The sequence below is a fragment of the Melospiza georgiana genome, chromosome 4 (genome assembly GCF_028018845.1).
Source record: "Melospiza georgiana isolate bMelGeo1 chromosome 4, bMelGeo1.pri, whole genome shotgun sequence".
NCBI lineage: Eukaryota > Metazoa > Chordata > Aves > Passeriformes > Passerellidae > Melospiza > Melospiza georgiana.
This window is the reverse complement of record NC_080433.1, coordinates 42,340,001-42,484,179: the sequence shown is the minus strand read 5'-3', so window position 1 is coordinate 42,484,179 and position 144,179 is coordinate 42,340,001. Positions and strand designations below refer to the sequence as shown.

Sequence of the window (144,179 nt, the reverse complement as noted above, 5' to 3'; positions counted from 1 at the left end):
TCATCACCTGGAAAAGTGAATTTTTTGTGTGGCCAAAGATACATTTTTATGGTAACATTTGCTTCTAATGGAGTTTCTGTGTGTACTAAGTCTGAAGTGCATGTGATCAGTGTGGGAGCTGCCTGAGCCTCAGCCTGAGTTCCTGTGTGCTTGCTAGCAAAAACAGCGATTTTCTAAACACATAGTTTGGGAGACAGTATAATTCTGAAAGTAAAACTAAACTCAGTCACTTAAGCTTCTCTAGCATTAGCTACATCAAATTTCAAGAGCAATAGGAATGACAAAAGCTTATTATTACACTCAAAATTCCATCTTTACACAGTAAGTACCATTCTGTCTTTACAGAGATTATCCAAGCAATGGTGTTGAGTTTGAAGAAAGTAAGTTCAGGCCACAGACTGCAGTGTTATTTAAGAGGAATGGAAGTCTGAAAACATTTAAATTACATCAATTTAAAATTGGCAGTGAAAACATATTCATAAGTCAGGATAATCTTTGTAGGACACTAGAGCACCAATATATTTTACAATGCTTGTCCTGCAGTTAAAGAAAATTTTTTAGTTTTAACTGGAATCAGAAAGAAAGAATAAAAAGCTTGTTTGCAAGAGACCTTCTGCTTACAAATGCAAATGTGGCAGCCATTATATACTTAGCATTAATCACACTCTGTTTTGATGCTAGTTCTGCTGAAAACTGGGATGTTGGCCAGGGCATTGGGGTTATTCCCCTTTCTTTCCAAAATATTCTCCATCCAGAAGCCCCAGGTCAATATCTTGTTCGAGAGATGAAGCCACTAACTGTTTAGACTTCTTTCCTCAGCATCAGGAAATGAGATTTGAACATGACCTCTCAGCCTAGGAGTGAGAGGGCCACAGCCTGAGCCACACTGACACACGTCCCCACTACCCTTGCTGCCCAACAGTCCCAGTGAGAGGGAGGGAGGGAGGGAAGGACAGCTGGATGGATGGATGGATGGATGGATGGATGGATGGATGGATGGATGGATGGATGGATGGATGGATGGATAGCAGGCTAGATATACGTACACGTGCACACACATCAAAGAACCCCACAAGAAAAACTGGAAAAGAATGAAGGATGAAGATGATGTTGGATGTGTCAGTAGACCTTAGCACACACTTAATATACACTTACAGAGATTTAAAAGAGAAGTTGGAATCCAGAGACAGAACATGAGTGATAGAAAATCCTTATAAATTCTTAGGCTTGCATGCTGGGGCAAATGTTTTCCCTGGGGCAATATCTGAACAAACAGATGTGCAGGTGTCAGGGTGGGGCTATAATAATAACCCCCAAGGGCTATTGCATGTTTCAAAAATTCTATGTTTTTAGGATTAAATCTGGTTTAAAAAACTTGCATCACGAGAAATTTGCTCCAAGATAAAATGCCCCCGTGATAAAGGACTTCTGTGAGAATGATCCATATTCACTGTTTGTTTTTTTCTTTAACATGATTTCAAAGGTAGTTTCAGCTAAAAAACATTTCCTGACAATCTCGACTCAGGAATTCACATTGCTGCAGGCTCCCTCTGCAAAGCAGAGTGACCTTTAGAGCAGCAGTCCCAGCCTGAGCTGTTTCCCACCCCCTCCTGCTACACAAAACCTTGGCTAAGACATTGACAGTGCAAGTCTGGTTTAGCTCTGCTTGGCACCTGGAGTTGGGATCCGTGGAAAATGCTGATCTGGACTCGAGCTATTATCCAGAGTTAGACCCCAAGTTACCTTGTTTTTCTTGCTGTTTTAACCTCTTAGTTAAGTGAGCTTAGCTGTTACCAATTCCCCTGTAGATGTGTTGTAAACAGACAGTAGCAAGTTCCTCAATGACTGCACAATGCTGTTACAGTCATGCAATGGCTTTCAAAGGAAATTAATTTTAGGAAAGCACTTAATGTATTTACATGCATCTTTTAATACAGGTTTGACATGAAAACAAGGTGGGGCCAATGTCTTATAACCAGCTCTTTGCTGGCACAAAAAATCACTAAAAGATTGAGAACCCCTGCTCTGTATGCCTCTGAATAGACTCCTACCGACTTTCCCATTTGGAAGTACAGACTTCTGTTGAAAATGCATAGCAGTATTTTGCTTTTTCACACAGCTGGCTCAAAGGTTTCCTTCTGCTGGAGGTTTTGTCCTGCCTGTACACCCTCTCTCCTGAAGCACATCTGGGTGAACTTTCTACTGCAAAGTTTACCTGAATTACAGATAAAGTGGGGAGATAATTCCACTGAAAAAAACCATGGGGTTGTCCAATAAAATAATGTGAGTGGTAGTTAAAATATTAAGAAGAAACTTGTAAGTAGCAGCTCTTAAGGAGCCAGACTTGCATTTTCCTGTAGCATTACTGAGGTCAAGGGATTTACTTGAGATTTATGCTTATATGAAAGCAGATTCCTTTCACTTAAAAATTACTGCCATATCCCTGATAAATATATAAAAACAAAGAACTTTGATAATCAAGATCTCATGTAGGTAGCCCTACCTTTATAGGAGAACACAGATCATAACTGGAGGCGCAGAGGACTGCACAAAGTTATCTGTCTTTCTTGCAATGTCATAGGCCATCCTAAAGCAAGGTCAGACTCGCTGTTATGCATTAGTATGATTTGTTATGAAAAGTGGCATTTAAATATTTAAATGTTCCAGGTCCTATGTGTTTAATTTCATTGTTTAATCATTGCATAGTTTCCCAACTAAGTCGTAGTTGGCACAGAGTGGTAGGTTGCTCTTAATTTATGTGCTGCTGCAGCTTTTCAGAGCCGTTCACTGATGGTGAGGCATTTCAGCTATACATTATTCCTTTTTTGCTCTTGAAGCTGTACATCAAGGTAAACAAACTTGCCAAACTTTTCTTCCCTGGAACATGGTAAAAACGAGATATCCCAGTATATATTCAGTGGTGCCTATCCAGAAATTCTTGCTCTTTTAGAGTGCAGCTATAAATTCCTTGTTAATGTACCATGCCAGGAGTAGGGCACAGAGTAGATGTACATCCTACTGATTGTAACAGGAGTTACACATGCAAAAACATCTTGCACCATGCTAAAGAAGAACTTTGAGGCATTTAAATGACACTTATCAGGTTGTAGCTACTGTGTAAGATAATAGGCTCCAACAAAAACCATAGATGGCATCCTAGCTGTCTCATTGTTGTATACACTAACAAACCTTGCTAACATCACATGCTTCATACAAAATAGGCATCCTCACTGGAGGAATGGGATTGCCTGCTAAGGACTGCAACCCTGCTGGTGTCTAGTTTAAACAGACAGCAGATTAAACAATTGAGAGAAAAATGTAAAACCAGAAATGTTTATACTAGTATTGCTGAGCACCAAAACCTTTAAAAAGTGAAGTTATAGGTGCTCCCACATTAAAATTTACTATGGTGTTTGCAAAAAAAGGCTGAAGGGGTGTAAGGACCAAATAAATGGAGGCAGAGGGGAAAGACAGAACATGATATAAGACAGAGATGAGAAAAGAAAGTACAACATTGTAATGCAAACATGCAATGAGCATTTGGAAGTAAGCTGCTTCAAAATCAGTGCTAGGCTTTGAACATTTATGCAAATATTTATTTCTGCTCCCGCTTTCCCTACGTGCCCAGTGAAAGACCCCTTTGACAGGTCTTCTTCCGCTGGAGCCAATGTAATGGCTCTGAGCAACACGGGGTAAATATCTCTCTGTGCTTGTGTGTGTGGGTTTGGATATGTGTATGGCTTGCCCTGGAAAAAGCTTCCAAGTGAGCCCTCTTTTCCCCCCAAGAGGATCATTCCGTCTTTCCAGAGGAAAATCTGAAAAAAACCTCCCATAACAACAAAACAACCCTGAAATCACCCTTCCTTGTGCCTTATGCTTTGGATAACTTTTTTTTTTTAGCATAGTGGTGGCTGCTAAATTTACTCTTGCTGTACTGGCATTTGTTCATCTTTGGACTGTTGCAAGCATTTGGCTAATAGGGACATGAAAAAAAATAATTAATTAAGAATTTTAAATGTGCTCCTAAAACTTACATAAATTTATGTTATAATTCTACCACCATCTCCAACATAACCTGAGTTTGTGTCACCTTGAAAGCCCCCACAAGAATCACAGGCATCTTATGCAGAGTTCACATGAGGACAAGTCCTTTTCTTCCCTCCTAGCGAATCCTTGATTGCACTGTAACTAATGCAGCCTGCTGCATAGTTTTCTATAAACTCCATGCAGAGGAACAAGATTTGGGTACTGCCAGGGCTTGTTTTTCCACAAAAGTTGTGAGTTTATTGGTTGATACAAACCAGATTAAAGTAGAGGTTTGACTGTTCACAGATATGTCAATTAAAACAACATCTTACGTACAATTTGTTGTTAAACCAGTACATATTTTGACTGCACTGGCCTCCAGCTTTGGCTTTGAGAGAGTGTTTATGCAGAGGGAGAGCTCTTCGCAAAGCCATGCACACAGGCTTGTCCATCCATATACAAACTTAGAAGGAATGAAATTTATTTTTATCCAGGAGGATGGAGCTGCCCTGTGACTACACAACAACGTGGTTCCAGCTGCATTAGATGGTACTAATGGTGTACCACTGTCCCTCTTTTCAATTGGAAAGGTACCACTGAAACCTAAAAATGTACTGATATTTACCACCCGATTAATTACATTTATAGCATAAAATCTTTTTTTGTCACTAAAAAAACAGGCTGTTATTAAAAATCTGACTAACTGTGCCTGCAACTGCTGTATTCAGCTCTTGTGAAGACTACCATTTTTTGGCAGTAGCCTTTTCTCTGCCTAAAAATACAAAGAATTAAAAGTATATGGTCATAGAAAACGATGTCTGTAAAATTATGTTTCTTTATTATCCACATTCTCTTCTAAGACAAAACAAAAAGTACTAATAAAACCCAATCTGCCAGTGCCTGGTGACCTAGTAGCCTGTCCTGCAAAGATCATCCCCAGAAACATTCTTTCGAAGTCAGAGAGTTCTGCTTCAGATTAGACTGCCGAGTCCTGGAGCTCACACAACAGCCCTACTGAAAACAATTAAGTAATTTATACTAAGAAGCAACTGTGACCTTATCCAGACAAATACCTTCCCATTATTAGGACAAAAGAGACAGTATGTTGTTTTACTTTCTCTCATATTATCTGCTGTAGCGGTATTTTTTTAATTATGGGAAAAAAACTGAAGAATAACATGTTGTCTAGCAACAAAGAAAACAGACACAAACAAAAGAGAATCAGAGTGACAGTTCTGCTTTTTGTATTGTATACTTCTACTTTCAGGTAAACTGAATAAAACTAAAACAACAAGCAAATTTAAATGCACTAGCTAATTTAACTCCCAACAATTAATTGATACAGGGACTCTGGGTCTGTCCAGAAGCTGGTTTGTTTTCCTGGGTTTTTTGGTTTTTTTCTTTTTTTAATTTAAAAAGCATCTGAGTTTCATTAAATTATTCTAAGGATATAAAACTTCATAATTCAATCTTTTAAATTAAATCATTAACTTGCAGAACAAACATTTATTATTTTCCCCTTCAGCCAATTTTTGTTTTTGAATGAAAAGATTTAAACTTTTCAATTTCATTAAAGCTACATAATGAAAAATGATTAATTCAGAATATGGGATATTCTAGTGAATTACATAGTTTTCTTACTACTTGTATAGCAATTTATGTCATGGTAATGCACTACAGGGCACCATCAAGCTATTGGTAACAATGTTGATATAAACACGTTCTGCATTTAACTTTGAAAGACAAGAGTAGGAAAAAATTATAATGAAAGAGAAAAAAATGACAAGGGATTTTAATCACCTCAATTTGTGATTCTTGGCAGAAGCACCTTGAGATTTCTCTCATGGGCCTAGTCTTAGGAATACATTACACTTAAAGAATTTAATGATATAGAATAAAATCATGTTTTCACCATGATTTCATGAATTTCACCTGTATTTTGTAGAGCCATATACTCATCCACATGCAGACCTGGTAAAAATATATAAGAAAACAGCACAGATCCAGCCGGAGTTTCAGAGAATTAAACCCTATTTAACAATTTAAAATAAACTTCCATTGACCATGACTTCTTTGAAATTTCGTTTCTCTCAAGGTATTCTTAGAAGCTGCATAATTACCATGTTAAGAGAAACAAAACTACCAATTAAAGTTTTACACAGCCAGTAAAAAATGTTACTGATGGCTTATTTAAAACATTGGCAAGAGATATCTAAAAATCTTGCAGTTATCTAAACAACAGTCAATAGGAGGAATTTGAAGACCTAATATTGTCTTTGACTGAGAAATATATTTGAGCTAGGAAGGTGTTTGAGTTGCAAGAAGGCCATGTCAGCAGTAACCAATGAATGGAGTAATTTGTTGTATCACTGGTACTTGCAGTGTGGGATTTGGCATTCCATAGAGTCAGAACTAAATGTTCTGACCCTTCAATCAAATAAATTCATGATTGTTGCACTGTGTATGTCTTAGGATTCCTGACTTGCCTCTTCTGCAACACTTTCTGCTGAAAGTATTTTTTGAAGTGCTGCAACTAACTGTAAAATGGAGGTCAAAGGTTGAGTTAAAAGATGGTAGCAACATTAGTAACTTTCTCTTCTGAAGCAAATGTCACAGTCTGCTCTGATACATCATGATCAAAGACACTGTTCACATTTCTGCTGTAAAATTTAGGTGCTCCAGAGTAACTCATACACCATCATTTCAGATAAACAACCCAAACAAGTCACTAAATGCCGAGGCCTCAGATCTATCTTTACTTAATTTAGCAACTATTCAAGCAATAACTTAGCACTTTTTGTCTGGAAACTAAATAAGAATTATTGCAAAGAAAAGTCTACTGGCTTTTGTCATAGGAAAAAATGAGTATCTGTAGAAAGCAAATGCAAATAAGAGGTATCCCAGCCTGTCTCTATGCATCCTGAGAAGATAACAAAGCAAGGAATAAGGGGCAGCAGCCCTTGAGGAATTGTCAAGAATAATTTGTCTATCTAATTTCCTTTATAAGAACGTAATGGGCCCTGCAGACTGGAGATTGAGTCAATGAAGCAGAAAATCAAGTCATCAGAAAAATATAGGAGAAGAGGAATAATGAGTGTGGGTCAGACCGAAGAGTCCACTCAGCCCAGTATCCTGTCTCTGTCATGGCCATAGCAGTTATTTATGTAAGAATGCAAAACCAGGGCAAATGCACAGTGACAATGTCCTCAGTATGGCCTTGTATTGGGTTTGTGTGGCAAGATTTTGGTAGTGAGGGGCTACTGGATGGATTCTGTCAGAAGCTGCCAGAAGCTTCCCCCATGGCCCACGGAGCCAATTCCAGCCAGCTGCAATACACACCCACTGCTGGACAAGGCTGAACTCCAGCAGTGGTAGCACCTCCTGGATAACAGACTTCAGAATGGAAAAAAATAATCAAAACTTAACTCTCTCTTTCAGACATTATCACACTGCTTTTAGTAGCTGACTCTTTGCTGTTCAGGGTAGAGTAAACAAACAAGGATGGGAACTATCACTGCATACATCCAGGAACTCAGCATAGGCTGTTATCTATGTGGCGTCATTACAAACTTGCATGTATTCAAGACAGAACCCAGAAAATAAGACAAAAAATGATCTTGTTCCCAGAAAAATAGAATGGATTGTCTATGGGCAGTCCAGTGGAGTAGACTCACTCAGCAACATTACTCAAATAGATTTTGAAAACTAGCAAAATGGAAATGTACCAGACTGACTGTGCCTAAAGCTCCCAGAGTACATTTTAGCCTCACAAGTCATACTCTGTGTACTTCTGAGTTTTAGGACCATCTCAGAAGAAGATGCAATTTCTTGGTTTCAGTTAATCATTTTGGCAGTGGGAAATTATATGAGTAGAAGATGCCAAAATATTTTTTACAAGTTGCTCCAGGGAACATAAGAAACCAAACAATGTTTCTTGCTTTACTAGAGTATGTTCTTTCACAGGAAAGGTCCTTTTATTACAGTAGGTTGTTTATCATCTCTATATTGAATGAGAAACCTAGAAGTTTAATATTTTTTCTTCAGTCATTTAATCCTAGAACAACACAAGTCTTTAAGCCAGTTTCATTCTCTCCCTCCTGAAGAGTGGCCTCATGGCTCCTGCTGTGACCTGTTAGATTTCATAGCTGATTCTGAGCCCACCCCTGCTCCTGCCCACTGTGATGGAGAACTTGCTGTTGTAAATGGATACAGCAGTGCAAAAATCATGGGAAGCTTATCCCTTTGTTTTTCATTTCCCCCCTAAGGGCAATTTGTTCCAATTAGTGCCTCAGCTAGTAATTATTGCTGCACAGTACTCTGACTTATTTCTGTTTGAACTGGCTGAGTCAAAGTTAGACACTCTCTTGTGTGATGTAATACATACCCTGGTCTAATGCTCTTGCAACAAAGAGGATCCCTTGTCAAGGATGCTCTCTGGAAAAGGACTTTCCTTGCTGCCTGATTTGGTTCTCTCTTCCACGGTACACAGGAATAATTTTAAACAGTAGCTTTCCTTTGTTGTAAGGGCACATGTACCTAATGAATGCACAAAAGTGCACAAATGATTTTTGGTTGTTGTTATTGCTTTGTCCTGTCTGGGTGCTGCCCATTCCTCACAGACAGGTCTCCCACTGGATGCAGTGGCTGGCACTCCTGGAGGGAGCATTGCACTGCACAGCACACACGTGTGAGAGTCTCCCACACAGCATGCACCAGCTCCATTTCTTTTTTCCTGTTTTCCTGAGTACAAAGCAAACCCAGAGGGTTATGGAATAGCTGGTTTTATCCCATATCCAAAAGTCAAGATACATCAGTGCACACAGTGAACTAGGTCACCCCAAAAGCTTAATCAGAATAGAAAATTTTAATGGTGTAATGTAGAAAGAATCTTGTCAGAACTTTGACACATTTCAAGTTTCTGGCATTAAACAGCTTATTTAAAGGAAAAGGCCACATGATGATGGAGACCTAATCATGGCTGGAAGGAAATGCAAATGAGAATTAGTTCTCAGTCTCTTTGGTTTCCTAGCAGTAAGGTTATTCTGATTATCTTGCTGAAAGTGAGAGAAAGCTCTCACACACAAAAATTGCAAATAGTCCATAGATTCTGGGAGAAGCTTAGCATAGAAAGAGATAGGAGCAAACCTTATCTAAAAACTATTTGGTACCACTCTAAGCAAGTATTACACCTTAAACTAGCTCCTTATAATTCCCCATTAACTTTCTCAAAATTGAAACATTGGATAAACATTAAAAAATTAATCCAAATTATGCATATATAATTTTCTTCAAAGAGGGTGGGTCTGTTCAAAATTAAGAAACTGGGTAATACTATTCACAAAGACAAAACAAAACAAAGTGAAAAAACTCCCACATCCCTTTTGGAGCATGGGTCCCTGAGGACTGTCAGATAACATATATTCACACAACCCTCTGGGCTCATTTGTTTACTTATTTGTGTAGTTTGGCTTACAGCCATACAGCAAAAGCACTAAATAAAGAGCAACTTATGTAGTCAATTACAGACAACATTAAAATCAAAAAGATGTATACAAAATATAGAAATTAAAAATACATAGTCATTTTTGCCAAACACAACAAATAACTAGAGATGCAATCCAGGCTACAATTATCTCAGTTAAATTATATCTTATAGCAGCTTCAGATCTCCTTAAACTAATTACAAGTATAATGTGCCTCTGATGATACTGTCACTGAAGATGTCTCTTGCAGAACAATACAGTTCTTACTTTTTTGCCTCTTTCATTTTATTAATGTGAAATAGGTAGGAGTAAATAGTTTTGCTAAGTAATACAGAGGCTGTGGAAAAAAATGGGTCACTTTTCTGATGTCATCATAACATAGTAAGAAGTAAAGGTTATTATCTATGTTGCTTAATGCCTAGATGCTTCTGTCATGAGAATTGTGATTTGTTTAAATGAGTGGAATATTACCTATTTTATTTTTTGATAATGTGCAATAATCTAAAAGGGTTTAGTACGCCAATGTGATCACAAGACAAAAGTACTTGGCAAAAAAGTAAAAAGCATTCCTGTGAATGCAGGTAGATATCTAAATGGAATGCATTTTAGAGATCTACATCCTCTAGACTATGGACATTCTTCCTTAGTATTGTGATAGTGACTGCTTTGTGACTGCACAACAATGCCTGTGAAGGTGAACAGAATTTCCTTGATTTGTATGGCACCAGGGTAGTTTGCCTGGACTGTAAAATCTGCACAAGTCTACCTACATTTAAGATGCTTGCCTGATTAGAAATATAAACCCCTCATGAACACATGTTCAGAAGGCATAAACAATGCTAAATCTGGTTATGCTTGTACCAGTACATTACCATATTAATCTGAACCAAGTTTTGATTTGGTTGTACCATCACAGGAACAGCAGTAAAAGAGAAATTAAGAAAACTACTCTTTTTCTCCAAAGAGGTGATCTCTCACTGTGTATGTATTTTTTGTACAGAGAAAATCTAGTGATTTGCTTAAACAAATGCATTTCGCTTTGAATTGAAATGAACCAGGAATACATGTGTTTCAGCCCTTCTCATACTGACATGACCTAAATAATAAAACCCTATATACCACATTAAACAATCACAGTTTTTTTCAGTAATTCAGCAGTGTTTTGTCATTTGAGAACATCCTGAGATGCAAAGCTGCCACCCAGATAGGTCTGAACCAGCTCACATCTAAGTTTTGATTTCATCCTCTAAAGTCAGGGTGAGGTTGCAGAGTTCCCACTGGAGTATGAAGTTTTCGAAACATGAGGCTGCCATGAATGCTGGCAATATTCAGGCCCACAGTACCATTTAACTCAGTGTCATTAGAAAAGAAAATTCCATGAGGTGGTAGACTGAATATTCCTGCAGGATGATGACAGTTCAGAGGAAATCCAGATGCATTTGCATGGGGGAAACTTATGTAAACAAGTTCTGCACTCCAGCAAAGAAATAAATGTCAAGGTAAGCTTGGCAAGCGACAAAAAGGATGAATCATATTTCTCCAATTTAATTCCAAAGATGCTATCTTTCACCTTCCTCAGTACTGTAGTCACAAGACTGACAATGTTTCTGCTCCTTTATGGGAAACAGTATTCAAACACTGGGGATAAATGATTTAGCAGAGCTCTATTGTAATTTTTCATACTTACTTTGTTTTTATTACCAAAATCTGGAAGGAGTAAGTCTCCATATGCAGCAATCAATGTGCAATTGCCTATCTAAAATGTTTGTAAATCACTCCTCTGCCATGCTTTTAGTTGATATTTTCACATTAAAATATAGAGGATGAAGTCATTTCATTACAAGCTTTTAGTTGAGCAATTAGTGGAAAATGTTATGTCCATTTGGCAAAACAAGAAATGGAGGCAGCATCTCTGAGCACACATTTCCAAGCAATCATTTTCTTTGAGTTGTTTAACTTCTGATTAACCAAACTGACACACCTTGAAAGCTCATTTTTAGACTGCTATGCTCTCTGATTACAGTCAACAGGATCTGTATGCACCTAACAGGTCTGAAATTCAGGCCAACTATTCAGAAATCAAGGAATTAGAAATAAAAGGCCACTTTTGCAAAGATTTGCAGAAGATTACATGTGATGGGGACACTTACATGTCTGGGACACTTAGCCCAGGACTAAAACCAGTTTCTTAGCTCTCAAGCCAGAGCACCAGGAGAGTAATTGTCATTTCTGCTAATGTTACTGAGTAGTATTACTATTTTCCTAAAAGAAGCATAGAAAGTAATTTTGTCTAGCTTATCTCTGTTTTCTACTGTTTGTTAATCTGACTCATTAATATGTATTTCTCTGGAATGATTAATTATTTTTTACTTTAGGGAACAGAAGTCAGTCCATGATACAAATATATTAATTATTAATTAATTAATTATTGTGACATTAAATGAAGAAACCAGCCATTTAGAAAATATTTTCAGCTGAGTTCATCAGTAGTTTATGCTATTAGATCTCTAGGTGAAACTTTATGTATACTGGGTTCCTTCCTTTCATTGCATAAAGTGTTGCCATTTCTGTTTTCAATTAATTTTTTAAAAAACTGAAATGCATTTCTTTTCATAAAAGAAATTCAATTTTAATCTTTTAATGCCTAATATCCCAGGATAGTGATTTTTTATACTGTCCAAGTAAAGTTTTTTAGATAAAGAGATTCCAGATTGTTGCTTATTAAAAATTACATTTATTCTTGTCCCTGTTCTCCTGTGATTACTCTTGCAAACGCTGATCCTTGAAAACGTAGCAAAGTGTTGCAATGACATGGTGTTATTCTGTGCGATTAGCATTGCTGAATTCTGCCAGGTTCTTTTTTTATGTGGTAAATTTCTGTCTTATCCAGATGATTTAATCCAAGTTATATCTGGATTAGAAAAGCCATTGAGGTCTGTTGAATTCACCAGCAAGCTGGAGATTTCTAAGTTTGTCAATTTAAGACTATATAAGTATAAACAAAGCTCATAATTTCCAAAGCATATGGCAGCTATGATTTAACACATGCTTGCTTCTCGCTTATGGACATCAATATGCATGCTGCTGCACAAAGAAGATATTTAATCCCATGCCAACAAACAACACCAAGCCTATTTTGAAAAAAGCCAAGTCACCATGAATTTATATTCATTTCTGCCGATTGTCAAAGCTAAGTGTAAGAAAAATAAGTGTCCTGAAAAGCCATTTGGAAGCCTTATGGTAATCTCCAAACTAGTGATAAAAATATCTTGGTGTTACTGGTTCAGAAATCTCCCCAAACTACCTTTCTGTATTTAGGAGTGATTTCTGGTTTCTCTTGGTTAGGAAGAAATCAAAAAGATTTCTTGCAGCACAAGTCCTGGGACCTTCAGTAGTACCATTCCCAGGCTCCCTGAGTAAGCAGAGGTGTGCAAGTGAGAAATGCTAACAGCCAGAGGTGTAATTTTGGTTCAGAGAAACTCTGATCTTGTCTGCACAGATCCATTCAACCCTGCTTTCTCCATATTTAGCTATGTGATTCCTTCAGCTATGTCGTTGCAGGTCTGTTGAAGTGACTGGGGTGACAAGACCTGATGAAACTATCACCCCTGTATGATGACAACCAAGTAACATCTTCCCTGACATGTTCTGTACCCCATCACCTTTTTTCCCAGCCTACCTTTCATATATCTCGTCCTCTGCATTTCCATATGTGGGTTTCTATCACTTCCCTTCTTCCTGGCAGTCTCCCTCACAGTATCTTTATCCTGGTTTTTTAAATGTTGGAAGAAACTGAATTTAACCTGTCAAATTAATACATATTGCATAGCCATGCCCTGTAATCATGAGATGTGTTTACTGTGCCCTCCCTCTGTTCCTTTTGCCCACTTAGATCAGACTTTCTGTGTGGAACTCATCTCTCCTGGCTTCAGACAGAACCCCATGGTTCTTCCTTACAGAAGAAAGAAATAGTTGCTTGGAGACATGATTTATCTCAGGCTTTTTAAATGCCTACCTTTGGATGAAACTACTTGAACCTTGTAAGATCTTCTTTCTCTCCTCTGACTAGAAGGGAAACCCAGATAACCAGCTCAACAACTGAGAGTCCTGTTTGGGATACTCACATTTGGCCAGAAAGGTCTTTAGTAGTCCATGTAGACCGGTGGCAGAAAATGGGGGTTTGAAATAGGAAGGTTTGAAAAGGAACCACAATTCCAGCTCCAAACAGAAAAAAACCCAAGAAGTATTTAGAGCTGGAAGTACCAATAAACAATGTGCTGTTGCATGGATTTCAAGTATTTGACCCTTTTAAGTTGGCAATTTGTAAGTTATACACAACATGAAGTTTAAAAAAAATCCAAATCAGCAAAAACTGTAATACCCAGGAAAAAACTTTTACACTATGAGTTAGGCTTCATACTTTAGATGTTACAGCTGCCACTCTTCATCCAGTTTCTGAACTATTAAGATGGGATTTATGGCCTTACAAGCATGAAGGTGAAGAATCATAATAAAAATGAGCATACTGATTCACATGAAAAGTATGTGCCAAATAAAGCCTTAAATCATTTTATGCAGCCTGTCATTCAAACATATTTGACTGTCATCCAAATTGCTGGAATTGTCCTTCACACAGAAAAAAAACCCCCTCTGTTTATTTTTAGGATAATTGGAAGAGCAATATATTAGCTTCAAATTAATGAATAGGTCAGGTTGTTTTTATAAGCTTAATAATATTTTCCATTGTCCCTCCCTCCTTAACACCTATCTTCATTGCCTAATCATTCACATACTTTATTTTTTTGAGTTTGGATGAGTCATGAAGTGCACATTATGATGATAAATATATCATCTCTGCTTCCTTTTAACGTGAACTCAGTGATGTGATTCACACCATGAACCTATTTTACTCATTTTACCCTTTGTTCATAACCTTGACTGTGTTCACATCAACAGTACTGCTGGAATCACATGTTTCTACTTAAAAGCTAACATAAAGGTCTTATCTGCTTTACATTCTATAAATTCTGTCTGACACATTTTTTTCCTATGACTCCAGCTATTCATTTGAAATCACGAATGTTATTGTAATGCAAGCTGGAGAAACTCACCTTAAATATGAAGGTGATATTTTCCCTCTATGATACCATATAACTGATTTGTTTGAGTAAATGAAATATTGTAAAAGATATTTTTTAAAAAAACCTTTTCTTTCTTTTACAGCTTAGTTCACAATCTCAAGGGACTGTTTTCCAATTAGAAAATCAATACACACTGTTTGTGTTGCCCAAAGAGAATCCCACTTGGTACTTTCTTGCCCAGCCCCAAAAAGCTGTATTCACACCATTCCTGATACCCAGAGCATGTACTTTGCTTCTCCAGTTTCAAGTGAGTAAATAATGACTTTGCAGTAATTCTGGGAGTGCAGTGCTTGGTGATCCTGACTGAGAGCAATTACGTGTGTGTCATTAAAGCAACATGTAGCTGAGCCATAATAGTCTAAAGATAGTAATACATCATTGTATGTGCTTGTGTCAGAGCACCAAGCGACATAAGATCTTCCTTAAGAGGAAGTTATTGGAAAGTTAAAGTAAAAAGCAACACAGCATAAGATATTTTCTATGCAATCCTTTCAGGAGTCTCCATTGTGGCATTAAATCACTGATTGACTGTGTTTGTGTGCTCAGAGAAAGACAATGTTTAGAAGTTGCTGGAGAGAAAACAGTGAGATCATTTGGAAAAGCACATAGACATGTTGTAGGAGATTCTGAAAGCAGAAAGAATAGCTTATCAGCTTCCAGACCTAGAGAAGACAAGCAAGTGCAGAGACTGTTTCCTGTAGCTACAGGGGAAGTTTTGTTGGTATTTTCCCTGAAAACAAGAAATTTCAGAGAAAATATTTTGTCCAGTGGGAACCAATAACCAATGGCCTGCCTTTGCATTCAGGGCTGAATATATGTCAGATTTATTTGCAAGGGTCTTGGCAGGGAACAGATGTGGGAGTATGTGCTGTGAAGCTGTGAGAGGAGTGAGTAGGGGCAGGTAAGGAGAGGTGGTGTAGGAGATTTGGAAGTTTCCTAAAGTGGCCTACTCCAGTAAATCTTCATTTGTTGCTGCAACAGGACATTTGCTAAGGCAACCAGATTGAATAGCTCTAGCCCATAGATCTTGGTCCATCCCTAGACCAGGAAACTGCATGGCAAATTGAGGAATGTATTTTTCACTCAAGCACATGGCTATCTTACTATTAACTTCCATGGGTCATGGTGTGACATTAATTAAAGCGCCTACTGGGACTTGTTTAAAAACATCTTCTTTGACCCCAGATCTTTGAACATCTTTGGCTGACATTTTGTTTGTGATGTTCTAACAGCGGTAAAACTTAATTTTCCATTTTCAAGGCTGGAGTAAGTTTTGACATAACTCAAATTCCTATGGCTAATTTTAATATTAAGATTAAACAAGGAAGTGTTGTTCTACTTCAAAAGCTTATTTCCATGAAAATCTCATGTATAGCATAATGTTGAAGAAAGAGACCAGGGTTATCTGAACACTCACTGTCCTGTTTACTATGGTTATCAGCTGAGGACTAGTGTCTATTTATTACAGAATTGTTAGTTGCTCTGGTACAGCTCACCTATCTGGACCTTTTTTCTTCTTTTTTTCTTTCAGGATGATCACTGCATGCTTATCCTGGCTTGAGGTGCACAGCACACAAAGTCATCGATTTCTATACCTGTAAGAGATAACCCAGCCCTGCGATGCCTTGCCAGCCTGTCCCACACCCTTTACCTTCCATCCTTCCTTCTTTCCCTCTCCTGGTGGAGACACAGCATTCTCCCACCCCTGGCCCTGGCTCCTCTGGCACTCAGCCACCATTCTGCAGCAGGTCTGACTGGATCTGATGTCTGCCAGAGACTGTTCTTCATCAGCCGGGCCCTGGAGGTAAGAGCAGTGACTGAGAAAGGCTTCTCCCAAGTAAAATATGACTTATTCATAGAACAGAGCACTTGGGGAGAAAAATGTTAATGTGAGATGAGCTGATGTCTCACCAGAAAGATCTACAGGCCTAACTCTTCCTTGGACCCTGCTCTGTGGATGGAAATACCCCTGAAGACTTCGCTTTTCTTAGCTTCAGAGCAGAGATCTTCTCTATAACAAGGCAATGCCTCTGTTTTGTGTGTTTGGGAACTCCTTTTGCCAAGCTCGTCTGGTGAATAAACTAATGGACACTGGAAACATTCCTGTGACTGCCCTGCTTCATGTACTGCATGCTGCACATCAGCACAAGAGGAGTCCCTGCTGCTAAAATTGAACTCTCTTTCTCAACAGCCTCATTTACCAGGACACTGAGCTGGCAAATCAGATGCACACAACTTTCCTGGCTGTGCTGCGTCCAAGCTCTGCCTTCCTACAACACAGGCTCTCCCCTTGAAGTTCTCTGCAGGTAATTTCACCTCTAAGTGCTTGTAGGTGTCTGGCTCTCTCCTTGTTTTGTTGCTTATTGCACTTGGGAATCTGGGGAAACTCTTGAAATTATTTGTTTCTTTGCTGCTTTGAAAGACCGTACCATCAGAAAGACACATGTAACATTCAAAAATATAGTGGAATGTCTCCCAATATAGCGACAGTTGATTTTAAAACTATCCAGAAATATCTTGGTTTGTCTTTCCTTTAATTATTAGCGGGTAATTAATCAATCATTGTATGACTTGCACTCAAGGATTATTCTGCAAGTATTCACAAATTCAGGCAAATCTTTTTAAGTAGTGTGTGTGTGTATATATTTAGTAAACAAAGTGAAAACTCCTACTTATTTTTGTGTGTTTTAAAATTCTGCACCTTAAATATGAAGGGCACTATCTACTGGCATAATATAAGGAATTATTTTCTTAAAAACAATGCCTATGATCTTGGTTCAGGAAGTCAATGAAATATTTCAGAATACAGGCTATCTTTCTCAAGATAGAAAAAAATAGGGTGGGACAAATATTTGCTGCATCTTGTATTACTTGTAGGTAGTAGTTGTGTTCCTTGTGTCATTGGAAATGATACAAACATGCATTATTACTTGTTTGTTGGCATACAGGCTAGTAATAAACTAATTATCTATTTAATGTATGCCCTTTCTTCTGGATCTCAGGTTTCAGCCCAGTCAGTTAAAGTCACTATCAACTTTCAGGCTATGAGTTAAGTCTCTGCTCCTGAAATGTCAACAGGAGGATTGCCATTACATTAATTGGAATCAGGATTTTACTCCATAAGTATTTTTTAGGGAAGATCTGAAATGTTGTGTTGAAAATTCAAATGAGAGAAATCTCAGCTTATAAGTAAGTAAGGCATTAATTTCTTTCTTTATGTAAAATGGTTTGATCAATACCCAGAGGCAGTTAAATTAAGACTGGTTACAGCTTTACTTGCGGCTAAAAACTCAGCAATTCACATTTAGAATAGATTTTTTTTAGTAAGAGAGCAACAGACTCCAGATATTTAGCTTGTGACACAGATATGATTTATTTTAGACTATGCATCAGTCTAGAGTAGATGGCTTATGCTGCCAAAGTCAAAGGCTGGTTGTCTTAGAAGCCCTACTAAGTGTACTAGAAAGTTATACATCAAGTTATGTGTTGTTGTGAGTAAGGTTTGTGGATGGTAAAACATGCAGATGTTTTTCCTCACAAAACACATGAATACATTAACCAAGGATTTCTTAAAAAGCAGTGTGTTCCTCCAGTGACAGCTGAGCAGTAGTGCTTTTAAGCTGAAGAAATTCAGTTGTCTCTTACAGGAAAAAGATTAGTAACCTCTTAATTCACCCAGCAACCTGCAGCTTACATCGAAAATACTATAGGCTATGTGTAATAATTCACAGTACTTCACAGATAATATGTCCCTTACCACTAGGCTTACAACTGGGGCTAAAAGAAATTAATACAAACTCACAATGTGAAAATACATTCTTGCTATTTCTACATAAACTTTCCAGCACAAAAGCAAGCTCAGAGCAGCTGAGTGATGAAGGGAGTGCCCAGAGTGGCACCCAGGCTGGGCAAAATTTGCTTTAGTTTAACTTTATTTTCTCGTGGTTGTGGAACCCTGTTGGGGCTGGTCAATACAAAGAGTTTAAAGGCTAGTGTAGATGCCAGCAGTCTCAAAAGGCTATTTTAGTAGCCAGGATTATTCGGGCACAAAGGAACCACAAAGCCTTTGCTCACTGACTGCCTCATGCCAGTAACACAAAGCAAGGGAGTGACAGGAGATGCTCATAGCATAGGAGCTGTTCACTGTTCTTTGGGAATATCTGTGTGACAAATTCCCCTGGACTCATGCAGGTGTGCCCTGGTTTACTGTGCAGTGGTAAAGTTTTGGGGAGACAACCAAAGTGCTGAAGATTACTTTTTAAAGACATGATGCTGATAAATTAAGTTCAAATTCTAAGCAGGGCCCTCCCAAGTGGCAACATTCCAGGACTGGACAGTTATAGCATTAACTTCTATAAATCTTTCCAGGAGCTTCTTGGGCTTCGAATATTTCCAACATTTCATCATTCCCATTAAACAAGGAAAATTGTGGAATCCTTTTTAGGAGGCCAGAATAATTATATTCTCAGAAAATAATAATAACTAAAGAAAAGAGGAGTTGGAAAATACTATATGCAATGGAAAATAGACTATATGATAGAATTAATTATCACAGTAAATACTGGCAAAAATGTTAATACAATAGCGCTCTTAGATGTAGTCCTGGAAACTGATGTTGATACAAAAAGGTGCAAAGAGAACTTTTAAGAGATTTGTTTAGGACTCTTTTTCGTAGCCAGGGAATAGTGTAATTTCAGCTATAAAGCCTCTGCCAAGCTGTGTACATGTCTCACTGTAAAGTGTGCACTTCTTTATTTGCACGTCCCAAACAAAACCAACTGGAGCAAATGTTTTTGTTGCTTTACATCAAGGGCTTTTTCCTTCATCACATTTGCTTGCTACTTCTATTCCTGTTAATTAGCATTCTGGGATATTTGGGAGGAGAAAATGGGAAAACAAGTGTCAAAGCAGTCTCTGCAGCAACAAAACTGATCACATTATTGCAGCAAGAAACTCACAAGGCCACGTGAGCAGTGTGTGCTCATGCAGCTGGATACTTCCATGAATGACTCAAATAAAGTATCAGTTGTTTAAAAATGAAAACTCTTCAGTGAACTAACACTCTACAGTAAAGCCTCCAATAAGGTACGCTTTCTTTTTTTTTTTTTTTTTCATGCTGTTATTGAGATAAAATTTGGTGTCCAGACTCACATCTCTGTGTAAAACAAAACAAAACAGAACAAGTCAGACAGAAGCTGGGACAATGTTATATGGATTCAGAGAAAGAAGAGATTCAAACTGATGAAGATTCAAAGATAAAATGAAAGGAAATACCAGTCTGGAAAACTGAATAAATGAGATGCACTGTGTTTGGACCCTGTTGGACTCTGTTCCATACTCTCAGAATACCTTCACTTGGCAAGGCACTACACTGCCTATCACCATTTTTTGAGCTGATGCATGACATCGGTGTTCACACATTTCTTAAATAAATTAATTAATCTCACATAGAGTCCTCTTTGTTTGCTACATGGATAGAAGGAAACAGATTTAGTGTGATTTATACCACAGAAATTGAATACTCATATAAATCTGTTACTGGATTTATACTGAGTTTTCAGAAAGTCACAAAAAGAGGAGATCCAAAAGACTATTGGATGCAAGAGGCTTTTTCTAAAATATGAATTGCTGAAAGTTCATAATTTCAGTTTGCGGAACATCTTTTGAATCCTGTATTTCCTCAAAATAATTTAAGTGTTAAATTGTAGTAGTTAGCTCTTGAGCTGGAAACAACTTGGAACAGGGCTCAGTTGAAACATAAGAAAATAAATTTTTTTTTTAAATTTGCAAAAATTTTAAAGGTTTGGTGCACAGAAAAGCTAAAGTTGCTGGAAAACTGCAAATCTCACAAGAGCATAGAGGGAAATATACTTCTGGAAATGGATTAATGAGGAAAATTGAGACAAGGACCTATCACTGAGCATGCCACTGGATGGTTGACACAGAGTGAGACAGTGGGGTCTGGATGGATCATGGTACGGCTGATCACGAGGCCATATGTCATACTCTTGTGCACAGACAGTGAGTTACAACAGGCTCAGATCTGCAGGTAGAAGTGTGCAGGCTCCAGGGCTCACCCGCAGGAAGGCTGGGTGTGCACAGGTGCCACCACAGGCGCCGCTGACGAGGCTCCCGCTGCCCCCGGAGCAAGGAGCGCCCAGGCTCAGCGGGGCTCGTCCCGTTTGTCACACGGTTGTCACACGGTTGTTTTCTGTCTGGTTACCCGCTGTGTGTGCAGGGAGCTGTGTCAGGGGAGGAAGCTTATCCTGTGTCAAGGGAGCTGTGGCACTGCTCTGTCCTTCTGCAGGCTCAGACCCACAAGCAGGGCCAGGCTCACCCTTGGCACCAGGCAGTGCAGAAACCAGCCTGGAACAGGGGGGCAGCCCAGCCACACCTGTGCTGAGTGGTGTCAGTGGCAAACCTCGAGATTCACATCAGGCTCCTGGACCAGAACAGGACTTTGTAATGTATCCCAGTGGCTTTCAGAAAGTGGAGCCATCTCACACCAGCAAATATATAAAAGGTTATTTTCTAAACTAGATTTATATATTTATATAAAATATGTATATATCTATAAATCTAATAGAAGTCTATTTTTAAAAGGAGGTTTTTAACCTAGGTACTTGCATCCAGATTTAATTTAAAAACTCATTTAAGTTTTTTAAGATAACATACTTGAATATGTATGATTAATATCTCATTTTTAAATTATTATTTAAATTTGTAAATCCAGAAGTTATGGGATATGGCAATTGGCATCCCAAGGCCATAACTGAGTAATGACTTAGATATGATTTCAAAAGAAGTCTGTTCCTAAAAATACTGACCACATTTTCATGTACATCTAGGAAGCTTAACAGGAAAAAAAAAAAAAAAAGACATCAGTGACAGGACCCCAAAGTTGTGTCAGGGGAGAAAGGTTCTTCACCCAGAGCCTGATTGGGCACTGGAGCAGACTCCCCAGGGAAGTGGTCACAGCCTGACTGAGTTCAAAAAGAGTTTGGACAATACTGTCAGGCACATGCTGTGCTCTTGGGGATGGTCCTGTGCAGGGCCAGGAGTTGGACTCCAAGATCCTTATGGGTCTCTTCCCACACAGCTTAATCTTGATTATAAGGTATTTTTATAATGGTCAGCATTTGCAAAAATGCCACGCTTGAAGACTACATAAGGTTTTATATATGTTCTAGTACTTCCATAAGGCCCAGTGGCCACAGGAGCAGCTCAGACAAGCTAAGTGTTTTTCTAGCATCAGTACTTCACCATCTGTTTCCTCCTGCAAACATCATTCTCAGCAGGAGCCAAGCAGGGTATGTAGCAGGCAGTGAGAAATGGCAGAACTAAAAAGTAGGAATACTGAATAGGAAAACATCTACTTATAGAGTGGACTGTCACCAAGGGAAGCAATTTTTGGGTTTTAGTGTAATAAAACTAAGTAATTGTACCACACTGAACCTTTCCTGAAGTTTTAATACCAGATGCTAAAATATGAGGTACCTGATAATGTTTTTAAATTAGATACAGTTTTTGACATAAAATTAGATTGGACAAAATTGTGATTAAATATAATACAGCACTGCAGATTCAGGAATTCTTTTCAAGATCAGTTAACTAAAGAAGAAATAAGTCATTCTATTTTCACTCTTCTCCAGTTTCTATGGCTACTGAAAACCAAGCTTAGAAACGGAATGATGCATATGTCTAACTTGGCAGATGAATTAAAGTCTAAATATCACTGTAATAGTGTAATTCTGAACATTATTCTAGCTTCCTGTGTTTGAGTTTCCTTTACATGAACTTGAGATGAGATAGAACATAATTACTTGTTAATTGCTTTTCATAGAACAGACTGCAAGAAAAGATATGCAGCACCAGGAAAAGTTAACAGGCATGAGAATTTTGGTTTATATTCAAGCTGAACCTTCCACAGCACAATAATATATTTATGAACATCACTTCACATGAACTAAAAGTCCTGCATGTCTCTACCTGCCACTTGAAAACAAGTGTAGGTCTCCCACAGATTTTGTGTTATCAGCTCTGAAGGGTGGCTAGAAACTCCGGAGCTTCTTAAATAGCATCAGGCTCCCAAGTTAGACCACTAAAATGCTCTCTCTGTGACTGAAATAGCCTTTGGGCTACTAGAACAACAGCTAAACAAATTCTGGGTTTATGCTCAGGCAGCAGGTAGTGAACCAAAAGAATTATGCTGGGACATGCAGAATGCATTGAGGATTTAGTAGGCAATGAATATAAAAATTCATCTGGGAGGGAAACAAACGAAAAGTACTTTGGGAAATGATGCACACAAAAAAAGAGACATTGGTTTTGTGTTCTGATAAGATCAAGGAAAGTGATGTAACCTACTTGCCTCTTGATATATCAGATCATACTGGTACTACTTACATGCACTGGAATGATTACCTGGCACATGATACTGGAAATGATTCAGTATTTAAGTAATGTAGCAGGCAAAGCTCCTTTCTCCTCTTGGAAAACCTTGGCTCTCTGAGTAGTTTTTGTACATAGACTTTGTTTCTTTAAGGTGCTATGCAAGCCACAGTGAGACTTCATTAAACATGTGCAATTTTTACTTCATAGGAGCACATACAATTTATGGACTCAGGAAAAACACACCCCAATATAATTAATTGCTTAAAAATGAAGGCAATTTGATCTCACCTGGTTTGGTCCTGCTCTTTGCTGTTCTTATACCTCAAAGTCTGCCACCCACTTTTTGCTGCTCAGAGGTGTTCCCCCTGCTCAGCTCCATGCTTGGTTCCCACGTTTTGCCTGGAAGGACCTCATCTCTATTGGCCTTGTAGGGCAACTACAGCAGTACCACAGCTGCACATAGGGGTTTCTTCCAGTTCCATTCTGTTTTCTCATGGATAGCATTTTTCTCCTCTAGCAATTTCCAAGTTTCTCTTTTTTCTTTTAGTAAACAAAGATGTAAGGTAGCTACATTTTCTCATTTATTATCTCTCCTTTTCTTAAAGCTGTCTATTCATCATGCCAGAGACAGTTTCAAAGGCAAACAGATTGTCACATTAATTTTCATTTGTGATTCAAATTTACCTAAATGAGAAGGTCTGTCTGTATTAAATAACTTTTAAAAACACTTGAAGAAGTTAGTAAAATGCTAACTGTTTTGAGTTCTTTTGAGGGCAGGAGAATCTAGAAAAGGCACATTTTGAGCAGCAACAATCTGGATTGGGAAAGACTGCCAGTCAAAAATCATCTGAAAGGAGCGGGGTAAGAAAGCAAGAGAAGTCCTTTTAGAACAGCTAAAGAAATATAAATATCCTCATCCTTCCAGCTTGTGCTTCTTACTCAGCTGCAGACTCAGAGAACTTGGGAAGCAGCTGAACTGGTGCTAGTGGCTTCTTTCCTGCCTTGGGGCTAACAGAAAACTCAGATTGCAGAGGTTCTTCTACCTACAGCTGCCATTGCAGTCGCCTTTGCTAAGCAAGAACAGCGTTTGATGAGAGATTGGTACTTTTCCATTAAAAAAGTCAAAAAATTACAGTTCCCTCTTTACTGTAACAGCAATTGGCACCCCTGTAATCAAATTTTCCACCAATGAATAGTCTTGTTTGGGTATCTTTCATTGGCAATACAAAGCTAAAAGTGGAAAGAGAGTTTAACTAGGACACAGCCAGCTGATCTGGCAGTGGATGTTTTTCTAAGGATTTTTGTCCATGAGTTCGGAGCGCAAATGCCAAATGACATTCAGAAGAAAAAAGATTAAGCTGATAAAACTGTGAAGCAGGGCTTTTCCTACTATTTTGGCTGCCTGTGGTACATGAATTATATTATACTTCTTGCTTGATTAAAAGGAAAGGAAGTAAAAGTAAGTACCAACCTTCCTTTTTAATTAAACTGATTAAACAGATAATCTGTGTGTTTGTCCTTTCATTTCATATTTCGCTAGCCAAATGGGTTCTCAAACAGAGCTGTGCTGCAAGATAGAATATCTCTAATGAGGTAGCAACTTTTTTTGCAGGTATCTACTTATTTTATCAGGATCCCTCATTGTTAATAGTCTCCTCTGCCCAAGCAGCTGTGCCTGTGATATTAGAACAACATGTTCCCTCCAGGACAGTGTGTGGAGTTATTTCATGTCCAACCAGAGATAAAATGTAAGCTACTCAAAAGGAACTGAGAAATCACCCTGTAAAAGGAAACTGTAGAGAGACAAGTTGCTGGTAAGAAGAGAGATGAAAGGGTTATGTTAAGCACTTACTGACCATATTTCTCTTTCACCAAGCGACATTATGTAACCTGTCATGTGCAGAATACTTGCAGTTTCTAAGAGCTGAACAAGCATTGCAGATATGTGCAGAGCAAATATCTCTATTGAAATGACATGCTAGAAAAACGAAGTCATTTTGCATGGAAGTCAGGATGTAGAGGGAACAGGTGGCAGATACAGATATTTTGGAAAGGAGCATGCAAGAGAACAGATTTAATCTGCATTGTTACAGGGGTCACTGGATATTTCCCTTCCTTATTTACACATATTTACTGAGAAGAGAGTGAGACCACATGGTAATATATTTTTAATCTTAAGTATTCCTGCAGGGCAGGGCTGGACCTGGAGACCGGCTGCAGTGTCACAGGAGCAGGAACTGGTAATCCCAGGGGGTTGAAACAGCATCCTGGCTTGTGGGCAGCACAGGGGGAGCCCTGAGAAAGAGTCAGGGACCCCTAAAATAAAAAAAAATGGTTTGCAATAGGTGCCAAACTTTTAGCTGGCTACATTTAAATGAGGTAATCCTCCATAGCAGTTCTAGGCTTCTTGTGTCTAAAGAAATTTATCGGGAGACATTCTCACTAGCTGATTTGGAAATCTTACTTTCTTGAGTGCTTGTGCTTTCTTTACCCTAGTCCTCTGTCACTTGGGTGATTTGTGCCAGGCAAATGGTAACCAGGCAGATGTCCTCTGCAGAGAGTTCTCCAGCAAAAAGGCATTAAACACTTCAGCCTTTTCATCTGTTTAGATCTTTCCTCCCCTCATTGCAGCAGACCAAAGCTTTCTTGGCCTTCCTCTTACCCTTAGGGCAATTACAGAAGGATTTCCTGTCACTCCTTACAGGCACGGCCTTTCTGCTGCTCCCTCCCTAACCATGTTTGTCTCCCTTGCTGTTGCAGCCATGCTGGGGTTTTCAGTGCTCTCCTTCTGAACCCAGGTGGGTAACAAAGCCTTCCACAGCAGTGGCTTGCACTCCCATCCTCTCGTCTCACAACTTGTTTCCCTCTGACTTTACCTATCACCCTTTGAGGCTGCTGAAATCTGCTTATTTTTAGTACCTATAGCCTCACATTCTTTCTCCTTACAGAAATTAGGGAACTCCAAAACTTCAGAAGTAGCCCAGGCTGTTCCCATAATTATCTCTAAAGTTGTTGAATAGATAATTCTTGTGTATTATTTTCCCAAGTAGTTAAAGTACTGCATTACCACTCCTGTCCTCTGAATGCAGAAATGTAAAAGCATTCAGAAATAATAAAATCTTAATATATCTTTATTTTTTGGTGCTGAAACTGTTCCTCACTGATATGTTAGCATATGAAGAGGTTAGAAAAAATTAATTTATTTTTAAAAAATATAATTCACCTTTGATACAATATACTCAGATAAAGGTAAACACAACTCTCAGGTCTTGTAGTGTAATTGAGCAATCTGTTGGAAACATGAAAACTGCAGACAGCTTTTAAAGGAGTTGTTTGTAGCTACATTTTGATTCTGTCCAAAACTGCAGAATAATTTAATACTACAGGATCTCACCCATATTGCAATGAAACCAAGAGAGAATTTCTTGTACTCATTGGTGGATTTCAGCTACAACTGCAAGTATGGAACAAAATGAGATGTTCAATGTTCTAAGTCAAATCTCAATAACCAAAACGGGGGGGAATATTTTTAATTGTTTATAACCATAACAATATTTTGCTTAAGATTCCCATGTCCTATTTTATTTGCTTTATAAGAAGCAGAGTGTTCTTAAAAAGCCTCACGTGCATGGATTTTGCAAAATGCAGACTATCTAAAATATCCCTCTAAACCACAAATAGTAGTGTTTTAGCATTGGCTTTATTTAGCTTCACTGCCTTTTTGAGTAATCCATACTGCTTTAAAAGCTTAACAAACAAATAAAAAATTATGATAGTCAACAAAATACCAAACTATTGGTGTAAACAAACCTGTACAAGCATAGTTCAGATGTAGGGAAAGATGAAATACAATCCAGGAAGTAGTGGATAGTATGTCTAAACTATTTTTCTCTCTTCATGGGCAAGGTAGAAAACCACAAAAGACGTTTAAAAGGGAAGACAAAGTGGTAGTTTTATCTTCTGCTCTTCATTTTCTTAGCAGAAAAAGAATTACAATCAAAACATGGACTGATATCACCAGAGCAGCAAAATTTGGGTGAATATTTTTAAGTGCAAAAGCACACTTTTCATAATGACTAATTGGATGAAAAAGAAACAACATCAGTATTTTTATGAAAGGAAGACACTTGACATCACAACACCGCGTGGAAGTGAAAGTTGTTTCTAATTCTTCATAAACTGTTTGCATCTGTAGATGTGCAGTGGGAGGACATGCAGTAAATATTTTCAGATTTTTGCTTGTTTATTTTTGGGAGTACTTTGCAGATGAAACTTGCACCATTCTCATCAAAGATAAGGCAGATTATGGCCCTGGGATGCTGTACAAAACCATTTTTCCATTATTGGAAAGAGACACAGCATTTTTAAAAGACAAAGTGACAGGCTGATAAGGGTTTTGTTCACAAATCACAGAGCAATGCAGCATGTCAGAGAGGTGTGTTTATTTCACCAGGTCTCGATTTAAAGCAGAGGGGAGCTGGGGGCTGAGCAGCCTGGCACCTATTCCTGTGGGACACGACAGTGCCTGCTGGGTGTTGGCATTCCAGCAGCTCTTGCTCCCGGACAAAAGGAGCTTTCACTTAAACTGAGAGGTATTGAGTAACCAGCGCCTGCACAACACGACAAACCAAACACAACTGTCTCAGCAAGGCTCTATTAAATCGTGGGAAATTTGCCATGGCCCCATGATTTTTCATTTTAATTGGAATAAGAAAGATTTCATCAACAATTACAGAGCACAGCAGCAAGAAATCTATGTTTTTCTTTAGCAGCAGTTATTGTGCACAATAGACAAAGAGCTAAGGTAGGAACAAAACTCCTTTTCAGTTTAAACAGGTATCTAATCTGCAGAAGAAAATAAAATATAGAGTCAAGATCTTTCAGATACAAAATACACTGAAGAGGCAAAATCATGCCTTTTCCACAGCCCTAATACGGCTACAGCCAGTCTTCCTTACTTCTTACAAATTCCTCTGCTAGTGCTGCAGCAACTTCTCCCTGCTCCTTGGCTTCTGCCTCCTCCTTGAACAAGGGTTTTCAGAGGCATTCTTTGACCTTCCCAGGTGCTGCTCATTTAGAGTTTCATTTTATAGGCAGTAAGTCCAGTAGGGGTCAATGAGGACCACAAGCATTAAAAAACAGAATGTAGCTTAGGATGCCTTGTGATAGACCTAGAATTTTCACTATGTGAAACTAAGCATTTAAATATTATGCCTCAAAGGTGGTATAGGAGGCCATAATAATTAATTTTAAAGTTGTCATTTTAATTAATACATATCATAGCCTACCAGCTATGTTTTCCAATGTCTCACAGCCTTTGTGAAAATGACACACTGTTAAGCAGAAGAGCACAAGACTCAGAGCAGGTTAACTTGGTTCAAACGGGATTTTGTGGCCGGAAAGACTATTAATGATCCACTGTTTCCTAAACTAAAGGAATTCACTATTCCATCCTCTGAATTTCTTACTCATTTCAGAGCAGGCAGTGTAAGATTTGGGACCTGGGCATCAGTGTGCAATACAAACCTATGTCTGGAAGACAGGTGTCCACTTTAGGACACAAGGAGATGCATGTATCTCTAAAGGTAATCTAAAAATTACCTAGCAGATATTCATCTAGAAATGCCTGAAATTATTAAAAGCCAAATTAAATAAAAATTTACGACTGTGCCACTGCAATCCAAATGTGAATACTGTAAGCAGTGGTAGGAATGTCCTGGAAGTAAGCAAGAGATACTGGGCAGCTCCTGTGTGGTAACACCACATGGATCAAATTTTTTCACATTCAAAAGATGTTTATGGAAAAGGTATGCTGGGGACCTACAAAAATACCCTTGGTTGGGATCAAAAAGGTGAATAGAATTATTTCTTACAATAAGGGTGGTGAATTAAATTCAATTAGTAGAGAACAAACTGGAAACAAACAGAATAATTCCTTTTTTAAAATGCAGAATTAATTGAAGACTTTGGACTTTAAAATTCAAAAGAGCTAAGAAAAATAGGTGAGATAAAATCATGGAATGTAGGTCCAATGCTGCCTATTAAACAGGACAATCCAAGTGCAGTTTATATGGGAGGGAGAGTTAATTGCTATTTTTTTGTTGCTGTTTTCTATTGTTGGAAATAGCATTCTGAGATGTTTCATTAGCAGTACATGAGTTGAAAATAAGAAGTTAAATATACTGATTGAAACCACTATGGAAAGACCATGTTTTTATTTTCATTACAGTTAAGAGCACTGATACCACACAGCTGATGAGCTATTTTGAGTGATGAACCATGCCTATTTTGTCATCCCATACCCTTTCCTGTTGTAGCAAAAGAATAATTCTAATTCTGAAAGCTGAACTTATTGCCTAATCCACATTAATAGTGAAAAACATAATCAAGACTAATTTGATGAAAGAAATGGCTTTTGATTAAATAATGCTATGCAGAAACACCAAACAAATTAAACACACTATTTCCCAGAGTTGCATTCCTCTCTAGTCCTGGTAGAGATTGAATTTGAGTGTGCAATATATCATGTTTAAATTCACTTCTGTTAATAATTTCATAAAAAATACACAGAGACCGGTAAATTGTAGGCTAAAGGGTAGGACACTGACAGTGGCTGTCATGGGTTTGCTAAGCAGGAAAGCAGGAAATTGCCAGACCTCCCTTCTTTCACATTTCTCCCATGCACAAGGGACAGAAAAGAGGTATCTTTTTCCCATGGAAAAAAACCCCAGCAAAACAACTTAAATTCTAAACTACCTCCTACACTTTCCTGAGAGTTAAAACCCTAGCTGCATATTGACCAGCTCTTGGCTCCTCACAGTTACCCAGTGTCAACTCTGAAATCTGCAGCACATTAAGAAAGCACAAGCTGAGGACAGCCCAAAGTAAATTGAATTAAAATTAAGACAAATATTGCAGAGAATATAATTCCCTTTTTATTCAGTGCTTTGACAGAGTTTCCATTCTGAGATGCTAGAAGAACAGAGAAAAAAAGTGGAAGAATCAGGGAGAAGTCATGTTAAAATCAAATCAAGGAGAAATCAAAGGCTCAAAATAAGGAGTGCACCTTATTTTGAGCCTTTATGATCTTCTCTTCAAAAGGCAACTCTGCAAACAGCATGCAAGTATAAAGTGCAGTTTGACAAAAAAACCAAATGAATAAAATAAAGAATATATCGCATCAGTCAATCTCTATTTCAGGAAGTGATGCAAGCAAAGTCTGCAGCAAAGTGGGCCTCCCAGAAATACTCTGCCACCCACAGCATTGTGTAACCTTCCTTTGGTGTGAAACACGGCTGGGCTCAGCTCCTGCTAGCAGCACTTAGCTGCAGCCCTTGCAACCTTGCTGAAAGTTAGAGAAACAACAAACAACTGCTGTCATTTCCCCCTCTCTGCAAAAGTGTGTCTGATTAAACTCCTCTTACAAAGCCCTACAACACCAGAAGAGTCCTGCAGTTTCTGATGGGAAAGCTGCCTGCTCCACATCCCACCAGAGGGAATGGAAATGCTAGTTTGCTTGAGAGCTGTTCATGTTTTGGATCTTGCCTCCTTTTAGAGCTCTTGGCCTTCAACTTTATTGTCTGGGATTTTTTCCCATTTCTCCCATTTTCTCTCCCATCAGCTAATTTTCTTTATTTCTTTCTACTTACAGTTTTCCAAAACTGAACAAACAAGGAAAATACATGGTCAGGTAACAAAACTTAACACCTGACAATAACATTTAGGCAAAACTTATGCAACAATTACAGCTGAACAATTACTATACCACATCATTTTTAATTTGGCTGCCACCATAGTAAGTTTTGCATACAGAATATCCCACTGCACTACCTGATACTTTCTAAGCATATCTACATGGATTATTTCCTGGCAGAGTAATGGCTGCCTTAAAACTATTGACTAAGCAAAGTAGGACTAGAAGAGAGCACATTATTTGACATAATCTATCCTGCTCTCAGGATATTTGGTTGTTTTTTTTTTCTCCCCTATTCCTTTGAGGCCACAACTTCCCACCGCTGCCGCAGCAACGGTTCATCTGCTCTTGCTTTCTGAGCAGGGCTGGTGGCAGGAAGCCACAATTGCTCCTTGTGTTTATTTCTCCCCATCTCGCAGCCCTGACAGAGTGAGTCTATTTGGATAGCAAGAAGCTGTGGTAACTAAGCGGCCACAAAATTTAAAAGGGACATTTCCAGCTACTGGCACTCCTAAGAGTAAGTGCAAAGCAAGTCTTTTATAATAGAGTATTTTTTTAATGTGAATGGAATGAGAAAAACAAATAGCAGGTTTTGTGTGGGTGCTTTACTTACATAATCTTAAACTAAATCTTCCTGCTTAAGAATAAAAAGCTCTTCATCCTAGAGATGGCTTTTGCTGAAAAACATTAGCAATAACGTCACATTCCAGTTACAATCTCTATGTATTTCATATTCAGCCTTTCTGTGAGAAGTTCAGAGGCATGCACAGCCCATGCACAGTTCCTTCTTTCTCTAGAATGTAGCTCCCATTTCCTGAGGGAATCAAACAGCCAGACCCACTTAACTCTTTCCTGGAATATTTAACACCCTGTGTCTGGAAGAACTGTTTCAACCAAGCAGAGAATACATTTGAAGGGGTAGGTCTAAAATGCAAGCTTCAAGCCCAGACCTCAGCTTTGCCAAAGAGGTAGTGCTCAGATCTAGGACTTTGGTTCAAGGTCAGCCAGTGAGTCACGAGTAGACTCAGAGCACATACTGGGATCAGCAATACTCCTGGTCCTGCCTCCTGTGCCTTCTATACTCTTGTTTTAGTATAGAAAATAACAACTGCAACGCTCTCCAAGAAAGACTAACAGAATGGTGATGAGACTACTAGCAGTAGTTATTCTTCTAGATGGGTCACTAGAATTAAAGACAAAATTTTTTCATCAGTGGGGTTCCTGAAAAGTAAGATTTGATCCTATAAACATCACCACAGATTTCAGGTCTTCTGTATTCATGCACAAGGGTTTGATGAGATCAGGGTGCAATTTTTACATCTCAAGCACTATTATCTTTAGTGGACTTCCATTATAGACAAGGAAAAGCACATTTTAAAGAAGGGGCTATGCCTGCATTTTTGCAAAGGTGAACTCTGCCTAATCTCTGCACATGCCTGTCCTCTGGATACCCTGCTGCCAGCGCAGCCCTGCTGGACCTGAGGTGATGCTCAGTGCCTCTGCACGGGTTGAGGGCTCGTTTGAGGAGGTTTGTGCTTCCTTAGTTTTTCCAAAGGATGGGCAAGATTTCCCAGTGCACTCTGCCTGCCTTTTACTGCTTCAGGGATTCAGAGTGGTCATAAAGTTTAATTGCTCAATTAAGCAGGCTTTACAGTTGCTCTGTGTTGCTGGAGTGCCACAAAGCAGATTGAGCAAACTAGTGAAGCTGGATCATAACTGTGTTAAAACCAAGACAAGCATATTTGTGCGTATGTGTGTGTGCGTGCGTGCGTGTGTGTGTGTGAGAAAAACATTCAATATGTGGGCTAAAGAATCCTAAATACAGAAGTGGGTATAGATTGTTCAGGAAGGCACATATTTCAGTGATGTGGAGTGAGTTACAAGCAAGAACCCTAAATCCCCCATATCTCTTTGCAGGATGGCAGAGGGAGCCCCCAGTGTGCAAGTCAAGCTGGCACAGCCAGGGTTCTGTTTGGGCTGCAAGATGGAGGGGAAACACAACAGCTGAGGCTTCCTTCCACTCTCCTGGGGAAGCAGAAATAACCTGTTGTGAACGAAGCACAGGAAAAGGAAAAAAAACCTGCACACAAGCATCTATGACAATTTGCCAATGGAGGAATCTAAACTCTCGTGGGGAGTGGAATTCAGTGAAGGTGGCTGTAGGTGAGGGCTCAGACCAGCTCTGCTTCTCATCGTCTGCTTGACCTTTACCAGCTCCCTTTGGCAGCCCCCCAGCCTCTGTCCCCACCCACCATCGGCGGGTTCCTGTTTCTTTTCAAGTCTCTTGGTTGTGGGTGACGCCGGATGCACGTGCCTAAGTAGAGCACAGCAAACACTTCAGGGTGGTGGAGGCCTCTAGAGACAATTTCACTACAAATAAATTCTTTGGTTATCTTAATGCCAGCAGGAATCTCAGTAAAATGGTTTTGTGTTCAAGAAAGATGCCTGCTTACTTCCAGGTTAATAATTTTTCTTTTTTTTTTTTATTAACAAAGCAGTTTGCTGACAAAATAAACTATTGGCTAGAGCAGTGCTGCTCAAACTGCCAGCTATGGCTACTGAAGGAGCCATGCAACAGTTCAAAAGGGCTGTAGCTCACAAAGAGTTAATCAAACCACAATACTTTTATTCTAAACTGTCAACAGTTCAAGCCAGTAAGTGTTTCTTTTGGTAAGTGGGTGTTGTGGAGGGCTTGCAGGATTTTCAGAAACAGACAAATCAAAAAGCCATGCTTGGAAAACCAAAATAATATAAGAGTGCAATGGACAATAACCCTCAGCTCAGACCCGATAGGATGGTACCCATTTGGTGAGGCACTGCCTGTGTTGGGGTCATGCTCAGCTCCTGACTCTTCCCACCTCAAGGAGCTACTCGAGTCCTGCTCCCTGACAGAGTCACATTGAAAACCATTGTTTTTGGGATCCACGTCAAAGCTGGTAGCAATATTTTTTCAAGCATTATTTTTGAGTCCGTGACAGTAGTACAATCAGCTGATTTCTAGTTGTTCTTTAGTACAGATAAGTAGTGACAGATTTGAATTAGTACAAACACACTTCACTGTAGCTTTTCCACTAGTTTTGAGGTGCAGGTCTTGCTTGGTGGTGATGCAAAAGCCACAGAACATTAGCATTCACCCCCATGGCAGCTGGCATTAGTGCCAACCCAGTGTGCTCCCGCTCTCCATAGCACAAGGACGGTCACAGCTACGTTGGGCTGCACACTAGCCAGCTTTGCTCTCCCCATCTCCTGCCACCCACACACATTTACATCACTGAGTCTGTTCCAGGCTGCTTGTCACAACCCTCTGACAAAGCAAAGAGAGGCAAAAGGATAAAGGGTTCAGAGAGAATTAGCAAGGAGGGAAGAGATAGAAGGAATACCTATGTGGAGTGGAATATGCTTAAATAGATCATTGACTACAGTTTTCAGTTGTGTTGAGGAAGCCTTCAGTATCAAGAATTTGACAGGACTCTAAACAGATGACAGAAGTTGCAAAGGTCACTTTAAGTGAACTGATTTCAAATCTAGATCAGATTAGAACAACTGGAGGTCTGATCACTAGATGGTTATGCATGAGTCATATGTGAAATCATCAATTGCTCCTTACAGTGTAGCTCGAATGAAACCCTCTGCCCAGCCTTTCCTCTGGAGAGTTAATGCAGGAATAGTGAAAGAAAATGCATTTTTTGATATTCATTTTTCATACTCAGAACATCCCATAAAGTAGTTGTTTCTTTTCGACATTTGGGAAAGAACAACTGCATACATGCAGTGTTATGTTGTTTGGACCAGAGCTACCTATTGAACAGTTGTCACATCATAGCTCAGGGATACATGCCAACAAATTTGAAATCCAAACTCACAGACATTAACAGGAACATGAAGAATTTAGATAAAATGTGCATTTCAACCTCTAAGCAGGCAAGCCTGCACTGACATTGCTCTATATAAAGCAAGATTTCTGTTGCTACGGTTTCCAAATGGCCTCATTGTGAGCAATCAATAAAGGCACTGAATGAAATTGTTAAATTAAAACTGCAGCTCCTGATGCTGAAGGCAAGGACTCTGTGCATGTTCAGTCACAACTATAGGTTAGTTTGTTTAAGTCTTTGTATTCAGAGGATTTGATCACTGCACAGAGCAAACTCATGCATGCATAGCCTGAGATCACACAGAGATGGTCGCATTTTCTTTTTGCACAAATGATGGTTTGACTTTTGAGCTGTTGAAAGGCAAATATGTGTCAAGATCATGACATACAACTGCAGTGTATTTTGTTCAAAATTACAAATTGCTGTATCACATTTTAGTGTTTCTTTAAAGCACTATTAATATTATTTCTGTTACATATGAACTATATGAATAAAATTTCAAAAAATAATACAATACAGAAAATGTCAAGTTTTCTACAATTTTAGTGAAAAAGGTATAAACACTAAGTACAGTCAAATTGAACATCAACAAATCTGAAACTGAATGCTGTCTATGGATAAAAAAGTATTTCTATCAGCTCGATATGAAGAGGCAAAACCATATAATTATCATTAAAGATCACTTGGGATGACAGAAGATTGTGAAAAATGATGGTTTTGGTTTACTTATCTAAAATGCTGCTGACCATGGAATGGAATTACATGGTAGAGATTATATGGGACCTTCTTTTCAAAATACTTTAACTCTTAAAATAAACAACTAGCAACTGAGTCCAGAATGCATAACAAACAAAACTGAAGAGCTTTTAACCCCAATCTTAAAAAAAAAAAAAAAAAAAGGAAAAGTGCTTATTTAAGAACAACTAAGAATAACAGTTCAGAGCCTCTTTAAATCAAATGGAATACATTTTTTAAATCTTTAATATCCTGATGTATTTGTCCCAAGCACAACCCTGGTGTGTCTGTGAGATACTTGACCTGTTTCCTTTCAAACCCCTCAAAATAATGGAATTGGCAAAACAGAAAAGTTTACTCCCCTTGATACAGGCAGTATGCTAGATGGGAAATAAATGTTCCAAAGATTTCCAATGATAATCAACGGAAGTCATAATTACAAAAGGTAGAGGTACTTTAAAAAGCTTAATTTTCAATTAGACATAAACTATGAATCTATGTCATTCTGCAAACAGAACTCTGGTCCTAAGTTACCTAAAGGCAGAGGTTTTGTATTCCCTTGAGATTTAGGCATCTACATCTCATATATATTTTAAACATTTTTAAAATCTGGCATTCATTTCCAATCTAACCACTGATTTTTGTGTGGTATAAAATCACCAGAGTTTGTATTTCTATACTTACCTTACTCCAAACTCCTTCATTTGACAAGACTTTGCAAGCCAGCATCAACTGTGTCTTTCATGTGTAAAACTAGAGGTGCCAACCATAAAATCACAGAATCATCTGTGTCAGAGAGGACTTTTAAGATCATCAAGCCTAACTATAAACCCAATACTGCCAAACCCAACACTAAAACATTTCTCAAGTAGCACATCTACACCTCTTCTAAACACCTCCAGGGACAGCGACTCTGCCACTTCCCTGGGCAGCCTGTTCCAGTGTCCAACCACCCTCTGGGTGAAAAACCTTCTAATATCCAACCTAAACCTCCCCTGACACAACTTCAGGTCATTCCTTCAGGTACTGAAAGAACAATGGACTACTGGATGAGACTTTATTTGTATGAATGTTCCAGTCAATCATCATAGGATACAGATATAATTATTTTACTTTGTGTGTGAAACCTTCTGTAGAAGAACAAAGTACCTTACAACATGTGAACTTTGTCTTCATAAATAAAAGCATCTGGTTTGCTGTCTAACCATCTGGCTTGTCTAAAGTTTATAGTCTCCTGAGTGTTATTCACAGGCCCACATATGAGCAAGCCTCCACAGACATTTTTATTCAGTAAAAGCTTTCCCAAGCCCCTCATTTTTTCTATCTGTTTTTGATCTTGTAAAAAAATGTCACTTTAATACGTGTGTTGTAATACTGCATGTGTTTGTGTTTCTGTGAACTGTGCAGATCTCCTAGTGTGTAGATATTATGGGCTAGATTCTCTTGGGAACAGTGGAGGAATGAACTACAGAAGAATCATTTGGAGATATCAGATTCTACAACTTCTCTGCGGACTCTGAACAAAGGGCAAGGATGGATAGATTACTTTAAAACGTATCAACTATTAACATGTTACAAGGCATTGAGAATTGTTTCAGTTCAAGAGCTACAGCTGCTAATTGGTAACAACCACTTTGTCAATCCTACACCAGACAGGTATTCTGCTGTGTTTGACAATGCCATGATTCCTGACAGCACGCAGCATCCAGATAAGCTAGCTGTGTTTGTTTCTGTGTGAATAAAATGTGCTATTATTTTCCCTTAATTCTACAAGCTGAACAGTCCCTATGTTTCTGCCGGCTCTCTCTGTTTCATAAACACAAGATTTTCCATCCAGAACCCTTAGAAAGCCTTGCCAAAAGGGTTCATTCTCCTTTAGAGTTCAACTGCTCCAGTTTCTGAAGAAAATGTCTCAGTTCTCTGGTAGGTCAGTAAGTACACAACAGTTCGCGAGCTCTGATACTTCTGCCTAATCTGCTCTCTTACCACAGGCAATGGAAAATGTTTCACTTGAAACAACAAACATTCAAAATCAGAAATAGAAATTACCTCAGTAGATATTAATATAACTTCACAGAAGCCTATCTCTTTCTGCTCTAAACTATGACTGATGTTTCAGCAAAGTAAATGTGTGCATATTTAAGGCTTTTTCTGTAGTCAATAACAATGATTGCACCTCTTTATCTATTAGAAGTCAGGAACTTTCTGCATATATTACGTCAAATGTGTGATTTAAAGAGAAGAACAGACCTATGGATCATGGAGTGCAGTACTGTATTTGCAATCTGAATATAATTAAGCCAACTGGAGCAAAAATCTTGCATTTTAAGTGTGAAATAGGTATCTATTTCTACAGTCACTCTTCCTCATATTTCTTTAATATAAGAAAGTAGAAAGGATCCAAATACCCTGCAGAAGTTAAGACCCAGCACTTCTCTTTCTGCAGAAGAGTTGAGAAAGGGCAGCTGGATCCCACTGGACCCTGCTGTGCTTAGTTTCTAAAAATGGGAACTAAACTGAGAAGCAGCCTCCAGGGGCAGCAAAATACAGCAGGAAGCTTGGAGATGCCGTTCTGTTCTAAAAAAATAAATTGTTTCATGTACGTGATTCTATTTATTTCTTTGCTTGTTAGTGTAGCTTGGGGGTACTGGGCTGTTGCCAGGGCAGCTTCTTGCAGCTTCGATTCCTGTTGACATCCAAAAGTGTGAGTGTGTGAGCTCACGCACACATACTTAAAAGCAGCTTCTGTGAGTGCAGAGGAGAAGTTTTAATTCTAATTTGCTGTCATAGATTTCACTGAAGCCTTGTATGCTGCAAGAGAGATCCACCGTATATTCCAAGTCTAAATCCTAGATCATTCAATTTTAGTCTCTATCATATAGACACATTCTAAAATGAGTCATAACTTTCCATCTGGAAAGTTAGTGTGTTAGTTGATTATACAAACTTCCAGCCACTGTAAATAGGATTCTGTTGCAAATTTAAGTCACAACTTTTTTCAGATTTCAGCAACCACTCAGGTAACAGAACTAAAACAATGAGCCTTAATCTTTGTATGTTCAGATACAAGATGGGCTTTGTACTTCTATTGTTTATTGTACTGAAAGACCTAGCCTATTCATTCAAAATGAAAGTCAAGACAATCATGAATTGTGATTTTTCCCAAGCAGCAATGCTAAGCCTGGTCCTAAGTAAACTATTGTATAGCTAATTATTTACATACATTGAATTTCAGTGTGAATGAGCCTATCACCGTGTCAATTTCTGCTTTACAAATCATCTCATATTCTCAATCTCAATGCAATATTAACATTTTTAACCTGCAAATGGGAGACAATATTCACACCAATCAGGATAACTCACATCCTTATGTTCCAGAGCTTATGCTACAGAGCTTCATTTGAGGAGGATAATGAGACCGAATTTTTTGCTTTAGATTTTAAATATATTTTTAAGAAAAAAATATTTATTGCTATGAAAATCTTGTGTGATCTGTATCTGTTTTCAGAACATATTTCCAAGAGCTGGGAAGATTTGTTTTCTGGCATGCATCAAACATTTTTCCATTGGCCACAGCATTCTTGCACTAATTGAGTTTAGAAAACTCTTCAGCTGCTGCCTGGATGAATACAATCCGTGAAAAGCAAGCCTCAGAAATAATGGGATCCATTAGCTAATTACACTTTATCATCAAACATGCATCAGTTGCAAACTGTAATATAAGAACTATATTCTGCTATCCCAGACCTTTCAGATTATAAAATCTGCCATCAAAAAGGGATGTCAGTATCTCCTTTCCTGAAATACTTCATACTTCATAGTGATGGAATCCATTAATTCTCAAAAGATACAAAGCTGTACAAGACCAACACTGCCTTCTGAAGAGATGATTTTGCTGTCTGAAGTAAAAACTTCAGAGAATTTGCTTTGTTTATCATGGATGAAATCCGAACAAATCTGTTCCCTAGTTATAATTATCCACTCTGCTATAAAACCACACAAAATCCTACGAAGTACAATCAATTGCAAATTGGGACATTTTGGTAGAAGGCATGGATATTTTGAAATGTGATTATGGACTATGTAGAAGAGGGTTTCTTTGTATTTCCCCCAAATGTTTTTATTACTTTCACAATAATTTTATATCCTATGACAATATATATAGAAGCAACTGATTGTATTTTGCCATAGCTCTTACCTTTCTATTTATGTTTTAGATAATACATGAGGAAGAGAATCTCACTATTTCTCCCATTATTTTTCCACTGAGAGCATTTTCTCTCCTTTTTAAAGAGGAGGAAATTTAGAGGCACATTACAGCTGGCCTTGTTAACATATTGACCTTGACTCTTTGTTGCCTTGCACTCTTGGCAGCCACATAATTCCGTGCTAAGCGGAAGCTAAAACACCGCCGTCCTCTGAATGTTTACCTTCTGAACTTACATGTGAATTTCATTTCAAACAGCTCAAGATCTGAGCAGAGAACCAACATCACGATTTCACATGGAAGTCCAGTCACTTGCTGTTTTAAATTCCAAACTACATAAAATCCCAGAAAAAACAAACCCCACGCAAGCACATAAGTCACAAAAATCTTCAATATATTTGACTCCCGTGTTGCCAAATAAAGTGTGAGCATTCAAGCAACAAGTATGTTCAAATTTAAAATTCATGGGTTGCACTGCATGAGCCTGACAGTGTTGGTGGGCAGTGGACTGACACAGGTTTCGGACTGCAGTGTGGTACTATGCTCCACACTGGCAAATTTCCGAAGAAAGATTCATTGCTGCTCTTCTCAGCCCAGCTCACTGGCTCGGCTCAGCTCACCTCTGTCCACCTCCTGCCATTCCCTTCCAGCCCTCCTCCCGGTGGAGCCATGTTATATACACAAGGTTTGTGCTCCTGTCACAAAGTGAATAAACAAGTGGAGATGCTGTCAGGGATATTCCTTACAGCGCTACATCCTGCTGCCATACCCTCACTGTTCCCAGAAAACTGAGAGAGCATCACTGCATGTGGCTGGGCTGTGGGAGATGAGAAGGCCACAGCATAGCCTGCAATGAGGTCAAAGCAGCCCCAGGAGGAGGTCAGCTAGTGAGACTCTCAATCCCTTAAAGCCTCACTAAATGCCCACATAAAAGATTTAGTAGTTGTAAGAATCTTGTTGCTACAAAGATACACAACACATCATCTGTGTATAATTAGTAGAATGACTGTGAAATAAAGTACTTAGATTTCTGTAAAATCCAAATAGTTTTCCTTCTATTAGGAAACAATAAAATGCCCTATATATAGATGAGTACAACCCTGCCAGCTTTCTCTGAGATGCTCTTTCTGCTAAGAGCGGTTTACCAGCAAACATGCTTTAATTTCTCTGGGTCAGATTATTCCCTATAGGAGTCCTCACACTGGTGCAAAATTAGGTTAACAAAAGAAAAAAAAAAGGCCACCAAACAAATGCCTTACATTCCACAGGTGCAATTATTTCCCAAATAAAAAGGAAGTGAACACAACATTTTGTAGGTGGTGCTTGCAGATTCTTACCATGTATTCCTTTTAAAATCTGAGACACTTTAACATTTTAAAGTACTCTGCTCTCAGTAAAACTAAACAGGGATATTGTTGGTGCTGGGACATTTTGTAGAAATATAGCGTCTAACCTGAGGGGTTTATTTTCCATTCTGGTGTCTTTTTTCCCCCCTTGTTTTGTGCTATTCATGTTCCAGTTAACTCTTACAATGTTACACAGCCTACAACTTCTTAGCTCTTATTCCTTTTTTATGCTAGAAAGCAAAGGGAGTAAGCAGCACAAAGCCTTTAACCTTATTTTCCAGGCCAACTTATCACTATATGTTGGTTATTGTCTTCTTTTGCTAATAGAAGGCAGAAAGATAAATGTATGTAGGCATATCCCCGGCTTTCACACGGGCTCTTCTAGGATGATTGTTTTCAGTTCCAGGAAGAGCATGCAGCAGATGAACATTCAAATGAGGATGAATTTTAAAGGACCTAAGAAAGCATGCTCCCAAAATGTAAGTTTTATACATGTTAAAATTACCTATTTAATGGTATACTTCAGATTAAAACACAGGCTTTCAGTAGCAGACCTTAGATACTGCCCACACAGGAAACAGATTTAGAGTTGCTTTCTTTTTCTTTAGAAGTTCCCTGGACACCCAGCAAAACTGAATTACTAATGGCTCACCTTTGGGTTGATCATAAGTATTAGCTGAACCCTTTGGTCTAACTGGGTTAATTAGGTATTATGTTTTCTCTTTTTCACCTAAATAAAGGTTTTATAATGTCTTAATATTCCAGCTCCTGCAGCTGCTTTCATTGCGCAAGTTTTAAAGATCTCTGGTGCCCAGCCACCTGTTTTCAGCAAACATGTAAAACCTGTCTTGACTCTGAAATGTCCACTCATCCTCAAGAGCTAACTGAAACTGGCCATTCCCCTTCCTCCAATGATGGGGAAAGGCTGGATGATAGACACGTGTGACTGCATAAACACTGTTCCTTAGGAAACAGCCTTGAAGAAATAAATCACTGTTTGGATCACATGTTAAGGCTTTGTACAATTGAGGGTTTGAGATGTGCTAAATCTTACACGTTCTGCACAGTCCTATTCACTTGAACAGAACTAATCACTCCAATTGCATAAAGCTAAGTGCTTGTTTAAATCCTCACATGACTGATGACTAATGTTCAGTATTTAAAATCCTGTCCAAAGACAAAGAAACTGATTGTTTTATTTGAGCAGTCAACTTTCTAATCATCACAGTAATTTAAATCTCTATCATTTACAATGTCTAAGAAGCATGACCTCGCTTCATCAACAGATTCTCCTTTTGTCCTTCTAGACAATTTTGCATACTATATACCACTGCATTAGAAGTAAAATATTTTCAGTCTGAAAGTGACTTAAACTCCATGCTTTATGACAGATATTAAAGAGAAATAGATGGAGACAGAAGATAAATTTGATGGGGTTCCCTGAGTGCACTAAATCTGAAGAAAACTCGAAGTTGATTTTAAATGTAACCATCACTGAGTATTTAAATGGGCATGAGGCAGTTTCTGAATATGTGTCAGTGTGCAGTGCTAGACGCGAATACAGGGCTTTCTACCTCATCTTCTCCAGCTTACCAGAGTTCAAAATTATAAAGGCCATGGAGTTTGTATTGTTGCATCTCTAGGAAGTTCAAAGAGCGACTGTGAGCCTTTCGGGCACGGCAGCATTTTGCTCCCCTTACATTAGAAGCCCACCTGGGTTCTGCTTTGTGACCGGGGCCCAGCACAGTGCCCCGCGGCGTCAGCAGCGGAGCGGGCCCCTGGCGGCTGCCCGGGCTCTCCGTGCCAGGCTTTCTGTACCCAGGATCTCTCTCCGTGCCCGGTTCCCGCCGCGCCTCCCGCGGCCGCGCCGAGCTCGGGCGGGGCCTGCCCGCCGCGGGGCCGCAAAGCGCACCAGCCGGGGCGGAGCCGGCCGCGCTCTCTGTCGCGCTGCCGGAAGCGATGGCGTTGCGCTTTGCGGCACGGCGCCCCTGAAGCGAGGCCCGGAAGCCCCGTGCGGCCTTTCCGCGGAGCCGCCGCCGAGGACGGGTGAGTGCCAGGGCGCTCCGGCCTCGCCCGCCCGCGCCCCCGCCCGCCCCCGCCCGCCCGCGCTCACGCCGCTCCCTCTCTCTTGCAGGAACAGCCATGCCGGCCAAGGGTCCCCTGCAGAGCGTCCAGGTCTTCGGACGGAAGGTGAGGCGCGGGGCGGCGGCCCGCACCATCTGCTCCTCGCTGCCGGGCTGGCCCGCGCCTTTGGGCCGTTCGCGCTCGGGGGTCGGGGCCGCAGCTCCTCGCCGGGGCCGTGCGGCGGGGCTCGGCCGCGGGAGGGCCGGCGGGCGGGGGGTGGGAGTCCCGCCGCGCAGCCCGCGTGTCCGGCTCCGGGGCCGCCGCAGCGCGCCGTGTCCCTGTGGCGAGGGCTCTGCTCACCTCGCGGTGCGGCTGGGCGGCCTCTCGCCGGAGTGTAACGGGGCGGCCGCCCCTGTCGCCCCGATCCACAGCGGCCTGGCTCACCATTGCCGGGATCCGAGGGACACGTTGTGACGGGGTGGCGGGAAGGTAAAGTTCGCCCTGTTGGATAGAATGCAGCGTCTCGAATAATTCACGGTACCAATCTCTTGAGAGAACACGAGCCACAAAACTGCGGTGTTGTCGAACGGAAGGGTTTTACCTTCGTGTACCACTAAGTCTTGTAACTATAAATCAAACACTGAAACTTTCATGAAGATAATGTTTTAACACTGTGACAATTCTTGGAGGTGTAGGGAGAGATACTGTTTTGTTTAGTGCATAATGTTAGTCTGGGGCGTAAGACTAGGACTGCTCGATTGTTAAAATGAAATTAAAATTCCTGCTGCTTGTGCAAAAATAAACCGCTGTGCTAATACACCTTTGGATTTTTTAGAAAACTGCAACGGCTGTTGCCCACTGCAAGAGAGGGAATGGCCTCATTAAAGTTAATGGAAGACCTCTGGAAATGATCGAGCCCAGAACTCTGCAGTATAAAGTAAGCATCCACCCAGCCTCTGCTCTGCATCCCTTTTTATACATGTAGTTGCTTCACAATGGAGACAAGTGCCTTGACCTACTGAAAGTACCAAAATTTTTGGCTGCTTACCTAAAATACAAATGCTGTTAGGAAAATTCAGTAAACTGCACTTCTGTGATGGGGCAGGTTTTGCTTAAAATGTTTCACTTAAATGAAGTATTTTTTGCACTTCCTATCTACTTTCTGAATTAAAATGGATGACTTAAAAGCTCTCATTTTAAAAAGATTATTTAGAACTTTATACAGTAGCTGCTGAACAATGCTAACAGAATCTGAAATTATCTAGATAACAATAAAGTATAATAAATTGTGAAGAAAACTACCTGCAGACTACTTCAGATCTTCAGTTTTAATGAACTTGACTTACTTTTTGTATGTAGTTATGGCATTTTAGCTAGACTATTCTCTTCTTAATTCTCATGTACATGTGCTTTGCTACTAAGATATTTGAAACTTAAATAAACCAAAGACTTCAGTAAAAATGTCTTATGACAGCGCTAGTAGATGTCAGAGAACTGTGTAGGAGGTGTACTTGACCTGGGTGTGTGCTTTTAAAATCAAGGCTCCATTTTTCAGAAGATTCAATGATACCACATTTTGTAAAGCTACTACAAGCTGATCCTCGTTACAAGTGAATTTTCTTTGTGCTTTGTTTCCCAGCTGCTGGAACCTGTCCTCCTCCTGGGGAAGGAACGGTTTGCTGGTGTTGACATCAGAGTCCGTGTGAAGGGTGGTGGCCACGTAGCTCAGATCTACGGTAAGGTTTTGGGTGGGATTGCTGGGATGGGCTGGAGTGGGTAAAGCCACTGTGGTGAGTTGACACTGGCTGGATGCCTGGTGCCCACCAAGCTGCTCTATCTCTCCTCTCCTTATCTTGATGAGGAGGGGGAGAAAATAAATTGAAAAACCTTGTGGGTCAACATGAATGCAGACTAATAAAGTAAAAGTAAAGGCTGTGCACTGAAGCAAGGGAAAACTAAAGGCTTCCATCAGCAGGCAATGTTCAGCCACTTCCTGGGAAGTGGGGCCTCAATACCTTTAGCAGTTGCTCTTCCTTTGGTTTTACTGCTGAGCAGAGATCCTCTGGTATGGAATAACCCTTCTGGTCAGTTTGGGTGTCAGCTGTCCTGGCTATGTTACCTCAAGATCTTGCCCGCTCCTAGCCCAGTGGTGATGGAGATCTCTTGTAGGCACAGCCTTTGTCCTGTGCAAGCACTGCTTGGCTGTAGCCAGAACACAAACCAGATTAGAGCTGTCACAGGAAAATCATCTCAGCCAGACCCAATCCAGCCATGTATTTAAGAAGAGGCTTAAGTTTGGTACAGTGATTTGCCAAACTTTTTTCTCCACTGTGCAAATGTAGTTGTTTATATTTTTATGTGCAAAGCTGCAACAGAATAAGCTGAGTGAAGCAAAATTGAAGTTTTGATGAAATGCATGGGAGCTACCTGTACATTGTGACAGGCTAATTTAAAGGCAGCTGAGCACAAGGGTTTTAGGAGGGGTTTAGCATTAGAAATGATATTCTTAGTTGTATATTTCCATGTTGCTCAGAAGCATCTTTCCAGTATGAGCAAAGCTAGGCAGTTTTCTCCTTGCAGGGAAGGCTGGGAATATATTTACATTAGCTGTTCTTGAGAGTTCTGCTCTTAATTTGAATGTAGTTAGTGAAGTGGAGCTGAGGCTGCGTAAAAAACAGGTGAATTTCAGGCCTAAACTTGATACCATGTGTTTTTTAGAACATTTATATTTTCATCAAAATCCTGGTGTTAATATTTTCACAGATAAGTGTAACGACATCCTGACAGTTTCTCCCATTCTCCTGGTTTGAGCTCTGATTACTGTTACTGAGCTAGTTTGTTTGTGTTGCCATGTTCTAGCACTCAAGACCATCCTCTTGTTCCTTTTGCATCCTTAGTCATCCAACACACAATCAATTTTGTCTTTTTTGAAAAATATAGACATGTCAGAGAACTGCATTAGTAAGATTTTGAAAGTTGACTGCTTGTAGATAGAAGATGAACCTACATTAGTACTTGGGAGAGAAGGTGATCTGACAGCCCTTGTGCAATATCTTGGCTAGCTGGCAGCTGTCAAATCGACAAATGAACTGTGGGTGGCCTGGCACAGATTTCTTAAGCTTTGCCAAAGTAAGGGTCACGTGGACTATGTGGAACGGGATATTAAGGAGAGAAAGGACAATTTGGCAGTGAACAAAATAGCACATTTCTCAGATAACTGGCACTTTGTGTTTGGATTTTAAATAGATTTGCAATTGTTACTGATCTTTTATTTTTGTTTAACAGCTATCCGTCAAGCTATTTCCAAAGCTTTGGTGGCTTACTATCAAAAATGTAAGTAACTTTGATTGTTTTATTAGCTTTAAGTGGAAGTGTATGGCTTTTGGTGGTTTTATTGCAAAAACAATTTGTTCCATGTGAAACTGTTTAACTAAAGATTTTTTTTTCTCTTTTGAACAGATGTTGATGAAGCTTCCAAGAAAGAGATCAAGGATATTCTAATCCAGTATGATAGGACTCTGCTTGTTGCAGATCCTCGCCGTTGTGAATCCAAGAAATTTGGAGGACCTGGTGCTCGTGCACGTTACCAGAAGTCTTACCGTTAAAATTGGTCTCTAGTCATATGGCAGTCAATAAACAGAAAGAATTTGATAATTTTCATGTTTCTAAATTGCCTTTTCTTGGGTGGGTAAATAGATTTTTTCACTGTGTGTTAAGATTGATACACATAGGGATTTGTGTTACAGTAGTATCAGAGGGTCGATGGCAGTTCTTTTTTTATCCTTTCATAGTAATTCTGGTAGGGTTTTAGGAGAAAAGAAAATCTTTATTCTGTTGAGGAATGTGTGGTTATTCAAACATAAAGAAGGCTCACATCCTGGATTCTGCAGGCACATGGAACAACACAGTGGTTTATGGACCATTTCAGTCTTTACCCTTCTGGTAGTTAAAACGTTGTCAAAACCAAAATAATGGGGGCAGGGGAGGGGCAGTGTGTTGAGCTCTTGCATTACCAGATAATGCAGAGATTGAGTAGTTCTGGACTAGTACATCTAAATGTAGGAAACTTAAAATACTTAGTGTTTTGTAAATATAGATCAAGGAATTGGTCCTTCAACCATATGTTCACACAGTACAAGCCAAGAGGAGTAACTCCTAATATTATGAGTTAGGTGAGGCAGTTTGAAAGCCTTGGAGGAAGAGAGGGTGAAAAAAGTGAGTTAGAAAGTAATTTTAAAATTGGCTGCAGGATGTGCATATCAAGTGTAGAAGTTTCAGATCCTGTCCTTTTACCCAAGGACAAAAAATAAATTCTGAGTAAATGTGGGATGGGCCAACAGGAGTCTTACAAAGACTCATTCTGTCCTTTGGAAGAGATGCAAGTAATGGAATGAGGCTGTGGGTACAAACCGATCCAACCAGTGTGAGTACAGCCCTGAGCTGTTGTTTCATGTATTTGTAAACCAGTTTGGAGTGGAGCTGGAAGAAATACTGGGGATTAAGGCACTTTTGAGAGCCCAGCTACTGCTGTATTGCTCTCCAAGCCTGGTATTTTAATGTCTGATACTGTATGCTTGTGTGGCACTACTGGAATTGTCATAGGAGTACCTTGGCTTGAGATTTTTAAATGTTGGGCTTTTCTCTTAGCATGTGATTCTAATTTGCTTAATGGGAAATGTTTTTCAGTGTACTCTGTCAACATAAACCAGCTTCCCTGTGTGTTGGGGAATTGAAATGAATAGTAAAATCCACCCTTTTCCTCTAGTTTAATATAAACAGATGGTTTCAGCTTTTTATTAATTTTAAGCATTTGTCATGAGCTTCTGCTTTTTCAGTAGAAGAGTATTAAAGGTATCCTTTACTGAATAGTTAAATGTGTAGCAAAAAAAAATCCTTCTAAAAAAGAAATTCTGCATCCATCTCCCCATTTTAGCTGTCAGTTTCTGCCACAAAGTAACTGCATTCCATGATAGAAATAGCAATGCAATGCTTGTATTCAAACCTGTCATGCTCCTGTTGATGCGGAGGAGACCGTTGTATGTTCTATCACCAATTTACATACCAGGACTATTTGGTTTTACACAAAACAAATGGGACACTCCATCCCAGACTCCTGTCTGGCAAGATTCCAGGCTCCCTTTCCTGCAGTCTAAGCTCTTGGGCTGCTGAAAACTGCCCTGCTCATCCTCCTGGCTTGGTTTTCCAAAGAAAAGATGCTATGCAGAGGGAACTTTGAGTTTGATCGCTTGAATTCCTATGAGTTTTGTGAAAACTTGTGTCTTCATGTTAATTAGCTTCAGCTGAGGGAAAATAAAATCTGTAGTTGTTAGGCTGTGTGACTGAAAAGCAATGGCTTGCTCATTGCTTAGGAGATGCTTCCTGGCCTCCCAGTTGGCACATACATACCCTATGCTGTGGCTTGTTCAAAACTGATTCTTGTCTGGCTGTTAGATCTGTGGGATGGAGGGGAAAAGAGATGAAGCGAAGTTGTGGTGGTGGGAAACCTAATGAGACCGGGGAAGATGGAATACCTGATGACAGTAATCTTAGGGGTGGATTTCACAGTTACGAGGAAGCCTGATGAACATTTTCTGCTCACAGAACAGCTTGTAACAATTGGGGATTATTGTTTTGCTGGTCTTTTGTGGAAAGGCTGAAAATAAAACTTGCATTGCTACTAATATATTCAGAGATGATATCTGCATGTTGTTTCTTCAACCAGAAGACTCTTAACATAAATGCTTTCTGAACGGAACTGTGATCCTATAAAAATTCCCCATTAATCCTGCAGAGTGATGTCATTCCCACACGCTTTCTAAATGAGAAATGTTTGTAGAGTTGGACAGTCTGCCTGGATGGCTGAAGATTTTTATTCTGAGAGGTTGCTTACTGACCACCCACTAGAGGGCTTAACTTCATTGGGAAACTGTAACCACTGTTAAGTTTGAAGGTGTTTGTAAAAATGTCTCCTTTCCTCCTGTCCTGATTCTTCCGGGGTGGTAATCAAGCACTTGTCATTGAGCATCCACTCTGGCCAGAGAAACACATCCCCGGAGAAATTGTAAGAGTTTGATCTTCAAACCATTAGGAAGATTCTTGAGCAGCTGGGGAGGTGGTTCTCACAAAAGAGGAAATGCCCCTCACCTCGTATCATCTGGCTTTTTCCTTAGTTTCACCAATGGTGATCCTTAGGAAGATCATCTGTGCACAACAAAATTGAATTAACAACAAAATTGAATTCTTCATTGCAAATACAATGTTTTGTTAGCAATGCCAGTGGACTTCTTTTCCAACCAGTGTTAGCTTGCCAGCCCGTGGCACTGAAGGCAGTTATTTCCTTTTCCATTGTTTATAATCCTGGTGAACATTGTGATCTGTCTATAAATTTAAGCCCTCTGAAACATTATGTTGGAACATGTGGAGAAAATTTATTTTGACTTCAATGTACAAATATATTACCCCTTAAATGTTTAAATTTTATTTTTGAAGAAAAAAATCTGTAACTTAATGTAACACTGGCATTTTTAAAGTGTGGGACAAGTGCGTTCTGTATTGTGCTTGTTTTCTTACAAAAGCAATTATTTTCTAGTGCATTTTTTCAAGTTTTTCAGAAGTGCCAGTCAGTTAGTATTCTAATACTTGTGTAGATATTAAGTGTTGTTGACTTGATATAATTTGGTTTGATTTTTTAATCTCTTTCTTAATATAGTCTTCTGAGTTACAGTTCAGAGTACTTGGTTGAATAATTCTTTTTCCTTAGCTGACATCCTTAATGTACTTGGGACTTTGCTGTTTCCTACCTTGCCTTGGGCTGAGATGTCTAAACTTTATGAAGCCTATTGCTTTAGTTCTTACAAAGTTCCTTTGCAGATAATAAGGCTTGGCCTGTTTTTAAATATTAAAAGTTAAACAACTGCGAAATACTACATATACCAACTTTGTTATAGAAAAATTGTTAAAGAAATCCCAAAACCAAACAAAACTCACATAAATGCTATTTTGGATAGCTTTTTTTTTCCTGTTAAACCAAAAGAGTTAATTTCTATTAATATTACAATAATTTAGTTGTGAAAATGCATATGAAGCATAGTGAGAAATACACTCTTGAGAAAGTGAGGAATCCCAGATGAGATTTCTCAAAGGAGCTTGAGTTTCCAAGAGTTTCTAAACCAGAGTTAGCTTGACAGTAAGATAACTGTCAGCAAGAGAGACTGGTAATGGAATTTGGAAGATGTAATGCTTGGTTTCATGTCATATTGACAGCAGTCTTGAGAATAGATTTATGAGATGGTGCAAGTCTATTTCCTGTAAGTTCTCAAATAAGAGTGAAAGGTCTGTGAGTGACTATATCAATGTTTCCATATGGCCTAAGAATTTACTTTTTTTGCTTCTCTTGGTGATGTGGAGTGGTTTTGGATCACATACTGCAGGTGCAGCTGAGCTGAGAGATGCAGTCCAGCTGCAGACAAACAGCCAATCCACGGGAACAGACCATAGATACTTCCATAGAGGTAAAAACAAAGCAAAAATCTCTCTTGAAATGCAACTACGGGAATGTCAGCTTCTCAGATCCGACATAGTTCTTAAAAATAAAGTAGTTCTTAAATTTTAAACACAGGGCAAGGTGTTATGCATCAGTTTCCAATAAGTACCGTTGTGCCATCAGTGATCGCAAACCAGGGCTGTTGGCTGCTGTGTGGACCCAGGGTTTCGTTTTTGTCCATGCTTGGAGAGGCTGAGTTTTCATTTGCTTTCATTTGTGTGTCCATCTGGGGAGCAGGAAAAGGGGCTAGAAGGAAGGATGGGAGAACTTTTTACTCAGAGAAGTCATCAACTTCTAAAATTCTTTTGGGTCTAACCACACCTTCTGTAGCATGCTCAGGAGGTCCCACAAAGCACCTCCTAGGAAAAAAGGAGGGTCGGCAAAAGATAAGCTTTGCAAAATAAAAGTATCATGAACAATTTTGAATAGCATTATAAGTGTCTTTAAAGCTGTGCTTTCTGATGATTCTGTTTACATTATGGTAAAGCAGGTAAGATACTTTTATTTTAAAACATGGTAACTTTTAATTTTGGTAAAATTATGATTTTATATTTTAATGAAAATTAGAAATTAAACCCTTTGGCCCTGTTGACTTCTTCCTCCTTTTTCCTAATGTGAAGTGTTCATAACATGATTTATTAAGACCAAAATATAATTATCCTCTGAGAAGCCTTCTTTTGTGCTATAAGCAAACTATACCCAGAAAGGCATACAGAATATTCTTAAAAAGCTGGATGTATTATTTAATAGAAGTTCATCTCTCTCCTTTCAGGACAGAGAAAAAACATTACTATGTTAATATGTAAAACCATGTAGTTATAATTATATAGTGGTATTATTTCAGGGTCTTGCAAAGAAATGTTGCTGTACTAAGGAGTAGAGAATAGCCCTCAGCTCAAGCCTCAATGCACACAAAGGTGTGTGACGACAGAAGGATCTCTCGAACCACCATGACATGGCAACATTTCTGTCATTGTCTGCTGTGTTATAAAGGGCCAATTCAACTCAACAGGGGAGTAATACTCGCAGGTCTGCTGGAAGTGTAACTAATACAGACTGTGCTGAGGAGCTACCATGCATTGCTAATGAGAGACATGCAGCCAGGAAGTTGTACGCAACACTCGCAAGGCTCCTGAAGCTGTATGTAGCTACCAAGCTTGATGTCTCCTGCTCTTTTCCTATTTTACATTGCATTATTTTAAGTAATGAGTCCAATTATCTAACCTCTAAAGGATTTAAACACACTGTAGAAATACACAGTTGTAAGATGCCCTGTAATCGAAGCCATTAATTTGGATAAATTCCCTTTTTCCAACTTATACTGAAATGAACATTGTAGGAAAGCTCAGTTTAATGATACCGTGGAGTATATTCTTGCTTCATTCACTGCTGTCCACTTTGCAAGGTAAGAATTTTATTCTATTCTTTTGTGGTAATCCTAATTTCTACAAATATTTTTCTAAATATTTTAATATTACTGGTTATTTTTTCTATCTTCTTTTTTTGACCTTTTGACCTTGCTGGAATTTGTAAATGCAATTTAAACAAGTATATATCATCGTTCTCTCTCACAGGTGCAGAAACCAAAATATAAATTCTTTTTAAGAGCCAGTTTTTACATCTGAATTTGTTAGAAAACAATTATTTATGAACAAAGTCTAACTTTCTTGCCTTTCTTGCTGTTATTGTCAGACGAGTAGCATTTCATGGTTTTCAATAAGGTAAGATTTTATTTGAACAGACTGCACCTGAAGTTTGTTTAAACGTTTTTAGACTGCTAGGGTAAATAATTGCTCTTCTAGTTATAGAAATTATCTTACTTTCTATATAATGCAACTGGATCTTATATATAGTTTCCTTGCTACAATTACAAATATTTCTAATATAATATGAAAAAGTTTTTTGTGGTTTTGTTTGGTTTTGTTCATTTGCTGCCTTGTTTTAAGCACAGGCTCATTAAAACTATTTATAATTCAGTCTTACAAGCAACAGTCAGTAAAGTATTATAACCCTGGAGGTTTGACTCTGGAAAGCTCTGTGTACCTGTTCTATTTCACCTGTTTACCTCTTCTATTTTTTTGTTCTGTGCCTCTAAAGAACTATGAGCTCTTTTTACTACTTCATGGTAGCAGGTACCGGAACTACAACCATGAAACCTGCAGGTAAAGACTGTGTGAGAGGATCAAATTCTTAGGAGTGAATATAGTCCTACATTCCTTGGATACAGAGTTTCTACAAAAGTGCCGTGGAAAACTCAGGATTCTTAAACTCCAAAATTCAATAATGTTGTTTTAAACTTGACATTGCTTGCCAAGGGGAGAGTGATGCTGTAAAAAAAAAAAAAAGTTTAACTTTGTGATTTTTTAATCTACAGGATCATATTGCAAGCTTCCTCTTTTGAGAAGAACTTTGAGGTAAGTTTTTATTCCTTATTTGTCAAGTCCTACAAACAGAACAAGAATGAGCAAATGCAATGCAGTGAAAGCTAGAAAGCAAAATATAGCCTTGAATTCAATGTGTAAAATGTCATCTACATGTAGATTGGATGTAGAACACACTTTCAGAATGTTTACAACTCTTTCCCAAGTATTTACGTAATGGGCATGGGTCCTCTGTTTGAAAAATGGAGGTCCTTATGAAAAATGATACTTCTATGGTCTCGAGAAAGCTTAGAGGAATAATGGAATGAAAACAGCATGAGATCATGATTTCATGACTGGAAAAATACATTAAATGAGTATCCATCTACAGTTTTAACTGCATGATAAAATCCTAGCTGCTATTTGAAGCACAGAAAAGTAAGTGCTATACAGACTTAAAATAAACATTTTCAATACTAATTTTCACATAGAAGCTGAAATCCAAACAAAACCCAAACTAGGCAATGTTCCTGATCCCATTGAATTAAATGGGATCTATGCCATCATTTTCAATGGAGGCATCAAGTTGGACGTAGCTTTGTGTATCTTATGACTTTCTAATACATCTAGTGGACACACAGGCATGTCAAATGATATGCCATCATGAAGTGTTGATAGAACTAAGTGTGTTTTATAGTTTGATGCTCTTGTTTCTAAACTTAATCACAAATTAAAGTCGGCTCCAGCTGGAGAGTCAACTCTTGCTATCAAAAGCACCATCAGAGTATATTCAAGCAACACTCCGGGGAACTTGTAGCCACTGACATGCAGCATGAAGTAAATATGAAGCTGGTTTACAATTTTGTATCCTGTTGTGTAAGTCTGTTTTGCCTATTTATGTCTCCCCAAAGCTCCAGGTATCTCCCTGTCCAAGCAGAGATTGGAGTGCCGCCCAATTCTGTAAAATGAGATACTGTCAAAACAAAAAAAAAAGAATCACCTTTTTAAATGTTAACCCAAGAAAGACCTCTTTGATAAAGTGATGGTAATCAGAGAGAAACACTTCTCTCTGGGGACTTGCTTATTCAGGTTGCTCCAGGGACCTTTGATAATACAAGATCCTTTTTGTTTTCTTCCAGAACTGAGTCTAATGCAACTCGACAGAAAAGAGATCTTGTAACAGCCGAGGTAGGTTATACCTCCAAAAGAAGGAGGGTGGGGAAACCCTCCTCCCTTTTCTGCTCTGGGCCTTTGTCATCCTTACAAATGACCCTTTGTGGGGAGATGGGCTGCGGTAACAGGAGGACAGTGAGGAGGAGCAGCTACTCCCCACCTGCTCACCCCACCTGAGCTGTGACCTAATGCCTTCATTCTCCCTCAGCAAAGCACTCAGCAGGGACCTACCCTGCCAAGCCGACTGACACACAGCATGGGAAATAAACCCAGGCCGTTCTCTGTGTTTTGTGGGGGTGAACAGGACCTGGAAAGCTGTTTGTGTTTGTGAGAGGCACAATGGCCGTGCCACTGGCAAGGCTCCCTCCTGGACATGGTGCCCTCGGCGGCTCTGGCCTAGCCCTGGTTCCCATTGCCCTGGCCCCACGCTGCCTCAGTGCTGCATCCCAGCAATGTTGTGCTGAAATTCAATCCTAAATGGAGGAATCTTGTTCCCCCAATTGTACACACTTGGGCTATGGAGCCCAGCCAGGGGTTATAAGCCCTTTGAAGGGGGTAGGCAGGAAGCCAGAGGTGGTCCCGCCTCAGGGTGTCCCGGGGAGCCTGCAGGCCGAACCAGGGTGATTTTCTCCAAGGCCCTGTGAGATGTGTGTGCTGCTAGGGAGTCAAAGGCAGCTGTGAAACACTGCCCTGAGGTAACCGAGCCCCCGGGAGAAGCAGGGCTGGAGGTGTCCTTGGAGGGCCCTCAGCAGGGAAGAGCTATCGCACCAAGGACGCTCTGCAAAACGGCGCAAATGCCTAAAGCAGCTTTTGTGAGGCGGGCGGCTTGGAGTTGCCATCAGAAAAAATGGGAATGGGCCTTGTTGTGTAGGGAGGGAAGGGACACTGCACCTAGCACTGGACCATGGGCACCAGGGATTTTGGTGCAGGGGGCCTTCCAGGTGGTGATTCAATGAAATCTGTTTCAGTTTGATTTTAAACAGATTGTACTACTTGGAAGCATCCCACAACATATTTCCATTTGAAAAAGCGAGCTGTAAGAGACCTTGGCAAGACCTAAAATGTTCCTTGCACATTGTTGTTAACTTGAGATCCATCAGTTCAAACTTGAGATGTGGAGAATGAGTGGAGTCAGGAGGGAAGAAAGAAATTAGTTTACAAGCAAAGACTAAAAAAATTTCTTAGTTGTACAGCTGAAGGCTGGCACTTAAGTCTGTGGGAACTGCAGAAAGGTAACTGTTTTTTCATAGAACATCAGATAAGAAATAAATAACAAACAGAGGAAAGAAGAGCTATTTAAGCAAAAAGGACCAGATTTATAAAGAAAGATACTTAAACTGGCCATGGATAAACGTAAGTGGGAAACATTAAAGTGCTCAGCACTTCAATCCTGGTAAACTTTCCAGTCAGTCTAGTGTGGGCAGAAGCCCCAGAGTACTTGCAGTCTGGAATGGGATCATTGGAAGGGAAAATGCAATGTGACAAGTTGCAATATCAGAGTGCTGGGCCAGATACAAGGCTTCCTCACAGTGTGAGGCTCCCTGCTTCTGAACAGGAGGCAGATCAGGCAGATCTGCTTTCTGTTTTGTTTGGGATGAACCAAAATGCAATTCTGAAGGATGTCAAGGAGAACACAAAATCCATTGCAGCTAGACTGGCCATAATGGGATGATCTGGGTGCAGCATGGAGTTTGAGTCAGGGGAGTGGAAACAATAGAGGGAGCCCTTCAACAATGGGTATTTGAGTGAAATGAAAAAGGGAGGTTGCACTCTCTCCCCTTCTTTTCCTTCCAAACGTAAATGCAAAACTTCCCATGTGGAACCTTGGTGATTCACTGGAACTGGACGCCCTGGATGAGAAGCCAGTAGTGCTCTCACATAGCAGCTGTATCTTTCTCCAATCTTCTCAAAAGACACTGTGCTTCTTCTTCCCGGGCTGCTAATCCCTCCAGTAGCAACCATAACTGTGCCATGCACTGGCTGAGATGTAAATTACTCTTCTGTATTTAAAGTTCCAACCCAGTGCAAGGCCTCAGGTTTTGTCAATTAATTTTTAAACCACAAACACCCTGATTTGGCTTTTATGTTTCTCTGACAGGTTCAATCTGCCTCTCGGTTGCACCATCATGGGACCCTGATGCGGAGTCCACCAGGAGGTCAGTGCTGTCACCCTCATCTGCAGGAGGAGAGAACCCTGAAAATGCTGCCTCCCTCCTCTGTGTTACCATGGGCTGTGGAAGCCCTCTTCTTCGTGCCACTACAAAATTCTCTCCTGTCTCATTTTCTCATTTTATTCATGTTAAATATATATATAAAAAAATCTGTTAAAATGGTACTTTCCAAATAGGGCCTTAAAAACCAAATCTGGACAGCTAAGAAAGCCAATCTTTTTAGATTTTGTGGGGGTTTTTTAAAGTTTAATTTTATAACAATTTTTAATTTATGCCACTTTTTTTCTGGCCTTGTCAGAGGATGTAGGTGTATCAGAGTCTCTTATAACTGGTTGTGCAAAGGGAAATGAATACTCAGGAAATGAGCACGAAGCTGCTCCTGTACGGATTTAAGCATTGGATAAATATGTAAAGCAGGTTTAAGTTACAGAAATTTTTGCAGAAGAGTTCATTGTAGGCAACGTCAATTGGAATTTTGGTATCCTTCTTAGAAAATGCCCAGGCAGGTGCCTTCTTTTGCATTTTTCTATGTAAATGAATATATGCAATTTTACAACTAAAAATTCTAAAAACAGCAAAAGATTTCCCCATTAGGGCTGTTATAGAAACAATGGTTTTTGCTTTGTTGGTATTTTCAGAGTATTTATGTATATTTGGAAAGCAGTTCTTAAATGGAAAAAATTCAAAGCTAAGCATGGAAAGGCATTTTCACAATGACAGATGATATTCCTAACCACTGGTAGCTTCTTTGCCCCTTTACTTTAAAGGTCCCATTTTTTTCCCATTTAATGTCACTAGCAGCTTTGCTGTGCCTCACTGGAAGTGGAAGGGCCTGTTTATTTCATTTACTTCCTGCATTGTGCAACACTTTTTTAATCCCCATCAGCAACATTGGAAATTTTATATGTATGTAGAGTTTTAATCCTACTCCAAGAAGGCAAGCAACTCTCTGCAAAAAACTGGTGAAGTTTTGCTTTGGGACTAGCTTTCTTCTCTAGTTTTGGGGAATGATGATTTAAACCCAACTCAATGAATGATTAGTAAATGATAAGGAGTTCATAGCTTTCAAAAAGACTATAAAACCATTTAATGCTTTCGGAAAAAATTACTAATTATAACATAGAATAAGCCATTCCCATGGAATCTAAAGTCTCTGACTCCAGTCACCTCTGAAGCAGAAATAACCTTTTAGCTGACTATTTTTTTTAGAATGTGGGGAAGGTTGTTTAGGACTGATTTTGACTCTAAAATATACATTCTGGCCTGTTCATAAACTGAATGTACCCTTTGCAGTAAGGTTTAGGAGGGAGAAGCTGGATATATGTATAAATGATGCTGAATTTAGGGAATTAGAATGATCTGTGTCCTGTATATTTTGAGATCAGCAGGACTGGGATTTGATTTCTTTACATGGGAACTTGACCTTTTGTTTGCTTGGAGGAGGTTGACCTTTTGCTCCTTTGTTAGTTTATAAGTCTCAAACCAAATGAGAACCTTGCTTCTCTTTTAACTAAGGAACAAGAAGGATTAAATTAAGCATATGTTAAAAAATGGAGATAGTGGTTGGTTAATTTTTTCAGCTAATATGGCGGCTCATGATTTAACAATAAAAAAATTTGGCTAGGATCTCTCAACCTCTTTGAAAAATACTGTATCTACTAAAAGGCTGGAACACTTCCTTGCAGGTTCATGTCCTCAGGAGTGCCTTAATGGAGCAGCCTGCACAGAGGGAGGTGACTGTGACTGTCAGTTATTCCAGGCTCAAGGAAGCAGGTGCCAAATTGGTAAGTTTTTGGGCCAAAATAGTTTAGTAACAGCTTTCAGGAAGATTTAGGATGCAGATTTTGAAAAACTACTGTTACCAGCATATTTGTGATTATTCTGTAGCAGGACTCTAATTTGGCCTGTAGCTAGGAGGTTTAAAATTATATGCATTATTAGGGACATATAGAAAACAACATCAGAAATGTCTGCATTTTGCACTTGGGCTGTAATGATATATAGATACCATAACAGATAGACCATTGTCTAGTATTGTCTAGTAGCCAGACAGCTTTTTTTTTTTTTTTTTTTTTTTTTTTTTTAATTAGATGAATAACCAAAAACCACTGCATTACTTTTAATAAGCAGTGGTTTATTGCCAATTAAATCACCTACTATTTAAATTTAACTAGTTTCTGGAATCTGCTGTGTGTAGGGATAAACAAGAATATCTAACTCCCTTGCTTCTACTTGTAATTAAAATGTTTCCACTGAAGCAAATAAAGATTTAATTATGATTGCACATGGCTAAAACTGCAGACTTAGGACTAAAAAAGAGTGCTGTCTATAAAGTTGAAGGAATAAGTTGATCTTTTGCACTAGCTAGTTTTTGATGACCACGCTTCTTGTAAAATCAGTGTGTTCTCTCCAGTACCTAACACTGGCAAGGACCGAGATGGGATTTGCAAATCATGGGGACAGTATCATTTTGAAACATTTGATGGCATCTACTACTACTTCCCAGGGAATTGCTCCTATATATTTGCAAAAGACTGCAATACTCTGGAGCCCCAATACACTGTTTGGGTAAGTATGTAAACATACATTAGAAGTAAGTATGTAAGTAAACATAAAAATAAATAAGTAAAATAAGTAGACAGACAGTAAATGTACCAAACTGAGCATTAATTGCTTAAATATAAAACTGTGGAAATGTGGGAAACTTCTGGAAAAGCCTAAACTTACATGCAGTAACTCAAAATACTAATGTAATTATAATCAAAAGAGTCAGTATATTAAAAACAGTATTTCTTTCTCCTTCGATCCTTAATGGGATATCGGCTCTCTCCCTTCTGGGAGCTAAAGTGGGTCTTAAACAAGACCCCAGAAACTTTAATAAACTTCAGCTACCAGGCTGTAAAAAAATATTGAGCTGCTGAGTTTCTGAGTTGCTAAGTGCAAACAGCTATCACTTGCCTAGTAGCGAGGAACATGAACGTGCTAGGCCCTAATTCACAGCTATTGGCATGCTATGAGAATCTGTTTCCCTGGCCTATGGGATTTGCTCCCCATCTTGTCCCCTCGAGGGATTTGCATTCTAATTTTGGATTACCTCTACGTCATGCAGAGAAGATTAACTACTCAAAAGCTTTCAACTTGACCTATGTATGGAAAGCACTCTTTTTAGTCATTTATTCAAATTGCTGAGTATCCATGGTTAATGACTGTGGGTCAGGGAGAGTTCAAACCTATACCCTCTTTGAAGAGAGATGCCCTATTTGTCAGGCTGGTGGTTACTGTGGGGAGGGGATACAAGATCATTCTGTTACCTTATTCACAATGGCTGGGATTTGGTGCTGATGGGGCAGGGAAGAGACGACAAGAGGGGTCCTCATTTTGAGCCCATGTGTGTACAGTGGTCTTAGGCATGAGGGCAGATCTAGATGCTGATTTCTGCTCTGAGGACTGTTTTTCCTTTATAAACAGATGACCTCTTCTTCCCTCAGATAACAGCACTTAGTGAAGATAAATCTACCATTAAAACTGCCATTTCTACCTGCTCAAGTTAGGAGAGACACTGTTACACCTGCCTTTCACAATTTCATTTTAATTATTTGGATTCTATATGCAGCTGTGACCTCTTAAAGGTTTTCAGACAGTGCTGTAGCAAAGTCCAAGACTATATTAAAATCTGGAATCAATATGTCAGTGGATTCCAGTGGCTCTGCAAAGAGAGAAGGTTCTATTTGATTGCTGGAAAAAATGTCATGTTTTACTAAAAACTGAAAATGTTTACTCAGCAAAGTCATAAGTAATGTGAGACTGTAGACAGACTGGGCAATGGAGAGACAAAAACCTTGCCAAATCCTAACATCATGGTCCTTCTGGCTTTAATAATCAACCCCACAAGAGGAGAAGAAAACATAAGGATTATTTTGATTTTCCTTTATTGTGTTTCTGTCTTGGGATGGGTTTACATAGAAGCCATTTGCCAGGTCTAATAACTTTTATGTTGTCTTTAATTATGATTATCTTTATACATGTAAAAGCTCTGAATGCTTTTCCTGATCTAGCTTATTTCAGCCAGAGAAACAGTAACTGATTTTTACTTCCAGATTTAGTGTCAGTCAAGGAAGATTTATTCAAGTATTCATGAGCACTGTATGTGTTTACTCACAGATGTTTCCTTCAAAACAGTTACATTTACAGCCTCCATCACTATATTGGTAAAATGTTCCCAATTACAAGTTTATTAAGCTTAACAGCACTGTCAAGTAAATAGGTAATGAAATTCCCATCCTTCTCAGAGAATGATGACACACAAAGTAACATAAGTCATATTTGAGCAATTTAATCTCTGTCTATATTTTAATCTGGGAAATGATAGGCATCTAAGATGTAAAACACATTTCTCTCTCCCTTCAGTGGTGTCTAAAATAAGCTCATGGGCTTTTGAAGCACACTAGGACATCCTACTGGTTTGGGTGGCTCATTCCCCCTGAGATTAATGAAAACTGTGTAAGCTTTGCTCAAGCACAAACCCACAGTTTTCAAGTCCTGAGAGTACTGTATTTGAGCAAGATAAATTGGTATATGACTAAGCCAATCCCCTGGCTCATATGTATAATGGAGAAAAGCACACTTCAGAAAAGTCTACCTTTCTTCATTAGCAGGGCTGGAAAGCCAATGCAAAATGGATTTTAACAGGTCCATGTAACTTAGATGGCTGCTGTAATCTGTGGGAGCACTTCAAAATCTCAAGAAATCCTGAGTGGTTTAGGAGGGCATGCTGTAGTTCAGCTTGTACCAGTCTCAGCTGGCAGGGAGAGTGCTGCTATTACACTGAGGTTCTGTATGGTTTGTAATCCTGTTTTATAGATCAGATCTCTAGACACAGAGAAGTAGGGGTGTTTCTTCAGTGCAAGTAGCAAGCTCCACCTCTGGCCTCTATAAGCTAGCTCACTACAGTGTCTCTGAAGTTTGTCAGTGTAAAATGCCTGACTCCTTTATCCAGTATTCAGACCACTGGCCTGTGATGATATGCACTATTAAACAGTTGCTGTATTTCTCAGTAGTACTCTGTAGTGTGAACTTTGAGTTTTGCATACCTTTGTAATTGTGACTTTGCAATATTCTAGGTATTTATTTTTAAAGCTCTTTCATTATTTGGAGCATAAAAATGTGAAATATCATATATGAATTTAATAAAAATGGTGCAAAAATATTGAAGACAAGCATTTACTCTTATTGTGTGTCTGTTTTTTCCCTCAAAGGTTCATAACAGTCCTCACTGTTATGGTTCAGTATATACTTGTCATAGGTCTATCAGCTTATTTTTTTCAAACCAAGAAGAAATAATGATTTCAGGACATGAAGTAAGAAAAAATGGAATCAGGTAAGTGCTCTAATGGTGAGTTTTAATATTTTATTGGGAAAAAGATAAAGTGGAGTTTGGGAAACTGAGGATTCTTACACAATCCAGATAAAATAATTTGATCTGTACCTCTACTGATCCCTTGCTGTTCTGTATTGGGGCTGATAGTGCTCTAGTGTGAGCAGCTGTGACAGTACTGATGTCATACACGAGTGAGGATAGAATACACTGTATTGACTGTGTTCAGCTTCTCAGCTGTAACCTAACAATTATTTATTCCTTCTTTTTACAGACAAAGTCTGTGTCAGGCATTCCCAGCTAATCCCTGGTGCATCCAGATAGCATTTTGAACAATTCAATCATTATTTATTCTTGGTAGCTATGGCTAATATAAGACATGATCGTCTTCTAGATGAGTCTGAATTGGTTAAAAAAAGATCTTAAGCCCCTTTGGGGAAAAAAACTCCACAAAATATCTCTGAGGTACATCAAACCTCCAAATTTACCTTTCTTTTTGTAAGAGAAAGATATGTCTAAGGCATCCTTTATGCAAAATAAGTATATTTTACTGATTGATAAAGTACAGAAATTTCAAGAAAGTTGTTGAGGTGCTTTTGCCATCCCCTTTGTAATGCCTTTAGTATCTGAGAATGGTACCTCTGGTGATACGTTCGACCCAACAGAAGCAACTTTGGAAGACTGGGATTAGATCTGTGCTTATTATTGTCCAGTGGTCTTTCTCCAAAGGAGGAAGAGGTGCAACTTTTTTGTCAGTGGTGTTTTCTGTACTGCAAGCTCCTCCTTTTGCAGATGTCTAACCCAGTGATGACCCAGCACCCAGAAGGGCTGGTGGTGGTTTCTTGCCCAATGCAGCATGCTCATGAACTCAAGCATTCCTCAATGCGGTGTGCCAGGCTTTGAAAGCAAAGATGCATTATTCTTTTAAGCCTATAATTGGTACAACTGATAGGTGCATACAGCAGAAAGCACTCATTCTTGATGTTTGACATAGAGAAGTAAATATAAGATAGTAAAAACATGATGAAGGATTGAATGGAGTGACTGTGCACACCCAGGAAGAAGTGCTTGTTGAGTTGGAGTGACTCTGCACACCCAGGAAGAAGTGCTTGTTGAGTTAGAGGTGATGTTTTATGTGGTATTTTTCTAGCATGAACCTCATCTCATCTGAGACCTTTGATGTGCACTACATTTTTCCAGATTAATATTGCCTCAGACAGTTGGAAATGCTTTCATTGAGAGACTGGCTGACTATATTCTTGTGAAGACTACCTTTGGTTTTTCTCTTGCTTGGGATGGCAACTCTGGTATTTATATTAAGCTGACAGAAGATCATAAGGGAAAACCTTGTGGCCTTTGTGGAAATTTTAATGGCAATAAATATGATGACCTGATACTTCAAAACAGTAAGTAAATAGCTTACCCTTACTTTGTTTCCATGTTCACTTTAAATACAATGCTGTATAAATAGAATGTTGTAAAAAGTCAGTCCTGTTTCAGTTATTTCAGTAAAATAGTATAGCTACTCTACTTTTACTTCTCCTCATCATTAAAGATGCAAAGAGAAAAGGTCCTAGTTCAGGAAAGTACTTGTATGTGCATTGAAACCTCTTGCTCAGCTAAGCACTTTGGGTACCTTTATCCTATTGCCTTTAAACAATAAATACATAAAAAAATATTTATGGTTTTCTCTGTGTTTAAAGATGGAGAGGAAGAGTACCGTCTTGAGTCATTCTCTTAAAGCAACATCTTAAAAATCCTAGTTGAAATAAGTAAATTTCTAGGGTGTTTCCTGGGAGTTCTTGTATCCCCTTCTTGGTATGGTGGACTAAGGGCCTTGGACTACACTCTAGAATGAGGAGCTGCTTTGTGCTGTGTCTGAGGCAGAGATGACTTTTTAAACTTGTATTCTGTAGCCTAGATAGGGAATACTCCACAGGGACTTTTGTCTTACTTGCAACTAATGTGGAAAAAAAAACCTAACAAGAACAGGCTTGAAAATATGAGGATTTTTCTCACTCTCTTATACAAACAAAATAAGATTGTCTTACTTGTTATCATTAACTGCTGAGAGAATCTAGCCCCATGACTCTGCGTGTGTTTAAGTCACAAAAGGTATCCCACAGTAACTTTTTCCCCTTTTTTTAAATGGTTGATAGTGGAGCTTTAAAAATTCCTTAAGGAAGGAATGCTCACTCTACGTATCTTGGAAGATTCTTTAAAAATCTACCCGAGTATAGATTTTTCATAGCTTTTCTGCCACGAGAGCAGTAAGTTTTGTGCAGTAACTTCTGTTCACCAGAGTACAGTATGTTTAATAACCAATTTAGTCTACTGATGTGTAATAATAGAGAAAAATAATATTTGGAGGAAATAATGAATTAATGTGATCTCTAAAATTCAATAATTTCAGTATCTTTAGATGTATTATCTGTTATAAAAGATTTCCAGCTCATACTTGTCTTCACTTTTGGAACTGAATTTTTGTACCATGATCATTTCATCTAGCATTTTTCTTTATCACACATGGTAGCATTATTGCAGTGAACAACTGAGAATAAAATGAATTTAATCTTGAATCAGTTGCATAACATGGTGCCTTGACTCTGCAAATGCAAAGCATGGAATTCTGAAATCTTTAAAAGAATAGACTGCTAATTCAGATCCCTTCCAAGCTGCAACATTTTTCTAAGAATTTCTAAATCTTATAAATCATTTGATATAATGATTTCTCTGTCCCAGCTAAACTACTTCCCTGAGTAGTGTAAAGGTAACTCTTACATCTATCCTGAATCTTCCAGAGTCCAAATGCTCCTTATTTGTTATGCTTAAATAAATAAACTGCTGAGAGGCATATAATACTCCATTTCTAAATACAGTTTAAAAACAAACTCATTTTTTGTTTCCTTATCTTCACCTTTAATAGCATCTTTGTGATGCTTTAATATGAAGGACTGTATCTGTGTATAGAACTGTTTCAAGGACAATGATTTTATTATGTGGTATTTTTTAAGACTTAAAAGTTTTTTTCAAGCCATGTCAAAATGTACATAAAGTATTTTTAATGTTCTTGTAGAATCAGAGTTATAACAACAGGTTCATCTCTAGATTAAACCCCAGCCTTTTGTGTTTGGGAAAGGTTTTCTGCATAAAGAACTACTCTGTCAGAGAGGAAGAATAATTTTAAGTCTCTCTCTCACTCATAAGCAAAACAGACTGATGGTTAGGATATTATAATCATTTATTTGTGGAGATCCAAGTATATGTATCTCATTAGTGTGCTTTGTGGCTTTCCACATTTCAGTATCCAACTTTGTACTTCTTGTGCTAGAAGTTAGATTCAGTTTTCTATAGTACAGCTCTGTGGAAAAAAACCCTCTATCTGATTTCATTTCAATATCTTGTCTCCTAGCCATGCATGGATATAGATAACCATAGCATAGACAATTACTGTCAGGTTCTTCATAGTGGAGGCAATATACTGTTTTTAACCTAATAAAGAATGTAGAGAAAATACAATATTTAGTTCTTGCTGCAAATATATGGGAATTTTGTGTCTGTTTTTTTACTGCCAACCTTCTAGTATGTTCCTGTATCTAAGCCTGTTGCCATGACTTCCAGTCATGCATCTTGTTCATTAATTCTTCTGTGCTCGTGCTGTGAGGAGAGCTGGGCATCTTGTGCCTGTGTGTTGTAGTGCTTTTCTGCAATAAGGGAAAAGGAGGGACATAATAGCACTAACTGACCTTTGTGAAACATGATGAAAGACTTAAATTGCTTCAAAGAAATGTATTTTTCTTAAGTATTCAATGCCTTCCACTTGTCATTATTTGTATATTTGCTATGAAATTATCAGTGATTGTGCTTAAAATAACCCAAGCCAACACCTTGTCATGCATTTTTTCTGTATTTTTATTTAAATGTAGTATAAAATGCAACCTGAAATAAAAAAGATATTACTTTTCTTTATGACTTGTACTCAGAAATCATCTGTAATTGAGATAATGAACACATTGAAATATTACTAAAATTTTCAAAGCTGTCTTATGTGTTTGTGTTGACAATTTTTTATTGTTGTTCTCCCAATGTTTTTATGCAGTAGGTGAATATACAGAAGACATTGCTGAATTTGCAAATAGCTGGGCTGTGCAAGCCTCAGATGATATAGCTTGTGTCCCTACTGCCTCAGATTTTTCCAGTCCTTGCTCAGCCAATGCAGAATCCACTGAGGTAAAGGAATTATATTTTATGTATATACATCGATACATGCATATGTATACATGTATTTTCTTAATCTTCACTGCCTACTGATGGTACAAGAATCTAACAATATACACAATGTTGAAAAGGCCTTAAATGCATTGAGGCTTTGGGAAAGATTCAGATCAGGGCTGTTGCTAGGGAGTGCCTGAAATTCTTCATGCGTTTAGCTTAAAAGTACAAAGGCTCAGATTGGATGTGCCAAGTGGCACCAGTCTGCAGGCAGAGCTCTTCATTACTGCATCAAACTTGGGTTCAGTTTCTGGCATCTTGCAACTCATTATTTTAGAGATTGTGAAATACTGCAGAAATAGTTGCAGGTCAGCTACTGCATTGACACAAAATATTTTTCTTTGCCATTTCACACTTTTTCATCCCAGGTGGTTTAGGACCAGCATGCAGTCAAGAAGGCTTAGGCACAGAGGAAAAAATTTTAGGAAGAATAATGAAAGAGATATAATAGTAAATTGAGACAGCACCATCCTCAAATTTTAATGGGGACATAAAGGACCTTAGACTAGGGAAACAAAGCTAAAGAGAATGATGCTTGTTCAGAAAGTATTGGCTAACTTCCATTTACTGATTCTCCTTAATGCACAGGACATATTCTTCAAGTGCCAAATATTCCTACAGTTTCCTTTTCTCAGCTGTCATGAAAGTATAGATCCGTATTCTTACATTTCAAGTTGCATGAATGATCTTTGCAGGTAAGTACTTGAATTCTTGTGTATTTAATCTTGACACATGAAATGAATGCTCAGTCTTTTGTGTGGGACCAGAATGAAAGAACATTGTGGGAAGTTGAGAAGAACCAAGTTCAAAATGAGAGACAGGGTTTCTCAGGGGGTGATTTGTGTGGGGACAAAGGGCACAAAACCAGCCTGACAAGGGATATTTTGATTGTTAAGGGCTTACATAGATTCAAGGAAACACTAGACAAGTAAGTGCAAGGTAAATTCATGGAGAATCACTCATGACAAAAATGAGGTGCTAATCACAAAAAACCCAAGAAACTTTTATCTGGAGGCCCAGAAACAGAACTATGTGGAGATGATACTAGGAAGAAATATCAACAATACTGGAGGAGTTGGGCCATTTGTCAGACACAGCTGGACTGGTTTTTATGACTGACCACTATCATTCAAATCAGTAGAATTTTTACAAAATGATGCCATTTACTTAAATTCAGAGCTGCCAAAACAAATTGAACTCGGTTGCTTTGATGGGAGTCACACCCCCTCAGCTGCTGGCATGGTAGGCAACTTGGTATCCTAATTAATTCCAGTCATTCAAGTTAAAATTGTACTCTGGTAATTGAAGGGATAATTGGGCAATGTACCACTTTCTTTTTGGTAAGGTTTTCAAATGAAGAAGTAACTGTCAGAAATAGGAGGATTTTTTTCAGTGTATTTAATTCTCAGAGTTTCACCAGTTTAATCAAAAGCACACAGAAAGGATCACAAGACTAAACATAAGGATCCCTCAGTATAATCCATTACAACTTATTAGTTCAATTTTTGATGAATGTTTGGTTTTCTGATTTACCATAGAGTCAAGATAGAAGAATTTGTGTTTGTAGGAAAACACTGGTGTTGCTCAGAAAAGAGATGAGTTGCCTCTGTATGGTCTCTGTCTAACTCAGGAATTTACTGTGACTTTTGAAGAATAATGAAAGCCATTTTTTTCGAGTAGGATATTGAATCACTGCTGTGGTGTTAAGGAGGGTTGGATTTTTTGTGAACAATCTGATGCATGTTACTGTGAATTTTGTGAATGTTAAAAACCTTGAAGTTTCTATGTCTCAGAAATTCATTAATTTAGGCTTATTTTGTTTATAAAGAAACCTCTCTTCTTGTGGCTTAGTGTCAGTTTATGAAGGTTTTTTGTGTGGCCATAGTATAGTCCAAGTATTCTTTCTATTAAGACCCATTTAATTGGATTAGACGAGGAGAGTTGGAGAGACTCTGATCACTGCAACAAAGAGTGTAGTGGTGTTTGATTTGATAATAGATGTGTTGAAAGCAGAATACAAACACAATACAACATATTCTTAAGACGATTAATTTTGGAAGCATGATCTGGTGTGCTAAGGGACAAACTCAGCTGATCTGTCATAAACATGCTTATAATAGAAATGTCATGCTATGACTAGTTGATTTTGGCACCAGATCTTCCACAGCGAATGTTGTGAGTTGTTTGACTTTCACAGTAACAAAAGTTTGGTGGTATTTCACCGTATGTGACTTACATCTGAATAAAATTTGAACTTGCCTACATATTAATGAATGTCTTTTTATTTGATTCTGGTAAAAATGCACTGTACAGTTTCTTCTGTATAGACTAAGGCAGAAATCTTGTCTTTGCCTAAGGCTGTGCTGCCCTGAGCCTGTCCACAGTATTTAGTGGATAATAATTCTGCCTCTGAGAACTTCAGCACAAGGTCAGGAGTCCATAATAGGGTTCTTCTCATCTAAGTTCAAGGAAATTGGAGACTTGAAGTTCTCACTTGAGCCAGAATGCCCTTTTTAAGTCAGAGTTTCTATGCCATGCAGGATGGAGAAGCCTGAGATGGGGATCTTGAGACTGTTGAGTTGTCCATTGTCTTCAAAGGTCCTGCTTCTCTTTCACTTCAAGTAGCTCTTTTTAAAAATAATAGATTAGTGGTTTCATTCATTGTGGTAATATTAAAATGAAATAACATTTAGTGAGATCAAATGATAAAACCACAATGTTAGTTCATTCCTTTTTATATTTTCCCTGTGTGCCTTTATGACTAAGTGGTGTCAGCTATGCGTGAAATATCCTGTACCATGTCACATGGCAGAAATTTTTAGATGGGATTTGTTTTCCTTGATTATTCTCTTATTTTATCATTTCAGAGTGGATGATGATGAAACATACTGCAGGGCAGTGACAGAGTACGCTAGAGCATGTTCTCACGCTGGGTCCCCAGTGCGGGACTGGAGGGATGACTTTCCTGCCTGTAGTAAGACTCTTCAAAAAAGCATGAACCTTTGAGATATCCCATGTATTCAGTTCAAATATTCCGTCTTGACAACATTTTTCCTTGTAGAACTCAAACCTGATACTCAAGCTGATCAGCCATTTTCGCTCTTGCTGGCAAACAACAAAGTCAATGACTTGCTCGAGGGATATTTTAATTCCATTGTGCTATGATTTAGATCCATAAAAAATTCATGTTTCTGTGGATTTCTTGAAAAATCATGTGTGCTGATCATATTCTAGGACAAAGAGCAAACATCTGTGGAGATTTGCTCTTGCTCTTTGTCCCAGAAGACCTCTCAGCCTCTCTTGGCCCTATAACAGAATTAACATAGTTAATCCAGCTCCTTGTTATCACTACCACCCATCAATTGCAGCTCATCCTCATGCACAAGGCTTAGAACTAGCTGAGATATGAAAATATTCACAGAATGTCACAGAAGCTATAACTTATTTTAGAGAGATGATATAAGGATTTGCTAAAGAGAGACTTAAATATTGACAAGAGCTTCCCCAGAGTTCATCAGTTAAAACTCCTCCAAAACACCCATTTTACTTGATCTGATTACCTATCTATACCAGAAGAGCTGCACAATGTTTATTTGACAGAAATGGAGTTTCTAGCATGGAAAGAGAAATTGCACTAATGTTCAGTATACCATGGGTTTTTTTTTGTAGCTGAGAAGTGTGAAGACACCTTTGTTCACCGTGACTGTATCAGTTGTTGTCCACCGACTTGCACCTTTGAAAAGGATTGTCTTGGCAGCAATCTGCACTGTTTAGATGGCTGTTACTGTCCAGATGGTAAATATTGTCAATGCTATTTCAAAACATATGTGTAAAGCTACTATACAACACCATAATAATGCCTGGAAGTTATGCATATTGTAAATTCTGCCCTAGATGTTGTTACTGTCACTCTGATTCTTCCCTTTGTTGTGTGATAAACATTTATTTAGATTACAAAGGTGTCTCAGCATGCAATATCAGTTAAAATCTGGAGATGTTACTAGTGCTTCCTACACTAGGATATTGCACAGATTTAGTCCACTTTATTTGAATTATTCAAAAATGTATAGAAATTTTCCTTAAACAGAATGTGTCATGCTCTGTACAAGAAACCAAAGTTTCTGAGACCTCTATGGGACAAAAATTATTGACTGGACTATGAACCATCCTAGTTCTAGACAGACTAAAGATAGTGAGATTTCAGAATCTTTTCATTTTTGAGTCTGTACAGTTTTACATTCTTAAGGCAGACATTTTTCATAAAGCAACAATACAGAGTGGCAACTTCTTATTAGGGAGCTGTGCTCTGAGCTCTCTGCACTCACTTGGCAGATGTTTTTGCTGGTCCTTGTTTAAGACTGATAACATCACCTCCTGGGAGATTGGAAAGTTTGAGTCAGATGGGGGAAGAGCAGTGATCTGGGGTTGGCTAATTTTTTTTATATCTCATTAATTAACTTCTTTCTCAACAGGTCTCATTATGGAAAATGGAACTTGTATCTCTTTGTCGAATTGTCCTTGTATTTATCATGGAACTGCTTTCCCTGTAGGCTCAAAAATTGAACAAGAATGTAGCAACTGGTATGTGAAAGCCTGTGTGTTTCATCTCCCAAGGACTACTGTCCATAGTTAGTTTAACACAGTCACACAAATTTTAAACAATAGTTACTGTTTATATTTTACAGTCTGAGGCCTGTGTATCACTAAAATATACAGGCTATTCTGTGTGAATTCAAGGCATATTAATTAACTCAAAACTACTTATTTTGCTAAAAATCTGAACATTATTACTGTTGTGTGATTTTCCTTTTTAGTATTTGTGTTGGTGGCATTTGGAACTGCACTGATCATGATTGTCCAGGTATTTGTATTTCATTACTCTTTTCTCATTTCATGACAAAAATGATAAACTTTTCTGAAGACACCAGAACCATATATGATCCAAGGCTTTTGGCCCCCAGTTTAGGAAGAAAGATTAAGCAGGTGGATATTGACCGTAGCTGTGGGCCAGCTGGAATGAAGCTGTTATTTGCTGATCATACTCATTCTGCCTTTTCCCACGTGCTTCCCCTTCCTCTGCACTATCCACCTCTTGTTTTCTATCTCTTGTTTATGCTCAGTGTTATTTGCCACAGATGGTGTATTTTTATTGCCTGTGCAGTACCTAGGCCACGTATAAGGATCTCTTCACTTTCAGGTGCAACTTTATTGTAAGTAATAGGTAAAACATCATTCTGATGCTGTAGACTGCATTTTGTCTCTTGTAATAGCAGTTCATGTTTGAATTATCATCCTTATCTTTAAAGATATCATGTCTCTGTAATGAGTTACACAGAGGAGCATGCAGCAGGCAGGTGGTGAAACTCCCTTGATAGTTCTGTACCTCAGACAAGGTTATATTATGAAGTTTGTGAAAGTTTTTTTTTTACAAATTAGGGAGCCCTCTTTGAATGAGGTAATAAGGCTTAAGAGTTGCTAAGCAAGACTTGACAGTGTGAATCTGTAATGTGAAACAATTGCCACTGAGAAGCACTCCCTATGTCTTGTGTGTGTTGTGTATACTCATGAGGGGTTTATTACAATTACTTTGGCCTGGTCCTAGGGACAGAGCTGCTGTAAGTAATGGGAGCAGGTTAGCTGTGCTCCAACAGAGCACCTCCTGCAGCCAAAGTGGATCTAGTTTGTGTGCTCTGATGTTATCCCATGGTGTGAATGGAAGTGTGGTAAGTGCGGATGAACTGGAGATTTGCTTCAGCAGTGCATTCCTGATTTGAACTGGAAAAAAACCCCAAAATGTGTGCCCTGATGACACCTGCATCCCCTTCATACCAGTGGTAGCGAGCAGTTCCATAATACCTAGAAGAATGGAGAAGAGGTCCTCTTTCATACTGAGTCATTGGAAAAAAAAAAGACAAAGGATTCTAGGATACTTCTGAATTGTAGTAAAGAGAAAAGTCTTTTGTATTTTAGTCACAGGCATCTCATCTAGTTAGAACCAAAAGGTGCTGCCCATGGATGTGCCCTTTATGAGATGATATCTGTTGGAAATAGATGTCTCTAGCGTAATTTGTTTCTAAATGTCGTTATTATTGGATGGATTAAAGTCAGCCTAGGTTTTATATTTAGAAAGCTTGAGAAAGTTTCTTATTTTCTCCTCTCTTACATGATTTGCAGAATAATGATACATTCTTATGTAAGAGAACATTCTTTATACTTTTTCTCTCAAGCTGAGTGCTCCATCACGGGCAGCTCTCATTTCACAACATTTGATGGACGCCATTTTACCTTTCTTGGGATTTGCCAGTACATTTTGGTAAAAGGCACTGGAAAAAACAAATTCACAATCACTTTACAAAAAGCACCTTGTGGAGAGGTAAGATACATTTTTTTTGAAATGTTGAAACAATCAGGTCCGTCCATATTTCAGGCAATCTTCTATAAATTCTTCTGTAAACTACTTAGTAATGTTACATAGAAAATATAAACTGAAATCATCTTACAGCTTTTTTATTTTTGTTATTGTTTGTGTTGCTACATGTTATACTGCCCTTTGTAAAAGCTATAGCAACTTTAGAGGGATCAAGTGTAAAGAGTTACTCATTTATGCATATCAAAGTTGTATAAACACCTTTAGTTATGGCGCCAACAGATGTCAGGCTTTGGAAAAGCTGCTGTTGGCAGAACTGTAGGTTTAATACATCACTGTTTAGGCAAGAATTTTTTTTTTTTTTGCTAGCTTTAGATTTTATTTGATATGTTATAACATATTTTATTTGTTGGAACAGTGTCTTTTAGAAAACCATCCATGAGACTAGGCACCACACATACTTGTTTGAAAATATTTTGGCAGATATTCAACAACACACTTTAGGAATAAAGGTGCTTATAAAGAGTACTTACCTTTGAGAGTGGATTTAATGGTCCTGTTAGACTCTCAGGAGAAGGGGCCTTGAGACTGTGACTCACTGACCATATGCTGAGGACGGGGATGTCTGAACACCTCAGCAGGGGGCAATGCCCTATTTGGGACTGTCTCTCATATCCTCCTTTCAAAAGCTTGATCATGATCTGGTGCCTCTCTACCTTTCTTGTAAGCACCTGCTTCTCCTGCATAGGTGTTATTTTTATTATGTTTCAGTGGCTACCTAACCAACCATTTCATGCTTGAGGCATTTCAGGTGGCCTCAAGCATGAAAGGGTTGGTTAGGTATCCACTGAAAAATAAGGTTGCCACTGGTAATAACCTTTTGTAGAGCTCTAGGCACCTTGAAAAGTTTCTGGATGAAAACAGAGGGACCCTGGGGAGCATGAGATGCTTGGTTTTGGCTAATTCGGTGTTGGCTTTTGTCCTGTATTTAGGTTCATAAATTCTGCCTGGATTGCACACTAAAATGATGCATGTGACATGGTTTATAGGTCACAATTTTTCAATTGTCAGATATTTATAAATTATTGTAATATAATACTGGAGAATTTATGTCCTTTTTATCTGCAATCAGAGATCATCACTACATTTTATGTGTGCCAAAGTTTCTTTCTCCTGTGTTGCTGCATTTGTGCTCTGGTTGCAGCAGCTTGATTTAGATCGGGTCAGACCCTTGCTCTACCAGTGATTAACCCGTCAATGACCAGTACCCAAATTGGCCGTGCAAGTATGGAATTTTCAACCCAGTATCAGTACCTGGGGACCTCTGTCCACTTCCTATAATACTGCCATAATACCTAAAATGCATTCTCCCAGCATATGAAGATTATGCATAAGCAATGTTATATGATGTTGTACATACAATTTTGAGTGCCTTGTTTAATGCTTTGAGTGATAGTTTACAAGTGATTTACCTGATGACAGTTCTGATATTTCCTTTCTATATGCTTTTTTCCCCCCTGTTTATTTGCTTCTGTTTTCCATGGTAATATTAATGTCATTGTCTGTTTCTGATGGTGAAACTTGTTTCTCCTTAGAACTTTGACCATGCCTGCATTGAGTCTATAACACTGGTTCTTGAAGATGACGTGAGGAAACAAGTAACTCTCACAAGATATGGTCAAATCCAAGCTGTCCCTAACCAAGTTTTTAACCTCAATGGTAAGAAGTGCATGAAGAAGAATATTACCAGAGTTCACATTCTGTCTCTTAAATGCTCCAGAACGTTTTAATAATATCAGTCTTTGAAAAAGGAATTTCTTTAAACATAACTTATAAAAGCATACAATCACTTACGTCTCAGAACATTAGTAATAATTATAGAAATTTACTTTTATCATCTGTAAAACAATTCTTCATTATGCCCTCATTTCTTTGCATTTCTTATCTTTTAGAGTAGAAATTCCACTCATTTTGTTTGTGTTTAGGGGGAGAGAGGTAAGAAAAAGAAAGGAAGTGAAGAGATCTTGGTGCTAAGGTCTAGCTTGTTTAAAGCTTTTTAGACTAAATAGAATGGAAAAGAATCCATGAGCTCAATGGGATTTATGTTGATTTCACTGCTGACTTATGTTGTGATTTCAGACAGGTTACTTCATCATTTTGGAAAGGATAGTAAAATAAACCAGCCTTAAAAGCATGTTATAAAATTAAGCACTGAAGGTAGAAATGATACTGCTAAATTTTGAAATTTACAGTGACCAGTTAGTGGAATTTTAGTCTCTTTCTAAAAGAGTTAAGTGAGAGTAAAGTTCTTACCCAGCCTTCTGCAAAACAGATTTTAGGGAATCCTGTGGTGGTGATTGCAGTTAGATCTTTTCTTCATTGAATTTGTCCAGTCACAGTACTGTTTCCTACGGCAATGAGCTTCATAGCTCAGTTATGCTCTATATTGACACTTCTGCTTCATAATTTGATTGGTAACTTCATTTTATTCCTTTTGAATTAATCCCTATTAATTTTCTTGTCTCTTTCCACAGTCTGCAACAAATATAATTTATGAAAAGTATTTTAGTGTCACATTCTTGATAATTGCGTGTATCTAATAAGTTTGATTCCCTAAGGACATCCTTAAGGATTTTGTTTTCCTCTCTTCAATCTGTGTGTGTGTGCATGTGTAGAGGCTGCTTATGAAGGTAGATCTACTTTAGACCTTCAGCTGCAAGTAGCCCAACAATGTGTAGCAAATGAATGCTGTGACTGTGAAATTTCCATTTCCTCACATAACGGATTTGCTGGGAAGGAAAGCTGGGAATTTGATAGGGGCTCAGTTCACATACAGTCCAAGGAAGGAGCTATACTGATGTCATGTCAATAGTGGTGAGAGAGAACCTGCTATCTAAAGATTCAATATACTTTACAGAAATCTGTTACTCACTCTTGTAATATCACTGGATACTAAGAAAAAAGGAGTTTCTTGTCTTGCCTTCTCATTGCCAAAAAAACCAAACAGAGAGGTGCAAGCATGGTTTCTAGATAACTCACAGGTGCAGAAAGCTGTGACATTTTTAAAATGTCAACAGTAGGTGGAATTCCTGATTTGTGTTGTTACTGGAAATAAGCTCAGATAGAGAATGGGAGAGGATATTTGGCCGACAGTGAGGTTGTGCATAGTTTTTCATTTTATGTCTAAATTTTCAAATTTTTTTTTGCTTAATGGGTAAACCAGTACAACCTGGAAGCTGGGTTTCAGTGACTTTCTTTTTCTTCTTCTTTTGCTATGTTCAGGGGCTATTGAAATTCAGAATATATCTTCTTTCTTTGTACAACTGAAAACTAGTTTTGGTTTGAAGATACTGTTTGCTAAAGATGGAGAGAGGATCTATGTTCAAGTTGATGTCAGATGGAAGAGAAGAACATTAGGACTATGTGGAACTTACAATGGAAATTTAAGAGATGATTTTCTGTAAGTTTCATGTTGTGCATTTATATTGTATTTAATAACAAGTGAAAAGTTTTGTTGAACATAATCATCTGATAATTTAATTTCATTAACATGCTCAAACGTTAATAAACTAACCAATATAAAATGTCCTAATTAAAATGGTAGTCACTTTTATAAATATGAAAGTCAAAAACTTATGCATTTTAAGGTGTTTTTTTAAGTAATTATAGAAAGCTACCATATTATTTGTAGAAGTTTCTGGATGATGATATTATTTGAATGCACTTTTCCCTTTCTTGTTGCTCCCTTTTCTTCAGAGCAAATATGTGAACACTGAGAAAAAGATTGGGTGATAATACTTGTATCATCCTCACATGGCTGACACTTACTACTGTTTGATTTTCCTCCCCACATCAAGTTTTAATGTAAAAAAATGTAATTCTGCGCCACAGGAATATTTTAATTAGAAGGGAATAATTTCCTTACTTTTAAACCTTATTTCCTCCAAATTTCCTCAAGCTAAAATGTCACAAAACTTGTCTGCACAGCAGACTTAGAATGTAGGAACATTTTCACAGGAATAAAATATTGAGGAAAAAGTTTCACATGCCCTCTCTTCTTTTATACCTCAAAGATGGAAATTCTTTTGGCACATTGACTATTCAATGTGACTATAAACCTAAGCCTCTTTATTGAACTTGCATCCCCACCCATGTACACCCTAAGGTCAACAGGATGCTTGCAGTGTTGATGTTTTCCTTTTCAGATCTCCAGCAGGGATGATAGAAGGGACCCCACAACTTCATGCCAATGCATGGAAGGTTTCCTCAGCTTGCTCCATGCCTATCAATATTCCTGTGGTTGATCCCTGCAATGTGAATCAGCAAAATGGTACATTTTCACAGGGGAGTCTGAACTTAGCTGTATCTTATTATTATGGGACAGTTTTTCTTTTCTCTGTGAAAAAAATTGCACATACATGTATTTCAGCTTCAGGTTTAGATGTGCACTTTTTTTTTTTTTTTTGCATCAGCAAAGATCATTTTCCCATACATTTTGTATGTAAAATGAAGTTAGTACTTGATAAATAAAAGCTAGTTGGTAATTTAGTGCTGGGTGTACTGACTATGAGCACTAAATTCTGCTGATTACTATACATGCAGCTTTTTAGCTATTTATGATCCTGTAAATTATGCCAGTTGACAGGAAAGACTGATGCATGACTGTTAAAGAAAGTACAGGAGACAATGTTGAGACCAAAAGTCCTGTCTCTGGCTTCCACATGATTATTGCACTAAAAATTTCTTAATCCTCCATCTCCGACAAAAACTGTTGCAGACAATCTGAGAGCCTTGAATTTGTTCAAATTCCTGGGCAAGGATTTAGTTTTGGCTGGTTGGCATGCCTATGGTTTGTGTTGAACTTTCACTGTCTCCTTTTTGCATTGCTGCTCTTTTCAATTAATGAAGACAATGGGTAGACTGTAGTTGCTAATTCTGACAGAATGTAGTCTAATATTTTTAACATTTCAGACATCAGATCTCACTAGGGATGTGGGATTTATCCATATTTAAAGCCTGTTGAAGCAAGGCTAGAATAACAGTAAATCTCTAACAATGTGGGGAATCCTAGGAGTTTTTATACACTCCTTGCTGTCTGTCTTCTCAAGACAGCCAGACCTCTCAGCCAGATCAGCTCAGAGCCTTCATGCCTCACCCTCAGTTCTGTGCTAGCTCAGTGAAGGTGGCGTTTGACATAAATGTGTGCTGCTTAGAGCAGGAGGGTGGACTGCATGACTTTCTGAGGGTCCTTTCCAGCCTGCATTTCACCATGATCCTCTAAGAATCACTGTGAAAAAGCAGCAGAGAGTGAAGTGATCCACACCATGCTACAAGCACAGGCATCTTTTTCAGGTCTAAGATGATAGTGACCTGATCAACAAAGGAAAAAAAAAAAGATTGTTTGGTTACTTATTTTGTCAGGTTAATTTTCAACTGAGTTAAGTTGTTCAGTCCTTGAATCTAGTTTACTGACAGTCCAAAAAATGTGAAATTCTTCTGTCAGTGTGTGTCTGTGGAAATGAACATGGAGTTTGAAGGAGAGGTGCGTTCTTTTAGCAGCAAAAGTGGCTTAAATATAATCCACATCACAGAGTTTCTTAGCTATTCCACCACTTGTGGTGGCAGTCTGCTTCAGTGGCTGGAGGGCAGGAGGAGGGTTTGTTGCTGCTAGAAGGTGTATGGCCAGTTTGGGATTTGCATGCCCTCAAGCTCTCCTTTGTAATGTTTCCTGAGACCACATGCCAGGAAGTACATGGCCATTGTTGACATTAAAGCTAAATGAATGTCAAGTAGGAAAACCATACTTCAGGCTTTGGGGGACTCTAACTATTCTTTTGAAGTATATTATTTTGCCATTTAAATTTCCTGTGTTGTAAGAGGAAGGCATAATTTAGTATTGAGTTTTAGTACAGTTATTTTTATCTTAAGTAGAGTTCTCTATTGAGGGAGTTGTTCGTAATATCAATTTTAAACTATAGAATTGTATGCAAGTGTTTATATTGCATGCCTGGCTATGTTTGATTTTAATATTCTGTGCTATTGATATGACTAACTGTTATATTAAAACGGACCTGGCTAAAACAATGTCACCTTCTCTTAGCTGGGTATGCATCTCACTGTGATATCATCAACCAAGAGGTGTTTGCTCCCTGCCATGCCTACATCAGTCCAGGGCTGTACTACCAGCTCTGCCGCTTTGACGCATGCAAATGTGGAAGCAGCTGCCTGTGCAACGCTTTGGCACACTATGCTTATGTCTGTGGCAAGCACGGCGTCACCATTGACTTCAGATCTCATGTTTCTTACTGTGGTGAGTAACATTTCCATAATGGAATGTCTTTTAGAAATGTGTAAAACTCTACAAATTTCAATCACTCCACAAAATATAAGGATTGGCTTCTTTTTCCTGGAAACTAGAGTTGTGCCATGGTGTAATGATGTACGAGGGGAGAATGGTAACAGCCTTTACATTAGGTATAAGAATCGGTGCTCCTGAGCTGCCTCATAGGAATGTCTGCCCTTTCTATTGCTCACAGAGAGAAATGGAATTCTTTCTTTGAAGCCCTAAGTCAGATGGAAGTCCCTATTAGGATAAAGGAGTCAGGGAGTGGCAGGAGTGGAGCCATTCCCTAAGGGGGGTTGACAGGGTCTCCCTAAACAGGGCAGGACAGGGTGTGTGATACAGTAATGATTTAAAACAAAGCATTTCACAGAATCTTAGAGTATCGTGAATTGGAAGGGACCCACAAGGGTAATTGAAGTCCAACTGCTGTATTTCTGTTTCTAAGCAATATAGCAATGCCTCAGCCTTAGCTAGACCTATTGGAAGCCTGAAATTCTAGATAGATGCTCAATTTGACATATGGAAAGGACAGAAAGCTACTGTTTACAAAACTGATGATTCCAGTTAAAAATTATTTTAACAAAAACCCACCTTAATCTTAACATATCTAACTTCAGAAATTGGTAACATGGCATATTTTTCTCATGCTTTTCAACTAAACCCAGTGCCACAAGAGACCACTTTGCTTTGATTTTCTTGAACTTCCATGATACAATACTTTGTTTTCCATTTTTCACATTTTAACAGAATGCTGTTCTCCCTTCTTTCTCCCTCTCTTTCCTCCAGCTGTGATGTGTCACAGTGGTATGCTTTATCATCAGTGCTCTTCTTTTTGTAAACATTCCTGTGCTTCACTTTCCATGGCAAATATCTGTGCTGATGACTGTGCAGAAGGATGTAATTGTCCTGATGGGAAGTATTTTGAAGAGTCAGTCAACTTTTGTGTATCAATGTAAGTAATAAAAAAGTAGAATATATGTATGGACACAATTTCCTCTTTCCAGCAAGATTTAAAGTAGCTTTTCTGCTGTTTCCCTCAAGATGCAGACTGCCTAGAGAAGATAACAAAAAATATTGACAATTGTGTAACAAACAATATGTAAAGATTTAATATTCTGTTTTACCAGTCAATACTCCTCTGTTACTGTGTGTATATGTATCTGCTTCACTTTAGAGCAGATTTGTCAAACTGCTTTAGAGAAGGGTAGTGAAACTTTTTAATTAATGGGATAGCATTTTCATATGAAAACCTTGTTTTTAGCACTTGAAAAAACGTGAGAAGGAATCTATAAAGCAACAATCCACAAAGAAAGGGATGGTATGGGAAGAGTGGCTAGAAGTGTCTTTTTTCTGTGTCACAATGCAAAGCTCTTCAGTTAAATGGGAGGAAATAGTCACTGAGAGGAAAAAGTTTTTGTATATTGCAAACCCAAAATTTTAAAGCCTACCACTATGGGTAGTTACAGAATTATTTCTGTTCATTGCAACATATGTTTTGGGATGATCAGTGAAGTTCATAATGTAGGGATAAAAACTATTTTAAACTATTAAAGAGTGTGAATTGTCTTTTTATTAATATATTTTTTCATTGTTTCTAGATTATTTTATTGCTACTTCTAACCTGTCTGGCTCTTATCACACAGTTAATGGATTTTGCTATGATAATTGCTCTACCTCATGATATTAAGAATACTTTGAATGGGAAATGCATGTTTTCATTCTGCTCCCATGACTGAAAAGGAAAAGTCCTTTCTATTAGAATATTGCACAGAAACAGCAAAAAAAAAATAAAAATGTCCAGAGATAGAGGAAAATCCTGGCTTTGCTGAAGATGATATGAGTTTTGCCACTGACTTCAATACAGTCTGAGTATCATTAAATTTTTGTCTTTCAAAGAATATTGTACATATAAGGATTGAGCTAATGAATTAAGTTAATGTTATGGTGAGACCTGCATATCATAACAGCTTGATAGAGGGCCCTTAAATCCCATTGCTATTCTTGATTTTCTACCTAAATGCATGAATATTCTTTTAACAGATCTGGCTGTCATTGTCATTACAAAGGCAAAGCACTGCAGCCTGGAGAAATCCTTCCTACGCCAACAGGCTCCTGGTAGGTTTGACTGCAAGAGTTTTATCTTTCTTGTATCACAGTTTGGACACATCTTAAAATGGTTTGAGAATTTTTCTCATGTAGATTGAAAGTTTATTGTATCATGATTTTTTTTTTTGCATACTTAGTAATAAGAGAGCCTAGTATAAATTGGATTATGTACCTGATTATTTAAACAAAATATCTTTATTCTTTAAGCTGTGGTGGATAAGGTTTTGTGTTATACTGCCTGCATCCTAAATCACTTGGCCCTCCATTCTCACAGGGTTTGACATACTCAGCTTTTTTTTTTCTTTCAGTGGAAGTTAGGAAATTGCATAGTACATTAACTATGAATTTAGGCCCTCTTCACAGATCAGGAATTAGAAACTACCAAAACAATATTGGGCAGAACTCAAGCTTTTGGATTTTAATCCTCTTTCTCCTCCTAATTTCTGTTGTTTAAATAAGGTTGAATTGTATAATATTTTTAACATGGTGACTACAAAGCATTTTTTCTTGAACAAACATGAGTTTCCTTTTTATTTCTAGTCAATGTTTGAATGGAACAGTGACATGTATTGAAGCCACTACAGAAAACATAGGTAATTTACAGTCTTATTCCATATAAAAGTTGCACAAATAGAGAATTTGATATTGAATATTGATTTGGTTTTCTCCTCATATGTGTTTAAATGATGAGATGCTTTATATCACAAAATATTTAAAATAGGAGGTTAGGAGCACAAATAGTCTTGGGTGGCTTTCCCTCTTTTTCTATAGCAAATTCTGCTACTCGGTCACTTGAAAAATTAAAAGAAATAAATAATTGCATGTGCCATCTAGGTCCATGTGTTCTCATGGGAATACCTATAATTAGGCTCACTGTCCATGTTTAGGAAGCTTTAAGACCTTGATGTCTAACAAGAAAATTTTAATGCTTTTCTAATGTATTTAGAAGTACTTTGAAAATTGTTGCACTTCTAAGGGTTTTTTCTGCCTAAGGTGTAATGATTCTGTCATTAAGAATGGACTATGTGTGAGATCCTGGACACATACATCCAGATGCCTAATATTATTGGTTTTTCAACATTAGTACCCATATTAATTTTATGTGTCTGTAATACAGATTATGCCATCGACTCTTATTCCAATTACATTCTTATATGAACTGTAATGTAACCTCCCTTTGTATCCCAATAAATAGATTGTGAACAAAAACAAATAGAAACCTTCAGTGTAAAAGAGCAGTTGATCTTATTTAACCTTCATTTTGCATTTGAAGTTCACACATGCCCTGAAGGAAAAATCTACTATGACTGCAGATCTCCTGTGCCTGGGTTACCAGCAGCAGGTGTGAACTGTGGGATCTCTTGTGCGAACCTTGCCATGAACTTCTCCTGTGTCCCCTCACCACCCTGTGCAAGTGGCTGCATTTGCCCCCCTGGGTAAGCTTTGATGGACCAACCTGAACCACAATCCAAATGCATATTTTCCACAATTCAACTCTGCACATTTTTTTTGCTTGTTAAATTCCAGTGGTATCACACTTCTAATTTTGAAACAATTGTTCTATAAATTGTCACAGACATGCAGTAACAGCTAAAAGGCCATCAGATATCCAGCTTGCTACTATTCCAATTGGCTGGTATTTGAAACTATCTGGACAGGAGATGACTTCCACCATTTGCACAGTTAGTTTATTTGAATGTAAAAGCAAACATGACAAAATATTTTGATGGAAACCATTTGTGCTTCTGTTTATTGCTGCCTAAGTCTTTGTCTCACCTAAATTTCTACGCAGGCTTACATTGCCGGTGCCCAGTCAGGGGCAGGGAGGGCAGGTGTATGGACTGGTTTCTGCCCACTTTCCCTTCATTCCCTCTGTCCTTTTCTTGTTTTCTCAGCTTGTGTGTTTGGATTTGGTGCCCAGAAAGAGTCAGCTGAGCTTGGCAGGGGTCAAATCCAAGTATAAAATCTAAAAACTTCTATTTGTGTCAGGATCAATCACCACTTGTTCCATTCATTTCCATTTCCTCCTCCTGTGTTCATTTTCAGATTTAGGAGTCAAATATACTGTACATTGATCTTTTGGAATTACTCTTTCATCTTAATAACTTTTTTTTTTCTGAAGGATGGCTGAGCACAGAGGGAAATGTTATATTCCTGACAGTTGTCCATGCACCTGGAAAGACAGAGAATTTCTGTCAGGAGAAGTGATAGCTACTCCATGTTACACCTGGTGAGTTCATTCTGCACACTTTCAAATCAAATGGGTCTAGACCCAAAGTGAAGCTGATACAGAAAATGCATTGCGTACTTTGAAAATCAAAAATATATATTCTTGTTTATAGATAGTTAGAGGATATATCTTTTATTAAGCTTACTGATAGGCTTGGATAGGTAGGAAGACTTTGGTTGAGTGTCTTTTCATACCTGAAAAGGAAGCTGAAGATATCCAAATTAAAAAAGCAGTCAAGAACAAATGCTTAATTCCACACACATTTGTTAGTCTCTGAAATGAAGATGTGGCATTTTGCAGAATAGAATATAATGAAAGACAACCAAGGAGAAAAAGAGAGATATGCTTATTTCCTAGCCAAAATGTCTATAATCAGTTAAGTGTATATTTAATAATGGGAAAAACATTGGCACGGCAACTTTTAATCAGTTTAATACCACACTGGCAAATCAACTGAGGTTTTACACTTACACAAGCAAAAATAGAGGATGCCAGTACTACTTTCATATAAATTTGTGTAAGCCACTGAATGTAACTGACAGGAAAAGTAATCTTGCAAAATATCAGCATTAATTTCTTAAACTCATTCCGTATTTGTCTGATATCCTGAAATCTTACAGGTAGCAACTGGAGGTATTTTCTTCTGAAAATTTGCAGACCTTAATCAAAATTCAGAAAAAATAGACTACTGATGTCTTATGAATGATCATGTTGTGCCATTGTGCCTTATCTATACTGGAGGCAGTGATGGAAATATTTGCATAAGCCCTGCAAACTTTGAGATTTTGCATTTATTTTTAATGCATTTTTATTGCAAAGATGGGCTAATGGCAAAATGTTCAGTACTTGCCATGGCATCACCAGAATCTTCTGAAGCAATTCACAGTATAGCTCTCTGTTTCAAGGTCTGAGAATTTTATTCCATTCCTGAATTTCTGTATGATTTGAAATAAAGAACACAAGAAAGCATTTTCTTCAAGATATCCAGCAGAAGACTGCCATTATGAGGAGACACTGACTGTTGGTTTTCCTTTCAGTGTTTGTCGGAGAGGTGTCTTCAACTGCACCAGTTACCCCTGCCCTGCTGTGTGCACCATTTATGGAGACCGACACTATTACACCTTCGATGGGCTGGAGTATGATTATGTCAGTGACTGCCAAACTTACCTGCTAAAGGTAAGAGGATTGGTCATATGTTTTCTTGTGTCCTCGAGAAAACAAGTATTTTGAACATCAGGAGTTGATCTATAGAAACAAACATTAAGAAAACAATTGTAGAACGGATGTGAAAGAAGAACCTGTACAAGACATTTTGTGCTCACCTGTTTGAAAATGGTATGTGGGTGTGTTCTTGCATATCTCTATGGTTTAGAGAAAAAGAAAAAAATCCGTGTTTTCTCTTCTACCTTCACAATGACCAAAGAATAACACTATAGAAACTGTAAAAACCAGGTATAATCCATAGATTTATTTAATAATTATCTATAAGCCCTGCTTGGCCTAGGGTTAGTGATGAGCTCAGGCTGTTTGGAATTCTTCTTGAACGTGATCTGCAGCAGATCTGGACTGTATGTGTATAATAATATCAAACACAATGATTTCATAATTCAACAGTGAAATCATTCATTGAGACTGTCTGGCAGCTATATGCTTATGTTCCTCATAGCACACGTTTAGAGTACATTGCTAGCTTTTTATTTAAAAATACCATTACTGACATTTAAAAATATAGTCTATTGCTAAAACCACTATTGTTTATTATAATTGTTGCTATTTTAAGATTGTCTGTGTTCTCAGTTACAGTGATATGTTTAGAAGAATACTCATTTTACTGACTGTCTAAGCTTAAGAATGAAGCATAATTTCTCAACAAAGACTACTGCAAATAGTTTATTTCAAGTATGTTTTAGTAGAGTATTCACAGCTGTGAAATAAAATACATTGGTTCCAGATTTTTTGTGTTTGTTTAAAAAGAAAAAAGAGAGATTTGAAAAAGAATAATACCTCACAGCAAATTCCTGTCATGTATCATATATGATCAAAGAGCTCTTACTCTTAGAGATATATGAACCTTTGTACAAGCCTTCCTCTTTTTGTTCAAGCCTTCCTCCTTTAAGATGCAAAAAATAGGGGTTACCTTACCTATAAAATCATCTTGCCTGTATGATGATGTGGAAAGGTAGGTCATAGTTTCTTAATTCTTGTGCCATTCGTTCAAAGATGTTTGTAAGACAAATCTGTGCTCCTTTTTCAAACTTTAGTATGATACTGGAATGTTTGGCTTTTACAATCAAATATCACCTGTCTCTCTACTGTGTAAGAAAGAACCTGTCTGGAAACAAACCATGGGGAGCATTTGGCATCCAAGAATAAAGTTGGCAGCCAGATCATTAAGGCACGTGGCACACTGCCAATGGGCCATTCTTCAGGTGAACCTGACACAAATGATGAAAATGCTGCCTACACAGATCTGCTTTTCAGACTTCTCAGACTTTTTTTCAGCTTTTCAAGCTTCTTTTTTTTCCCAAGCTCAGCTAAGGTGAGAAAGTATAATCTAATTTGTCCAAAATTTTTCTTTCTTTAGTATATGGAAAACTTTCATGACCTTTATGGAAGGATTCTTTAGAACATATTAGGCACTGCATAATCGTGCCTGGAACAGAAGATGTATCTGTGGGCTGATTTTTGACAGGGAAATGTTTAGAGAATTTTTAAGGGGAAAAAAAAAGAAAAAGAAACAAAGGATGTGATTTTATGGCAGATGCTCCAGAATTTTGAGGGAACTAAAACACACAACTGCTGAACTATGGGATATGCAACCCTGGAATCAGAGGAATGGAAGATGGCAGGATGACCAAATATTTTAAAAGGAATTAATGGCAGAATTTGACAGGAACAGAGCAATAGAGCAACATGTCTGATCTATATATGAAGGAACTTAATAGAAATTTCAATAAAGAGAAATTGCAATGGGGGAAGTGTTGAACTACCCCTTTTTGTTTTAATAGAAAAAATTCATGCATGATGAGTCCTCTGAATTATTCTGTGAAGGTAATATATGGATAAGGGTAATCAAGTTAATATGTGTGTATTTTAGCTCAATCTTTAGGACAAAGATTTCAAGAAGTATTTTTTGAAACTACTCTTATATATAAGATGAGAATGAACATACTTTGAGACACAAATTCACAAAATCACAGAATGGGTCAGGTTGCAAGAGATCACAGAGGTTCATCTGGTCCAACCTCTCTGCTCAGGCAGGGTCATCCTAGAGCATGTGGCATAGGATTGTGTTCAGACAGTTGTTCATTATCTCCACACCCTCTCTGGGCAATCTGTTCCAGTGCTCAGTCACATGCACAGTAAAGAAGTCCTTCCTTATATTAAGCAGAACTTGCTGTGCATCTCTCTCTGCCCATTGCCTCTTGTCCTGTTCCTTGGCTGAGAAGAGCCTGGTTTCATCCCTTGCCACCCTCACTTAGACTTTTATAAGGTTTGATGACATCCCTTTCTCAGTCATCTCTTCTGGAGGCTGAACAGGCCCAGCTTCCTCATCCTTTCCTTGTAAGAGATACGCTCCTGTCCCTTCATCATCTTTCTTACCTTCTGCTGAACTAATTACAAGTCAGAGGTTAAAACACAAGAATAATTGGCCTTTAAAAAAAAAAAAAATTAAGGGAGAAATCCTGGTGAAATCCCACAGGGATCCATGCTGAGACCTGCACTCAGCAGCAGAAACAATTTTGAAAAGATGATGTGAGGATTGAGGTAGAGTAGTCTGATGATAAAAATTCAGTCTGAACAGCTGAAACAAAAGCTTCAGGAGATCTTATGGCAGAAAACACTACATAATAAAATAAAAAAGGAAATTCAACAACAAGCAAATGCATACCAATAAACAGAAAAAAACCCCTGTAACTACATTACCATGAAGTTAGGCACTAAATTAGCTACTATTATGAAGGAATGGAATTTTATGTGAGGAAAAGAAATGAAACCCATGTAACGGACATCTTCATAGTGGCAGCCTGAGTAATAATCACCTTTGCTTTTATTTGTAGATACACAGTTACACTACAATTGTACCACATCCTGATCTGGTTTAGCTGCATTATATAAACAGACATGATAGCATGATGGGGTTGCTCTTGTTTGAAGTACTATTTTTTGTTTCTAGAGCAGGGGTTTCCATGGCTCTCTCTCTGTATAATCCTCTTCTTATATATTGTGACATTTTAAATAGCAGTATCCAAGTAATATGAGTCTACCTTGAGCTACTATGCGTTGAGAAGGTATGTAAGAGAGCCTTGTCTCTTTTAGCCTGTTAACCAAATAGAGAAGCCAGATGAAAGGTGGAAAAGTATATATACAACTGCAAAATTTAAATTCCTTGCCTAACATCTTGGCAGGCACAACTATATAAGGCAGTAGCATCTAAACTGTGTTACCTGTTCTACAAACCAATTTATTTTTTTTAGCACAATCACAGAATGATTTGAGTTGGAAGGGGAGTTTAAAGGTCTTCCAGTCCAAACCCCCTGCCATCAGAATGTGTGCTGTGTGCTTCAAGTTTCCTGCCTGTAAGGTATCACAGATCATAGATTTCACAGCTGCTAATACACATCCCATTGATTTAATGCTAGTTTGCAGAGCTGCTGGGAGGCTGATTTTTATGGGCAACACAAAATTCTCGCCAGACTCCTGAAATTGAAGCAGCTAAAGTGGTTGCAGTATTATATACACAAAATTGTAATAAATGTCCTTTTCCCTTTATCTTTTATCCTTTATGCTGTAAGCAGTGGACTGCTTTGTTTCTACTAACAGAAGTAACACCTAAAGGTGTTGTAGCAGGGCAATAAGGAAAGTTATAGCTACAATCAGTTTGTTGGCATATGAGCTCTTCCCAGATATAAAACTGAGTGCAAGAATTATAATCCGAATCCATTATCCCCAGAGGCATGATAATGTGCTGTTCCCATCCATGTTACCAGCCCTCACTGTTTTATTTGGCTGTTGGCCTTCCTAAATCTGATCTGTTTGAACAACTCTTTAATTTGTCATCATATCCCACTGTACCAAACAAAGAGCTCATCCTTACCTTTATTATGTTTTTAATAAGGAGCCCTTGTGCTCCTGTGGGAGAAAAATCAAGTATAAGCTTTCAGCCAATTATGAAACTTGCTTGTTTTCATCATCATTGTCTCCTGTCAGGCCTTTTTGTTTAAGGTGACTGTAAGTGTATGAAAAAACCCTTTATACCTAGTTCAACAGATTTGTCCATTGGGCAGAAAATGACAGAAAATATTTAGATCAGCAATTAAGAATATTAGGGCAGTAAGGTCTCATGAAAAGATAAATTCACTTTTATAAAGGAATTAAGAGTTACATTATTCACTGAGATGTAAAGTCCCTGTATAGATGAATGACATTCACAGACAAGACATCAATAATTTTTTAAACATTTTAAAATCTTGGTTATTTCGAAGGTTAAAAAAAAAATCTTAGAAGACAAGCTCGTTTATCAGTGTTGGTCATGTAAAAACTTCATTTTGTTAATCTAAATATGAATTATAAAATTAAAGTCAAACAGTTTCTTACTTGAAAATATTTAAATATCTTTTTTCATCCATTTTCTTACTTATTATCTTATTTTACTGTCTTTCATGATGCTACATTCTTTCCTCCAAAAAATGGGGTTATTTTTCTGGCAAAATTTTTACTAGCTGCTGTCTGTTTCTTCCATTTACCTGTTTCATAGACTTCTGCTCTTATGATAAAATTAGTGCCTTTCTATGTTCTATGACAAATGTTGGCCTTTTTTATTTCTGTAGTGGTTTTCAGTCCTGCAGCTAAGCATTTTTATTAAGGCTTGTAGGATCAGTGCACTTGGAGCCCCTCAGACATGTTCTCTTCTGTGAAACAGAAGAAAATTTTTTCTCAGAAAAAATATTCCCCCCCAAATTATTAGCATTTCTCAGAAAAAAATATTTTCTCTGCTCTGGGACAGATTTCAAGCAGTAGTTCAAAGGGATAAGCTACCCATCAGAATATTCTCAAATGAGCGGGCACTCTGTTGCAATGCTCATCTGTCTTTTAAAAAACACTCCAAAATCCCCATTGAAATATATGCACTAACCTTTGGTTTCCACTAACCTTACATTGTCAGGAAGATCCTAAAGCACAGAAAGGGATGGACTGTTTTGTTCCTATATCCTGAAAGATGAAGGTCAGTGTAACTAAGGCCTCATCCTCAAGTATTCCTATTTAATAGATGAGTCTTAAATTCAAAGTATGCGTTAAAAATATTTTCACATTTCACCTGCCATTGGGGCTTTGAGCATTTTAAACTGACCTTTTTAAGCTTTTTTGATGCAATCATGAAAACTCTTTTGAAGCAAAGTTGGAGGAATTTGAAAGCAACAACCATTATGAACCATTTGATAAAATAATCAAACCACTATGCCAATTAGAAGTGCAGAGGTAAATCTTATGGGTCAGCAGACATTAAAGAAGAGCTCACTTGTTAAGTTAATTTAACAAAACATACATCAGCTGAGGAATCACCACTATCATTTCCCAAGTGATTCTCCTATGCTGAGCACTCCCCAGAACTAGATACCTGGACTGCTCTGGGGAATACAGCCAGGGAGCTCTTCTCTTGCATTCCCCTTCTTTTGTAACTTGAAGCAAGTTCAAAGTTCTTACTAAATTATACTTTTATTAGAGTGCTTAATACAGAGGTTGTTTGACGTACTGATAATCTTTTATCCATTATTTGCTGATATATTTATCTTGAATGGTAAATTTTTCAGATGATGACTGGGCATAAGCTGGAGCAATCACACAAAGGCAACAATTTTTCAATTACTCATTTGATACATCTGAGGAGTCAGAAGTAGGATTTATCCTATGATCCCTTATTGAATATCTGTAATTTTTTGTGCAGCTCTTTTTCAACATCATTTGTACGAGGTATCCAGACTGTAGATCAATGAAATTGGCAAAGTTGTAGAATTAAATATTTGGCATGGTCTCTCTCATAGCCTATTTTCAAAAGAAATACATTCTTCTTGCTGTCAGTCGCCTTACAGAGAATTAAAGCTGCAGGTTCATGGTTAATCAACATTGTCAAACTGACTATTCAGAGTTAAGACAAATAGTTTCTTTTAATAGATTATGGAGATTTTAATGGGAATGTAAATAATGTTGAATTTGAAATTACAAATGTTTAAAATTCGACACCAGACTCTAAAAGTAATTTTCATTTTTTCAGGGAATAAAACTGTACATGGGGTTTCAATCAGAGTACCTTTAATTCTTTAATTAATATATCTAATCCTCAAGCCATATTCCCATGTGTAGTTTATATGAGTAAATGATGTACCAAAATATTTCCACCTAAAACACTTGTCAAATAATTTATAGCAGCACTAACTGTGTAGAAATAATGATGTGTTGTATGAAAATGTGTACCCAAGAAAGAAAGTTTTTTCAGTGAAAAAACTGTTTACTGTGAATACTTTGCCCTGCTCTTGTTGCAAAGAATACCAACAGTTTGCTTTTCATTAGTCCCATAGTTCGGAGGAAACCTTTCTGGATGCACTCTTTTTTTTGGGTCTCTGGAAGTCCTGTAAGGGTCAATAGCAAGATCCCTCTGGGAGACATCCCTTTCCATCCTGTCTTCAGCTGTACCTGTTTTTCTATTTGTTCCATTCCTTCTGTGAGCAAACGATCTGATTACAGTTGGCAATGGATTTATGCTCTGATTCCATTTTCTTCAGATCAATGATTTCAGACTCAATTACCTCTACATGCCTTTCCGCCTCCACCACCCGATTCTCCAGACCATTAAATTATGCAGTGAATGAATCACTTTTATTCTCCAACAAAGGAAAGATTTCTTTCAATTTGTGCAGATTAGCATGGAGGGCTTCCAGGAAAGGCTTGGGGAAAATTTTCTTACCATGAGAATGGCAATTTGGAGGTGGTGTGTGCATAGTGTGATTCAGAAGCTGGATTCCCTTACTGAGGACTTTGCTGTTTAGTGACCTTTTGCCTTGAATTTCTGATTTTGGTTAATGTTCATTATCCAAATGCTCTTTGGCTATACTGACTCCAGAATGCTTTACTCTTATGGTTGCCTGAAAAGGCAGTTCAGAGAATGGCTGCCTGAGTTTGAGGGCCTCTGGTGGGTTCAGCTTTGTGGACTGTTGATGATGCAGCACAGTAAAAGATGAGCAAAGGCAGGAATGATGTGCTGCTGTTTCAGAGCTGTGTGTGCAGCAGTAGCACCCAGCCCTTCTCTGTGTTTGGAGGGGTGGGATGCTTGGGCCAGTCACCTGCAGCTGCTGCTTTCTTTATGGCCTCTGACTCTGGGTGTTGGTGAAATATGAGAACTGTGAATTCAATTTATTCTGATTAAGGTCAGGATATGAGGTTTGTTTTTTCTGAATATATAAAAACTAAACTTAAGCAGTGCAAATGAACACGCTTAACTTTTTTTTTTATACTGGAAAACCTGAAATCTTTGTGCAAGTTTCAGCTTTCTAGCTTCTGCAATCATTTGCTGGAGCTCTTGTCCTTTGTTTTCCTTTTGCACTTTATCATTACAACCAATGACAAAATATTAACATTTATCATGCACTTATTAATAAAACAACACTAAGAGGTCTCATGTAAATACATGTAAATACTTGCTTAGATATTAGAACTAACACCATGAACTGTGCTGCTGATTTGTAGTCCAGAATAGCTCATATTACAGAATGTGTCACTTGGAAAAAAATACTCAAATGTTTCCAAATCTTCAGTCTTCAGAAGGTCTCATTTTTAATTAGAAAGGGATTGCAGTAATATGACCTGTGCAAAAGCTAAATCTGGTACACAAGCAGGCAAAGTTAAGTAAATGAAACAAAAGGAAATCTGCTTTAAATGATTTTTTCTCAAACCTTTTAATATAGTACTCTTAAAATACAAAAAAAAAAAAGAAAATCAAAACTTTTTCAGTGATCTCTCGGTGGTGTTTTCAAAATTAAGAAACATGGAGTTAGAACAAGGCTCTGTTTTAAGTAGATAAATTATGCACTGTAATGTATTTTCATCATTATTAGATTTTAAAAAAATTGGATTTTATTGTTGACAAACCTTTAGAACACAAGAGCTTTATATTGCAGTAAAATCTACTAGAAGAAAAATCAATGCATAAAGAAAATATTATATAATGATGTTTTCTTGTTGCTTGTATATATACATACTTACACATAAACATACTTGTCATAGATATTTTGCAGTTTTTGAATTTGTTCTGCCTGAGATGTATCCATTTCAGAAGTCACTTTTAAAGAAATAGGCAAGAGTTATCATGGATGCACTAGCAAACATCTGGAAATTGCTTGAGGATAATTCAGTAGCTGGAATAATCTCACTCCTCTTGAATTTTCATCTGTGAATCTACTCAGACATGTTTCTCTCCTTTTGTACTCAACTGTAAGTGAAGATATTTCAACGCTAGAAATATCTCATGTCTTACATGTGTACTGCAGGCTTCTTTGCCATATTTTGAGTGAAAATAATCTGCAGCCATGTAAAAGATGTAAAGGAAAAAAATTAATGTGCATTTGCATAAGCAATTTGTCTCTCAGGTTGTTAGTTCCTAAATGTTGTTTTTTTTTTTATTTTTGTTTTTATTTTTAATAGTTGTATAAAAATACATAACATTGGTTAGAAAAAAAGTGCTATTACAATTCCTTTCCTCTCTGTTCTCTCTCATGTAAGATGATCATCCACTATCTTTCCCATAATATTTTTTCCCAACTTTCATGTGGATTTCTTCCCAAAGTGAGACAGTGTGTTTCAGTGCCATCTGTTGACTCCAAGCAACATTGCTCCATTCTTTTAATAGCTGTGGGGAAGAATATTTGCTGATACAAATTAGTACAGGATGTAAAACCAGGGATCAAATAAAGTTACGTGGACTGTATATATAATTCTGGCAAGGTGCAGAAGAAATTAGGTGCAGCAGCAAAAAAAAAGCTTTTCAACAAGAGATGCTTCTTAGTGTAAATTGAGTTTTGCATAATTAATGCATTTTCACTGATTATCTGGAGCTCAAGTCCATAGAAAAATGGCGCAGGAAACAGAGCAAGAACAAGTTAGATGCCAAGGCATTTGTCTGCTCCCCGAAATAACTTCTGTATTAATGCCCAAATGATCACTAAATCTGGGCTAAGATGTTTTACTTCTCCCAGATCAAGCTCCCTAGAAGTAATAGTTTCAAATGCTAAGTTCCTTCATAAGAAAGGAGCCAATAAACCATGACCAAGCTGATTCTGACTTTCCATAAAATCTCCTGAAATATTAAATCTGAGAGCTATGGAATCTCTCTGAAAATATGTAGGAAGGAGAAAGCAATTTCTACTTTTTAAACTACTTTACATTTTTTCAATATTTTTAGAGCTTTTTGCAGTTCTTTTTGTGGCTCTATATAAAAACACCTAAAATATCATTAAAGCAAAAGGAATCCCACTCCCAGGGTGTCCTTATATGCCTTTATGGCCACCCTAGTTTGCAGTTTTGTAAGGAATAAGCCAAAAGTAATGGGTAAATCAGGTAAAAGGATATTGAGAAAAAATTAGTCTTTACATGGAGCAGTTAGAGAGATTTTAATGAAATTTTCAAAGAAATAAATACAGCCAATTAAATAGTCTTTTCCCAGGCTGCATTTTGACGATGCAAGCACACTACACATAATTGTTATTGGTTAAAAGGGACAGAAAATTTCTAACAGGATATTGAAATAGAAAGTTTCTAACAAAAATAAACTCTAGCATTCCCAAGCACTGCTAAAAAAAACACCCCAAAAGAACACCAAACCAGAAAAAGGAAAGCAGTGCTTTGCTTTTTTGACTAGGAAAAAATATGGAAAAAAAGTGCAGTGGAGTCTAGAAAAAGAATGTCCTGAGAAGTGGGACTGACAATGAGCTTTTGACTGACTGCCCAGAGCTGTGACTCTGTCTTTTCTGTTGCTTGGCAACTCCATGTTATCACAAAGAAACTGATATTAAGTTGGAACAGGCTGGATATGGTAATTTACGTGGGAAGATACTCTTGCAGTGGGAAAACCATTTTATTTCTAGTTTCTGTCAGCATAAGTAGGTTCCACATGATGAACTGGAGTACATCCCCTGCTGAGTGCATTTTACCTAAAAAGGTAAAGAGTGACTCTGCCTTGGAAAGAGCCTGTGCAGAAAAAAACAAAACCAAACAATCCCCCACCTTGTTATTCATTAGACCTGCTCCTAGTGTCTACTCAGACATTTCTTCTAGTGCTAGTGACAAAAGCTTGTTTTCATATTTGTGTGGATTTAGTGCAGATTAGAGAGATGGAACTCATTATCATTTATACCATCACATTCCCTAAGAACTCTTGAGATTTGCTTAAGACCTCCCTGTCTTATATAAACATCAGAAGACAATCCTCACTTTAGCTGAATAGTCTTTTCTTTTGCACTGGTAATAGTTAGGTGCTAAGTTTCAACTGCACTTTATTTCTTCCTTGTTGAAAGAAGACACTGCATGTGCAGCAGCTACAGAATAATTTGAAGACTGTGATAGAAACTGTCATTCAAATTTGAATTTCTCTAATATTGTATTGCTTGGAAAGGTGTCTATTGAGTTATATGGAGAGAACAGCAAGTAAATAATTTTGTAAACATATATAAAGCAAATAATTTTGTGAAAGCTTAGAGCCATAAGAAACATGTAATCCATAATGATATTTTTATGTATGGGTTTAGGTCTAAGATTTATTAGAAAAAGAGAAAGCACAGAAGATTCAGGATTTAATACAAAGCCCTTTTTTGTTAAACGTCTGATTTACTCATAACTCTATTGAACTACTAGCACAATCTCTTTGCATATCTGTCCTGCATAATTCCTAGTAATTTAATACCATCATGCAGTCCTACAAGTAAGGAAGTACTTCACATGTCTTCAGGACTCCCTGTTCTGGCTTTGGTCAGCAAAACACTTCCTGGCTCCAGGCTTCTCTGTACTGCAGAGTTAACTTGAAATATAACTCAGTTTGTGCTCTTGGCTCAAACCCCAACCATATACAAAAACTTCTGACTTGAGTATGTTGATGCTGTTCAGCTGAAGGGATTGGTCTGGACTGTCAGAAGGCACAGGCAGCAGTTTCAGTTAGCATAGCTAATGTAGCTACCCGCTGCTGCCTCAAGGACTTGTCTTCATTGCCAAAAAAGGTGTATTTTTACTGTGGGGCAATTAGCCTGATTTGACTATCCTAAATTTAAATCAAGCTCCTAATTTATTTTCTTACAGGGAAGACATTGCTTCCCTATTAACTCAGAGTGTCCCTTTTTGCTGAGACTAAGGTAACTGAAGAGGAGTGACCTGTGCAATGAAAAGAGCCCATAGTGTCCTAGGCATCAAATAGACCCAGAGACTGCAAGCAAAGTCCTTCTTTGCACTGAGCCGTGGTGGGGATTAACTCCTTTTCTCACTTTTCAGTTGCCCAGCACAGAAGGTATCAGCTTGCATCCTATCTATCAAACTAACGAGATTGTCTCCTTTTTAATTTACCACATCGCATCCAATAAATCAAAAAATGCTCTGGGCTGTTATCTGACTTGGAGGGGAATAACTGGTACTCACTCCAGCAGCAGGCCTGGTTTAATTAAAACATAGTGGATTTCCCAATAAGGTAGTGACCAATTTTATTTTGAGTGCAACCTAACACAACTTTACAACAGAATGGATCAGATGAACTTTACCTTGAAGTTTCTGATAGTTATAAACTGAGTTCCCTTGCTAAATCACGGAGATCTGATTTCCTACACCCCCTTACCACTAAGCAGTTAGTGAATAACTTTACCTGCTGTAGCTGTTGCCTTCCAAGCTAACTGCTGGCAAGTTAGCTTGGACTAACTGTTTCCTAAGCCCTGGCATTAGGGTAACATAGAGCTTGCAGGCAGCCTCCCACAGCTCGTGCTCATCACATTCACAAGCACTCGCTTTTTGTAGAGTGTTTTCTATGCCAGGTAGCAGCATCCTGTGGCTTGTGGGCCATGCTAGACTAAGGGTAGCAAAACTGTAGTACCTCCTCTGTGTGGCAAAAAAGACCTCTATGCTTTCCATCATCTGGGGTTGGGTTTGTTTTTTATTTTAGAATGAAAGTGTTTTTTAAAGAGTTTGGTTGCTATGACTTTTATAAAGAAAAAATACACAAACTGCTTCCTACAGCGCACATGCAGTATTTCTCACTGATGAGGAAAAATTAATGATTTTTTTTTAATTCTTGAATTCTGATCAGCACAGAAAAAATAAGGGGACAAATGTGAGACAGGCAAGAAACAGTTAGGAGTAAGTAGCCAGCAACTCCTGGGGGTACACTGGGCAAGGCAGTGGTACATTAACCACAGGAGGGAGCAAAGCTCTGGGGGAGATGCTGTGGGCAGACACCACAGCCTCTTGTTGTGGCCAAGTAGGGCTCTTCAAGAGCATTGCTGGGAGCCATGAGTAATTCCCAGGACTGGGGAGATGCTGAGAGCCACCATTCCATCTTGCACACCATGCCCATTAGCACCTCCAGTTAGTTTCATCTAATCACAGCCTCAGAGAGTATGTTCAAAAGAGGGTGGGAGCCAGAAGAGTTTTAACAAGAAGAGAACCTTTTTTTTTTCCCAGCACTACCCAAGTGTCCCATATAAGAATGGATTAGTCAGTGGGTGCTACTTGCCACTTCCAAGATTATTTCATGTCTGTCTCATGTATCTGATGACTGTAGGACTGAATTTACTCAAAAATTGAACCAGATTCAGAAACAGTGTCTCAATATTAACAGTGGCTCATATTAATGTCATGAAGTTAACTTTCTCAAGTAATTTCTATAGTTATGGCTGCTTGTTGATTTGTAAGGATTGCTACAGAAAAGAATAGGGAAGTAAATTAAAATAGGAAATAATAGGAATAGCTCAACTTCATATTTTTGGTGGTAGTGTTAGCAACTGAAAAGACAGCTCATCTCCTTTGTTCAGGTAAAATCTTAGCATGCGGAAATACAAGGTGCACATGTGTTTCCCTCAGGATACAGAAGAACCACAGAAGCTGTAGGTGAATAAACTGATGTGTTGAGCCAAGGTGCAAAGGTGATTTTTTTGTGCCTAGTATGCAAAAGTAATGAATGGGGAGTAGAGCCAAAAGGTGTGGGATTGGGGAGGCAGTACATTTGAGTTTGAAGTACTAAAACACCAGTAAATCAGGACAACAAAATATTCAAATCTTCTAAATGTTAAAATAACCCCACCCTACAAACAAAAATATTGGCAGAAACCTTTACCCCCTCCAATAACATTAAGTATGACTCATGGTTTTGTGAATTTTGATGTGTGGTGGCACAGAAACTGTCCTCTCTATTACTGACAGATGGAAGGTTTCTTGGTTTTAAAAACATGAAAACAGCTTGATCTCATGTACCTTGGTTTAAAAATAAAGCTCTTTTTATAGCATGTCTCAATTTCGACAACCACACTGCGCCGTAAATATTAGCTTCCAAGTAAAAGCATATTTTAAAAGCCTAAACCAGACTCTTATTTTAGGGGTAGCCTGATCCTCTGAGTTTGTGAAGTCTTCAGCAAGAATAGTCACAGCTGAATATAATAGCTCCTAGTGCTTAACTCCAAAGTTTGTGGATTCAGTTTTGAATTTAAAAAGGCATTTCCTGATTTGATAACTTGCTTAAATTTAATTTCAAATGTGTGTAAATTCTTAAGTATATATATATATTTTGCTTTTGTGATGATAAGCCGAGAATAAATCTGCAGGAGTGAAATGCAATTGAATATATCAGTAAAATGATTTCTTCTTAATGTTGCAGAGCACAGATAACTCAAATATATCTATAATTGCTCAGAACAAAAAGTGCTTTGACAATGATATTGTTTGCTCAAAGAATGTTTTCATCACTGTTGGAGACACTGAGATTTATTTTAGCGAACCTTCTGAGAAGCAGGTTAGTTATTTTCTTTCCTTTTTTGGTTGCCCTTTAAGATAAGCACTGCAAATTTACAGCTCTAAAGGAGCATGTTTTTGGAAAGCATCTCTAGTCTGAGTTAATGTAGTACCAGTGTTTAGGCCTGGATAAAGCAGCAGGTCCCCGGACACACTTTATTTTTCCCATTGTTTTTTTCAAGTTCTATTTGTCATGCGAAGAATATTGCCCAAAAGTCTCAAGGAGATGAAACATACTGGCATTTATGAGTTTCTTTCCAGTTGGTTTAGAAAGAGAAACCAAAGTACGAAGCAAACTCGAATCACTGAAAATACAAAATATCAAAGTATTAAACAACACTTCTACTAATATTACTGATTCAGCTAGATGCTAAAATATTCTTCAATATGTACTCTGCTGTTATCTGGTAGCATTACTTTAGTAGATCTTAATTAATATTCATTTGTGTCAGAAGACCCTAGGGGTGCAAGAAAACAAATCTAACTATCAGCTCTGGAAGGCTGGATATTATACTGTGATACACTTTCCAGAACAGGACATTACAATTCTGTGGGATAAGAAGACAATGATGCATGTAAAAGTTGGACCTCGATGGAAGGTGAGCCAAAATATAAACTTGAGATTTTGTGTAGATTCTCTATATTCCTAATGTCATCTTTTATTGAATAACTGTGACAGTCTTTTCTTCAAGACTAGCTTTCACAGTGATACAGCTTGTTCAGCTGTTAGTATTTCCCAGGTAAGAAGAGATGGAGAAAGCAACTTCTGAAGAGAAGGAGTGGTTTCTACACCTACACTCACTCTGATTCACTGTAGCTTTGGAGATATGCAGTGATTCAGCTCTGACTCAAAGATAACTTTGGGGGCTGGAAGTGAGGGCTAGTTTTTGAGTTACCCAGTTCGCTGCATTTTTTCATTGGCTAGAGCCAATGTAAAAGAAGCTTCTGTGCCCAGTGACATGGAGGATGGCAAGTTTGTAGCACAGATTGAATTAGACTGACGTTGGAACTGCAACCTGGGATGTAGTAGAGGCTTCTGAGAGGAACAGATGGAGTCACATGTTGGCTTTAATCAAAAAACACAAAATGCAGAAAAAGATCTAGAAAAAACCTTACATTTAAACCTAATGGATATATCGTGACAGGATTCAGTCATGATGTGAAGAGGGATTCAAGGCTTCTTTTTTGCCCAGTTGCTCTTCTCTTTTCTATTCCTATATCATCTAACTTTGTGTCTATGCAACTCAGTCATTGGGTGCAGGCAGAGTAACCCTATCAGTGCAATTCAGAATTACATTACTCTTTGTTTCAAACATGAACACGTGTGTGAAGATGGAGCTTATTCAGCAAAAGAAAAAAAAGCGTGCTAGGATAGAATACAATATCAGATTTTTTGAAGTGTAAGTCAAAGCTATAATGACCATCTAATGCAGGTTTAGAGCAAAATTATTATAGGCTTCTGTCCAAATAGCCATAAAATACTTAATTCACGAACAAGTTGATTTGTCAGCCATCAACACACATAGAGAAAAAAAAAGGTCTTCAGTTTTTGAGTAAGCTAGCTGGGAGCTGAGTTCTACAGGTTGCTTTTAGGAACACAGATTCTTCCAGTTCTTTCTGTTTCCAATGACTGTTTCTTCCAGAGGCTACAGTTCGGTAAGATGTCTGCAGCAGACCTTAAGAAAAAAAAAACAACTCATTAGAGTGAGCCACAACACCCTAAAAGTCCAGCTCTACTTTTTATTGTTGCGCAGGAATGTCTATTTTCCTATATATTTATATATGTATTATGTATACATAGTTTTTCCATCAGCAACATATGCCCAAGAAAAGAAAGTTGCAGCTGTCTCTTTTATAATTGCTATTACAAAGGTTCTAGCTATTGTGAACTAAAATTAGAGGCAGCAAGTTTTAATGACAACAACAAGTCAGGCTTCACAATCATGATGTAATTCACCTAAACTTTTGACTTTTGGATTGGAATCACTACTGAGCTTTCAGAAAAAAATATTACTAGATTCCAGTCTGTTTTCACAGGCAGGCAGTTAGGAGAAGTTCTGGAAAAAAGGAAGAAAACCACTGATTTCTGTTAAAAGATATTTGCAATATGGAACTACAGGCATAGCAGAGTGTCAGATATTTTCAAAGGATAAGTCAGATTTACATTCACCCTTTTAATGTAAAAATTTATATATTCCATGTGTAATTTGTGCCAATTATTGACTGCAAGTTTGAAAAAAAGTATGAAAAAATTCTTTTCTCTTTCAGGGAAAACTGGCAGGCTTGTGTGGAAATTTTGACAAATATACTTCGAATGATCTGACTACATCAAACAACATGGAGGTGAGAAATGCACAGGTGTTTGGAGACAGCTGGGTATTAGGACAGGTAAGTCCCATGTTCAACAAGAATGTAGAGAAAAAAAATATCATTTTAATTTGTAAAAGAGCACATTATGTGCACATGATGTAAAGGTATTTTCTAAAATTATGGTCACTGTATAGGAGGATATTTTAATTTTTGTGTCTGTAGATATGAAATGTGTTAATAATATCATATGTCATAGCAAACAGATGCAGAATTTAAATGATACCAAACGATCTCTTTAGGGAAGGATATGCTTTCCTCTGTGAAAGATAATTATAGCTGTCTGCATTTCAGTGTTCTACAAAGTTGGGTACAATGCTTCTGGTATTTTTGATTCATCCCAATTTGAAAACAATTGTAATTTCTCTGGGTTGGAAGGCATCAGGATACTGAAAGTAAACAGAATCTGAATGCTGGAAAAAAGAGGCCTGGAAGAGCTTCTTTCTAAACACTGACAATAAAATGAAGATTTATTTTAGTGGCACTTTGTAAACAGAGTAAACTGACAAAGCAGAGGTGGTGAAGAGATGGGCAGAAAAGGCTCAGAACAGCAACAGGCACAACCCATTATGGAAACTTGGTTTCTGAGGAGAAGGTAGGAGGATGCTGTAGGGAATGAATGGTTTATAACACCATTTGGTGTTATAAATGGTTTATAACACACATTTATGGTCCAACTCTGGTTTATAACATAGGAGAATAGGTATTTCATTAATTTGTGCTGAGAAGATGTAAAGTTTTATAACCTTATGGACCTCCTGAAAAATCATTATTTGTAATTGCATGACTGTCAGGACCAGTTTTTAATCTGTTCTCTCCTTGACACAGCAGGAAATCGACCAAATATTTCTCACCTCATGGAAGAATGCTTTGGAATAAAGATTTTGAGGATTTTCTGCCTCAATATCTCCCTTTGGATATATTTTATTCTACATAAAATGTTTAAATTTCGTAAGCAGGCAAGGCAAATATGTAGAGTTATACTGCTCATCTAGAAGGTCCAACATAAACAAATGTGTGAATACTTGATATTAAGTTCATTAATTTTTCTTTTTCAATGTATTGATTTGGTGGCTCCCTTAAAAAGATGTATAGTGTTAGCATAGCACATTAACTTGCAGGATGTTAAGACTTGCACCTTACTTTTTGGTGGAGATACGTATCTGTAAAATCTCATGTAATCTCCTGATCTCTATGTCTGCCAGAGTGCTCAAGATCTAAGTTCAGCTTTGGTCTTGCTGGTTGGCTGTGCTCACACAGACTTGGCACTTCATCTACCCCTGCAGTAGGCCTTCAGGATTTTTTCAGAAAGGGTCTTTGGCCTATGGTAAAGATGTGTCCTGGTCACCATTTCTGAAAAATCAAAATACTTTAAAGGGATATTTGATAGCTGGAGGCCTAGAATCCAGCTCTGCTACTGGGAAATGTGCTTGTATCAGCACTGTGAGTGGCTCCTTCTTCCCAGGAGTGGCAGCACATATCTTCACAGCAGGGTCTGAGCACCTGCATAGGAGGGCAGCATATGTGGGTGACTGCCCTGCAGCTGAGGCTGCTGTGGGACACCCCAACAATGCCTGTGCATTCATTGTCACACCCTCCTGGTGCATTACACCCACCTTGCCTGCTGCACCAACACAGCATGGTTTCAGATGAACTCGTGTTCTCCAAGCTGAGTGTCCCTTTCCTATATTTTTCTGTTCATTTTTTTTTTCTTTTTGAAGAGATCCTAGAAGTGATCCAGTTGTATCTCACCCATTTTTTGAGTTATCATGATGATCTTTGACTCTATATTTTAATGAGTTGTTCCCTTCCTACCACTGCTTCTTTATTTGAACTTACAGAGCTAAAGCCATCTGTAGTATGACTCCATTTAAAGTCAGTGAAAACCACCCAGGATGGATTTGGACCACGTATTTGTTTGTGATGTTACAGTTGGTTGCTCTGGTAATGATTATAATGTGTCACAAAGAAAACATTTTGTCTTTTCACTGAGCAGACAGCAGGAACATTTTAGTGCTTAAGAAAAAAACAAAAAGTTTTTTTTTAGAGCAAATGTTTTCAATTATAAAAACAAATCAAGGAAAGAAGACGAAGAAGATAGAATTGAAATTTTTTATTTTCTGATTATGAAAGTATTGAATTATATGCTACTATGACGTACCTGAGTTTGTGATAAACACACCTACCTATAAAATATTTGTGGGTTTTGTGCTTGTTTTTAAGTGTAAGAGCCCAAATGAAACACTGAGACCATGTGAAGTACATCAGAGCAAGTTCCCTTATGCAAAAAAGGAATGCTCAATTTTATACAGTGATCTTTTTGCACCTTGTCGCAATGTGGTAAGTTTATTAAATATCCAAGATTGCTCTCATGAAAATAATCAAATTCCAGTAATGAATTTCTTCTTGCCAATACCCTCAGTCTGAATGAGAGGATACAGAGTAAAGCCCTGCAAGTATCTCTGTGTGGGTGGGCTATATTTGTGCAGAGCTCCTTGTTCCTTTCAAGACTGGAATCTAAACATAAAAGTGGTAACAGAGTTGAGTTAGTCTACTGAATAATCAAGGTTCTAGCCTCGTTAGTTTTTATTTATACCTTTCATCTATATAGGAAGCTAAGTTTTACAAATTGTAAATTTGTATAAATTGAGGGATTCTAAAGTAAGTATATGTGTAATGCACCTACAGCTTACTTCAAATGGTTTTATTTTGTTGTTTCCGGCTTTATATAGAAAGAAATATGACAAAGCAAGATTTCTGCTTTTGAGCTTTTTAATTGTTTGGCGGCTTATCATCTGATTTTATCAAAACTCTGAGGTTTGGTATCCTTGTTTTCCCAATATCTGGCTAAGTACGAGTTAAAAGTTACAAGAATGTCCTTCAGTTCAGTCTAGACGAGATGGGTATGACACTATTTTGTGTGGTAATCTTTTATTCCATTTTAATCCACCCATTATCAATGCAAGACGTGCTTTATACATTTTTCTCTATTTCTAATTTTAGCCTCCCAAAGGTATTTAGGTGCTTCTTTACACCTGAACAAGCAAGAACCACTATGACATTTCATCTCAGTCTTTAATTTCTTCATGATTATTAATACTAAGTGAGATCATTAGCTGTCTCAGCTGAACCTCCTGACTTTCAGGACTGAAGCTGAATATCAACATGGTTAGGAATTTGCCTGTGAAGGAGGTTGCAGCAGCTTAACCCAGGGGATTTATTAATGTTGACTTAAGTTACTATGTAAAGAATTTTTTGAGCATGTGCCTGAGAACATAGTGATGAGCATATTTTCAAAGTGGCAAATAATAAATAAAAATTGAACTTTTGAGAGTCTTTAAGAAACTGTATTATTATAACAACTTGGAAAGATCTTTTCCCTTGAATGTTCATTTTCTATATCTTATCCATGTTGTGATTAGAATTTGCAAATATTATGCCAGAAATGTTGCATAATTTTCTAAAAAAACTCTATGCCAGGTGCAAAACATGTGATATAATTAGTAGTCAAGTATTTCTGCACGTGTGCATCTATCTTGTATGGGAGAGTCTGTAAAACAAACATCTTTCATGTGTTTTTAGAACCCATTAATCAGCATGTGAAAGTACAGCTCCTGCAAATGTAATGTAGAGTGACCTCCCATCAAGGGCATGTGCAGCTGACTGCTGGGTGGGGGACAGGGTGCCAAGAAAAAAGCCTGAGCAGAGACTGACACTGAGGGCAGGGAAAGAACAGAAGACAAAGATGGGGGTTTCCAACGTGCTTATTGTTGCTCCTGCTGTGTGGGTGGGAGATCTGCAGGGCATGCGGGCAACCTCCTGTCTGAGGGACCGGCGGCCTTGCAGCTCAACTCAGGCTGCGACACCAGTTTGCAGGGAGACAAAATCTTGCATCTCTGCCCAGCAGCAACTGATGGATTGCAGTTGCCCAAATAAGCACTGAATTCAGCAGGATCTGAGGAGCCTGACCATGGAGAAAAAAGGGTCTTCCTCCTAAATCCTGAAACAGCAGGATCTTTGGTTTAAGGCTCCCAGTTTGTTACAAGAGCAGGAATTTGCTGACCCATGGAGAGATGCTGTTCTGCAGGCATGAGAGACAGATTGAGATATTTGGAGCCAGTTTGCCATTAGGTGATTTCAACAAAGCTACTACTGTCACTTTCAGTGGAGCTAGTTCTCATGTGTGTCCCCCACATCCCCAGTGGTATCCCTGCTTTCAAAACAAGAAAAAGAATGAAAGCACAATAACATCTCTCTGCCCTTGATCCAGTCCCTGCCAGCTTCTAGCTACTGCCAGCTGAGAAACTGTCTTCATGTTAGATAAGTAGTGCTTTGTTACTGTGGTGGTATTTCTGTAATCTGACGTGTGCCATTTGAGTCTTTACAGCTGAGCTAGACCAGACACTAAACTGAAGAGAAGCATTGCTTTAAACAGTCCATGTGTTGAGTAAGAACACTGTTTTGGAAATGTTGCTAAACATTACAAAAAAGATGATTTAAACTCAAGAAATAGTGTATCATGTAAAATCATGAAATATTGTGATAGGATTTTAGAGAATGTGGATTTCTGATCTAATGTGGGCAAATTATATTAAAATCTTGATAAGGGCAGAAATATTATTTTTTTTCTGCGCAATGTCACCAGTGGTCCCAAGCTTTCTTCCCCTGGGAAATCTCCCCTCTATAAATTATTACTTTAATAACTTGGTAATCAGAGTCACAGTTCTGATTTTGTTGTTTTTCATGCAAAACTGACAGGATGACTACAGATGGCAGTGTTTGCCTTATAAAAGCAGAACTGCCAGCTTCAATAGTTCTTTAAAATGGATGAACAGCAAGTGTGTGGACAAGCATGTTTGTTAGTAATCACTGTTTCAATTTTTCTTTTGACCTTTAATTTAGGTATAAGCTGATCATTTGAAGTGTGCAATTTGTGTAGGAATATGCCCAAACTTTGGAAAATACCTTATTGTTGTGTTTAGTGCTTTCAGTCAGTCCAGAAGTAAAACTCCTGCTGCAACTGGAATATGTGCAGCTCATGAAATTAAGTCAGCTGTTTTTGTTTCTTCCCCTCCCAGATTGATGTGACTTCTTTTATCAAAAATTGTCACACAGACACATGCAACTGCAATCTTGGTGGGGACTGTGAGTGTCTGTGTACCAGTATTGCAGCTTATGCCCACAAGTGCTGCCAGCAAGGAGCAGCGATTCACTGGCGATCTCCTCTGCTCTGTGGTATGTACCTGGGCTGGCCATGCTCCAGAGCTCATCTGATCTCCTCTGCTCTGTGGTATGTACCTGGGCTGGCCATGCTCCAGAGCTCATCTCACAGGCATCTCTGACTTTTTCCTGCCCAGTTATACAAATATGACAGAGTAGATGGATAATAAACATAGTTCACATCTCTCAAGCTCTCTCTGTGTTAGCTGTGTCACCCTTACACACCCAAATTCACTGTCTTGCTGAAAAGGGCTGGCTGTGCTTAGGGTGTGTTGGTGCAGAGACTGTGGGAAAGGCTGGATGTCCATTTTCCTGTGTTGGGCTCCAAAGAGACCCAGTCTGTTCTTTTCTTTGACAGCAAGAAGGGTTCTTAGCTGTAAAATAATTTCTGCTTCAGGTCTGCTGTCACTGGATGAAAGTCTAAGAAAATAAAATCACTGACTGAAATATCTTATGGGACATGAAACTTCCTCTCCTGAAAGTGAGCTTTACATTTTTGGGATGCAGAAATACACGGAATCTCTTGTTACTACTAATAATAATTGTAACAGTAATAATAATAACAATAACAATAATATACTTGTTTTCTTTTTCTTTTAGCTTATGACTGTGAATATTACAACCAAGGTATGTACTATTTGATATTCTTGTTTAAAAACTCAGTTAATTTACAGGCTTTTTCTTTGACTTGGTGTATGCAGTTTTAACATTACTTTTATTTTTAATGAGTGAATTTTGTGGCCCAGCTGTGTTGAATGATCCAAGCAATCCCTAATGCCTCCATTAATAAGTTCATAATGTGCAGTGGGGAGGTGGATTGATCCATCATCCTACAATATATGGTAGCAGTCAGGAAGAGCTCTAGGAGGACATTTCCTTGTGTTTGTACTGTACATTTCAGAGCTGGGACCTACAATATTTGGACATTGATGGGCTATGGGATTTTGTGCATATGGGATTTTGTGCATATCACAATACTGTACTGTAAAAAGAACAGCGCCTTAGGATGAGAGTGATATTAATTTCACAGAATTAATTCCTGTGTCATTCCCTCTAATATTTGAATACTGTGCACATACTTTATAGGCAGCAATAGGTATTGAAAAGGGAAAGTTGACTAATTGCAATGAATGAATGAACCTGAATTTTAATGTGTCTGTTTGATGACTAGGATGACTTGCATCTCATAATGAGGATCATTATACAGATTATATTTTTCTCCTCCAGTCTGGCCTACTACAGTAGTAGCATGAACATCTTGCTAGGTATAGCTGACTTCCCAATTACTTTTTAATAGGGAATTTTATCTTACTCAGAAAGGTTTGAGGACATGGCTTTAATGGTGAACATCATGGCAGTGCTCTTAAAGGTCTTTTCTGGCCTTAATTATTCCATGACTCTATGAAAAAAGTAGAAGGGAGTACTGGTTTTGGCTAATTTTCTTCATATAGTTAACATGAATTTAATAATATATTTTGTATTTGTGATGACAGTGGTGTTGTAGCTACTGCTTACATAGATTAACGTTTTCCCAGTTCTCACCAGTAGGCAAGCTGGGGCTGCACAGGAGGTTAGAGGAGGCAGAGCTGGGAGAACTGACCCCAGCTGACAAGAGAGATGTTGCAGAACACATGATGTTGAGTTCAGCAATAGAAATTGGAGGGGAAGTTTTCTGGGACTGCTTATGCTTATGGTTATGCTTATGAACCATTGCTTATGGTTCATCTAGATGTTGGTCAGCTGGTGAAGAATTTTGGCTTTTTCATCACTTTGCTTTGTATTCTTTGTTTTCTTTTTGCAATTGTTTTATTTGGTTTCCTTTTCTTTTTCATTGTTTCTCTGTAAACAAAACTCAAACCAAACCACGATTCAAATGTCTTTATCTTCACCCATTATTTTTTTTCAGTTCTTCCCCTCTGACTCTTTCGTGACGTGTGGTGAGTGACCAGGTGTGTGGTGCTTAGCTGCCTGTCAGGGTTAAAGTCAAGGACAGACTTATGCATGTTTCCACTACAAAGTGGAACCAAGTGGAAAATAAGACTTCAGTTTTGTATATTATGTGATGAAAATTTTTCTTCCCATAGGTCTGGGTGAAGGACCCTATATTTTGGCAAGTTTTGGAGTGAATGACACAATTATAGGGGCTAATGTATCCAGCAGAAGGATATTTCCCTTGCCTAGAACTGGAGCACACGGAAATGTAATTTTCAGTTTCATGATAACTCCAGGTCTTTTCAAAGATAAAGATTTATGTAAGTGTTCTCAGCAGTTTTGCTAATGGTGAGAAATGTATGTCAAACTATATGAACGATTTTTGCTGCATCTTCTAAATGTCCTAAAGTAGTCCAGATATTTTTAGTTTTTGGAATAAGTGGCCAATTTAAAAATGAAGGAGGGATTTAATTTTTTTTAAAATTATTATTAGAAAACCTCACTTCCAGCTTTAAAGTTGAATTTTCAAAAATTATTTTAGAAGTATTGCAAAATACAAGTGAATAGAGTAACTTTGTGAAAAAATCCAATTAGTTTGTATAACTGGAAACTGGTGAATTTTTCACAAGTGTATAGCATATATCAACACTGAAGGTCAATGCAGGATATTTTTGTCTCCAGTAAAATTGGTTCTACCTTGTGTTTCCACCTTATTTGTTACTTTTCCTGATCTAGAAAATGTGCAACTCAGAATGATCTATCTATTTCTGCATTGTTAACAAGCAGCATCTCTGTGCAACATAGAAGGTAGTTTCTGAGGTGAACAGCTAATCCTAAGCTCTATGTTTTACTTATCAGACACTTACCCAAACTATACAACAAAAATAAACCTGTTTAAATATTTTTCCTTCTATACATATTTTTCTTTTTTCACATATGTGAAGATTGTGCCAATTAAACCAATAAAGATTTTGTCATTTCTTTCTCAAATAATTTAATGTGTTGAAAAAATCACAAACCCTCAAAAATCAACATAAAGAAGGGCTCTCTCCACAGAAAAATTTCAAATTAAGTTTACAAACATTTGAATGCTTATTGCTGTGAGAAAATTAGGGTTTTAGACGTGATTTTAAAATGAAAAATACATAAAACAGAAGATTTAATTCATTCTTGTCAAATCCCTATGTAAAGTGGAAGTAAATAATTCATTATATCTGTGCAGTACACAGATGACTTTCATATGGAAATGAGATATGAGATAATATTCCACTAGATTAAAGAACTTCAAGACCATATGCAAGTTGAAAATCGAGTATGAAGTCAGTCTTCTTATAAAGCCTGAAGATTTCAGGGAATTTTTTCAGATAAATTTTCAGAGAATTTTTTTGATTTGTGGCTCGGGTAGAGCAAATAGAGGTCAGGTCTCTTATTTGGCCACAGATTTCTGGATATGACTGCATATAAAAAATGCCTGACCTCAATGTTCTGACAATGTGATATTATTTACTAATGAAATTTTGGTCCTGCTAAACTGTCAGAACTTTTGTCCAAACTTGAGAAAAACTCCCAAGATATGCAAGTTCCACTCTGAGACTACCTAGAAATCAGTTTTGAAGGTTAGTAGCAGTTGGCTGAATGCAATTTTGGTCTAACTGATAAGTTCCCTGGTGCTTCTGGATTATATGATCCTTTGGAGTCTCTTTTAGACCCTGCATTGTGTTTCTAACTCTCTTTTGTGCAACATAAAGCTGATTTTTTTTTTTTGTGAAAAGAAAGTTTTAAAAAGGAGCCACTTAGCAGCCAATATATAGGATTTAATCTCAATTACAAGTTGCTTTCTGTGAAAATCTTACCATTTTTATTATTTTTTTTCTTCTGTGGAAGCTCTTTCTCTTGTTTCCCTTGAATCTGCTGAAAGACCAAACTACTTTCTGTATGTACATGACAATGAAACCATCGGGTTGGAGCAGTGGCAGGCAAATGCCTCCTTTCAGAGACGAGCCACCTTCTTCCACCACCAGGGTCTCTGGAGACCAGGGCTCAGTGCCTTTGAGCTGCACAGTAAAAAAGGCTTTTTCATCATTCTCACCTCATCCAGTGTTAAAGTGGAAAAGTATGATGGTTCGGAAGAATTCAAACATTTCAGTAGTTTTAGTATTGAAGGTAAATTTTGCAAAATCTGCAGGGATAAACATTCTTTTTCTGCTTGCCTTCAGAGCATTTTCTTTCTTGTGTTTCTATTTGTTACTATCAGCAAAAGCAACAAATATTTTATCCTATTTTTAATTTTTCTCTGTCTTCCATTCCATCTCAAAATGCTATTATTTTCTAACTTTTGCAGATAGAATGGCCACTTTATCATTGAACTATGTATTCATTGGCTTGCTCTTTCAAAATGAAAGTGGCATATCACAAAACAATGTATGTTAATATCTCATTAGTAATCTATAGATGTCTATTATTTTAAATTAATTCGGTAATTGTGTTGCATCCACAACCAACAGTATCTTCAATATGTTTAACTGATCTTTTAGGTTTTGAAACAGAGTATATTGTCAAAATTAATAGCTGCTTTTATTGTCAAAGCTTGAAGCGTCTTTTGGCTTGAACAAATTTAAAATACTCTAAAGGAAACAAAATCTCACCTATTGAAAAGTTCCGAACATTTTGTCTATTTGGTTTTAATTTTTTCATTTATCTGAAGATCCTAATGAATGCTATAGAAAAGGGTTAAATTTAAATTGTTTATTGACTATTGAATCACTAAAAAACACCTTTCTTTCCTTCTCAGAACTCAGTGCTTCTGTGCCTTACAGAAGGATGTGTGAATGGCGATATGAATCTTGTGCTAATCCTTGTTTTAAGACATGTAGTGATCCTGAAGGAACAGCATGTAAATTTCTTCCTCTGTAAGTAAAATTAACCTCATATTACTACTGGATTGTTTTTCGTAAAAAGCATACCGTATGCTTTCTGAAAATCACTGCTGCTGCAATATCCATCTCGTTTTACTATCCAAATTTCAATATGATTCTTATGAGAAACTCTCACAAGTCATATGAAATCATTTGTACCAAGCCTCTCATTTCCCACAGTATGTATTTCCATTTAGATGCACTTTCCAACACAAGAATAAGAGGGTTTGTATTTAGCCCAGAGGATTAGGTTCTGGTAGTGGTTAAGTAGAAAGCTGTTAAATTAAATGAAGGCTATTTCCTTCTATGGATTTATAGCTGCATCCTAAACCAGCGCACCATGATGTTAAAATGACTAGATCTTTCTGGTGTTTATATGACAGAGATCAAAAATTGTAGGAATAGTAAGGGAGGAATACGCCCTCTCCTGTAAAAAGAGGGAACTTCTATTCAGATTTCGTGTCTCAGTAGTTCTCCCCTGGCCTCTATGAAACCACAGCAAACTAACAGGAAAAATGCCTAAAAGCTCAAGGCACAATGTGGTGGAAAAGAAAGGATATTTTAGATTCCAGACTCCCTAGGTATATGCAATTTATAATTAGTAATACTACAAACATGATTAATTTTCTCTGTTGGTATTCTTAGCTTTTTCCATATGGGAACATTGGTTGTTAATGTCATGATTTTCCCATTGAAAAGTCCCCCAGAATGAAAAAGACATAGGAATATGGTGATTTGTCTGCATTCTCCTATGTTGAAAGGACACAAGAGAAAGGCTTTATGGAGTCAATCTAAATATTTTAATATCTCAAATGAACATATTTGGATAAAATAAAAGTCTTGTAGACAAGTTCATCATTCTGTGAAATACCTTTCTGTTTAAGGATCTAAACTTACACCTGGTTGGGAAAGAAAAATGGTCCAAACATCGTATTAATCAGCCTATGCAAATAATTATTAACAGTTTAGAAATAGAATTATGCTGCCAAATAACTTTGTGAACTTGAAATGCCTCAAAATTCTATGTTCATAATTTCATAGGAAAGTCCTCAGAACTCTGATAAGACATTCTAATGGTTTGTTTAGACAAAGTAAAATAATTTAAAATTAGCTTATAATTCTACTGTGGCTCTAGAATTGACTATACAATATTTTGAAGGGTTGAAGGATGCATGCCATACTGTCCCAAAAACATGATCCTTGATGAGATCACACTTAGATGTGTTTATCCAGAAGACTGTGAGTATACTTCATTATGTTGATCTACTGTTATAAATTACTCCAAGATCCTAGGAAAGGATTAATCAAATGTAATTTTTTTAAAGTTAATTGCTTTCTCAGAACATATTTCTGTTGAAGATTGTTCCTCTTGGACATAGACTCCATCCCCAGTCATCCAAACTACAGCTTCTGCATTCAAAAAGTTATATTTTACATTGAATTCTCATATTTCTCAAATAGTGGGTTATATATAACCTTTTGTGATTATGTTATACTCAGAGCAACTATATTCGACTATATAATGCTAGTACATTACACATATATAAGGGAGAGATTCCAAATGAAAGACATACAGCTGTAGAAAAAGTTCAGTCTTTTCAGGGGATGACACACCACTAACAAATTCAGCTCACCTATTTCATAATTTCTGGTGTGTAAAGATATCATATTATTTCCTTATTCCATGGGATAGAGTATTATTTTAATATTAAAATTTAGTTTTAATACTGTATCTGATTGTACAAATTTTGAATTAAATATGTTATGCTTGATATTTGCTGGTACAAAGTTGTCTCGTATAGTACCTTCTAAGGATGTAACTTAATACTTATGTAATACTTATTTCAAATATTTTACTATTTTGGATTTACTGATTTTCCCTGGAATTGGCTTGTTTCTTCAAAATTGCTCTGCAAAATAAAGATTTTCACCAATATAAAAAATTAACTACTTCATTTGCAGAGAAAATTAGAAAACATTTAGAAAACATCTGCTGAGTTCCTCAAAGTCACCAGATGACCTGGAACCATTGGCAAGATCTGATTTGTTAATATTTAAATGGGACTTGAGTAGAGATGGATTTGCTATTTTTCTTTACTAATAATCCATAAAGGACATTTAAACACACATTTCTCCTTTTAGGCATACCTCTGACACCTACAGAATCAGACTTTGGACTGAAGCCTTCACTGATAACCTCTCACATGGGTCCTACCACAGAGAGATTTCCTCAGACACTCCCTGTATTTGTTACTTCAAGGAATAAATCAACTCTCATCGGTGTGACAGACAAAATAACCATAAATGCAAATGCAGCTTCAAGGGGAATGAATATGTCAGCACAGTCCATTACAGACTTTTATTCATTGGAAGCTTCTAATGCAGCCACCTATTCAACATTTTCATTACCAAGTACAGTGGAGCCTTCTGATGTACTTCACAGCACAGCCCGCCCTACTGTCCTTTCCAAACCCATCCCTTCAACAGATTTTCCAATTCTTTTCCAAGGCTCAGCAGTCACATCATGTACTGACTGCTCTAATGCATCTATAACTTTACCCATTACAATAACAACTCAAACAACCCTGCTCAGTGCAAGTCCTGTTGCAGCACATTCTGCATTATTAACACCCACTTCCCTAGTGGTAGTTCCGTTTTCACTCGAAACATCAACCACTCAGCTAGGAACAGTTCGACTTTCCTCAGCACTAACAACTCTAGCCTCCAAGATATCTTTGGTCACTTCTGAGCTGCCTGCAGGGATTGGGAAGAGTAGGAGTCCTTCAGTAAGTCATTCTAAGGGAGCAGAAACACACTCTGAAGTGTCTTTGTCTGCCTTGGGGGCTGACAGAGAAACTTTCACAAGACCTGTATTTCTTCTAGATCCACGACTGACACTAAGAACGTCTACTTCTCCTGTATCTACTCTACCTGTTAGAACTAGGTCTGGCATTAGTCAAACTGCAGTGTACCTAACACCCAGTTCTGCACTGACTTCAGCTGCTCCTCAAATTCCTATGACTACTAGATTTTCTAGCTCTGAGACAAGTGTTCCTCAATTAATCACAGTTTCATATTTCAAAACAGCAAAACCTTTGTCTAAAACTTCTCTGATATCATTAAATGTTAGCTCTTCAACCAGTTTTCCTCCAAAGCCACTTTCATCTTCAGTGCAAACTTCAACAACTGTTCCAGAGCAGACATCTCCATTAAAAAAGGGCAGTATTTCTGCTGCTCTGCCAATAATGACTGTATCTTCACCTCAAGTTGTTTCTAAAATCCCTAAAAACACTTCAAGTGCTGCAACATGCACAGTATCTACACCAGTCCATTCTATGTACACCTCCCTGAAGCCCAAAGCTATGCCAGATGCCACTCTTGCCTCCAAAAGTTTTTATACAGTACCTTCTAGTGCCTCCACTCCTCTAATCAATTCAACAATCTTTGATAGGTCTGTAGTGAGTAAAACCTCAACAGAAAATAAGCAAATAATGCACACTGATCTCTTTTCATTATCATTTATTTCTAAAAAGCCAAAGAAATCTGTTACATCTTCAGCCTTCCCTCTCAGGACATTGGTATTACCTCTAAATTCTACACCCACTTCAGAACTTACAGAGTACCCAAAAAGTTCAGATACAGAATTGAAAACTGACCCTGTGGCTCAAAGTTCAGGTACTTCCATTTCCAAAAATCCTTCTTTTACAAGGTCATTATCTTTACTTACAACCTGGTTATCAACATCAGAACCATCTTATGTGACATCTCAGACTACAAGTTCTTCATTGATTCCCACAGTTAGTAGCACATCCCCACTAACACAAAATATAAGTGCTACCCAAGCATCAGTTCCATCTCTAGATACACAAGGAACTTCAAAAATTCCAATTATAGATCTTGCAACTTCTGTGGATGTTTCTAAATTCACTTTAAAAATAAGTCTCTCTACCAACTTTTCAGCAGCACTAAAAACATCCATTGTAATGCCCTCTTTACTAACACCTAACACCTCTGAAATCAGTTTAGAAAGCCAGCCCTCTATGCCTTCACCTCCTCCTAAGACCACTCATATCTCTAATGTTTCTCTAGGAAAGCAGAGTTCTTCGGTAAGTTCTTCAGGAGAAGAAGGAACAATATCAGCCATACCAGCTGGAATCATCGCTCAATCCACTACACCAATGATCAGGAACACAACAGTGAATGCTACATCCTCAAAAGCACCTTATATTTATGCAAAAATGCTACCTAGCTCTTCAGCCAGTTTATTAGTTACTTCAGGGACCACCACCCTGGCCTCAAGGATTACTACAAAAACTGCTGATTCTTTTGTTGTCAATTTGGATTTTTACATGGCTTCAGCTTCAGTTCCTACCACCATAGAAACACACAAATCTTTATTTACAACTGCAGTAACTCAAGCTTCACAGAGCACTAGAGAAACTCCAAAGATTAATATAATGAAAACAACTGGTACTACAAATCCACTATCACAGATGAAGAGTACCTCATACATAGCATCAGAAATTAAATATACAACTTCATTTGAAAACACTGTGGATATTTCAGAAGATGGTCAGATGTCACATGAGCAAAAAAATGCTACCAAGATAAATGCTACAACCACAACTGACAAATCCTCCCCACCTTATTTGCCAGTAACCACACTTCAGAGTCTGCTTTTTTCAAGAAATACAACCTCAGTCAAAAATATCTCTATTTCTGGAGTCCTGGATGTAGTGACATCAGATAGGTCCAAAATCCCAGCACAGAAGCCCATTACGCCTTATTTTAGTGTAACAGAGGCCACCGAGTTGCAAACCAGAGCTATACTAGATTTGTCTCTTTCTAGTGGTGGAATGGCTCTGCCTTCCTCATCAGAGACGACGGCTGTAGATGACAAGGCTTACTTTGGCACGATGATGCACACACTGATATCTACATCTTCTGAGTGTGTGGTATGATCACTCTTACTTTCCCCTGTATGTTAACATATATATTTCTTTTCAGTCCATTCTGTTATTCTACATATGTAATATCCAAGATTTAAATCAGTTCGTATTTTCTATTTAATTTACTTGTATAAAAATTCTCAGTTATTCTTAGAGGATAGTTTTGTTGCTGCTCTTACACTGCCTTGGTACATCCTGTAAGTTTGATATATTGCTCTGAAAAAAATTCTTTGAAGATTTATGAGTTTTCTAGATAGCTAAATATATTTCTGAGGTGCTGAAAATGCCACAATCCTTGGAATTTTGATGTTTCTGAGTAATCTCACTCCGTTTTTCCTTCTTCCACTTGTTTCTTTGTAATAGGGTTTAAAATTATGGGGATGCATGATTTTATGTTTCTTAAAATGCTTCAGATTATAACTAATTATAACATATACCCTCAATGCATAATGCTTTACATAGAGTATTCCACTAAAACTTGATGGAACAATGTGGGTGTGGGTGAATGGACATGCACCATTGTCACTGGTTACAACCACACAAATGCAAATCATTCCAAAATACCTGATGAGGGGCAGGTAGATGTGCTTATTTTTTCTGAGAGCTGGGGGGTGGACAAGTCATGGCTTGGACTTGATAAGGCCAATGAAGTTGAAATTGACTCTAGTTGTTTTTTCCTTATATGACAGCCAAGATACCTTGAACCTGTTGACAAATGTAGTCAGTATGTATGTGTGAATACGGCTTGGATGTTATACAATCTTTCAAGGAACTGCCCTAAGGATGTGCAGAAGCCAGATTGTGGTTTTCGAGGAATGCCTGTTCAAGTTAACACTGACAGCTGTTGTCCAGAATGGCAATGTCCTTGTAAGTCTCTCTTTTATTTTTAAATAAAATATGGTGCCTTGATCTGTAAATGTCAAGTAATAGGTTAAAGGGTTATTACAATGGGAATATGAGGTTAAATATTGGAATTAATTAAAAAGAGCTATTCATCAGCAAGGCAGAATGAAATATACTGAACATTTTGGTACCTTTGAATTGGTGTCCTGGAGAATGAAAATATTTTTCTTTTTAATGGAAACAGTGAAATGACATCTCCAGCATGAACACCAGTATTTTTCAGCTAAGACTTTTCAGAATTTTTCTCAGTAGAAATATTAAGATTTCAACATTTTATGAAGAAAAATAAATTAAATACAAGCTTTTCTGAAAGACAGAACCCCATATTTCATTTATCTCTAATTGCAGTTTTTATTCATGCTTAGACACTGCAGCAACTGGCAGATGAGCCTGCCAAGGGAAAAAAAAGGCTAAAGAGAAGTCATATTGAAAACCTTGCAGAATCAATGAAATCAATATTGCACTTTATAATTTTTTCAAGATAAGGCAGATAAGTTCCTTGTCAGTATCTCAAAAATAGATATATATTTATGCATATATTTTAATCTCACATTGTGCAGATTCCTTAACCTGGCCTGTAAAACATTGATTTAAGTAAAAATTGTCACCAATTTAAAAAATTTTCCATACCCTGGGCACACAGAAGCAGCTTAATGTATTTCCACTGAGTAACCTAAACACTTAATTAGGCTTATGGCTCAGTATGTTGTCTGCAGAACAAGGGCATCTGTCTATCTATCTATGAATGTATGTGCAAAAGCAAATAATGCTAAAAATGAAAGTTTTTAGAAATACTCTGTATTCAGTTTTGTGGTAACGTCATTAAATGACAGTTCTTTTTTAGGTCAGTGTTCTGTACTGTCAGAACTGAGCGTTATTACATTTGATGGAAACAACATAGCCCTCTGTAATATGGCTTCCTATGTTTTAGTCAAGTTACCAGGAGAAATTATTGTTGCTCATATTGAAAAATGTCCTGCTAATCAGGTAAGGTTCTTGCATTCATGCAATAATTATAATTGTTCCTTGAATTTCTTTGTGTTGCAGGTTTGAAATTATGCAAAAATACGTCAAATAAAACTTATAAATAAAAGCCACACTCAGTTAAATACCAAGTTATTTAATTTTCAAGAAGCATGCTTAATAATTCTGTCTAGATAAAAGAATTTTATATTGAGTTAAATAGTAATTTTTATGTTCTAAGGAAATTTAAATGTAGATTCCTTTTGAATTATCAGAGGTGACGTAACTTCTCAATGCATGTCTCCTTTCAGGAGGAAACAGTTAAAGGCAACAGTCTTCCCTTGTTTTGGATGTTTTCTATTAAATTGCTCTCATTTCCTGGTTGCAATCTAGAGGTGGGAATGCAGTACACATGCAGATGAGCTTTAGAAGTCTGCAGTTTTAGTTCTAAATTTAGTTTTATAAGAAATGCAATGTAAAAGAACTTTTCAGCATATGCACTAAATTAGCTGAAAAGTGTGTATTTTTTATTATTTATAATAAAATATATTAGTTTAATTATTTATCTGATTGTAGAAGAACATTAAAGACAAAGAAAAAGTTAATTTATTTTTGTAAATAAAAATGCTGCTGATTATTATTGAACTTCTAATTTATTTTTAATATTTTCCAGAGTGCAAATTCAATAAGAAAACTAGTAAGTACTTGCTTATTTAGCTGATTTTAAAATGCATTAATATAAAACATAATTACTATAGAAAATTCCAATAGCACTGCTACAGAATTAGAAAAATAATAATAACTAAATTTTATTGTCACTTTTCTTTCAAGGTGCCACCTGCAAACACTTCAGGACTCTGTTTTAAGAAATTAAATGTCACAACTCACACTTGTCAAATACTTATCAATCGTTTAGCAAGAAAAGTAAGTATCTATCAGCAGTGTGTGTATGCTTTAAAAATAGCTGGAAAGCTCCTCTGTTGTAGAATGTGGTAACTCAGATTTAAAATAAAACACTACAGGATTAGGATTACTTTTGTAAATTAGATTCCCGATAATTCATGGTGTACCAGAGTCAAAACAATTTACATTTCTGGTACCATGCTTCACTTAAATGTCATTTTTGCATGTCACTTTAAAGCTCTTTTGAGATTTTAATGAAGCTACAAACGCAGTTATGCTTGAGACTATATTTCCAGAAACCCTAGAACCCTAGAAGTGATAGATACTTAAGCTACTTTCCTTGCTAGTCAGTAACAAGTCACAACAGATGGCTTTCAATAATTGGAATGAGGTTTTCTTTCATCATATGATATGTCATAAATAAGATTTATTCTTTCACCAATTACAAAAGATTTTTTTTTTCCTCATGCCTACTTCACTTGCAGTTTTTGGAAGTGGCAGGAGTGATAAGCTCTCTAAGCACTGTGACTGTTGTATGTGGCAGAGGCTGTGAAAATAGTATTTTGTTATAAAATGGAAATACATATAAAATACATCATTGCAGTCTGGCTTTATCTCTAAAATGTGTTTGGTTTCTTTTAGGTAGTTGTAGATTCTGAAATTCAACCATTACCATTTTCAAGAGAAGGACTGAATGTTCAGGATACTGGTGCAATGTATGTGGTTAACACCCCAGGTGGGATTAGCATCAAGTGGGCTCACGTTACAGGCATCATAGATATACAGTATGGATTGCACCCTAACACAACGAGGAAGACAGAAGGACTTTGTGGTGAGGCCATGGTGGCAATTTTTTCTTATTCAATAACTTCCCAATTGAAATTTGCAACTCCCTTTTGTGTCTGTGACCAGGTGTCCCTATAGCTCTCGATGTGACCCTCATTAACTATGCTGACAATCCTATGTGAGAGCCTGAGAAATACTATTAATTAATTAATAATAAATTAATCTTCTGTTTGAAAGCACTGTGTGCTAATAAAGTACTTTCCAGAACAAGTAGTGATCAGCACATTGTATCCAAATAACCTTAAAAAAATTACTGGTTTCTTTTACTTACTTTTACCTGTTTTAAGAGTTTTGCTGAAGCCAAATAAATAAAAAGACAACTTTTAGTGACGAAGTGGATGCTAAAGAAATTCAGGTAGTGATAGTACATTTCAGTGAATATGGAGACAAGTCTGATGTTAGCAGTGGAAGCTTATTGCTATAAAAATACTGACAAACGTTGTATCTTGGGAAGGGTCCAAGTCTTGTGAGGACAGTAAATTAACAATCGGATTTTGGACCTCTTGAGGCTGAGTCTAAGGTCCAAATCTGTGCTGAGGTGTCTCAGTCTTGAATTACAATCATAGCATGTCTCAGTCTTGAATTACAATCATAGCAAATGTAGTATGTTTCAAGCTTCCCTGAAGCCTTTTTATCACTTTGCCGGGAGAAATAATATGGAAAAGTATAAGGAAGTATATAAAAGAAGGAATAATATGAAAAAGTACAAGTAAATATATAAAAGTATAAGGTGATTAAAAATTAATTTTATGATAAATTTTCATTTTCTAGTAGTTTGTAATTTTACAAACCCTTCATAATAAAAAGGGAAATTAACTTCTTATAATCTTTTAAACTGCTTTTAATTTTAAAAGCAAGCAAAGCAATTCAGATATGCTTTAAGCGTAAGCATAAACAAACCAAGACTTTAAAATCAATTGCTGTCTTCTGCTTGAACAAAAGGAAACTTCTCCTAAATCTACTGAGAGAAGGTCAAGGCTGGCTCTGCATCTTTTCCCAGTATCATGCCATCTTCTCTATGCATTCTGAACAAATGGGACAAGACGAGAGCAAATGTAGTAAGAATTATAGAATAGTTCCTCTTTGTGTCATGAGAAGACAAAAACAGGAAGGCTATGCAGACAAATCCAAACTTAGCTTAAAATACTGTTGTACTACCTGATATTTTGCAGTAAAGTTGGAAGTTTTCTTTAGTGCTTCTTTCCTGTCCTCTACTGTTTGTCCCTGTCTGGGATTCTGCAATCCTCTTCCTCTCATACCAGAAAAAGCTGTGGGACTGTGTGGTAAATTAGCTTTATTTTTAAAGCTATATTGATTCTGCAGTTCTGCAGCATGGCCTTACAAGCTCTACTGCCAGCAGTTTGTGATTTCCAGCAAGAAGCAGAAGAGCTAAGAATACAGGAAAGTGGTGCTACACTAAACCACTTGTTATTTAAGTGCCATCTTCTGTATTTCTCTATGCTGTCTGAAAGAATAATAGCCTGCCACACCAAGCTAGTCCAGTTCTAACAAAGGACCCTGGAGTGCATCAGACTGCAGGGCTGGAAACAGGAGGGCAGGGTCTTAGGGTATGTTTAACAGTGCAGAAGGAAAGTGGAAACAAAAGAGGAACTTTGCCTGATCAGTTCCTGAGATGTAAAACTAGTATGAAGATTAAATTTTGGCATTACTCACTTGTAATATGCTTAAAGAGATCATGTATTTTAATTTATGTATCAATAGAATAATGAATTCAGGTAGACAATGAATGCCAGGGGTCTGGGAAGGTAGTTTTTTGCGGGGAGGGTGTATCTGGCCTGGGATGGTCAGTGTCTGGCTAGCAGAGGGCAGGCCGACACTCTGCTGCAATTCAGTGCGAGCACCCCTTGGCGTCTGAGGGCCTCGGGCTGTGCTCGCACTACGGACCAGTCGCGGGGCATCGTCAGGGTGTAGAGGAATTTGGAAGAAACAATCTTTGATATCAACAACGGCCAAATTCCAGTTTCGGGGGAGCATTGCTGTGGAGGGCATCCCTGGCTGGAGAGACCCCATATCTACAATTTTTTCATTAATTTGGTGAAGGTCGGTCAGGAGCCGCCACTTATCTTTATTGGGCTTTTTGATAACAAAAACTGGAGAATTCCAGGGAGACATTGTCTCCACAATGTTGCCCTTAAGTAGCTGCTCCTGAACGAGCTCGTTGAGCACCTTCAATTTTTGCTTGTTAAGTGGCCACTGCAAGACCTGTACTGGTTTATCAGTCAGCCAATCCAGCTTCCAGGTCCGGCGCTCCTCAGTGGCCACTGCCCAAAAAACCTGGGGAGCCTTTGGCAGGTCAATTTTGGCTCCCCACTGGGCCAGTAGGTCTCTCCCCCAGAGAGGCTTGGTGTAATCCAATACGAACGGGCGTACTGAAGCCAATTGCCCGTCGGGTCCTGTAATTTGCACAACGCTCCTCAATTGCTTAGCCAATTGGAGCCCTCCTACACCTTGAATCGTGCCAGCTGTGTTTTGCAAGCCCCAATGTGACGGCCACTCCCGAGAGGGAATGATCGTCACATCTGCCCCTGTGTCCAGAAGACCCCTTACAATCTTGCGGTCCCCGCCCAACGAAAGCTGATATGTCAGGCAGGGGCTTCTCCCTCCCCACTACTTGAGCCCAGGCCACTGTCGGAGGTGATGAATCTTCCGCCGGCTTGTTCTGATGGTCTTTGTCCGGGAATGGAATGGCCTGGGCGATGATCTGACCTTTGGGGAGGAAGAGTGGGGGTCGGACACAGTACAGCCCTACCGCGAAACGGTCCCGGTCTGTGGTGACCAGTCCCGGGACAATGTAAATGTCTCGCGGCGTGTGCTTTGTGTCTCCGACGATGGTCCACCTGCAACATCCTAACTTTCTCCAGCGACCAGGATGTTGGAGGTCGACAGACACCAGCTGTAAATCACTATTGGGGAAACGTAGATCCCTAGTGAGCTGCAGCCTGTATGGGGAAGCAGAGGACAAGGTGTTAAGTGCAGTTTGGGGCTGAATACCACAGGTGTGCGTCAAGTCCGGTATTAGAAAAGACAAGTCAGGTAAGGCGTGTGGCGGCTCTCCCTTCTCTCCTCCCTCCCCGCTGGATGTTAATATGCCCGCCACACTTTTGTCCACGCGCAGGCAGGGACTGCGCTCTAATTCTAGTTTTTTTGCTCCCTCTCTTTTTCCTCCCTCCTCTTCCTACACTCCATATAATCTTGTGGCATAGGACACTGGGGCATCCAGTGCCCTACCTTGCCGCAAAGGTGACAAGGGTGAGTCACCACTGTTTTTCTGCCGGACCCTGGTGTCATTGGTCCGGTGGCGGCAGCAGCTTTGGCTTCAGGGTCTTCAGGCGTTGGGAACTCCGCGAAGGCTACGGACGCTCTCTTAGGGCGCACTTTCGGGTCTTGTAGTGGAACCTCCCTGGCGCACACTTCAATCATTTGCTCCACTGTTGGCCGGGAGTTTTGAGGGAGAGTTCGGATGGCCCGCCTACACGCCGTGTTGGCGTTGTAGTAGACCATCTGTCTCAACATCTCCTCTCTCTCCCTCTGCCCCGGAACCTGCGCCTCAACGAATCTGTACAACCTTTCCATGAACGCCAGGTAAGGTTCCTGCGCGCCCTGCCTGGGAGGTGGCTGTTTCTAGTTTGTAGAAAGCGTGTTCCGCAGCCTTCCCTGTTTCAACTAGCTGTACAATAAACAACGCCTTGGCCTGAGCTGCCCCGCTTGCCCACTGCCCGGTGCCCACTAGATGGTCTTCCGAGATCACCAAGCCCTCGGTGTTGTGAGATGTGGAGGGATTCCCCCAAAGTATTGGGAGAACCTCCACAATCTCTCTCCTCCATTCTCCCACCCAGACCCTGAATTCCACCGGGCCTAAAAGGCTGGAGAAGAGAGCCCTCAGGTCCGCGGGCACCAGATCTCCCTGTGCAAGAACCGGCTGAAGGAGCCCCTGAAAATACTCAGATTCCCAGGAGTACTCCCTCTGGGCCTTGCACAGTTCCTTGATCCGGGCCTGGGTGATAGGCACCCATTGGGCCTGAGCACTCCCCTCCCCACTGTGGTGGTATGTAACCGGGGCAGCTTCCAATAAAGGCACCTGCCCCGGCTTCCGGTCATCCACTCCCCCCTCCGCCGGAACACGAAGCGTGGGAACTGGAAGGGGGACCGTGGGAACCGGAATTGGAGGAGGTTGAGGCGGGGCTTGGTCTCTGGGCGGGGCACCAGCAGGGGCGTGGTGACTCATTTTTCTCCGCCTCCAAGGTGGAGTTAGGAGGCGGAGTGGAATAAGGAGGTGGGACATGGGAGGAGTCGATGGAGGGTGGAACTGTGGGCGGGGTGAGGGGAGGAGCTGAGGGAGGAACCGAGAGCGGAGAAAAGGGTAGAACAGAGGGAGGAACTGAGGGTGGAGCTATGGGAAAAGAGAACGGGTCATGGGAAAGGAAGGGTTTGGCTTTAGGGAGAAAGGGATTCGGGGTAGAAGAAGGGGCAAAGGCGGGAAAGACCATGCGGTCTCCGCCATTTTGGTCTCCTTGGGAACCATCTTGAGGAACTTCAGGAAACCTTACAACTTTAGGGTTTACAACCGGGGACTTGGGGAGAGGAGGTACAGGGGGATCGGCAAGAGAGCTCCAAAGAGCTTGGCCAGGGCTCTTCAGAGGGGGAGGCCAAGCTGGTCACGAGGGAGCAGGGGCAGGGTGGACCCCTTGCTTCTTGCTGGCCTTAAGGATCCCTCGAGAGGGCTCCTGCCAAAGGGAAGAGGGAGAGGAATGGGGGGTACGAACACATGAACCAGGAGAACTGGGGAGCAAACTGAAACGAGATGGGCTTTTCCTCAAATTCTCGGGTGGGCGCAGTGTGGTTAGCACTTTGCCCGCCCAATACGCCACAGTAGATAAATGTGTCTCCCCGGAATTGACTTCACTATCTAATTTTGCCACAACGGCTGCCCAAAACTGTGGCTCTTTTACAAGTTCCTGGGTGACTTCAGGAAAATGCGAAAAAGTCCACTTAACCAACAACTTTAATTCTTTCTTGGGGGCAGCAAACCCTCCCCCAAGCAATAAACCTTTAATAACAAAAAAAACTCCTTTCTGGAATTTGCTCAGACCAGCACCCATGGTTACTCCTAAGGTACCTCAAAGCAAGGTTGCCTTAGGAGGAGCAAAAACCCTTGATGGAAACTCCACCCGCCCAAGGGGAACGAGAACTAAAACAAGAAGACACGCCGCCGGACCCCTGCTCCCCCCGCTGTCCCCAAGTCTGGGGTTTCAACAAGGGGAAATAAAGGACTTTTGGGTGGTGGGATCTGGCCCCAAGTCTGGGGATACAGACCCCACAGGGAAGAGAAAGCAAAAAACGATAGGGGGCGAGGACTGTCCCTGGAAGACCCGGGTATCAGCCCTCAAAGGAAAAAGGGCTGGGTGCGGTCCCCAAAGCAGGGCATGAACTCCTAGGGGGAGTTAAAAAGACAGGGGGGAAGCCCTGAGAGTCCCCAGCTCAGGGCCAGGGCTTTTCTGCTCCAGCGGCGTTGCCAACGAAAACTCAGGAGGGTGGTCACAGTTGCAGAAGCCCTCCTTAGGTGCCTGGAGTTGTGGCTTCTGGTCCCCTGGGAGCGCTACCCCTAGAACGGGGTCTGCTACTACCAGGAGTAGCTGGCAGCCAAAAGGATTTGTAAATCCGGTCCGTGGGGTCCGGTGACCTGGCATCCAGATGTCCAGCAGTCCACTCAGGGCCCCACGTTGGGCGCCAACTTGCGGCGAGGGTGTATCTGGCCTGGGATGGTCAGTGTCTGGCTAGCAGAGGGCAGGCCGACACCCTGCTGCAATTCAGTGCGAGCACCCCTTGGCGTCTGAGGGCCTCGGGCTGTGCTCGCACTATGGACCAGTCTCACCACCAATGCAATTGCAAAGAAGGAGCTGGACTCTCGGTGGGGTTAAATCCGGTTTAATGAATGAGCCAAGATGGCATTCAAGGAGAGGCCCCAGGGAAGGATCCCAAGGAAGAACCCCAAGAAGAGACCAAGAAATGGGGGTGAAACGAGGTTATAAAGGGGGTGGTTGTACCAAGGAGGGGTTTACATTGAACCAATCAGGAAGGGTGGAGGGATGAACTTAACATAATTGACATAAAGGGGAAACCAATAAATACAAAGTAAAGGAGGGGCCCCGGGACCACAGCCAACCACAACCCCCAGAGAGAAGAAGATTCTGGAAAGTTGGGAGGAGTGGGGGGTGATTGACTGCGCCCAGGGAGGAGAGAGAGTCTACAAATAAGGGAAAAAGGGGGAGGAGGAATTATATAACTTAACTGACAACTTATGCCAATGGCGGGAAAACTGGGGAGGGCAGAACCATTTGCAAACATAGGGGGGAACAATACAAAATGGGGGAGCTATACAATAAACTTAACAAACACACTACTACAGTTTTTTAAAAGTGACTTTGTATTAATAACTTCAGTAAGAACAATATTTTCTCTAGATAAAGCAATTTGTTAATCAAAAGATTCTTTTAATAACTTCTTGCACTTAGAATGTTCAATTAAATCTCAGTAGAGTGTGAAATCATTGGTGATGAGCAATTTATCTCAAAACCATCTACTATTACTCCCAAGGAGCTGACTGCCATTCAGTAGAATGAGATCAGAATCTAGCACCATGTCAGTGAATCTGATACGCTCAACAGCACATTTTGGTAGCAGTTTTTCTCAAAAGTTAATTGTTGTGAAAGGTAAAATGAGTTCTACTTGTTTTAGCAAGCCATTGAGCTGAGAACTAAAATCACAAGCAGGAGGTTGGAACTACAGTGGACATACAGCTACTTTAATTTATTTACTCAGGTGACTGAGTTTCACAGGTCACCTGATGCAGTGTTGATCATAATTGATCGGGTAGTTTTTCTTTCCTGAATGAAGGAATGTTTGTGCATTTTTGAATACGATGCTCTGTCCCCAGGGGTGTGTAATGGAGATCCTAGTGATGACCTGAAAATGCAAAACATGACCATAATTACAAACATGGAGGAAATTGAAATGTTCATTAAGAGCTGGGAAATTGAGAAATCACTTGATGTAACAACTAGGAGGCCAGTAAGAAACTGTACTGAAGATAACTGCACATATTGTATGGAACTGTTAAACAGAAGCATTTTCATCCCTTGTCATAAGAGAGTGAGTATGAGGATCAGAAAAATTGCAGGACCAACTCATGTAATAGCTGTATAATTAAGAAAAGAGTGAGTGGTACATGCACATTTTTAATGTTTTGCTTATTTTTATAATTTTACAGTGGAATGGGTCCATTGAAATGCCATGTTGTCCATTGAAAACACACATTTATTTTGATCCCTGTGCTATTATGCTGTTTTTTGAAATTACTTAATGGGCATTTTTCAAAGGGGACACACTGGATTATCATGTCAAGATAAACATGTTCCAGAGATGTTATTTTTATTAAATGCTTGATGAGGATCACTAAAACAGAAAGCCTCATGCTTCTGCTCCGCACAACAGCGATTCATGCAGTTGCAGACTTATTGGACTAAAGAAATTTCCAGTTAAAATATTTTGACATAGCCAATATTATGTTGAAAATTTTCTAGCATTTCTTACAGAAATAATTAGAATTTACTTCTACAAATTGTACTTTCTAATGGGGATCTAGCTGTAACATGCAGCTATAGAGATGAGTAGAACTCTATAGGTCACTAGAGGTTGGTAGTGCAGCACATCTGCTTTCCAGAACAGCAAATGAGGAAGCCCCAAATCTCTGAGGTATAACTGACTTTTCCAACTTAATTAAAAATAAAAATGATTAATTACTCAAGGAGCCCTTTCTTTCTGAGAGATAGATGTGTAAAATAGGTTATCAGGTCCTACAGGCACAGAAACAGAGTAAGAGGTAATACATTCACAGCAGGATTGTTTTGAAGGCATAGCAGCAATGTTTAGCTGAGATTGTTCAATTTTAGTTGACAGGGCTATGCTGAAAAGCTCTTCAAAGTAATGATCAGTACTTTTTTATGCTGATCAGTAGAGAGAGAATGCAGTCCTAATGAGATTGTCACATAAAAAATCTCACTACATCTGGCAGTTTAAGTTTTGCAGAATGAGTGTTCTGACAAAAAAGATATTTTTAAATTTAGACACTGTTAGTGATTTTTTCCCTTGGGGCTGTATTACTTATCTTAATTGCTGATTAATTTTAGTTACAGGAAGTCCTTATACTTGTTAATTCCCAATTTCAATATGTTCCTAGGTGTCACCACAGGAATTTTGTGAGAAGATGTGGATCAACAGTACTAATTTTTGGAACTATGAGTGCGATGCACTTTCTGCGTATGTGGCTTTATGCAACAAGCACAACATCTGCATTAAATGGAGGACACCTAATTACTGTTGTAAGCAGATAGCCATATTCTGTACGCTTATGTGGCTTTAGTGACGAGGTCTTCTAGTGATAAGTTAAAATTATATTTCTTTCTATTATTCTTGTAAGTAAAATCTCATTTTATCACAGTGTTGGTAAATCAGGGTACAAGTTCTTAGGATGAGACTACATCATTTAGTCATGAATTAATTTTAATCTCTATTGAATTTGTTGCTTACCTAAAGTAATGTTTAAAATACAAATGTGTGCTTTCTGTGCTCACTTGTTATTACAACCTGTTTAACCAATGAAATGCTGAAAGGATACAGAAACACTCAATATCCTTTCTTAATTCCTTGCAGCACTGAGCTGCCCTGAGGGCAAGGAATACCAGCCTTGTGTGCAACCCTGTGAAGCCAAGACATGCTTGAATAAATGGTTCTATGAGGATTCTCCTTGTTCCTATTTAAGGGAAGATTGTGTGTGTAAAAACGGCACCATTCTGCATAGAACAGACTCAGACCTCTGTATACCAGAAGAAAAATGTAGTAAGTACAGTAGGACAGAGTAGTTCTGCACTTATGATCATATTAACCACAGTTATATTAACAGTTCATGGTAAGAGAGAAGCTTAAGTTCTGTGTCAATCCCCAGTAAATGTGAATCTGGTAAAGGACCCTTCAACAGAGCCTAACATTTCTCAAGCTACAGCAGTTTGTGCTTTCAGTTAACTTGGCTTTAAGAGCCAGTGCTGATGTGCCTCTGCTGGGGGAAAAGTGATGGCCATTCTTCTATCGCTCCCAGGCTTTCCTCCCTTGGGAACTTAGGAAGGAATAACATGGGCAGGTTCTGTCCCTTGCCCTCACCCATTTTCACCCATAGAAAAGCATTTGTTCCTTTGGGGCTTTTAAGGTCATCATCCTTTCTTGGACTCTTATCGTAATTCTCCACAGGCATAGTTTTTTATGCAATAATTTTATACAAGTCACAGCTGCTTGCAGGAAATGGGAGCTGTCTGCTTGTTGAAGGGATAGAAAGGGTTCTTTTTCTCTTCCAGCGTGTACAGATAATAAAGGACAACCCCGCTCTGCTGGGGAGATCTGGAATGGGTCCATGAGAGGGTGCTGCATGTACAGCTGTTTAGAAAATGGAAGCATTATTGCTGTAGAACCTGAGTGCAGTGAGGATCCACCGCCAGTCTGTGAAAGAGAAGGGGAAGTTCTACTCCATGTCATTGAAGAGAGAGCTTGCTGTCCCAAGAAAGTTTGTGGTATGTACCAAACTTGTTCTCTGTAACAGAAGTATAAAATAAGTGCTTCACATTCACAGGCAGATGACAAACTTAAGATTCAAGGTAACATTTTTTAGAATTAATTTTCAAGCACTTGTGGCTGGTTAGGCCAGAAATTGAGGCTTCTATTCATTATAAGAATTATTCACTGAAATTTTTTCTTAGAAGTCCACCAGTTCAACAAAACTTCTGTTAAAAATATTTTTAAAGCTCTTGCATAGAATTTAATAATAAATTGATTTATATTCAGTGATAGAAATATCTTGGTATTTGGGGATGTCATGAGAGATTGCTTGCTTCTCTTTCTAGTACTTTGGTGTGATGAGCAGTGTCTGATTTTTGCTGTTTCCCAGAAGATTTTTTCTGGGAGCTGATCACTGAATACTAATATTCTGCCTAGCCATGGTTGTTAAGAAAAAGAATAAGCTTATTGCTCCTAAAATACTAAGAAAAATATACTAATTTCTTCATAACATATTCAAGGAAAATGAGAACATATGGTCCAGCTGATGTGGTGCTTTTGCTTATTAGATGCCTGTAACCAATGCTGTATTGTCAGTTTGCTCAAGGAATATCAGTGGGACATTATAGCTGGCTTCATGCACAGGGAGCAGAGCAAGTAACTACCAGTTTGGAGAGGGATATTACTGCTTGCTTGGGTTGAGCACAAAAATCTACATGATGGTATGGAGTGAACTTTAAGCTGACTTGGGCTGCTCTTGTTTTGTGGATCTCTGCATTAGATAGTATAAATAGCCTGAACTATAGGACTTGCACTAGTATCTGTCTAAAGACATCAAAATTGTTTTTTATCCCACAGAATGTAACATGTCATTGTGTGATGCCATTATTCCAACATGCAAACCCAATGAAAAATTAGTGGCAGGCTACCACCCCCTGTCCTGCTGCCCACAGTACCGATGTGGTAAGGGAAATGCAAAACCACAGTCAGTGGAAAGTTTTCCATACTTGTATTATATGTTGGAAGAAAATTTGCATTACAAGTTGTCTTGATTGTTAACAGAATGGGACACTGTAAATAGCACCAGGCAATGATGTGTGTTTTTTTAAACATTCTCTAGTATTTTTTTTGTCTTTGTATTTTGTGTTACGTCTTATTTACAGTAAATTTGGGGTATTTTATTTTACTTAGCATATGAAGAATATATTTTTGTATCTTTTTCATATTGTTTCAGTGACTTCTTTTAAAACAATGTTTGTTTCACATCCTACAGAATGTGATCCTTCAGTTTGTTTCAATGCCTCGCAGCCTGACTGCAGAGAAGATCAGTTTATTGTTGAGGCAAAACAGGAAGACCCCTGTTGTTTCTCTCATCTCTGTGGTAAGATGCCTCAAATATTTTTAGGGAGAGCTAAAGAATAGTCAAATATTTACAAAACCAGACTATAATTCTAAAATAACCCAAGGCAGGAATTCTTGGAGTGAGACTTCACACAGATCTGGTGGACTGGAGGATCATTATTCTTGGGTTTGGGGATCTTTTTTATCCAACACAATTTTGAACATCATATTTGAACTTTGTTTAGCTTTAATATCCATAAAATGCTTAAAAGTTCTATTATCTGAGTAACAAATGCAGTATTAATTTTCATATAGTCAATTAAATGTAATTCATATGTGCTAACTTTTTACTATTTTAAATATTTTAAACTTTGTACATGTCTGTTTTTTTTTTGTTTTTTTTTTTTTTTTTTTTTTTTTTTTTTTTATTTAGTGTGTGAATCCTGTATTGAACCTGTTCCCTTGTGTAGTGAAGGGGAAATTCTCACTGTAGACCTTAATACCATACACTACTGCTGTCCTCATTACTACTGCGGTGAGTGTAACTGCTGAGAGTTTGATACGTCACCAAATTCAGTAAAAATGACAGTGCATGGCTCTGCAGGGATTTGTTTAGGTTTGGCAATTAGAGTGGGCTTCAGGTACAGACTGAGAGGTCAAAATGAGAGTGTAGAGGTACCAAATTTGACATAAAGTTCTTGGTATGCCCAGTGGTGGTCTAACAAACCTCATCAGTGGAGTCTGGAGAGGTTATTCAGTTCACCAGACAGAAATATGGTTGTCTTCACAGTGATTTAAATACCAATATATTAATCTGGCCCTGAATCCCATCCTTGGAGTACAAATATACAGTTTTTCACATATTATAACACATTTAATAAAACAGCTTCCACGCTGGTTTTCCTCTATTGTACAAGTCACTAATGTTTAGGCAGTTTCTTTGCACTTTTAGCTCCTAGGGGAAGGAGTAGACCAAGGATTTCAAATACTGCTGGGTTGACTACTCTTCAAACAATGAGCAGGCACAAGAAAAATATTTGCAGTGTAACTTGGTCCTTTTCCTAGTCTCATAGAACACATAAATTGTGCAATACATTTTTAAGTAACATCTAAAAGTACAACTGCTTAATTTAGATTAACTTTCATCCTATTGCAGTTTTCAGGCTAATTTCACATAATTAAATTGACTTCCACTAAGTTTAGAGTTTAGCAATTTTACTTTGGTTATTTCTGTATTTTGGTCCTTTCCTTTTCCTAGCAGTTTTACCCAGGTGAAATTTTCTGCAAAGACCTTTTGGCATTGTTTTTTTCCCACTTCTGGCAGGGAGAAAATTAGATCTTAGTGCTTGCCAGTAAGCTGCTTCTGATAAGGGAGGCAATATTTTCTTATTAGCATCATACCTGGAGGGCAGTTGCTCCCTGTTATCTTACAGAAGTGCACTTTACAGTATGTATCAAGTCTATGTTTCCCAAATATTATGATTTTAGATGTCTTTGGTAGTGGTTGTTTTCTTGAGTAACTCTGAAGTAGGAAGAATATTAAATGATTCCTGTTTGATGTTCTCTGAAAATTTAAACATTTTCTAAGACAACTAAAATCACTTTTGAAAATTTTTGTTTCATTTTCCATTCCAAGTATAGTTCAGATACTTAAGAAACACAATAACTTTTATATAACACAAAATTATTTTAAAAATAGTTTATCAAAAGTAATGTAAGCTGGAAAATATGAAGGGAAGTTGAATGAGTTCTTATATGTCTTTCCCCCTCATTTAGTTTGTGACGAAAATCTTTGTTCTGAGCCTCCTATGATTTGCACAGAAGACATGACGCCTGTGAAGGAAAAAATACTCGGGCAATGTTGTCCAGAATGGCACTGTGGTAATTATTGCTTTATTCTTTAGTCACAACTCTTAACCAAAGCTAACAGTTAGGTAATTGATTAACACATTTCAAGATTAACAAGATTTCTTTCTCTCCTCAGAATGTAGTTGTGAAAATGCTACCGTGCTGACCTGTAAATTGGTACGTGATGTCTTTTAAATACTGTTAGCAATGGTGTTGAGCTGTCTTACTCTTCTCTTTTACACTCCTTGTTTCAGTTGTAAAGAGTAACAGGGACAGGGTGGGATTGCCCTGCAGTCCCAGCTCAAGCATGTAATTCCAAGTGTCTGCACAGCATTGTCAACCATTCCTTGGAGAAATTTCACTTTGTGTGCTGTAAGGTGGAAAAAGAAAAAAAGCTACTGTAATTTTATCCTGTTCAGTGTTAACATGAAACAATATGCTAGTAAGGCTTTCCACATAAATAATTCACATTTAAAAATAATTAATGAGGTATGAGCTATATGATTATATGTATCATCTGAAGAAATGTGTCATTTTGTTAATAATTTATGCTTTTGATTAAAATGATTTCATGTTGTTTAATTTTGCTGATATGAGCAGTCATGAATATTTTGCTCCTCATGTAGTTTTTCATAATAGGGATGTGATCTGGAAAAAAAATATGACTGTATGTTCAAACTCCCATAAATGCTACAGTGACCATATTTTCCTTATCCAATGCCTGAAGTTTTGTTCCTCATGTGAAGACAGTATAACATAAAGTGTATTAAGGAATTTTAGATTTAAATAGCTTTCACCTATCTTTTGAAAGAAAATCCTTAGGAGGCAATCTTTTGCTAATATATTTATTATAGAAATAATTTTGTGTCTCAGGAAAAAAATGCTGTTTATTGACTCTGCTATTCTATGTACCCCTACAGAAAATGATGTTTTCTGCTTTAAGAGATAAACACACTGAATAACTCTCAATCTGCTACTGTTTCTTTAATACATGGCAATTTTCCTCTTTTATGAAACCAGGGGTGGAAGTAATGAAAGTAATATTTTACATTTTTAGAGAAAAATTGTGTGTGTAGCACTACATTTAATTGTGCACGACTTTGCAAACTTTTATCTTTCTGTACACAGGGAGAAGTTAAAAAAATAGATAGCAGTGTTTCCAGTGCTTGTGGATGCACTCACTATATTTGTGGTAACTTTTTATATTCCTCATCATTGTGTTTTATTTTTTAGCTAAAAGGGTGTGCAAAGAAAGCAGAACTAAGGTCATTGTCACCTTCTCAAATGTAAATGCTCTTTTATCTTAATTTGATGTGTGTCTCTGTAGTTATGCAATGATACTTTATTTTCTGAATATGGCGCTTTGCCTGCTATGCCATCCATTTTGTGCCTGCTCTGGCAGAGTGTGGGAGTGCTGTAGAACTGCCCATGCTTCCAGAGTCAGGTACAGTCTCTCTGGTGAGAGACAAGAAGGAAACAGGCTGTGAACGGTAGCTGAGTGTGAGCAGGGCAGCTGCTCCTAGTCTGCTTTCAACACAAATGAGACAAAATCTTGCCCAGAGCAACTGACCTGTTCACCCAGCACAAGAGGAGGTAGCCAGATCAAGATCAGAGCTCTGCTCCCTTCCCTCACTCAGCTACCCATGTACAGCAGATTTCAGCTGCACTCTGCGTGGGGGTGCAGAGGCAAGCTGCAGTCCTGGCAGCAGCCCAGGCTGAACTGCCTCCAAGAGCCAAGCACATATTTACAGTACAGCTTGAACAGATTACTGGACCACAGGTATTTGCTGAGTGGTTTAATTGGCAGAAGGGCCACATTGTGTGATGTGCAGAATAGCTCAATGTTAAATATTAGAATACTTTTAAACTAAGAACAACAGACTTTTTTACTTCTGTAGTAGGAACACTATCAGTTTTAGGCAGTTTTGCATTTTGCAGCATTTTCTAAAACTGAATTATCATTCCTCCTCATCTTGTTTGGTAACTAAAACCACAAACCAATCTAGTCTAAAAGATAGAATACTTTTGCAGTGAATAGGAATTTGCCCTACTTCTGTCTTACCAGTGCTTCTGTTAATTTGTTTAAAGATTATTTTTCCCCCCCTGGTAACATCTATTTCTTTTGGTTTTAGAGAAGGATGATGTGTGCATCTTCCAAGAGGTCACAGTACTGAATCCTGGGCAGTCAGTGATTCAGTACTTGGATGGAGACCTTTGTTACACTGTACAGTGTTTACAAGAAAAAGATCAGAACACAGGCTACAATGCCATGCATTTCACAATGATGAACTGCTCCCAGCAATGTGAAGCTGTGAGTATTCTTAAAATACGGGAATTATGCAATTTTTGAACACAACTGCACAACTAGGATAAAAATTTTAGTGAAGACTTTTGCTAGTCCTGTTTACTCAGCAAGTATTGAGAATTTAGCAGTGATGATGTGTATCATGTGTCTGCACAATTATTTTGAGAGGCAGTTTCTAGCAGCCTATGTAAACAAATCTGTCTTAACTGTCCATGCATCCATCCATGCATCCATGCATCCATCCATCCATCCATCCATCCATCCATCCATCCATTGTTTTCCTTGGTGTTTTTATTTTCAGAAATCAAAGAATTTTCATATAATGTATGTTTAAAAAGTACTAGCTTGTCTATTTCCTTTCATTTCTTTCCAGCATCAAGTATATATTCCTTCCTTCAGTCACGATACTTGTTGTGGTACGTGTCAAAATGTGTCCTGCTCTTTTCATACAGAGAATGGAACACTGATTTTGTATGAGGTAAGTGCCTCTGAACAGAGATAAGAAGTAACTGTAATGATACAATAGACAGGAGTCTGACAGGCATTTCTAAGTTAACTCATGCAGTCATTCTCACTTCATCTTCTCCTTACTGCGAGTTATATGCTTAGACTATTTCTGGTGTATGATTGGAACCTGCCATTTCACACATGTAAATATCTCATAGCTTTTAATATTTCCTGCAAAGATCTGCAAATGTCATCATTTACTTAAGGCTGGATATGCTCTAACTGCAGAATTGTGACTCTATATTAGGTATTGCTATTTAGAGGTGTTGAGAGCTTCTAAATCTACATCAGGACTTCTATGTACCCCTCTTCTGAGGGCCACTCTTCTCTTCCTGCTGGTTATTACAAAAAGGAGAAGTGCAAATTGAGGTTTTGGGGTTCAGGGTCTTGGTGGTGTGCTCCAGCATCCACATGCACAGAAATTTAGATGTGGCCATGACTTGGTTCATAATTCCAATTGATTTCAGAGCAAAAGAAATGACTAACTGGCACAGAGTCCTTTCATTCTGCAGTAGGGCACCCATGCTCAGCAGCATGCTCAGCATGGAGAGTAGAGCCATGGCTCCAGGGAGGAGTAGCCTCTTGTAATTAGAGGATGGTCTTTCCTTTTGCCACCTACTCGTGGTCTGCAGCAGACTTTCCACTCCAGTGGATGCTACAGCATGAGGGCACTGCTTTTATAGACATTTCGGGTTGGAAATAAAGCTGAAGTGTTTTGGTTTTCCTAACAACAGCTTTGTTTTGTATATTCAGGAAGGAAGCACCTGGACCTCCAACTGCACCAACTACAAATGTGTTAAGACTGCTGCAGGGGCCATTGCACTGGGATCAAGTGTTGTCTGCCCCCCATTTAATGACACTGAGTGTACAAAGGTTTGTACTTTGAGTAAGGTAAGTGACAATAATTGCTCCAGAGTTTGACTTACACTCCAAAATTCAGGCAAACTTCATGCACTTTCTTTAAATTAAAAAAGTGGTAAGTAAAAACATGTAAATGAGCAATTTGCAGTTATTTCCTATACTCCTGTTTTCTTTCCAACTGACAAATTATCTGTGAGGAGTGTAAAAGTTTGGCCTGAGGATTGTTGATGACTGCTTTTAGAACTGGAATCATGCTTGACATACCACTATAAAAAGTGGTAATCGCTATGTCTTGCCTTATTTTGGAATAATACTTTGCCAAGTTCATAGAACACACACAATAAATAAATCAGATCTATAAATCAAAAAAATGCTCAATATAAATGTCAGCTATATTAAAAAACCCTTAAGTTGTGCAATGATTAGGGAGATGACTGAGTATATATAAACTTTATTAGCTCTTAAACTAAAATTTGTGTAACCAAACAAAAAATATCCAGGGTATCTACCTACATCACATATTTTAAAATATTAAGGTGGCCTATCCATATAAACTGCTTTGAAGAACATGTATTCTTCACAAAGGTTGTATATTTGTTTATGGTTTAATTTCTAATTTAATAATTCTCTAAATTTATAATGCCTGCCAAATTTTTCACTTGCAGTACATTTTATATTTAATATGAGCTACAAATAATAGTAAATATATATGTAGAAAGGGTAAGTACCATGGTTGCCTTGGCTACAGATTATGCATTTAGTACTAGTCCTAATTATCCCTTCCATTTATTTAAAAAAGTTCTTATTTCTTCCAGTCCTGAAGAAAGTATTCTGTTTAAAAATAATGCCTGTACTACTTTGATTTAATGCTTGAATTTCTTCCTTGGAACCATTCTGACACCATTCAGATCTATTAGGTTAAGATTTTAAAGAACAGAGCCCTAAAATTAACTTTCTGAATCAGTCTGACCTGTTTTTGAGAGACACTGAGCATAGGCTTGAGCCATTAGCTGAGAAGAAAATTTTTCTCACGGGCAATTCAGGATAATTCAGGAATATCTGAGTTTAAGTGGTCTTTTAAGAAGTTCTTGAACAACGTATTCAATGTAAGGAGGTAAAAAAATATATGCTTTCATGAAAAGATAGAAGCTGAAAAATGTCTGTCTTTTGTTTCTTGTTATCCTAAGATAACATCAGCAAAAGATAGCATCTATTAATCTTCTGTAGTCTGCTTGATGTGCAGATCTGGGCTACTCACACGAATTTTTGAAACTATCCTTATAAATCTCCGTGGTGGGGAAATGGATGATAGTAGATTATATAAAAACATGCTTATAGGAACTAAATGATTTCTTCAAAGGAAACTAAATCAGATGTCAACTGAACACAATTGAAATTGTCATCATGATGAGCTCATTTTCAGTGTCAAAGACACTAAATAATTCATGAAACAACCCTTCAGCTGATACATATCTGTGTAATTCTGTTGATTTCAGTGGCACTACTTTGTATTAATTTGATGTCTTTAAAATGTGGAATATCTTGAGATACAATTTCCCCTTGCATTAGGTTCAGACTTTTTTGCTATATTCTTCTTTTATTTTCCTAGAATGGAGGAATTGTGCAGACGTATAATGATGGCTGCTGCAAGACCTGTAAGTGATGAAGGCTGCAATATGTGCTAGTTTAGCTTTGGTTTTGGAAGGCTTATTTTTTAACCTCTGTTGCTGGGACATAAAGAGGGAAAAAGCATGCAGTTCCCCCTGCAAATCTCATAAAATTGTTGTAGTTACCTAACAACTCTTAAGAGATCTTGCTAAATTTGGCTGCTGACTTGGTGATTTTTAACATTATTGTTCTGGAGTATAATCAAATCTCTCCAAATATAACCCATGGAAGATTAAAATTGTCTCACTTAAAACAATTAAAACATTCTCTTAAGTTGGCTCTCAAATAGTGCCTATATGATCTTCACCTTAAAAGACAAGAATTTTCCTCTTAAAAGTGATTCTTGATTCAATGATATTTTGCAATGCATCTTCAAACTTAGCAATTTATTCTGTATGCCTAATACATATTTTCTAGGTCCAAAATACTGAAATATTTTTTCTTAAATCTGAAATGAGGAAAAATTAGAGAAATATTGATGATAGCAATGCTTATATAAAATCAGCCTTTTAATATCTGGTAATACATTAACATTTTCTGTGTGTAACTTTAAAATATGATTAAATGTGACTCAAAATGACATAAAGCTTTCACAATTTATGCAATTTTAAAAACAAATTGAGAACACACTGGTTTTCTCTGCAGTTTTGACTAGAATTAAATTTTATTATCTACTTCTATAATTATGCATGCATGTGTATGTATATATCTGTTTATGTTTTTTAAAAGTAATTCTGTAGAGCAGGGACATGTTCAGCATTACAGAAAATCTTAACCCTCTGTTTTGGCCTTTTTTGTGTTCAACATTAGAGTAAAAGCAAATTAGTCTTTGGAATTTTTGTATACAAACAATATTAATTAATATTATTGAATAGCAAGTTGCAGACTTATAACCAGATATTGCACTGTTATTATGTAAAACTGAAGTGCAATATATTGAATATAAGTTGGAGAAATAGGGGAAGTAGTGATATTTATAAAATACAGAACAATGCCAAACTTCCAAGCTATGTGATTCTTAGAAAGGAAACTGCAAAGATTGTTGTTCCATTGCAACCAAAACATGGAAAATTAAAGCTATTTTAATGCAACCAAAACATGGAAAATTAAAGCTATTTTAATGCAACAGAATATGTTTTATTTTCGAGAATCACCCTAGAGAAGTAACACACCAGAATTTTACTAAAATCTTACTAATCAATAATCTTTCTCTCATGAGATAAACTGTGTGGAAAAAAAAATATCTGCCCCCCTTACCCCCAAAAAATTTGGTTGTCATTATTTAGAAAATTAGTCTTAAAAATTATTAAAATTATTGACTGCTGGTTCTCTGCTGACCAAGATTTATAATTTTGGCCATATTCTGTGGCCTCAGGAAAGGCATTGTTATACTTCAGAAATACTTGCTGAGGTGGCTGCTAAAACTGCCAGATATCATTCATACAATTATATGCTATTTTATTTTTATTTTTATTTTTAACTAAAAGCATGTGCCCTGTGGGGAAGCAGTTAAGATAAGAGTACTTATGAATAGAGCTTGCAACACATTGGGATTTTAATGGGAGCAAATAACTTTTCTGAAAGAGCTTGATTTAATGCATGCAAAGCGAGTGCATATATTTAATTCTTACCTTGCCATAGACAGACTAATTCCAAAAGTTTGGTTTAAAAGTAAGCATTCCAGTTTTGTGTTAACCAGGAGAATAATAAAGTACAGGCCATCTTTAGTGAGACTTGAAGCAGCTGCAGAGTTTATAAATTGTAGAAGACTAACAGGAAAGCTCATCATCTTTTGCTAAAAGAAAAATTGCAGTTGGCAGTGTAAGAATTAATGAAGTACCATTTATACAGAAATGTTTTTATTTCATGAGAATCTTCTATTCCTAATGATTCTGCCAGGTTCTGGATTGGGTCTATTACCCTTTGCCATTAGTCCAGTAGTGCCTACTGATAGTATTAATTGTGAACCAGGTATTATTTTTAATAATGTATTTTCTTTCCTTTTTTTTTTTTTTTAATAATATAAGAACTGCTTGATATATGTGTCATAGCTGTCATCATTACTGGATATTACCATGCAGTTAATGGTTCTGGGCCTGATACTGAGAGATGCTGATCCTCTGCTGCCTTCCAAAATCAGTGATTTTCTAAAACCTGGTTAAGATTCACTGCTCAGCAACTGTCAGAATTAGGTTCATCCATTTCTGGTATATGCTGTTGATGGTTATTTCTGCTACTCATTGCTGAAACTGGTTTTATCACATGAACTTACTGTACAGGATAGTTTTAATAAGAAATGTTACTTTAAAAAAATCATAATTCTGAATTCTGTTACCAAGAGATTCTGAATCTGATCCTAGGTCTCTAAATTTAATGATGGAAATCGTTTTGCCTTAAAATAGAGCAAGAATGTGTGTTATTGTCTGGTCTCACCTTTGCAGATATGGATTCATGCTGTGTTTCTTCTTTGTCACAAATAATATATTTTACAGAGTTACAAAATTATTGAGGCCAGGGGTGGGGAGGGGGATACAACGCATACAATTGCAACCCCATGGCAATACACAGTTTTTATACCAGATGTTACAGAATGTTACAGAGCTGTTGCAGTACACTCATGATTCTGTGCTTTTTAGGATAGATGAGTCACAAAAACTCCTTCCTCAAATAAGGAGTGAGTAAACAAAGCAGATCTGATACTGAAATGCAGATCTTTACAGTTCAAGGCTGGAGAGAGCAGAGTATAGCAGCAGAGCTTTTGTAAGAGATCAGCACTTTGTATGCTGAAATGTTAGATATACATCTCTGTATGACTTGTAGCAGTACAAGGATTGCACTGTCTACACATAGGCTGGCAAACACTTTCAGATTGAAACATCACAGGAAATTTTTAAAAAATTTCTCCTGTGTTTCTGAGAAAGGAAAAGTGAGATGTTATAGTCTAACAACTTTTCTCCTGTAGTGATCTGCTTGTTCAGTAAGAGAATTTAGTTTGATTCTTTAAGGCACCTGTTAAAATCTAGCTGTACTCTGCAGCCAGATTAATTTTCAGTACTTAATGGTTGCAGAATACTTTTGTTACTCAGAGATCATTTATCTTATAAAAGTGCTCTCAAGCTTCTAAGGAACAGAAGAGTTTCTTTTCTGTACACCCAACCTTGAAGGAAGGTCAAGAAAGTGCTGAATAGTGCTTATTATTTTATATACTGTTTGTCCAGAATGGTTACACAGCAAAACTACCAGATCATTTTGATGGGTAGTGGATAAGGAGATCTAAATAACTGCTGTTATACAGATAGTAATAATGGTCTGATACAGAGTGAAGCATGAAAAATTATATGTTTAATTGTTTCAGTATTGTATTATGACTTTGAATATGTTAAAAAATGGCTTTTCACTGTACAGTTTTATTTTTCAAAATAAAAAAAACCCCAAAACCCTCCAATCAATATCTCCAGGACTGAATATAAAAATTCAGTATTTCCCTCATCCTAGACCTGTATGCTGACTTCATATGCTACATGTTTCAGCTCTGGTGATAAAAAATGCACCATATTTAGCAAATAAATGCACGTCTTTCTTTCACAGCTTCATAAAAGGACATATTTCTCAAAATATATTGAAATAATATAATTACATTTAATTTTTAGTCATGAAAAATAGCATGAAGATTGTAATCACGTTCACACTTTCGCCTTCTTGGATGTTAAGTTTTGATAATTTTTTAAAAGGCAGGACCAAAATCCTATTTGCATTCAACATTCCCAATAAAACAGAATTAATTCTAATACTATTAAAAATGACTCAATACATTTTTTCTAATTGCATATATTTCTCTTGTCATATGTTCAATCTAAAAACATATTCATAGTTTAATTGTTTATAGCTTATAGTTTTATAAACTATGAAGCATATTCATACTTCAAAAAATTTGTATAGCTTATTTGGGGCATTTGATGCTCACATGTGCCATTGAAAAATAGGTTATACTGCGCAGCACCTATGTATTATTATTATGTTATATTTTAAAAGAAAATTATGGAAATATTAATTTCTGTGTGTACGTTATTGAAAACAAAGTGTAACTATTTAAATTATGTTAATATATTTAATTTTTTAAAGAAGCAAATACATTACAGAAGATATATTGATTCAGTATGCATTTTTTGTATTTTATCAGGCAAAAAGGAAGAAAGGATTTGCCAGAAAATGACAATTAGGACAACCATAAGAAAAAATGACTGTATAAGTCAAAGCCCGGTAAGCATAAAATTTCAGTGCTGGGCCTATGGCATGAAAAGCCAAGCATTAGAAAGTTGGTTATGGCTAACAACAAGCAACAAAATGTGCTGCTTTCTCCTCAAAAGCAAACTTGATTCTAGGAATGTTATCCTACCATAAATGGAGTAAAACTAGGTGTTTCCATTACTGAGCCCTCCCACCTGGAGGAACACCTGGCTTCAGATGAAAAATACTGACTAAAATTACTTTAACTAATGGAGGCACTGAACTCCTTAGGGTGAAATAATATCCTGCTCTAAAAGAGGAGCAGAAATGTTCCAACTTAAAATGTGATGAAACTGCTGTATTCCTCTTTGAAGACCTTTATGCTCTCTGTCTTCCCTCACATTGCATAGGTTTCCATATCATAAATTCATAATGCCATTTATTTATGGGTCTGCTTAAGACACCTTATTTCTCAGCTTTGGTGTTGCCCCATCTACAGACCCTAGGAAATTTCTGAGCAGCAAATGTTCTTCTCATGTAGCACTTGGAAGGGCAGCAATTGACAAAGTATCTCAAGACTTCCAAAAATCTTCTGGCAAGATTCTGTTGGAGAATCTAAGCAGTCATTAGGGAAGAGGCAAAATGTCATCACATGTTAAAAGCCATCCTGATAGAAGGTCAGTGGTGACGTGTTCAGATTTTAATTGTAGGAATGCATTGTAGGTGTATTTATTTAGCTTTAGAAGGATTGATAATGAGGAAGTATAAATAGATGAAATTAGAGTAATTTGCCATAGTTAAGAGATGAGTCTGGAGAGTTTCAGTGTTACTTCAACAACCTAGGGTAAGAGACAGTAATACAACAAAATAAAGTCATGGTATTGACTAAATAAAGAATATTAAAATGAAAGATTTAGTCAAGCCTCATAGGTTTTTTTAAGCTCGGTGAAAAGATCCTTGCCCTTTCATCCAGTTCTATGACAAGCTCTGCCTTCCTGCTGACAAAAAGGCTAAAATTTATGGCATTTAGGCAAATAGATAGGCAGTGGAAACAAGCTCATTCTAGTGTCTTTTATGAAAAAGTTCTGCAGTATGAGAGAGGGCTCTGTTCAGCCGCGGTCCCTCTACATTGCTGCAGAACTAAAGTGTTCAGAGAGGAGCAACAGAAATGTTGGCCAGGTCATGTCTTGAATGGTACATCAAATAAGGCCTTCCTTTTCATCTTTCTGTTGTAAACTTTTCTTTTTTTCCTCCCTCTCTACCTTCCAAAAACACCTGCCACCATCCCACCTTTATTAGAGCCCCCTTTTCCCAGTATCTCCTTGTTCCAAATTTCCTTGGTGGCTGCATATCCTTCAGTCCAGGTTCCCTTACTCTTCCCACAGACGTACCTCCAGATTTTCATGTCCTCATGCCCTAAACTCTCTCTCCTCTCCAGCTCCCCCACTGGCACTCTTTTTCCATCATGTGATTTTGCCCTATCAAATGTTGGTATCTGCTGTGACTGACTGGAAACTGCATACGTGTTCTTGGCCAGACTACTGCTGTCAAACTTTGGATAGGGCTGAGCATGATTATGTTTTATAATTAATAACTGGGATTGCTAGTGCTTAGGAAAAAGTCTTTTTTACTCGTGCCAAATCTCAGGTAATTTCAAACTTATAAAAGTAATCTTTTAGTCTAATTTGTGTAGGTATGGGGGTTTAATCACAGGCATAGGAGTAAATCAAAGCATCTTTCATATACATCACCTGCAGAAGAAATGAGATTTAAGTCTGTCACAAAGAGAACTAGACCTTGTATAGCCATCCTCGATTTCCCAGCATTTGAACTCTGTTTAAGTTTAATTAAAAAGTATTTTTTTCCCTGTCAACATATCAGCTAAGAAAATTCCTCACATAATGTAACAGTAAGAGAAAGCTTTGCGCTGCTGAAATCTAGAGCACAAATAATTTTCTGGATAGCTCGTGCCCAAGCTGGTTTGTTACTGCATGTACTTTTTGGATATATTTCTTTGAGTGATAACACAGCCCTCAGTCACAAACAGAACAAATAAGAAAGGGAAAAGCTTTTGCACTGATATGCCTTTTCTCTTTCAAGGAGAAAGATAAACTTCCCTTCATTTTACATAGAATAATTTAACTTTTTATCTGTGAACATGAAAAGGACATGGATTCACCTGTGCTGTTCCAAAGTTATCAATGGAGATTCAATTTTGGTATCCATAGCACAAGATTGAAACAAAACACATGATTAAACAATAAAGAAAAGTTTAATTAAAAATATTTTAAATGTGGCTAAACTTAGAATGAATGAATTTTAGAAGATAAAATAATTTTTAAGACCAGAGTCCTTTTCAAATGTAAAAATGGGTTTTAATCACAATGAAGTTTGAAATGCTATATTTTTATAATAAAATTTCAGATTTCTAGTTTTAATTCTCATTCTTATTTTCTTCTATTTTACTCATAGGTCAATGTGGCTTCATGTGATGGCAAATGCCCATCTGCAACAATTTACAATGTCAATATTGATAGCCATCTAAGATTCTGTAAATGTTGTCGAGAAATCGGAACACGAGTCGTGACTGTGCCCTTGCGCTGCTCAGGAAACGGCACCGAAATTATGTACGTCATTCAAGAGCCCATAGACTGCTCGTGCCAGTGGAACTGAACCTTGCTGTGGACATGATTTGGCTTTCACCAGACACAGTTTGTTGGTCATGGATGGGTATAGTACTCTGCAGGGAAATAGAAAAGGCATCAGTTATGCTTTATAATGTAACTTTTCCCAAATTTAGCAAAGATGGTTGTTCTCCAAATTGTCCTTGAAAATATTGGCAAGAATAGAAAGAAAAACAAAAAACCTGTTGAACA

At 38.0% G+C, this 144,179-nt stretch overlaps 2 protein-coding genes across 2 annotated transcripts; both read left to right on the top strand.

Annotated features, from left to right (window-relative positions):
* Positions 1-42,855: 42,855 nt before the first annotated feature.
* Positions 42,856-46,617, top strand: RPS16 (ribosomal protein S16). The gene is made up of 6 exons (XM_058022982.1): positions 42,856-42,943; positions 43,032-43,087; positions 43,797-43,898; positions 44,601-44,697; positions 46,247-46,294; positions 46,421-46,617. The coding sequence occupies exons 2-6, from the start codon at positions 43,040-43,042 to the stop codon at positions 46,564-46,566; spliced, it is 441 nt and encodes a 146-aa protein (XP_057878965.1). The 5' UTR covers positions 42,856-42,943; positions 43,032-43,039; the 3' UTR covers positions 46,567-46,617.
* Positions 46,618-51,830: 5,213 nt separating this feature from the next.
* On the top strand, positions 51,831-143,976 carry OTOGL (otogelin like). The gene is made up of 57 exons (XM_058023293.1): positions 51,831-51,909; positions 52,879-52,918; positions 54,004-54,052; positions 56,136-56,193; positions 57,894-57,992; positions 58,622-58,776; positions 61,464-61,585; positions 62,783-62,988; positions 65,685-65,812; positions 66,443-66,549; positions 68,722-68,828; positions 69,524-69,649; positions 70,327-70,435; positions 70,669-70,715; positions 72,082-72,227; positions 73,817-73,940; positions 75,504-75,681; positions 76,427-76,551; positions 78,322-78,531; positions 79,351-79,516; positions 80,605-80,679; positions 81,211-81,263; positions 81,944-82,106; positions 82,793-82,900; positions 83,938-84,076; positions 97,794-97,928; positions 98,380-98,526; positions 100,196-100,315; positions 102,518-102,634; positions 105,373-105,529; positions 106,115-106,141; positions 107,599-107,766; positions 109,331-109,609; positions 110,238-110,355; positions 111,521-111,600; positions 112,504-115,316; positions 116,000-116,177; positions 117,058-117,200; positions 117,850-117,873; positions 118,008-118,100; positions 118,722-118,911; positions 125,881-126,095; positions 127,183-127,324; positions 127,656-127,841; positions 128,351-128,563; positions 129,405-129,509; positions 129,820-129,927; positions 130,321-130,422; positions 131,664-131,768; positions 131,872-131,912; positions 132,864-132,927; positions 133,868-134,046; positions 134,414-134,518; positions 135,301-135,420; positions 137,018-137,063; positions 141,257-141,336; positions 143,776-143,976. Exons 1-57 carry the CDS (start codon positions 51,831-51,833, stop codon positions 143,974-143,976), a joined length of 9,720 nt encoding a protein of 3,239 aa, XP_057879276.1.
* Positions 143,977-144,179: the final 203 nt, after the last annotated feature.

Coding starts and splice junctions, on each gene's coding strand:
- RPS16 (XM_058022982.1), top strand. CDS start 43,040: ATGCCGGCCAAGGGTCCCCTGCAGAGCGTCCAGGTCTTCGGACGGAAG. Junction 43,899..44,600: donor CCAGAACTCTGCAGTATAAA/GTAAGCATCCAC, acceptor TTTGTTTCCCAG/CTGCTGGAACCTGTCCTCCT. Junction 46,295..46,420: donor GGTGGCTTACTATCAAAAAT/GTAAGTAACTTT, acceptor TCTTTTGAACAG/ATGTTGATGAAGCTTCCAAG.
- OTOGL (XM_058023293.1), top strand. CDS start 51,831: ATGAACATTGTAGGAAAGCTCAGTTTAATGATACCGTGGAGTATATTC. Junction 110,356..111,520: donor GCATGTAAATTTCTTCCTCT/GTAAGTAAAATT, acceptor AATATTTTGAAG/GGTTGAAGGATGCATGCCAT. Junction 116,178..117,057: donor TCCAGAATGGCAATGTCCTT/GTAAGTCTCTCT, acceptor GTTCTTTTTTAG/GTCAGTGTTCTGTACTGTCA.